The sequence below is a fragment of the Emydura macquarii genome, unplaced genomic scaffold, assembly GCF_026122565.2.
Source record: "Emydura macquarii macquarii isolate MOO-44397 ecotype Brisbane River unplaced genomic scaffold, CSIRO-AGI_Emac_v2 contig_2768, whole genome shotgun sequence".
Classification (NCBI taxonomy): Eukaryota; Metazoa; Chordata; order Testudines; family Chelidae; genus Emydura; species Emydura macquarii.
Window position 1 is genome coordinate 20484643 of NW_027132905.1, and position 138336 is coordinate 20622978.

Genomic DNA, 138336 nt, shown 5'->3' on the forward strand with positions numbered 1-138336 from the left:
AATACCTGGAAATTATTGTTATCTTCAACTATGGTACAATTATTAAAGGTCAAGTTTCAAATTCCCTTGTGGGAATGAATGTTTTCTTTTAATTAATAAATGATGTGCATGAAGTAATAGAAGTAAAGTCCCAAACCTAATCATTTAATTTTCCATGTTCTATGGTACATAAATAATATGGTGATGGGAGTTATTTAAAAAAAAAAGTCATCTTGTTTTCTTTCGATATGCATAAAGTTCTCTTGATTTGTATATCTAACTATGCTATTGGAACAAAGTTATCAAATTCTCCATACTGACCCATCTTCTGCTTACTGCCTCTCCTCTATTGCACCCTGCTACTTTATTTTATTTTATTTTTGTTAAGTGGTTATTTGAAAGGGTCAGAATGGATTACTTAAATGGGCATCACATGGTGGGAGAGCAAAAGAAAGGCAGATGACAATGGATTACCACTCTGGCACCTTTTTGAATGAGAATAACTGATTCTTTACTGCTTCCAAAGTAGAGTTCTCAATTTAACTTCTCTTACACTCACATGCTTCTAGTGACCTTAACAAAGAATTGCAACTGTGTATTTAATAAGAATGCCTATGTTACACACATGATCTTGTTCTGGGGGTTCTAACTAACTTCTCATCAATTTTTATTTCTCCTACTGTTGGCAGAATGGAGGACACCATTGCCCTTTAGTCCATGGCTCATGAATTACCGTCTTGTAACAAGATCTGTCCATTTATTGTTATTCTATTGTTATACGTATTTACCAGTTCTGAAGCATTATGGTAAGAACCAGGAAGAGTATGATCATTTTTTAACATGCATCTTTTTTCTGGTGTGCATAAAATTCCAACAAGTGTAACCCAACTCAAGCAAATATGATGGAAGTGGCCCTTCCAACATCTGATACCAGGTTATCTTTAGTATTTACTTTCTCAATAAACTCTGATTCCTGTAGAGAGATTCTGTCTAAAATCAAACACATTGTAAACAATGTGCTGGGGGGGAGGGGAGAGAGCATAGGGCTACAACAGAGAGAAATAAAGCTTCTAATTTACAAATTGCTAAAGAATGGTCCTGTGCTTTGTTTCCAAAACTAGAAACATCACACTATTCAAGCCATGATGGACCAGGCCATGTGCACTAGGAATGGAATGGCCACAATGAGTTTCTCTCTCTTAGGCTGAGTGCTAATCCCACATGGTTTATCAATATTTTTTAAATTGTAAAATCCAAGCTTCTGTCAACCTAAAATACCAGGTTTTGCTGAACCCAAAAGTTCTCAGGACTGAAGGGGAACGTTCTTATAGTCAGTCTGAACCTTTCCCTGTAGTTAGAATTTTCAAGAGCACTCAGCCAACAGCTCTCTGGGGACGAGTTACGTCTGTCTCTCCGCCAACCAGGGAGCAAGCCCATCTGCTAGAAAACGTATCCACCTGGCCCCTTTGAGATGTCAATTCCCTTTCCTCTTGCTCCTTTTCTGGTGGCAGTTTAGACCTCTCAAGCCCCTAGAAAATCCTATATGTGCTCATTAACATTTCCTTCCAGAAACTCCTGTTGTCCAGTTAGATTACGTACTGGACTTCTCCATGTTGCAGTCTCAGCAATGGCTGGAGAAGCAGCTAGCCACCTAGTGCAGGAAGCAGTGTTTTAATTCCTCGGCTGCCAGAAATTATGCAGGGTTCTTCCACACTATCCCACTGACCTACAGTGAAATGTAAGGACAATGTCAGATACAGATTGGTGCACAGTATGTTTAATGAGGGCATGTACACACCACACTGGTCAGTGCTTAACAAATAAAACAGAATAAGGAGTTGCAGTGACTCAACAGAAAAGAGAAAGGGTGGGTTTTTTGTTTTAAATGAATTCCAAAACTGGACAGGGATCAGTACTGCAGTCTGGAGGAAAGTGTAAAGAAACACACTGAGCTTCTGCCTTTTCTAAAGAGGCTCAAGAAGATTCATACTCTCTGTAACCTGTCAAAGAGCATTAAGAAAGGGAAGCCTCTCATAGCCACCTCCTATAGTTACAATTCTCAAAAAAGTAATTACAAGGTCTAGCTCACATGGAGTTTGCAAAGGAGAAATGGAGGGAGGCCTGGAATAAACAGCAAAGGGGAAATGTGACAGAGAATGATTAAACACCCTTGATCTCTCCATGGTTACAGACCATTTTCTCCACTGCCTTGGGCCTAAAACCTGTGTGCACACATATTGAGGAGAAACAGCGACTGATCGTTAGCAATCATAGCCCAGGGAAATAAATCACTAACAATACAGCAAGGAAGCTTCTACTCCTTACTCAGAAGAGATTTGATGAAATCTAGAAATCATATTTAGCCAGCAGATAGAGCAATCTTATGTTTAACATTCATTTATCATGCAATAGCATCAAAAGACACAGGGACAAATTGTAACCACTCCAGGCTCAGTACTTAATGTCATAGAGGACACAAAAGTTGCATTTGAAAATCCTGAGGTGATTATTCAAACTGATAAAGCAAAGAAATAAATGCACCAGGATGGAATAAATTATCTGTAAACTTGTCTCCAATATTTCTCTCTAATAAGGTGCTAGTCCATCCTCGAGCTGCATGGGAACCCAACACTTCCTGCTATTTCTTCTTCTTTTCTTTCTCTATCTTAGTTTCATAAAAACCTTTTATTTTTGTCGCGCCCAATCCAACTCCCACTGAAGTTAAAGAATATTTTCCATTGTTTTCAGCAGGAGTTGAATCAGACTTTAGGGCTTCATTTTCAAAGGTGCTGAACATCTGCATTGATTTCAGCTGGAGTTACAAGTGACCAGAACCCCTGAAAAATGAAACCATTAGGGTGACAAACTCCTATCTCTCAGTCACCGTAACCACCTCAGAAGAGCGTGAAACTGAATTGCTGCATGTAAGAAACAGCCATCAGGAAGTAGGAAGATCTGTTCTCCTTGGCGGAGAAATCAAACAGACTGTGGGTTTGCAGATGAACAAATTTATTTTCAGATCTCTGCTAAAAGTAGATCAAAGCAAAATATTTGGACATATAGTTTATTTACTGAAAATTGCAGTTTCAATTGACCCATTACTGGTGGCATTTTATAATGACAATTATGAGTCATTGGGCCAGGGAAAGAGAATGAGAATGACTCTATAACATGGTGGTTAGAACATACAACTAGGATGTGGGAGAACAAAATTCAAGACCCTGCTGCAATGGCTATTTATAAGAAGTGGAACAGCTTCAACAGGCCAGACTGAGAAACATCTACATATCTTATAATCCAATGGCTTAGACACTCTTTGGCAGGGAGGCATCCTAACCATTGGGCTAAATGTTATAAAAGGAGATCTCCTCTTCCTGGTGTTTTGTGGATCTGGTGTTTTACATTTCTGAAAATGTCTGAAATGGAAATTTTCCGGTCAGACTGAAACTAAACATTTGTTTTGACATTTACTGAACTGTCTTGAGTTTTTCAGTTTGGTCAAAACTATTCAGTGAATTTGTGTCAAGATTGCAAATAGTTTTGGCTCAGTCAAAACTGCATTTTCGGTGAATAAACTATTTGCCAAAAAGAATTTGCTTACCTCTGGTATTTACTGACAAATGGCATTTTACCTTCTCATCAGTTTTCTAAAAACCTATTAATCATGTTTATGATATTGCCCACTGTTCTTGATACTGTTCAAAGACAAAGTAGTAGAGTGTCCCTGCCCCAAAGAGCTTACAATCTAAACAAACAAGACAGACACAAGGGAGGCAAAGGGATACAGTATACAAACAGAGTAGACAATGTAAAAGTGGCAAAAATGTTAGTTCCATGTTTGTTTGTTTTGGGAGGGAAGTTAGTTAGGAGGAGATAAGATAAATGGAAAGAAAAGTGAAGGGAGATGGACATTTATGGAAAGGGAGGGGCAGGGAAGTAGGGCAGAGGAGAAGAATGGAATGAAGTTGAGGTTTAGAGACTATGAGAGAAATTAATCTGTGGGGTGGAGTTCTGAAAAGGGGTGTGTTTAAATAATAGGTATCCTGGGGATCAGCACTGATCCTGGGGCAGATGGGCTGAGGAGCCCCATTTTCAGAAAGCAGTAATGGACAGAGTCAGTGCCCAAGAGATCAATGGAGAAACTAGTATTACAGCCTGTTGAAGCTCTAGAAGCCTCACTCACACCCAGAAGATCCAGAACACAGAGACATGGATTCCCCTCACAGCAGGCCTAGTGGGTGGTTGACAGGGAGTGTTCATTAGGATGAGTGACAGAGGCACCATCTGACTCCTTGTTTCCCCAAAGTGGGAGGGTCTCTCCTGCACTATTCTAGATCTGGGGAGTACTAGGGGAAGGTCAGTCACAGCTGGGCCCCATTTATTCTCTCCCTCACAGAGCAGTAGTCCCTGCTTTGGCTTGTTCTGCTACTGCTCTATCCACTACCAGGGGTATCCAACCTTTTAGCCTGAAAGGCCACATTGCAATTTTTTCTCACTCAGGGGGCCGGTGAGCAAATCTTGGATGGGGGCTGCTACTGCTGTGCCCGGGTGGCACGGAACTGCAAGGGAGGGGGATCACAGGTGGCAACTTTTATTTTTGCTGGTGGGCGGGAGGGTTTCAGGGGGTGGGAGGGTTTCAGGGCAGTGGCGGGGATGACACATAACTGGTCACGTGACTAATGTGTCTCACAACATGCCCCCCCTTGCCCATGGCCACCGTGCTCTCCCCACTCCTTGCCCCACTTACAGGGGAGGAGGTGGCTCTGTCCTGCTGCTGCTGCTGCATCCCACAGCACATTTGGCTGCTCTCCCTGGCTGGGGAGCCATTTCCAATCCTGGCTCCTCCCAGCCATGGCTCTTCAGGGCGGTGGCTACCTGTGGGGGCTTGCTTGCCTAGGAGAGGTGGCTTCCCCTCCCTGCCCCGCACTGGCTGCCAGAGTGGTTCCCAACCAGAAACTTCCAGGAAGGTGGGGTGAAGAAGGAGAGGAGCTCTGGTTCACTTGGCCTCAGCCCCTGGCAGTCAGCCTGGATGGGGAGGGGAGGCTGCTTCCACCAGCCAGGCTCTCACAGGCAGCTGCTGCGCTGCACACAGCATCATCCCAGGGGGCCAGGACTGCTGCAGGGTGCGGGCTTCAGGGGTGCTGGTCTGGCCTGCGTTCCAACCAGGCTTGGCTGGCCTGTGACAATGGGAGGGTGGGGCATCAGGTAGAAGTGGAGGGTTAGCCTCCCAAGGGGAGGGAATTTGCATGCAGGGCACAGAGCAGCATGCAGCAGTGACGTCCCTTCTCAGCTAGAAGTGAGTGGTCCCATGTCCTCCTCTGCTCCTGAGTCCTGGCACAGCACAGTCCATTGCATGGGGCTGGAGGGAAGGGGCAGCTCCTCAGCTCCATTGGCAAGGGGACTTCTGCTGCAGCTCCCAGCCAGTGCGGAGCTCAGGGCTGGGGCTGTGCCAGCCCAGTGGGCCGGCTAGCAGCTTTTGGCGGGCTGGACCCTGGCCTGTGGGCCATGGGTTGGACAACCCACTGCTAGAGAATATTGCTACTCACTTTGTAAAACCAGTCATTTTGTACACTTTTTTTTTAAATCAAGCTGACACATGCTCTGGCTGGGACCAATTGTAGACCATACATTTACCAATGTTGTCGACTGTCAGTGGACAAATCTGGCTGTTGTGAGGCTCTGACACACCAGCCCTCCCAACATAACATAATGATATCTTAGTGTAGTTTCATTATATTTCTTCAAAACATCACCACAACGCAGCCTAATGATGTGCTGTTCAAACCCTCAAGCCATGAAACTCTCATTAAAAGATGACATTTCATAGACTCCAAAAGTACTTTCAGGACAACAGTGAACATTTTGCAACAGATTGTGAAATACAGGGTCATTGCAATAAAATTGGGGCTATCAGAAATACTGGGAGAGGAAGAAACCCTAGGCCTGTTTCCCAGTCAGTCCCCGTAGCTCAGACAGCTTTATTTAAAGGAATATTATCTCAAAATATAGTCAGTTTTAAAAAAATAAATACCTTTAGTCATGACTCCTGTCCTTGAGTCTCCCAACCTGTTTTTGCAGTTTTGTAATTACATATTTTAATTTTCAGCATTATTTCCCACATTTATTGCTGTTGGAAAGACCAACACAAAAAACAGAGAGAACTATCCCATTGACAGTCAGTGGGATTTATGCTTCTAAGGACCTAAATCCCTTTTGAAAATGAGATTTAGGTGCCTAAATCAGAGAGTCATTGCAACACTGAGCACAGCAATGCCTAAATAGCTTTAAATATCTGGGCCTAAACTCTCGGAGACAGAGGCTGTCTCTTAATAGGTTTGTACAGTGCCTAGCACAATGGAGTCTCTAGGTGCTATTATAATTCTAACACTAGCAGCAGCCAGAACAAGGGAAATAGGAAGGAAGAACTGTTTTTGTGTCCATCACCTATGGCAAAAACACAACATAAAGAATTTTAAAACCCGGTGCACCATGTTAAATGCAATGACTCTTCTTCCTTCACTGGAGGGACTGTAAATTTAAGAACCCAAGAGTTCATGATTTGCTTAAACCACTCTTTCCTATGAAGGGCAAGAGGCTAAGCAATTGGTGGCTGAACTTGGAGAAAATGAAATGCATGAGGAACCTTCTCTTGTTATGTATGAGTCCCTATGAATCATAATCCATCAAACACAGTTTTTTCTCTTTGGGATAATTATAAAGAGTCATCAATCTCTAAATAAAATGGCTCTTTTAACTTGGCTAAAAACCAAATCCTTTACCACAGTTAAATGGAATCAGATGTAAAAAAATCCCAGCTCACAGGTGTACAGCACAAGCACTCATCCCACAGTGTATATAGCACTTAAATTCAAGTACTCTGAATTAAAATTAAGCAAGGATTTTAGATTAAAAGCCAATACACAAGGCTTGGCATATATTTTAATTGGACATTTACTTGAAATAAGATTTTCAAACAATAGGGCTACTTTGTATTGATTTACAGACCAATCAATTAACTTTACAGTGAGTAGCATCACCTTCTAGAGCCCATTGCAGTTTTTTTCATCTCCAGAGATGTCTGTGGACATGGAGACTTGACACTTCTCTGCAGCACTGATTGCTATGTGTTTTTAATTATTCTGAGTGGGAACATTATGAAAATAGCTTCCAGATACATAATGTAAAAGATCTCTTACAGGAAGCAAGGAATGAAGGAAGGGAGAGACCGAGGGAGGAAGAGATTGTGCCAGAAGAAGACGACAAAGACAATTGCAGTACTGTTGTGATATATAATGACAAGAAAATTTAGCCTACAGGAATCTCTTTTCCCAAGGCAGGTGTTCTGTAAATGGCCTTATGGTCACAGTTGTACTGTGCATCTCCCAAAGATCAGTGAACCAGCAACTAAGCAGACATCAGAAAATAATTACCCAAGGAGCTCCTGAGCTCACACAGCGCACAGAAAGCAAGCTCCCTTTCTTCTGACCAGCAATACAATTCCATGTAAACAAAATATCTGCAGTAAATAGGATATGGGACCAAGCTTTATTTTTATAGTTTTCTTCTTTATTTCTGTCATGTGTTTGTGAATTATAAGGCACATGAGAAGTGTTAAATAGATACATTGTTTGGGAACCAAAAGCCCCTTATTTACCTATGTAACTGAAAGAGCAGAAGCAGGAGCAGTGCAAGGCTCCTTAAATCAACCTATCACTCTCTCTCTCTCTACCATGATTTTAAAGGACCACCCTTATGGATGATATGCTTCTATATGATGCTCATCTCAGTTTTTGGCCCCTCTGCTGAAATTATCAATAAAGGGGTAGTTTAGTGCCAAGCGGCGGGAGAGTTGTGATATGACAGTGAAACTGGTCCACCTGGGACTGATGTGAGATGTATTTCTCTTTTGATGTGAATGGTATTTCATAAACACAAATGGCAGTTTTCATTGGAGAACTATGACTCTGATATCAGATGAAAGCTGCCCAAACATGAATGGGCAGTTATTTTAACCAGTTCCTACTTGGTCCTTTTTATTAATCTTCTTATTGTTTCAGTTTCAGGGACAAGTGAACCCAGTGAGGTGCAGTTTCTGCTACTGGCCACAAAGTTTAGCAAACCCAAAGTCATTTTTTTCCCTGTTTATAATCCAGGTACACACTCCCAGATCAGATTCATCACTGCTCTGTGGCCACTTTGCACCAACTCTGCTGGCAGAAAACAGCCACAAAGCATCCAAACAGCCCTCTGTCCAGTGCCTACTCCTCTCTGCCTGGCATATTTCCACATCTCCTCCAACCCCGCCATCTCAGTTGATACTCCCTCAAATTCTCCATTACGGGGGCTACCTGTATCAGGGCTTGCACTCTTTCATTGCATAGCCTATCAGCTCATCTTACCCAGTGTCTGCATAAGCACTCTCATTTCAGCAGCATGAGATAGTTGTTCTCTCTTCCTCATTAGCCAACATTCCAACCTATATATATCATAGCCAGCCTAATCGTGGTCTTTAACACTGTGCTCTTTGATTTACTTGGCATATTCTTATCACAAAGAATTCCTAGCCAGACACTAGCAATTATAACTATTATGAAAGTCTACCATCCAGAGACAAGGCTTGCTGTGCTCGCATATCTTGCGCATTGCTTCAGCTCAAACTTAAAGAAACTCTTGTAATTTTTGTTGTTTTAGCAGGTGAGTCAGCAGCTCTGCCTGGTTGGAAGTTGCTCTTTGCATCTCTCACTATGGACAAGAAGAATGGTAGTCTAAAATGAAGTTAATGTTCTCAATTTTATCAAGTTTTTGGGATCATTCTAGAATCAATAGGGCAGTCCTATATTCCATGAGCAGTGAACCTGTCAGAATGATGATGATTGTATCATGACTGTCATATCAAAGAGCTCTCACAAATCATAATAGGATGTTATTATGATTTGATATCACCACATTGCATTGTAACCAAGTATTCCATAGTAACATCATGTTGCATCATTACATTGCCACCCATCAAGACTGACCTCCTCTATGTGAAAAGACATGGATCTCTCACAAACCTAGCACCATAGGTTTCTGGTAGGAGAGCAGTTGTCATGTTACTAATACTGTGAGTCAGGTTTTGGGAAACAAGAAATTATTTCAGAATCAGGAAGTGTCTTAAAAAAAGAATAGTAGTAATTTTTCTTGTACATCAGTTACTTGGCTGCAACTGAAATGCAGGTCTACATCGATAGAACAACTAAATATACTGCCAAAGATAGTATGTAAATCTCAGTAGATCATACAGAAAGACACATCTGGGTACCCTATCTGGACATGGATTATGATAGAACAGGAGAATATCAGTTAAGGTACTGGTCCAGCAGGTAAAGAGTTACATTTTCTGTTTCTGAATCTTGACAAACTCTTGAAATTAAAAAAAAAAAAAAATCAACTGTAAAAACATGCAGAACTTTAAATGCAGACTTGCCAACTCTACTTGTCAAGTGATAATTTCTTCCCTTCAGTGAGCTGTTGTATTTCTCTTAGGAATCTGAAAATCTTTTTTAGTGAGTGGTTAAATTGAAAGTCCTTTTTATAAAAATATCTTCCTTCACAGTCTTTTCTGGTACTTCTCAGCCCTGGTAATATATGTAAAAATAATTTTGCAACACATTCTCTGAAATGCCTAATATAAATATACTGAAACTCACAGTCTTTAATGAGTGCTACATTAAACATGAGCAAAGATAATAAAAGTCATGTATCAACACTGCCCCCATTTGGAAAAACTTTAAATCTGAACTTAACATTTTCCTCTTGCTTTTTAAATTAAATAATACATTTATTATTTATTATTTCGATGCTATCTATATATTCTGACACTTGCAATATAGTCAGTCATGTGTGATTTCAACAGCTAACTGAGACTACAACTCAAGAGTGTTGCATCTAACTTATTCTTTATGAGACCTCATTTTGACAGATACAGAAGAATGGAATTAATGGTTATTTAGATGCAAGTGAGCACAACTTGATTACATTTGGTGCGTGCAAACAAAATAAAGTCCAAACCAGTAACATATGACTTAGAAACTATTAGTATAAAATTGCTAATTTCACAAAGCTGAAAACAATTATTCTGTAAGAAAGAATTTAAAAAAGAAAAATGTGAGTTATAACTGAGAACTGTTTAAGAATATTTTACTAGATACCCGAAAAACTACAGTCCCACAATCAAGAAGAAAGGCTACACAGGTTAAAAAGCCAAGCCGGCTTAGAGGAGAAGCAAATGCTGGTATAAAAATACAAAACCATATATAGCAAATAGAAGAAAGGGGAAGATGACAGTGGTGAACATAAATAAGAAGCTAGGAATTGTATATAATTGATAAAGGAAGAAAAAGGGACATAAGGAAAAATCTATATCCAGCAAAACTAAGGACAATAAGGAGTATAAATATATTAGGAATACAGGAATCACAAAAATGGTATTGGTCCATTACTACATGAAGATTGTAGAATTGTCAATAATAATGAAAAAAAAAAAAACCTCAGAAGTATTCAGTATTTCTGTTCATCTGTTTTTCCCCAAATATAGATGATGTCTTCTCGTTCTATGATGAAGAAATATTTTTCATTCCAACCGTAACTCAAGAGAATGTTAAACAGCAACTACCATAATTAGACATTTTTAAATCATCAGGTAAATATAACTTGCACCTGAGAGTTTTAGAAGAGCTGGCCAAGAAAATCTCTAAAGCATTAATGTTGATTTTTAAGGAGCCTTGCAACACTGGAAAAAAAAGCTAAAATTGTGCCAATATTTTAAAAAGGTAAGCGGAATGACCCATGTGATTCTAGGCCTGTCACCCTGATATCAGCAAAATAAATCAAATGGTTGACACAGGATTCAATTAATAAAGAAATAAAGAAAAGTAATATAATTAATGTCAATCAACAGGTTTTTGGAAAATAGATTTTGTCAAACTAACAATATCTTTTTGAAGAGATTACAGGTTAAGTTGATAAAGGTAATAGTGTTGATGTAATATACTCCTGGAAAACACTGGACTTGGTGCCACACATTCTGATTAATAACCTGAATGATACACAATAACATGGCACCCATTAGATGGATTAAAACTTGGTTAACTGGCATGTCTCCAAAAATAATAATAAATGGGAAATTATCAAGCTGTTGGGTTCTAACGAGGTCCTGCTATTTAACATTTTTGCAATGAGCTGGCAGAAAACATGAAATCATCACTAATAATGTTTTTGGACAACAAAAAAATTGGAGAGGGGATGGTAAATAATATAGAGAACAGGTCACCAACATAGGGGAATCTGGATCTGTTGGTAAACTAGGACCAAGCAAACAACAAATTTATTTCAATACAGCCAAATGTAAAAGTATATATTTAGGAACAAAGAATGCAGGCCATATTTACAGGATGGCAAACTCTATCATAGGAAACAGTGACTTTGAAAAGGACTTGGTTGTCATGGTGGACAGTCAGTTTAACATGAGCTCCCACCACAGCACTGCAGCCAAAAGAGCCAATGCTATCCTGGGGTGTATAAATAGGGGAATATCAAGTAGGAGTAGAGAGATTACAATACGTCTGTATTTAGCACTGGTACAACTGTTCCTGGAATAGTGTGTCCACAATTCAAGAAGAATGTTTAAAAATTGGAGAGAGTTCAAAGAACAGCCACAAGAATCATTAAAGGTTTGGAATACACCTGCCTTCTAGTGAAAAACTCAAGGAGCGAAATCTGTTTAAGCTTACCCAAGAGAAGGCGAAAGGATGACTTGATCACACTATATGGGTACCTACAAAAAGTTGATAACAGCAATGTGGCAGAGAAAGGTATAGCAAGATGCAATGGCTGGAAGTTGAATCTACACAAATTCACACCAAATATATATATATATATATATATATATATATATATATATATATTTATAAGGAGGGTAGTTATCCATTGGAACAACTTGCCAAGAATCATGGCAGACTCTCTGTCACTGGCAATTTTTTAAATCAAGATTGGATATTTTTTTGTAGAAAATATGCCCTATTTCTAACAGGAATTAATTCAAATAAATCCTATGGCATGTGTTATAAAGAAGGTCATCTTAGATGGTCCCAATTGTCCCTTGTGGATTTTAAATCTATGAATCTATGGTAGTGCACTAATTTTAGAAAAGAAAAATTTCCAACATTAAAAGGATTTTTGTCACAACGTGAGTAACAACCCAGAAATCTAGATAAGTTATCTGAAAACAAGTTATTGTATGGGCAATGACTAAAGCAATGATTTCGGTGTGGAGATCATTGTATTAGTAGTAATCGTGAACTTGACTAAAGTCCAGGACCCCCACAGCAGTGGCACCTTTCCCTTCCAAGCATTGGGACCCGGCCCAAGCGGTCACAATGTTTCTCAGGTTTGATGTGTCTGCCCCTCTGTAGAGAGATAGAGGAGTGCAAGGCTAAACTGGATAGCTGCTGCAACCTCATGCACTGGATCACAATGCCACTCAGTTTTGGTGCATCCACCCCTCCATCAGATCAGTGGATCTCTCCTCCAGATCAGTGGATGCACAAAATCTGAGTGGCATTGCAGCCATGTGGGACAAATCGTAATGCCTGGAGCGGGGAACCAAGCCCAGGCCCACAGGATGGGAGCTGCCAGTGTTGGCTTAGTCCTGGTGAGCTTGCTGTCCACCAGTCTACACCCATAAAGACCCTCTGCTTCCTCTCTTTCTGTGGCATATCCTTGTTTTCCCACACCACTGCCATGAAATTGATTTAAATTTTCCATGAAAAAAAATCATAGCCTTAGTGATGACATGCAAACAATATTAAACAAGTGTTCACTGTTTTGTACAATTGTTACATTATCATACAACTGTAGAACATCTAGCATGCTAAACTGGCAACTTAACAGTTTTGTAGAAACAATTTTACTATTGCTGGAATTTTCTCTCTCCTTTTATGTGTTTGTGGTTCCTCCTCCCACCCTCTTTTTAAAAGAGGTATCAGTTAAATTTACTAAATTTAGGGTCCTTTAAAGTGAGGAGTTGGTAGCCATAGAGCAAGCCATGCACATCATTTGGAGGCACTCTACAAAGCTCCTTATGCTGGTCCAACAATGCACCTGAATCCTGTCCCTGCTGCTCCAGTCCTGGGCTTCTCCTGAGAACAGACTGCCAGTTGCACCAAATTATGTTGCATTTTTCAAGACATGGTCAAATTTCCATTTAGTACTTGGAACTCGATTTTCCTCAGAAAAGGGGATGGAACACCAGCTCTGTCGCATCATTCCCACTTCCTTGTGGACCCTCCACTGACTGGGCTCCATGGGGATTCACGGGTAGGAAAAAAGAGTCAATCTGTGTTGCATTCATCCTTATCATATAGATTCTACACCAAGAATACAATCAGCACTAACACCTGCTTGGCCCCTCCATAGCTGTTACTCCACAGTAGTGGGGAGATTCCACTAATAGCTCCTTGAGGAACCATTTCGCCAAGGGGTAAGTGAGAGAACAGGCTAGCACAGAGGAGTCAGTCAAACTTGAGGACACTTCTTCCTCTGTAAGACTAAGGCTTCTACTCTCCATTAATGATGTGACAGGAAGTCAAAAAACCTACTCCAGTCTGCCCTCAATATTTGCTTCCATCTGAGAAGAAAATTACCTGGCAATGCTGTAAGGGGAACCTCAGATTCCTAGCTCCTTTACCATAATCTCCTACTCTCCACCCTGAACAACAGAGCATGGGACTCCTGAGGTGAATTTTAACCAGTTTCATACAAATGTTGCCCATACTTTTGCTTTGCTAGAGTGCCTACAAGACTAGTGGTTAAAATGATCCACATGACCATTTCATTCTCACACAACAAAACCTGACATCTTTGGCCAGCTGTACTTATGTATTAGGGAATTGCAGGGCATCTAAAATACCATGTAATTATTCAACACTTCTGTGGTTATTTGTACCTAAATAAAGTTATATCAAATGGGCCAGTGAAAAGAAAGCTCTGAAATTTGAATACTGTAATTTAAGAAAATTGTGCCAAAAATAAGCAGAAACATATGTAGTGTTGAGGGGTGGGAGAGGGAAGTGGGATTTTCATGAAACATTTTGATTTGTAAATTTTCAGAGGTGCCTTAAGTGTTTCTGAAGTAATTACAGCACACAACCCCTGTGCCTCTCCTCTCTGGAATCTGTGGTATAATTATGTACCAGGCATACAAACAGTGTAAAAAGGGCTATGGTTTACCTTGGGGGCTGCATTGTCACTAAGGCTACATTTGCCTGACCTTTTGCATTTGCACATTAGGAGATGACTATTTCTGGACTGCAAAATACTTACTGAGGGACAGATAGATTATATAGTATGCATTCTAAAGTGGCAGGTTGCTATGGTTTCCCACTGCAGGAACAAAATTCTCTTCTGAAATCTGTTGTATTGCACCAAAATGGCCAGTCAGAGAAACAGTCTGTCCTTTAAACATAACTCTGCCAGGTCAAAAACTGCCCATTTTCCTCACAAAACAGATTTTAAAAAGGAGAAGGAGGTGGCTTTTTGAGAATTGTTTATTTAATGTGATGTTTCAATGCTTCATATAAGAAAAACTATGCATGTGCAGCAACGGCTGTGTTCTGTTGACAGCCTGGACAGTAGCTGGTTTACAGATTCCAATTCTTTAAGTTTATGGTTTTGATAAAAAAGATTTAGCTTTCTCTTAATTATTTAAAATAATGACTACAGTGGTGTTGACCCATCCATTCTGCCAAGTACATTCACAGCTACAGAAACCTCATTGATTATTTTCTTGAGCATAGGACAAATTCAGAAAGTGAACTGCTCTGTTCTGTTCAGGTTCTTAAATCTCACCTATCTTTGGTTGATCTGGGCAGTGAAGTATTCCAGTGCAATTTGAAGAAATGTACACTTTACACCCAGCAGATTATAGTGGTGAAGTTTTGCAGTGTGATGACTGAAGTCTGCTTTTCAGTGTGGTGGCACAAAGGTAATTGAGGACAGAATTTGGCTTGCTGTGAACCTGATTTTGCAGAGTGCTGGGCACTCAGTTCAGGCACTCAGAACCTTGCAGGATAAAGCCTCAAATCCATAATACACAAGAGAGTACCGTATCTTATTATTTCTGAGTGAATATAGAAAGCTGCACTTCATTTGGTTGGGAGATTGTCTAGCGGTTAACACTTAGGCTTTCTTCACTGCAGTTAACTCCTGTCAAATTAGCCTAGCTTGAGAGAGAGAGAGTGGCCACATTGAAAAGAAACACCTGAGCTGCACATAGTGGATGGGTTAGCAGCTGAGGGAGTTGTGCTACATCATTTACACTGCCAGGCCAGCCAACTGGAGTTAAAAGCATCACCACAGAAGTCACAAGTTCTTGTGTGTGGACAGGATTAGGAAAAAAACTCAAGTTACAACCTGAGTTAACTCTGCACAGAAGACAAGCCATTACTTGGCGGGAAAGCAGCAACATTTGGAGGCAGCTTCGGGATTGGAGCCTGGGCTGGAAAACATATCACAGCTGGAATCACAGAAATTGGGGATGGAAATAAAACTAGTGGATCATCTATTCTATCCTCTCTAATGCATTATGCCAATCTGTCCCGCATTCCAGTCTCTGGCAAATTGCTTCCAACTACTCTGATCCAGGAACCACTTTTAAGCACCTGAGCCCTTGATAAATTGTTTGAGATATTTATTTGGGGCATATTCAGTAAGCATACCTTGTCTGAAGAGGACCACAATGTTTTTGGAATCAATTACTTTGCTCTTTAAAATGTTATAAAAGTTTTAGTCTGAAATATAATTTAATTTGGGTAGGGGTGGGAGGAGGAGCTCTTTAGTATAGTTACCTTAATAAGGTAAGCTGGGAGGAATTGTCATGAATGTATAAATAGGCAAAGTAAGAAATATCAAAATATTTTGTTTCACTCAGAACTGCCAAAAGTTTTGCCATTTTTTTAATTTTTGTGTTAAAAAAACCAAACAAACCACCACCTTTTTGTTCTGTGAAAAATTTCAACTTTTCACCCCAATTTAGGACAAAACTTGTAAAATGCCAGAATTTCCCACAGGATTTAAATTCCAATATTTGCTCAGCTCTAAGTAGGGAAAAAAGCCTATAGATGACTTCTGCACTATACACTTTGGACAAGTTTCTGTACTCAGGAACGTCCCTGCAGATTCTCTATGTTTGTGAGTTGCAGGACCATAACCAAACATAAGAATTTGTCCCTATATCCATACTGCATACCTATGTAATCATTCTTCATAATTGGTACTGAAATGACTCGTTTTGCCAAAGAAATCACAGTACATGTTCTTTTCTCTACAACCTGCAAAATAATCAGATTAATGCTCAAGATTCCATTACCAGAAAGGATTACTTCATAACAATTGGTTATTTTAACAAACCTGGTTAAGTGTCCTCAAAATTATACCACACCCATGTCCTTAGATATTTATGAAACCAGTATTACAAACATCCTACTCTGTAGAAGAGCAGAAAATTTTTTCCCTTTATTCTATTTATAGTAGCTCTGTGATTTAAAACTCAATCAACTTTGAAAGTGACTAAAAATATCCTGGGGTTCCTTGTTTACTCTGGCTGATTTAAAAATCAAAAGGTGTCCAGTTTGCAACCAAAACCATAGTCTGACTGTGCTGCCAGCTCAACCTGCGCTGTTAAAGTCAAGCTGGGTTCTTTCTGATTTATGTACCATCACCAGTTAGAATCTGAAAGCCAAATGTTGCTATCACATTCACCTGTGCAATCGCACAGTTTTAAGATTCTGACCTCAGTAACACTTGTGAAATCCCATTATCTTCTGTGAGGTTGTAAGGTGCAAAGGAAGGTAGAATCTGGCTATGATGCCTTTTAAATTTTGACCCCAATTCTGCAAACACATGCTTAAGAATTAATTCTGTGACTAAAGCACAAGAAAAAAAAAAGAAGTGAATCCAGGTCCCTTTTCCATAGCTGTGTTGGCTCTGCAGTACCATGGGGGGAAGAAAGCAAAAAGTGGTAAAATATTTGCTATACACACAGGGAGCAGATCTGTTAAGTATGAATGTGCCATTTGTATACAGGCAGTCTCAGAACAGACATTTGCTTCAACTGTAAAGCACCTTCAGTACTGGCTGTATAAAAGACACTATTTAATAAAATTATAGTACAGCATTTTAGAGTAGTACTATAGTAATACAGCTTCCTGTAGTGTCATATTTGGGCTATTATTACAGCCTACTATAGTAACTGGGACTGATATAAAAATAGTATTTTAAATAAAGAAATTTACTTGGTATCTAATTTTTTTAATCTTGTGTATAGAATCTGAAACCCTACTCTCAATGTACAAGGCAGAAAATGATGTGTTCAAAGGCATAAGTGACTTTTTCAACATTCAGAACTCATATCTTCTTAAAGTCAACCTCTAAAAGGTTTCTCCTTGAAAGTGCTTTCAACAATAAGACAGAATGTAATTGCTTAAAATGATCAAAGCCATCAACTTGTAACTACGTGGAGCACAATAGACACAAATTCGCCTTCTCCTAAAGATGTAGACAACCCTATAAATATGTCTGAACTTTTTATTTACTTCTCCAAATCTACATTCACACAGGACTAGCCTTGTAAGGTAACATTTGTAGTGCGAGCATCGACAGGTGGGCTATTAATTTGCAATTAGCGAAGAAATGTGTTCCTGATGAGTAATACAACAAAATAAATCCAATTTGCTATTTTTCCCCACACAGATTACCCATCACTCAGTTATTTCAGATTCCAACTTAATTAGTGTTCCAATTAATTATATCCCATCATGTTCAGAAGCCACTGATTAAGTATTTCACTGATTATAAGTTATTTCTCCTCTCCTGTTGAGAAACAGGGACTTGTGGTTTTTTTAATCAGATATGTCTGGTGGGAGCGGGAGCTAAGATTATTTGAAATGTTGGAAGGTCTATGTCCTAATAAAGAAAAGTTACTTAATTCAGAAACATGGAACTGCCAACAGCTGCTGGGCAAGTGAAAGAAGGGGTAAATGTTATTCCCGCAAAAAAGTCTCAGCTCATAGAAAAACTGAACTGTAATGCTCCCGTTTGAAAAGATACATGTGTAAGTTTATACCAAATTTAGCTATAAATTTAAGTACGTAGGATTTAAAAATCATTTAATCTATTTGAGATAAGTTTTTGATGGAGGCCCAGTGCAATTTGAGTTGCTTGCTTGACTATTCTGACCCCTGCAGCATGACATCTCTCTCTAGTATCCACACTAATCACCAAGCATCCAGTATCAACAGTTTTGACCTCAGAGGAGTACCCAGGGTTCCTGATGAAAACAATAGTCCAGATTCAGTTGTCCTATGGGCCCTATGTGCCAATACCCGAGGTAGAGGTCATCTACACACCGCTAAGCATGCATATAGAGCATGCATATAGACAGGTCCACCTGCTCTGCCCCACTGCTGCAGCATTACTTAGTGCAGGAGCATGTTGGGTCAGAGATGAGGTAAACCAGAGGAGGAGGGGCCAGGAAAGAGTGCAGCTAGGGTGGACAGGAATCCTAGTGATTCTGTGCCCCTTCAGTGGCCCATAGGGCTGCCTTAGCCTGCAGAAGTTATCAGGCAGCTGAACAGAAATGCAAGCTGCCTGAGCTCTGCAACAGTACAGGAGTGAATCTGGGAGCTACAGAGGCTGTGCACGTCTGAAAGTCAGGCCACTTGTGTGGATGCCTAAATATGCATTTAGGTATCAAAATTCAAACTCTTTTGCCTTAACCTCTTGTTCCTCAGTTTCTCTATCTGTCAAAAAAATTATTATTTACCGATAGTTCCCCTACTGTCTTTTGGTGCTTTAGTGTTCTGATTGTTACGAGTGGGACAGAACTCATGAAAGAGTATAGGAACTGTGCAAGATATTCCCTGGAATAAGTAGGTGACTCTTGGAAAAAGGAACATTTTGTTCTGTTTTGGGAAGATTCTATTTACATTATGTCAGCATACGTGGCCTGGTCTACACTGCAAAGTTTTATCGGCAGAACATTTGTAGGCACAGCTTTGCACACACCCACACTCAATTAGGCATCCTGCTGACAAAACCCTGAACTTTTGCCAGAGAAGTTAAACCAGTTCCCTGAGCAACAAAAGACTTTTGCAAGTAGTCTTGGGTCCAGGCGGGAGGAGGAAAAGTCAACTTCTCGCAAATACTTCCTAGGAAACCCACTCAACTAAAAGTTCATTCTTATCTGACCCCTTGTTTAAAAATATATCTTTGAATCTCAACACACTTCACAAGGTTTACATTAGCCACGTCTCCTCCCTAAAAGACGTTACATACAATCTCACAATAATACATAAACATTTGCATTTTTAATACAATGAACCCTTAAGATACTGGAACTTATTTCAGTATGGTTTAAGTTATTTCACTAAGATTTGTCCACGATATTGCAGGAAACTGCTATATCTGTCATGTATGCAAACTAATGACAAAACATTCAGATTAAATACATTGCAAATGCAAAAGAATGCTTGCAAGTCAACCGGTAGCTGGGGGTTCAGACTATGTGATATTGCAGAAAAACCATTGGAGACTTAGTGGATGTACATTTTCAAATACAAAATTTGAGGTTTCCACAACAAAACATTACATGCCTTTCAAGTCCAGAACACATTATTCCTATGCTGTAGTTAGATTCAAGAAAGGGGTAGAAACAGTGTGGGGCTTGCTCGGGGGGATTAAGAACAAAAGAATGACCATACGGGGCCAGACCAATGGTTCATCCAGACCAGTATCATGTCTTCTGACACTGGCTGGGGCCAGATGTTTCAGAGGGAATGAACAGAACAAGGCAATTATGGACTGAACCATCCCCTGTCATCCAGTCTCAGCTTCTGTCAGTAAGCGGTTTAGAGACACCAAGAACATGGGGTTGTGAACCTGACCATTTTGACTAATAGCTATTGAGGTACCTAACTTCCATGAATGTATCTAATTCTTTTTTAAACTCAGTTATAACCGTGGCCTTCACAACTTCCCCTGGCAACGAGTTCCGCAGGTTGACTGTGCGTCGTGTGAAGAAGTACTTCCTTATGTTCATTTTAAACCTGCTGCCAGTTAATTTCATTGGCTGTGTTGTGTGAAGGGAAAACAACACTTCCTTATTTACTTTCTCCACACCATTCAGGATTTTATAGACCCTTAGTCATTTCTTTTCTAAGATGAACAGTCCCAACCTTTTTAATCTCTTCTATATGGAAGCTGTTCCATATCCCTAATCATTTTTGTTGCCCTTTTCTATACTTTTTCTAATTTTAATATATCTTTTAAGGATGGGAAGACCAGAACTGCACACAGTATTCAATGCGAGGGTGTACCATGGATTTATGTAGTGGCATTATGATATTTTCTGTCTTATTATCTATCCCTGCCCTAATGGTTCTGACAGGCTTACAAAACAATCTGGCAATCACAACACGCTTCCACTTGCAAAGTCACTGGTTTATGCTGACCCAGACAGCTTTCTGCTCCTCTGGGACAGTTTCACTGAACTTTTCAAGCAATCAGTGATTGATCTTTGCCAACTACTTCTAAGGCCAAGTAGCCTTGTTTCTCTCACCATGGCAGGTCACTTTCTCAAGCCACTCTGCAAGGAACTCTGCGGGGGGGGACCTTCCCTGTGAAGAGTTCCGCAGTATACAATCCTGGGAAACTATGAGCCCTCTTCAACAGTTGATTTACATAAGAACAGCCATACTGGGTCAGACCAACGGTCCATCTAGCCTAGCATCCGATCTTCTGACAGCGGATAATGCCAGGTGCTGCAGAGGGAATGAACAGAACTGAAAATCATCAAGTGATCCGTCCCGTCGGCCATTCCTAGCTTCTGGCAAACAGCAATCCCTGCCTATCCTGGCTAATAGACATTGATGGAGCTATCCACCATGAATTTATCTAATGCTTTTTTGAACCCTGTTATAGTCTTGGACTTCAAAACATCCTCTGCCAAGGAGTTCCATAGGTTGATTGTGTGTTGTGTGAATACTTCCTTTTGTTTGTTTTAAACCAGCTGCCTATTAATTTCATTTGATGACCCTTAGTTCTTGTGTAATGAGAAAATTTCCATATTTAGTTTCTCTTAGTCATCTTTTCTCCAAGCTGAAAAGTCTCAGTCTTATTAATTTCTCCTCATATGGAAGCTCTTCCATACTCCTAATCATTTTTGTTGCCCTTTTCTGTACCTTTTATTCCAATATATTTTAGATGGGGCGACCTGATCTGCATGCAATATTCAAGATGTGGGCATACCATGAATTTATAAGGAGGCACCATGATATTTTCTGTCTTATCTATCCCTTTCCTAATGAGTCCCAACATTCTGTCAGCCTTTTTGCCTGCTGCTACACATTGAGCAGATGTTTTCAGAGAACTATCCACAATGAGTCCAAGATGTCTTTCTTGAGTGGTAACAGCTAATTTAGACCCCATCATTTTACAAGAATAGTTAGGATTATGTTTTCCACTGTGCATTACTTTGCATTTATCAACATTGAATTTCATCTGCCATTTTGGTACCCAGTCACCCAGTTTTGTGAGATGCCTTTATAACTGCAGTCTGCTTTGGACTTATCTTGAGTAGTTTTGACCATCTGCAAATTTTGCCACCTCCCTGTTTACCACTTTTTCCAGATCACTTATCTAGGGATTTCGTACCCTGATGAGTGATATATCCTCCAAGATCACCACTGCCACTAATAACTTTAGCAGTGTTTACTACACTATCCCTTCAGTTATCGAATACCCTATACCCAGCCCCACACGCTGCACAGCTAGAGAGTTTGATGTGCCCACATGTAAGCACCATGCTGTGAGCTGTTGAACGGTTGTGAAGCAAGTGGTAGTATGTGAGAGCCTATCCTTTTTTTTAATGCAGATCTATCATGGAAAAAATTGGGGGATTTGTGCTACTTATCTTTTGATGTCTGCTAACTTCTTAAATCTAACAGTGTTTGTCCACTTGTTTATCAGCAATGTTGGCTGGGGTTTCTCTTCTATAGTTGTAGATAAATTCACCACGATAAGGAAGAAGAAAGAAACAGGGAAGGGAATATATGTTCTCAGAACCGGTCAAGAATGTTGAGTCCAGGGCCCATAAGACCAGGGAATGGAGGAAGGCCAGAAAGACCAAGAAGAAAGACAAAAAGGACAGAAAGGTGCACCAGGTTATCACCTAGCTCATCAGCCAACGAACTCAGATACTCCAGGGCATTATAGAGCAAAGCACACAGAGACCTAAATTGTCAAGTTTCACCAACAATTTGGAATTCCAGGAATGTACTGCAATTGTAAATTCATTTTGTAATTTTTTTATTTTTTTTTTGTAATTGTTTAACATTTATTTATAAGCACATCTGGAGAAAGGGAGATGGAAAAGGCACAGAAAATTACCTACAATTAAAGTACGTTTGCAAATAATCATGATAGATGGGAATTTAGGTATATTCCTAATTAAAATGTTATCATATAGTAAATTAAATTTAAGACTTCTTTTCTGGACTCCTCAGCTTCTAAATACTGAGCAGTCTACGCAAATCTTTCTCCCATAATATCACTCAGTGATGACTCCATACGAGAGCAGCCTGGGTGCTTAGACCAGGATTGAAGTATATTAAGGGGACATGCAGAACGACAAGCACAGTTCCTATTCACATGGGATGAAATAGGCAGTACCTGTGTAGAAGGGCAGCAGAAGGCATGTGTGACATAAGTCCCACTTAAGACCACTACTTTGTCCCTGCTCAAAATTTTAAAACCAGCTCTTTTACTGATTATGATGAGATTAAATACAAATTTTTTCATGTCAGCTAAACCCTAAGCAAATATCTGACACTATTTCAAGAAGGATTTTTGAGCAGCTTTTACTCAAACCTATATAACAAGATTTTCTGACACACACTGTTGTATAACACAAAACACATTTAGTTGCATCAGTCATGTTTCATAATGTCTATGCAAATCCAGTCCTAGAAGCAAACTGCTGATCCATGTTGTATTCTCAGGAGCACATATCACGAAAGAGTACGGATCAGCATACAGAATAGATATTTTTACCTGCAACTATGTACTTCCAATCCTATGAAAATAAGAGCAAATAAGTTCTCACTTGAAAGTTTTTCTTGGTCAGCTAGTTTGGTAAATGAATGCCCTGGCTTTTGCTATAATGCTGCTCTGGTTTTCTGGGTAGATAACATTTATTCAAGTGTATTCTATGAAATCATCTTTATGTTCAAACAATAAATTATCCAGTTAGACAAGTTTACAAGCCGTCATTTGAAACAGCTGGAGTGACAAGCACAGTCTTTTTGCTACTCTTGATTTCAGAAAGCTATTTGCACGATTTATTAAGGGTAAGCAATGGTGTTTCCTCTTAAAAAAAAAAAAAAAAAAAAAAATATAGAAGGATCTTTCTCCCATGAATTGATTTTTCTTCATACTTTTCCTGGAAAGTTAGTCCTGGAATCAATGTACAAAAACATGATGGGTCAGATTTTCAGCTTGTGACTTCAATGGAAGTTCACTGGTTTACACCAACAGAAAATCTGCACTACTGCTTTTTAGAGCTTCCTCAGTCTATTCTTAACTGTGGTTTTAAAGAAGTAAAAGATATTTAAAACAAAGAACATAAAAAGAAATTATTTGCCTCAGATGATTATTATGTGCATAGTAATAACAGAAAGACTTTACTTCATGTTTTCCCAACTATTCAATAAAAAACAGTAAAGAACATCACCTTTACAATATCTACATTAAATACAAAATTATATAATTCAGATTATTTACTAGCAAATATTTCTAGAGAGAAATAAGATGCATATTCATGAGGTCTGATTTATTGTAATAATTATTTCTGATTGTCTGCATCTGTTAATGCTTTAAGTATTGAATTCATATTCACAGGAAATTATATAGGAATCTCATACAGAAGCAACAGATTGATTTATCGTTGCGAAAGTTTTGCGGTTGTGAAAGTAGGTTTATTTTTATTCCTCGATGGGCTGTGGCATCAGATTTGAGACTGAACTTTTTCAAGTGTAAAGAAGCATTTGTTTTTGTTGAATAAAAGTGAAACCAAAGTAATTACAATTACTGGTTAAAATGACACCTGCTAATGTAATGTCAATGGTTGGTGGAGGTATTAGAGGGAAGAACTCAGAAAAGAGAACAAGTGAACACATGAGTATAGAAGGAATATAAACAGTTATAAAGAGTTAGAGTTGACATGGAGAGAGGAAAAAAATGGGATTTTTAAGAAACCACAAGAGGACATTTCAGTTCCCTCCCTAGCAGAGGGCTCTCTCCAGGTCTCCTGTCCTGTGTTCCATTGAAGTTTCTGAAACCATGTGACCACTCTAGGTAAGAACTACTATCCTTTCAAACCTCTTTACTATCCTATCAAGCTTCTCTTTAGGATCCACTATTATCCCTTTCATTATCTGACTAAACTTTACCTCTTCATATCATAAAGATGTTCTCTAATAACTGAACTTCAATGAAGTTTAAAAGGTAAGCCTTCGGGAGAGCAGGAAGAACAAATTAATTGAAGTCACAGACAGAGAAGAAAGCAAGATGAAAACACACATGGGGGAACAAATCTTACCCTCAGACATGCCTGCAGGCAACTCCCACTGATTTCAGCTGGAGCCGTGTTTATGAGTTCAAAGATAGAATTTGCACCTGTATTACGCTAATTCTTTCATGCATAAGCCAATTTTACTTTCTTAATCAACAGCCACTGAAATCTAGATATTTGCTGTTGGTGTAATGCTGCATTCTGGCAGTGAACAAACAGCACACTTAAGTCTAGGATAAGGAGGATAAAATGTGCTATTTTCCCTACAAAATAGTTGAGTGAATAGATTACTGAGAGGTTTTAAATAATTTTTTTAAATATGGGCTGTGTCTACCATCATATCCCAGGCCACAGTAACCTACATTTTCACAGTGATGAAAAAACCCATAAGATCAGTGTTAGTAACTGGATATGGGATTTTAATGTTTCTTTTGTACACTGAGATCTGTGTGATACTTCAAGACACCACAACCTAAGTCACAGTTTATTTCTTGTTCACTGGCTTTTTTCTTCCTTTTTTAAACACAGAAAAAGCACAGATCAATTCATAACGATGTAATTTAGATAGAGGCTGGTAGGGCTGGGGGGAAGCTAAGAAAAGCCAAGCAGAGCTGACAATCTCATTATAACAACAGTGCTGCCGATATTGACTGAAGAAAAGCTACTTCACACATTTAATGTCAGCTCAATGGTGGCCAAAAAACAAAATGAACTCAGCTGCCTCTGTTTTTGTTGTGTAATCACAATGTCAGCGGCTGCTAATGGCACAACTTTGGGATATTTGAAAGAACACTACAGATCGGGTCATCAACAGAAAAATCAGAAGTGGTCAGATTTTCTCCTGTAGCCAAACTCCTATTGGCTACTTATAGTCATATTCTGGCCCCCTTTGAATGTCTTAACAAGATTAGATTTCAGAGAATCTGGCCCAGAGAGTTCCTTTCCCTCTTTCCCCTCCCCTCATACATACATGTAAAATTCTATTCTTCTAAATAAGAATATTCTTAATACCAAAATATAGGCCCTATCTCACAACCATTTACTATAGGCATAATACTTGCAATAAGGCCCAGATTCTGTCACCCTTCCATTGACTAGTACTTTATCACTCAAGTAGTCCCGTTGAAACCTGTAGGTCTACTTGCAGGATCAAATTCTATACAAATTTTCTCTCTCTCTTCCTCCATCCGTCCGGCTACAGGAATCAGCACTGGAGGGGGGGGGGAGAGGGGGTTTGCTCTATTTCAACAGCAGGCACTATACTGTGGGGTTGAGCCCCAAACAAGCATACTGCATTTTCCCTCCCAATAATTTTGTTTTAAACACAGTCTGAAGTGGCATAAGATTGCCCTTTCCAAACTGTGTCTTGGATGTTCCAAAAAAGAGTAATATGAAGGAGTACTTGCTGTTAACAGGTTGCCAAGGAAAGCCTTTCAGAGATCAGTCCTGAAATTCAGTGGAAAAAGAGATTCAATGTTTCCTTTAAGACATGCATCAAGCCTTGTCATCAAATATAGACCGTATTCTGTTCTGTCAGCTATTTCATGAATTCTATAATCTGTAAATTTCTTGACCACTGTCTTTACTGGTACCATGTTTCCCAACAGAGCTATTATATGGTCTAGAAAGTAAATAATACATAATGGGTGAAATCCAGGCTCCATGGCAAAATTCCTATTGACTTCAAAGGGGGCTGGGGGAAAACAGTTTAAAATTCTGGTGTCACACAAGAGATATTTTGAGTCAATTGTTTCACCTTGCATATCTGATTTGCAGTCAATTATTCACTTATCCATTTAAAGCCTTCCTGACATTTTTCCCCACCTAGAAAGACCTGTTTCCCCTCCTTACAGTTCAAAGTGAGCAATATGAGGAATCATTTGGGTCCCAGAGGCAGTCCAGTTGAGTGTCAGGGTTCTTCTAGTCTAGTGCCTCAGGTGACCTCTCCAGTCCAGTCTCTATTCAAGGAAATAGGAGCTTTTGGATTTCGAGGCCAGGCTCAGGTAGTCTCTCTCACTGGGCCTCCTCTGCACTGGCTCTTTGTCTAGTCACTGATGCTCCCCCATAAGTCTGACACAGATCTGCACACAGCTGTAACGTCTAGTAGTCACGGCCTGCTCCACACACAGCTCTGCCCACGTAGATGACGTTCTGCATCTGGCTTCTTTGCAACTCCAAGCTCACCATGAGAGTTCTGCTTCCAACACAGACCAGCCACTTTCTGGTTCAGGGCCCTTTGCGCCTTACCTGGACAAAGGAAAGGGAAGTGCAGTGGGGAGGGGAAAGATGGGAAACACGGCGCCTGCTTAACCCAAAGAAAGGGAGCTGATGGGACTTGTAGTCCCCTTGCTTAGCAGATCCCTCACACCACTACAGCGATGTCTATACCTACAAAATGTCAAGATAAATAATCAGATCATCAGCTAATATTTGCTATTTGGTTTTCTGTACCGATCCCCACACACACCCTGCCACAGGTCTGCACCACCTCTTCCCCTTTATTTAAGCAACAACCCACCTTTCAGCATAGAACATTCACAGAATTCTACCTCTTCAGAAATGAATATGCACAGTACAGAGGGAGGAAACAAAAAACACAGGGACTTTTTTGTAGTGTCCTCCTAAGAGATGCACTTTAAAGAAGTTGTATCTTTTCATCTTCAGCACAAATATTGATTGGCCTGTTTTCTGCTAGGCACTGCAGGCTTCAGGGTTTTCTCACAAAGGAGAACTCTCCAAGGAGATACCAAAGCAAGGAAAGTAGGTTATGCTGAGAACACGAAGGATAAGGAAGAAAGATACTGCAGTTGGTCTTCTTGCTCTGGATTCTTAACAGTGCACTATGAGACTAATTTACCTCTTCCCTGCAACTATTGCATTTACTGCACTTGGCTTGTGTGCTTAGTCAGGAAAATTGATGCTATTTAAACCATACATTTTAGCTAAACACAGGTGGGCTGGAAAGACCATATCCATATGCTCAAAAGTATGGTGCTTATCAGTCTTTAAAAAAAAAAAAAAACTGAAGAAAAAACTGAAAAAAAAAAAAACCCCAAAAAACACACCTTTAACACTGTACAAAAAGAAACAAGTAAATCAGTATTAAACACAAAGAGGGAGTAGAATTCTATTTTCTCACCACCGTATATACCCTGGGTTTGATCCTCCTCCAACAATAGTTAAAAGTAAACCTCTTTTTCACTGATGGCAGAATTTGGCCCATTATTTGAAATTCCCTTAGAGAAATATCAAATAAATTCTCCCAAATACTTCAGCATCCAGTAAAGTTGCTGGAGTGTTTTGGATCATTAGAACACCAATGTACATCTTTAAAAACAACGGCAGCTGACATCTCTGTAAATCTTATCACAAACTGGGTCTTTAGAAAGAACGTCGGATTTCATAACTACCACATTATTTGAATGCTCCGCATTTAATCTAGGCTAGAATCCTACCTCTGACAGTGACCAATGCCCATTGCTTCAGAGGAAGACATAAAACCCAACATACAGAATTTAGGTGCAGTCTTAGTAGCATGGAAGAACTTCAGATGGCATACTGAGAATATCTATGATTTTGCAGTGGCAAATGAGAGAACAAATAATAGATACTATAAATAATGAAAATTCCATTTATGGAAATTAAGTAAAATAATAGAGGTCATTAATTAGTGAGCCAAAGATGCTGCAGTTCTAAAATGCTGCTGTAAATTCTTTCAGTACCTTGAGATACACAATATTAGCTAAGCATCTCAAGCAAGAGTGCTTACAGGGCCATTCAGAAATCTACCAAATGTCAACAATGCATTAAGTAATAATGGAAATACCTTAAAAATTCATGGACTCCAGAGACAGGAGATGATTTGCCAGTGGATTAATTAACACCCTGCCATATGCCTTTAGATCCCATCTTAAAACTTTCTGATGCTGTTATTGCCACAATTTATGGAACAATTCCAAAGAAGTAGATGTCAAACCTGTACATGGGTTTAAAAAAAAAAGTACAAGAGCGCAATCTTTAATAAACTATTCTGCTGAACATTATCCATCTAAATTTAGATGGATTTCTCACAGCACTAGCAACAACACTGAATGCTGGAACAAGGCTGCCATCTACAGTTAGCATGACAAATGCCAAGGAAAAGTTATATGTTGCTGTGTTGGTCCCAGGATATTAGAGAGACAAGGTGGGTGAGGCAATATCTTTTATTGAACCAACTTCTGTTAGGGGAGAGAGACAAGCTTCCGAGCTTACACAGAATTCTTTTCCAGGTCTAGGAAAAATACTCCCAACATCACTGGAAAATGCAAGACAGACACTTGATTTATGGCTTATTTTACCGCAATCTGTAACCCACAAATCTCCTCTGTGTGTCCTGTGACTGCAGCGGCATTAACGGGCCACTCTACCTTGAAGGGTCCCTTACAATATGTGCTAACTATTTATGTTGAACTAATGTTATGTTGAATAGTTAGCACATATTGTAAGGGACCCTTCAAGGTAGAGTGGCCCGTTAATGCCGCTGCAGTCACAGGACACACAGAGGAGATTTGTGGGTTACAGATTGCGGTAAAATAAGCCATAAATCAAGTGTCTCTGTTCAATCCATGATTTTTAGTGTCTAACACAATAATGAATTTAAGCTCCAAGGCTTGTCTTCAGAACGTGTTGTGCAGGTTTCCTTTGAGATGAGGACTGATCGGTCACTCTATATCTGACCTCTTTGTGAAAAGCGTTCACCCAGAGGTGATTGTTTTTGTCTTTTATCATTTTATTGTGTGAGTTCATTCGAGAGCCTAGTGATTGCCTGGTTTCACCCATACAGTTGTTATTGGGGCATTTAGTGCACTTAATGCGGTACACCACATGTTATGATGATGGATCCCATGCATGCCTATCTTGAATGCATGTTCTGGGAGGTGTTCATCATTATAACAGTGGAGATATGTCTGCAGGTTTTGCATCTGTTGTTTTAGCAGAGTCTGGTGCCACTTTGAGTTGGCGTGTCCTGGTCAGTGCCGAACCTGCTGCTGATGAGCTTGAGAGGCTGGGGGATGCTTTGGAGGCCAGAAGTGGGGGTTCAAGAAAGATTATTTTCAGAATGGGATGCCCACTGAGTATGGGTTGTTGTTGTTTGATGATACCCGATGGGGGGATTGGTAAGTGACAACTAGGGGTATGCGGTCAGAGGGGGGTTTATTTCTGTATTGAAACAAGTTCTCTCGGAGTATTTGGGTAGACCATTCTATGATGTGATCTACTTCCCTGGTGGAGGTGGTTTTAAGTGCGTTAAGGTGTATAACCTGGACTCTCTCGTTGGTGCACATTTTCTGGTATCTAAGTGCCTGGCTGTAGGTAAAAGATTTCTTGGTGCGTTAGAAGTGGTTGAACTGCTGGTGGAAATCTATGAGGGAGTTAAGACATCAGTCCAAATGACCAAAAAAAAAAAAAAAAAAATTGTCACTATAGCTCAGGTATATCATTGGTTTTACAGTGCATTTGTCCAAAAATTCTCACCTGATAAAGACAGGGTTTTACTGGAAACAGGAGTCATAGAAAGACAACTCTTAAAGATATGCACTGATTTCCAGCCTCTTTGTTCTCATGGCAACACAGTGACACTTGGGTACGTGTTGCCCGTGAAAGCAGCACCTCCTTTCCTGATGCAACAATGAAGGCTGCCAAGTCATTACTCGAGAAAAAAAGACGACAATATTCTGCACTGACCATAGAGTTGCCAGCGTTCCCATGGCCTTTAGAAACTTTTTAAACTTGCATTTGCTTGATTTTTGTCAGTTCTGTATATCTAGAATACTTCATAGCTACCTGTAGTGTTTGGGGCTTCTGCTGCAAGCTATCAAGAGTGTTCTTGGATGTTGAGGGCATAGTTACTGCCCCAGAAGCCAGTAAGATTGCTCCAGGACCTAACCAAGATCAGTGATCACTTCCTCCACCAATAAAACTATTTATTTTTGAACACTTGTTTAACTGTCATACAATAGACTCATCCTGTCAATGCATGATATGATTGCCAGATAGTAGTGACATTGGGTCATAATGACCTGGTGTGGACGTGAATTGATGGTTTAGAGAATAAGGGGGCCAATCACACTAAAATGCCAACTAGATACTAGAATATCTAGAGTTCTGCTGTACAGCCTATTTTTTTTTATTCATCTTGTTACTGCACATTACGTTATCCTTACGCAGATTTTTGATACAGGGGGAAAAATGTTTTACATTTAAAAGAAATACGGGGGATGACATGGACGTGCTACCACATGGATCTAGCACAGCGAGAAAGAACTCTGCATGGGAAAGCGCTGACAACATTTGATAAGCTTCTCCTCTCACATGGACTCACTGACATCATTGGAGAGTGAGGAAACAGAAATAGAAGCAGCTCTTGGGACATTATTTTAAAACATGTCAAAACTGGAAAGAGTGCATTTTAAAAGCCACATGCTTCAGCACAGCAGGTAACTGAGTACACTATGCCTGCTTCCCTTCCACCCACGTAGTCTCAGCAGGGGAAATAGAGGTAAGCGCTAGCTTCCAAGAATGAAACAATGCAAGCTTCACTAGATCCAGGCATTGGATTCAAAGACAAACTATTAAGGTAATGAGAATGCTTAATATTCTTGAAGCAATGGAGCAGCTGCTGTAGGGTGAAACAGTTTGATGAAAGTAAGGATGAAGTCATGGGAGTGGGGAAGATACATAATTAATGTAAAGAACTTGGGCAAACAGATGCACTGAACAACTTTAAGAACCAAGTTGAAGGGAAAAGGTTAGACGAGTTTTAGGCGTCGCAGAGCAAAGATATCCGAATCAACTGGAAGACTTAGTGGACAAAGAACTCACATGCTGTTGGGCTTGGACATCAAAGGCGACCATTTGCAGTGAGGTATTACTAATCCCAAAAGAAAAGAAAAATATAACTGTGTGCCTCAGGCCTGATCAACACTACATGTTTAGGTCAGTGCAAGGCAGCTTACACCGACCTAGCTGTGGCTGTCTTCACTTATATTTGAATCCTGCCATTGTAAGTTCCCCACTACACTGACTTAACACCACCTCCCTAAGTGGTGTTGAGGCAAGGTCAATATAATTAGGTCAACAAAGTGGAAGTGTAGACATTACATTACTTATATCCACCATTACTGGCCTCCAACAGCTGTCCCACAATGACCACTCTGGTCATGGTTGTGAACTCCACTGCCCGGGGGGGGAAGGGGGGGGGGCAGGAAGCCCCCTCTTCCCTTTAAAGCACTACACTTTTTAAATTTCTTTTCCTGATTGCCGAGCTTGGCAAGCACACCTAAAAACTCTCTATTGTTGAGCGTAACGGCCAGCTACCATGCTAGCTAGGTGTTCCAGACACATTCCTGCCTAGAATAGACAGGACATATTGGATCTCCTGTGCCTGTGGGGAGAAGCGTCTGTGCAGGCACAGCTCTGATGCAGCTGCAGAAACGTCGACGTCTACGAGAAGATTGCTCAGGGGATGCAGGAGAAGGGCTACAACAGGGACCAGCAGCAGTGCCGTGTGAAAGCCAAGGAGCTGTGGCAGGCATACCAGACGGGAGGCCAACAATCCATCTAGTGCCAAGGCAGACCTGCCACTTTCACAATGAGTTGCAAGCTGTCCTCAGCAGAGACCACACCATCACCCCCAAGAGCATCATGAAATATTTCTGAGGAGCCCAAGTTACAGGCCCCTGCAATGAACAGTGAGGAGAAGAAGGTGAAGGAGGATGGAGAACAGGCAACTGGAGGATCCAGCTGCGCAGCAAGCCAAGACCTGATTTTGACACCACTGCAGGCCAGCAAGTCTCAATAGTGGGCAAGCCTGACGCAGAGGATGGAATCTCTGGTAAGTATGCAGTTTGCTTTGAAATTACAGGGATGGCACCCCAAAGTAGCACGACACATTTTTTGATTTGCTCATTTTTGCTTATGTTTGAAGAAGAGGTAATGGAACAACGAAGAGAAGTAGAATTGCTATCTGCTTTTCATTCCCCTCTAAAATTAGTTGCTGGAGGCCACACGGAGCCGCCCAGGAGCCAAGCAGGTTGTGTGGCTAATCAGGCAGCTGTACTGATAAGGCTGCCTGGAAGCTGCAGGCCCTGATTCATGACAATATGGACCTGGGTGGTATCAGGACACCAGCAGCAGCCATGTTTTCGCTGCCTCTGTTACCCACAGGAGTGAGCTATCAGCTGAAATTACCACACCTGTAGAAAACAGTTCCACTATTCAGTGCCATTGCCCTATACAACTATAATCATGCAGCTGAGCTATTCCTTCCTCCTTTCTGCAACCCCCGAAGGGTTATACTCACCATGGCTTTGGCTGGCGCAGTGCTCAATCAATCCCAAGCAGAAGCGAGAATGTAAGTGCTTACAATTTTGAGGGATCAAGGGGAATGAGTTCAGTATCTTAAGTTTCAATTTCCATTATGAATATGCTGACAGTAGTACCTCAGTGTGTTGTATCTGCAGCTGCTGTCATTGAAGCCTTCAGGGTATCCCCTGCCAAACCCGCAGAACACCTGAGCTGGATAAGGAGAAGATAGAGGATGACTCGGGATAACATGTTCCAGTAAATCTTGCAAGTCTGTGCTGGATCAGAAACGAGCACAAGGCCTGGAGGGTCGCCCTTGCAGACAGTCTAGAAGGGTCAAGTAGAGAGGAGAAAAGTGAAGGAAAAGGAAAGGGATGTGCAGCAGGACATGCTTATGCTTCTCAGACAGCAAACAGAGATGCTGCAGACTCTGGTGGACCTGGACCTGCAGGTCCAACAATCCCAAAAGAGCAAAGCCAAGTAAAGCACACTACAGCAACACACACTACTCTGGTCACAGTTAAAATGGTCTTTCAAAGCCGCCCTGAACTGCGCAGCTCTTTGTTGAGTTCTCCTGATAGCCCTTGCATCTGGCTGTTCAAATTCACCAGAAAGTGGCTCCACCTCTTCCCTCCACCCTGGCAGAAACTTTTTTTCCTTTGTATCACAGGTATTATGCAGGACACAGCCGACTGCTATACCCATTGGGATATTTTTCTCACTGAGATTCAATCTGGTAAGTAAACACCAGTGAGCCTTCAAATGATCAAAGGCACATTGAACTGTCTTCTACACTTGCTGAGCTGGTAGTTGAAGCATTTCTTGGTGCTGTGAAGGTGCCCAGTGTTTGGCTTCATAAGCCATGTGTAGGCTGGGTCACCCATGATCACTGGGCATGTCAACGGCATGTCAACATTACCCATGGTAATCTGCTGGTCATGAAAGAAAGTCCCTGCTTGCAGCTTTCTGAACAGTCCTGTGTTCTTAAAGATGTGCACATCATACACCTTCCCTGACCAGTCCACACTGATGTCAGTAAAGCATCCCCTGTGATCTGCCAGTGCTTGCATTAGCATAGAAGAGTAGCCCTTTCTGTTGATGGAGTCTGTGGCAAGGTGGGATAGAGCCAAATATGCATGGCATCTATCACGCCACTGCAGTTCAGAAACTCCATTGCTGCAAAACTATCCACTAAGTCCTGCACATTGCCACAGGTCACAGTTCTGCATAGCAGGAGGTGGTTAATGGCCCTTGCATGACAGCAGCCCCTGTGGTGGATTTCCTGACTCCAAATTTATTTCCAACTGATAGGTAGCAATCTGGCTTTGCAAGTTTCCAGAATGAAATCTCCACTCGCTTCTCAACTACCAAAGCAGCTCTGATTTTGCTGTCCCAGTGCTGGTGGGTTGGGGAGAGGTCAGCACAGAGATCCAGGAATGTGGCTTGCACACATCTGAAAGTTCTGCAGCCACTGCTCGCCATCCCAAGCCTGCCTGATGAAAGCCCACCAGCAAGTGTTTGTTTCTCAGGCTCAGAATCAGTGCACCACCATCATCAGCTGCTCCAAGAATACCACCATCAACCTTGAATTGTCTCTCTCCATGTCCCATAGCAATCTAGCTTCCAAGGAATTGTCATGTTCCCTGAAGCTCCTCTTGTAGCTCTGCAAATACCTCAGGATCATGTGCATGCACCCTATGCTTGCAATGGTCAGGACAATACTGCAGAGCTATGCAGGCACCATGCTTCTGCCAGATATGGCAGATAGCAAGGAAGAATGTGCCAGTTTGTGGGATTTTGAAAAGGCAGCATGAAAATTATGGTATTGAGAATATTGCATTTTGGGACGTTGACCCCATGCTCCTACTCACCCCTGCGCAACTTGTTTTGGCCCCATCTGGCATTGTGAAAACTTCCCAAAAAACCCTGCACTGGAGAGTTACAAGTTGCACAGTGGGATACCTACCGATGGTGCATTTCAATCTGCATTGATGCAACTGCTCCTGGTGAAGATGCGTGCTGCTGACACAAGGAGACAGGCATGCGCACACACACACGTGATGCAATACCTGTAGCGGCTGTATACCAACATAACTTAGGTTGACAAACTGTAGTGTAGAGGTGGTCTCAGAAAGAACAATTCACTAATCACCTCCCTGACTGATACAATAAGCAGGGACAGACTTTCTATGCAACCCAAAAGAAAGGTAATTTAAAAATTAAAAAGTTATTGGATATTATCTTTCCGAACTAAAGTCCAGCAACTCAGTCAAGCAAAACCAAGTTCAAAACCTCATTGCACAGAGCATCACTCCTGTGTGCAAGGAAAGCTATGGGCAATACAGTCACTTGAAACCCCCTTGTCCAGCAACATAGCCTCTGCAAGCATCTAAATGGATACAAGTAAAAAGAAAAAACAAAACTGGGACTACACTTATCCCCATCCTGCCTAAGGAAGAGTAGATATTCCCTCACCCAAATGATCACTAATCTACATTGAGAACTCTTACAGCAGATCTCTGGTTTAAGTGCTATTCTATAACATTGCTTAACAAGGTTTTCACAGAAGACATGTTTGTATAAAGTTCCCCCTTCACCTCAACAGACATGCTTTATGACTAGTCAAGGAGGATAGGAATAAATTATGGTAACCTATAACGCCTTGTTTATGAAAGTATCCTACCAATCACTGTCTGCGGTTGAAGGCAATAAGGGGATATCCCTAACAGACTGTCAGTGATATCCATCCTCAATAGGAAGTCACTGAAGAACACATTTGAACAGTGTGAAAAGGAAGGCAGACACCAGTTACTTTTATTCCATAAGCTATGTTGCCACCAAGGTCTGATCAACTATCCTATTGCACTGTGGAGTTTCTCTGTAAAAATTTCTGTACCTTACAGCAGAATGAACTAGGAGCTGCCTGGAAAAAGCTACCACTGGTAGGTGGTGTGATCTAGAGTAACAAACGCAAGCGGTCATGTGTGTTAATTTTGGTTCTGTCTGTGGCTTGCTGTGCTTCCCTGGGCAAGTCATCTCCTGTAGCAGTTTACCCCAACTGTAGAATGGGGATGGCACATACAACACGCCTGTGAGGTAGGTGGGAGAGGACTTACTGACTGTGCAGGACTTTGAACACCTCTCTAGTCTGTACAGTGTTATTTTTTATTTTGAACATGGGGCAGAGGAAAGTTTAGCCCACGTCTAAGAGGGCAAGAACATAAGGACTATAAATGGAAGGAATGGTGTGAATAGAAGTACTGAGACACCAGAGAAGTAACGACAGAGCGTGCTAGCACAACTGCTGTTTGGTTGCGTGACTGGATGTTCTCAGGGAGACTGTCCAGCTAGTGAATAGCTCCAGAGGGAGTAACAGGGGCCAGGAAGGTTGGCAGTGAGACACGTGATTGCAAGGCAGAGTGAACATATTAGGAGCTCAGAGTAACAGCAAAGGCAAGAGGAAAATGGTTGAGCCCATAGGAAGCAGGAAACCTGGGTTCTATCCCCCCTCTGCCATTAACTTGCTATGGGACATTGGACAACTTACCTCATTGCTCTGTTTCCCCTGCAACCCTGTCTTCTCCCTTTAGACTGTAAGGGCATCAGGGCAGATGTGGTCTTTTACACTACCTTTCTACAGTGTCTAGCACAACAGGATCAAGAGTGAGAGCCTCCATATGTGATTTATAATACAAATAATGAAGGATAACCTCAAGGTAAATATTTCACTAGGTGCCATTGCACATATCTGTAACTGATAAGATTATCTCATAGTTGCACACATAGACCTTATAAATCTGTCTGAACTGTTCTTGTTTGTAGCATTGTTGTAGTCACGTTGGTCGCAAGATGTTAGACCGGTGGATTAGGTAATATCTTTGATTGGATCAATGGTTGTTGACGAAAGAGAGAAGCTCTCTCAAGCTACACAGACCTGAAGAGGAAGAGCTGTGTGCTAAAAAGCTTGTCTTTTATCAACAGACATTGACCCAATAAAAGATATTACCTCACCTACCTTGTCTCAACTATTCTTCCTCCTTTACTACTCTTTCTTAGGCAAGGGATAATACTTTGAAATGAGTACATACATGAAAATACATGATATAGGGCAGCACGTAGATAAATGAAAGTAAAACTACAAGCGGTGCTTCGTAAAACTGAGAAACTTTATAAGATACTGGTGTTAGTAAAGCTGGCAGAATTACACATAGGACAGAGAGTTGTGCCAGGGCAATTGTTCCTATTCACAAACTTCTGCACTAAATCAGTTGTAATAGAACAGACACTTTCCTATCCGTACCTACTGGATTCATGAGCGCTCTGCTTCACTGCTATACCGGACTACAGGCTGTTGTAATCGGATTTCTGGCTTCTCAGCAGTTGCAAACAGTTGGTATGGCTTAGCTTATTGAGCACAGAGCTAGGAGGCAGCGACTCTTGGCTGTGATACTGATTCACTGTGTTGCCTTGAGCAAGGCATTTTGGCCCCAGTATACATGACCCTCTCATACTGGATGCTCACCTTGAGCTACTTCACTTCAGAGATGCTAAGTACACACATCTATAACTGAAGTCAATGGTAGTGCGCAGCCACACTGACAAATGGGGCCTAGGTTTTGAAGGTAGGCACCCTAAAAACAATAGCGATCATATCTGGAAATTGAGACATGAATGTGATGTTATGCCAATCCATAAAGCACAACACACCAAGTGTTAATAAATGCATTATTTAATGTAATGTTTTTATGCATCAAAAATAAGTTGCCTCTAATGTTTTCTTTAATAAAAAAATGTAAAGGGCATATTAAAATGCTTTGCTAATGGAAAAGATACAGTCAATACAGGTGCCACTCAAATGCACCAAGAATATTTATAAGCAGTTTTATTTGCATCTGAATCCACATGGGCTTGATGAGTGAAGAGATCAATTGTTTTCAGGGAACATCAAATGCCTACAGATTTAGCGCTATGCAACAATATGGCACAATGTTATTGTTTGGAAGCATTCCTTATTTTCCTAAGAAAAAGCTCTGAAATCACAGTGGCTGTTCATTTCTCCTCTGTACCAAATATCATAAAAGACCAAGAATGTCACTTGCCAAGTAAGAAAGATACAGCAGCTTTCCTCAAAGTATCAGCATTGATCCACGTGGAAGAAATAATCAGGTGTGGTTCTACATTAATGTTGGGAATACCGTACCTCCAGAAGGAACACCCAAACAAGCATATCTTGTGCCACACTAGGGGAGATTAGATTGCTATTGTTGAGCTCTCAGAGCTCCCTGCAAATAGTTCTCCCAACAGGAAGTGAAGTGGCTAAGAGGAACCAGAAGCTGAAACTTGCCAACTCCATAGAATTCATGCCTGGGAAAGGGAACCCCAATTCTGCAGAAGGTTTGTTCCTTCATGATGCTGCTCTATTCTTCTCTACCACATCCCTATGGGCTTGTGCCTGCCCACATCCCAGAACCCAAAAATAGTATACAGAAGTTAATTTGGACCAGTAGCATTCACAAGTCCTTCTTCCTTCAACCATTGCAACATATTCACATTTAATTAAGGCCCAGTTTTTAAATAAAGAAGAGACTGAAGTTATGTATAGATGTAGCTATACTGAAGCCTATCTATTTTCAAGCCCCTGTTCTTGACAATATTGGCCCAAGTACATAAGCTTCCCCCCACCCCCCATTTCATAGTCCCTAGAAAAATGTTAGAAAATTAAACTCACATTATCTACCTATTACATTTCTCTAAGAGAAAGGGCTCTATTTCTAAAGATTTACAAATACCATGGTATGACATAAGGCTCTTGTTACAGCTACTGGATAAATGCTGATTGATAAAAGATAGCACAAGAGATTATTGCTTAGGAATAAGCAGCATTGTGTAACACATCAGACGTTATTGCCCTGAAGTAAACTGCATACTTTAAGATTATACAAATTCAAAGTTATATGCATTAGTGTGAGACTTACAAGGAATGACCATCATTTTCAGCCTCTTGTATGTATAACTCACAGAGTTACAAGCTTAGTCTCAAAGAAGAAAGGATTTTCAAAGTGTTCAGGAATTTGAGGGATTTATTGACAATTCTGTCATAATGCACAGATTCCAGTGAAGGAGATTTTAAAACATTGGGATACAAGAGTAAATGCAGCCTGGCTGCTGGTTAGGAAAGCTAGAGAAATAAGGTCATTTTGGCAGATGGGCAGGCAGCACCACCAAATTCCTTTCTTCAATCAGATTTGTTTGGGTAATAGAATTAAGGAGCACATGTAGTCTAGACCAACAAGTTGTTCAACAGTCAGGTTAAGGTTAGGCACAAAAATGAATTGAATTCACTATCACAAGAGGATAGTTTGTTTTTGTTTTGTTTTTTTTTACGGTGAGGAAAGTGAATTCAGGATCCCATCATCTGATTATCCGAACCTGTATCCTCACATTGCATCTAGATTTCCTCTCGTAGAGTCATGCAGTCACGCATATTAGAAAAACAAGAGAACATGGGACTCTAGGGAAAAAAAAGCAATCGTGAGAAAAACAGAGTGATTGACCTTTTGGAATTTGGCTTCTCTATTAACACAATTTCTTTTCTCCTTTTTAAAAATGGATTTAGTGGTTGGGAAAGATGCCAGACTAACTGGTCTAGATACCAAAATGCTCTAGTCCACGATAGAAAAGGCAGCAGCATAGGCATAACCTCACCAACATGCCTCAGCCCTGACCTGGAAGGTGAGAAAATGACCTCTTTCTCAGTGTGCATTCACTCTTCAGCTTTTCAGTGGAGACTTTCAAAAAAAGGAACCAATCACTGCTAATTGATATTTGACTGTTTCAGAGGGGTAGCCATGTTATTTTTTTTGCTGTATACAGACAGAGTCCTGTAGCACTTTAAAGACTTCGTCAGATGAAGTGGGTTGTTAGTTTTTAAAGTGCTACAGGACTCGCATTGTTTTTGATATTTGACTATGACAACCAATATATTTCACAAAGGTTTCTGAACAGCCAACACATAGTAAGAGGTGTACAGTGTAGGGAATTGAGCTAGAAGCCAGTGACTCTTGAGTTCAATTTTCAACTACCGGTATGCCTTGCTGCATAGTCCCCCTGAAATTCCTTAATATCTCTAGGGAAGATTTTCAAAGGCATAAAGGCAAGTAGGTGCATAACTTCTATATTATTCTGTATTATTTAGTAGTGTTGTTTCTTTGCATCTAACATAATAGCTTACTGTAAGGGAAAATTTACACTTTCCCCTGAAGTCTGCGACAGGATATGGGACTAGATGAATCATTGGTCTTACTAGATGTGGTAATGCCTATCAGTTTCCTGAGGCAGAAAGACAGATAGGAATCTCTGAACATCCATGTGGTGCTTCTAACAGCAAACTACAAATGTTCTACAACAAGAAGTAACAGACAGCTTGAGCATTAAGAAAACATGTGAAAGAGCAGAGAGAAACAAGAAATAAAATCATACCTGACCAATATTCTTTTTCTAAAAAGAGTTGAGACCTGATTGCTTTGTTTAAAGAACAATACCACCCAGCTAGATCCAGTCAGCTAGACATACAATTAAGAAAAAGTGCAAAACTCACTTCTGGGATTTAAAGACTTTCAAAAGTTCTGGTTTTATAAAAACACCACAAACTTGGCAAGATTCTCTAGCTTCAGTCTCTCCATATAGCTTGTCAGGAAATGCCAACACAAATTATACAAACCTAGTAATCCTCCTAACTCCCCAGGTTCTTGTTCAAGCTTCAAGACAGTAACCCCCCCCCCTCATCCATTTCTCTCAAGTGAAAGTGACTCAGCCCCTTTTTAAGGCACTGTGCCTAATTAAGCTCAGCTGCACCTAATCAGCTCCTAGCTGGGAATGCCTCCCTGACCCAATTCTGACCCTTTCTGGGAGAATTTCATTTACAGTATAAAAGTGTTTAGACTGAAAGCATATTTTGCTGTTTTCTGTATGGAAGCATAATCTCAAATTAGAGGATGTCCTCATTAACTCAGTAATACTGTATCCTATAGACTAAGAATTAGGGTTTCAGTCTTAGAGTTTATGTTCTAGAAAAACATTAACCTTTAGCAGCTGAGTTTGTTTATTTACCTGAAAAAACAAGGAGCACACTCAAATTCACATTTAAATTACTGTAGTCATCCAAATCACTGTGTTCTGCTTGGCTAATAGTAGACTACAAGAATTTGCATTTTGTGCAATTACTAATAACTATAGTTATTATGAAAATCAGCCTCACTTAGCCAAGGAGAATCACATAACTAAGAAATAAGCATATAACTTAGGTCACCAACTGAACAAAAGCCCTGTACTTTCATTAGGTGAGAGAGTTCATCTTCAGTATACTTAGTTACTTGTGTAAGTCAACATTTTAAAAACAACTTAAGACTCATATTCATCTGCCAAAACTAAAAGGTAAGATACACAAACCCAAAAAAGTTCAGAAATAAAAAGGCAGGTTGCCACCAATTATAGTATATAGGGCTTAGGGCACAATCATAATTTATTGACATTAATTATACTAGTGCCAGTTTAGAGCTTTTTATACTCCACTCCAAGAGGGAATGTTGTTAATGATGTTTGTCTTAACTCTAAATAATTCTAAACTATTTTTAAGATTGTTCAATTTCAGTCATAAGGAAGAGAAAACATAAAAAATACTTACCAGCTAGAAAAAAGAGAGATGTAATCAGCTACTGCTAGCTATAATGAGAGTTGCTTGGCTCTACCTAGTTTAAAGTCAGCCCTCCCATCCCACTCCCAACCAAAAGACATACTGGAGGGGAAAAATAAGATCCTGTAAAAAGGGTAAAACTGTGCTACAAACAATTCAAGCTAGGAACTCAGCAAAGAAAGTGCTATTGTAATATGGACTGTTTTAGGAGTGTATCACCACTAACTATGCTTTCATAACTAAAGCAATAGAAATACCATTATATTTGTTTAGTTTTGTTCTGATGGTTTTGCATGTATGTCAATGTATTTCTGAGTTATGAATAGATCACACTATAACACCTACATACAAAAATGTTTTCCTTCATACCACTGGGGGGAGGGAAGGGGAGAGAGACAAGACTAAAATTACTGTAAAAGAAATACAGGCTAGGGTAATCTACAACACCAAGATATTAAGTACTGATATCGGTATACAACCAGCTACAATAATATTACATCTAATACTCACTGCTGAAATATACAACAGCAAAACACAACTAGACTGAGGAGTAGTCATTTTACCAGGAATATATTTGTTATCCTTTAATATGACTGAAAATGAAAAAGAAACAAACAAAACAAATGTAAAACTCCAAAACAACATATGCATTTCGAGAACAAATTGTTAGTAACTAGTCTATATTAATTATTTGTTAAACACCAAACACTAAGCATGGTGCGGCACAAGACACAAATGTGAAAACAGTCTCTTTGATTGACCCTGAGCTGAGAACCATCTAATCTAAAGCTCCAAGGTGAAATCCTCCCCCACTGAAATCAGTAGGAGTTTTTCCAATGACTTCAATGGAGCCAGGATTTCATCCCTAATATTGCAATCAGCATTATAGGGGAGACCCAGTTGCAGAATTGGGTGTAAAAGGAAAACATAAAGAAGATAGAATACCAAGGAAATGCTTTCTTAGATCCCAAACCAGTAAATATGTATACATCTGTTGCATGGTGCCTGATCCTGCATAGCTGTATACATGTGCTTAACTTTACACAAGGTGAATAGTCCCACTTCCTTCAATGGGGCTACTCACAAAAGTGAAGTTAAGCACATGTGTAAGTGTTTGAAGGATTTGGGCTTAAACTCAGTTGCTCTGCTTATTATCTGTTGCAGTAGAAAACTTGCTAATAGGTTAAGCAAGTCAAAAAAAGGTAAGTATGTTTTGCAGAATATTTTTTAAAAATAAAAGATTGTTTGGTGACAATTTTCAAAACTTTTTTTTAATCTCATGTAAAAACTTTATTTTGAAATGTTTTGTTTAATTTCAGTGGGGAAAATTCTATTTTTTCTTACCTCCCACTCAAATTTTCCTCTTTATTCCATCATTTTCCACTAAAAAAGGGGTAGGGGAAAGAGGAAATGAGGAAAAGTGGTATTCCTCTTATAAATTTTAAAATGAAATATTTTGAAAATTTTCCTCCACAAAAAAGCTAATATTTTTGTTGAACTATGTTAATATTTTGTTGAAAAATTAAAAATTTCAACTAAAATGAAGTTTTTCTATAAAAAACTTATCAAAACCCCATGTTTGTATAAGAATTTTTTCTTTAAAAAATAAAAAAAATTGACCAGCTTCATTGGATTAGCATTTTGTCAGCCTTGAGAAAGAAATGGAAACTAGACAATCTATCTAGTGAGCTGACAAGCACTGAAGCTCAAATGAAGTAAATTGAAAAAAGAAGGAAATGTCTTATATTTCTATGAAAATTGAGCCTAATCCTCAACCTTGCAATTTTTGGCATTCTGCTTAATTTAACACGTGAGAAGCACAATGTGCAAGGTTAAGCACATGTTTAAGTGTTTGCAGGATTAGGAGCCATTAAGACCTCAGGCTCTGAGGATAAAATATCTCCGGTCATGACTATTCAATACACTTTGCATTCATTTAAAAGATCTGGGTTGGGGACTATTTCATCTTTTAAACTGGATCTGCAAAAGGCATGGAAATAGACTGGATGTAGGCTGTTTAAAATAACATGTTTAATTGGAATGGAGATCCATGTGGCTTCTCTGCCTTCCTAATTTTCTCCTTCTCTGCCTTATTTCTTTTCCCTCTATTTCTATATTTGTTTCCCCTTCTCCTCTTGCTCCCTTTTTTAATTTCCCTATCCAGTTCCCTCTCTCCTCTTTGTTTCTATTCTCTGTCTCTTCCCTTCCTCCTTCTGTCCCCTCTCTTCTTATATTTCATTCCCTTCATCTCTCTTCCCTTTGGCTATTTTCTATCTTCTGCTTGAAAAATTAAGTCCCACTTTCTTACACTGCTTGAAAAGATGCTGAATGGGTGAAAGAAAGGATCAGTGAGTTAGTGACAGCAGAAAGATTTTAAAAATACACCACATATATGAATTTCCCTCTCACTGTGTTGAACTGTGTGCCCCAAAGGGGACTGCACTCCTGTGAGGAGTGCATGAGGGGTTTATAATCCTTAAACAACATTTGGCAGTAGAAAAGTAAAAATCCTTCTCTGAAACAGAGGACGCAAAACTTTTTCTCCCTTAAGGTATTACTTAAGCTTCCAGGAAGGGGTCAAACTCCTCTTGGTGAAGAAAATGGGTTGACTGACATAGCCAAGCCACAGGGAACAATTTTCCTCCTCTGGAACAACATTTTCTCTGTTGACTGAAGCATCATAACAAACTGAATATAATATTCTGTTCCCTCAAGGCCTGATCCTGCAAGGTGCTGAATATCTTAAATTCCTGTTGATTTTAGTGGAGGTTAGAGGTGTCCAATCCCTCTCAGGAGGCATTCAGCACCTCAAAGGATCTTAAATAGCAGCCTCTGACCCTTTCTCCATTTGCAAATGATTTAATACAGTCAACCACTCTGATATCTGCCTATCTATCTTACATTTTTTATTACATGTTCATTATCTGCTTTCTGCAAACTCACTGCATATGACAGTCAGCTACTACAGTTGGATCTATACTATCTGTTGATTTTCTTTTTTTTTTTCTTTTTTTTTTTTTTGTAATTAATCTTTATTAAGTTCAATGTTTCCTGTATGTGTGCTTGTCATTGTAAGGAGACTAGACTGCTTTTTGCTGACACAAGCTCTTTAAATAAATTGTTGAGAGACAAAGTTTAGATCCAGACTTCCAGGAGTACTAACAAAACCCAAAGCTCTCTTTGGAAAAGGTGAAGATACATAAAAAGACTATATTTGCACATACAATTTATGAATAACACTTTCTAATGCACATTTTATTTCCTTTGTGGTTAAGGACAACAATTTATCACCCTCTTCTTTATTACAACCTTTTACATAATTGAAGACTTTTATGTCCCCCCCCAGTCTTCTCTTCTCCAGACTGAATAAACCCAGTGTTTTCAATCTTTCCCCATAGGTCATATTTTCCAGACCTTTAATCATTTTTGTTGCTGTCCTCTAGACTTTCTCCAATGTGTCCACATATTTCCTGAAGTGTGGTGCCCAGAACTGGACAGAGCACTCCAGTTGAGGTCTTATCAGTTTTAAGTAGAGTGGAAAAATTGCTTCTAATGTCTTGCTCACAACACTCCTGCTAATACATCTCAGAATGATGTTTGCTTGTTTTGCAACAGTATTACACTGTTCAATTTAGTTTATGATCCCCCAGATCCTTTTCTGCAGTACTCCTTCCTAGGCAGTCATTTCCCATTTTTATTTGTCCTTATTGAATTTTATCCTGTTTACTTCAGATCATTTCTCCAGTTAGTCAAGCTCATTTTGAATTCTAATTCTGTCCTCCAAAGCACTTGCAACCCCTCCTAGCTTGGTATTGTCTACAAATGTTAAGTGTACTATCTATGCTATTATCCAAATCATTTATGAAGCATACTTGTTAGAATACCGCATATTGGGCCAAATTCTGCAACTCTCAACTGTGTAAAATTCAAGCTGAAGTCAATAGAAGTTTTATACAATTAGGAACTTCAAAATTTGGCCCATAGTTTGTAAAATAATTTGGGATCATTCAGTATGAAAGGCCAATGGTGGAACAGTGTCATATATATACATGGGTCCAAGAATTATATCTAAGGGAATGGAGGAATGTGTAGGAGGAACTTCAGGAGCCATACAGACAGCTCACAAGACAAAAAGAAGGTGGGGAAAAGGAGAAGGATGTGGTCTAATACAGACTTTTAATTGGCACAACATCACAGATAAGGCATGAACACCTATCAAAAGTTATATGATGGGAAGAATTGTTACAACTGCCCTGTATAAATGAAAAATATTTTTATTAGTGAAAGAAACATGAATTAGAATAAGTTTGATTTCTGTTCCAATTTTGTTAATGTTAGTAATAGTAAATACTAATAATTTGCACTTATAGTGCTTCTCACCCAAAGATTTCAAAATATTTCTCAACAAATGAATCAACTCAAATAACAATCCTCTGAGACAGATAGATATTATTAAGCCAATTAGAAACACTGCACACAAAAGTAATGTTTACCAAATATAAAAGAACAATCTGTTGGAAGAGACATTTTGTTTTCTAGAACAGTTTTACAATGAACATTAAAGTAAATATAACACAAAAATATGTCTGCCTGTGTCCTTTTGAAGAAGGTTAGCAAGGGATTGTTTGTCATTTGTTTATATTGCATGTGAGTTGGTTTGTCTGCTATGTGTCTCACAGCAAGTTATAGCCACTTTTTATACCTTTTAAAAGGCAGTGTGTAAACAGTGACTAACAAATGAAATACATAGAATAAATCCCGAAGGCTAGAACTTTATTATGGGACCTCTTTTCATGGTAGGTAAATCTGTTTGCCCAACAGCCTTAACTCTGTCTTAGTTAGGGCAGAGCTGGGACATAAAAATTTGTGTCAATATAAATACTTGCTTTCAAAATAATATTGTGTTATATATACTTTGCAGTTTAAAAGTCTGTAATTTGCAACTGATATGACCTAGCATGGTAATAACTTTCAGTGACATCTCTTTAAATGATAGCTAAATCATTAACTAAAATTAAGTGCTATAACATAAATAACTTACAACCCTGGGGTGAATAAGTCTCTGATTTCACTCTATTTCAGCTGTCACTAAGCCTGTTCACAGGGTTGTACTTGTATACTTTTTAATATAAGTGTTAGGAAGGGTCATTGAATGAATTAACAAATATTTTTGTGACCTTTTCTCCTCATGCAGTTAACTTTAAAAGGGCTCAGCACTGAAACTTGAAATGAAAAATGTGTTTATTTACTCGGGTAAAGTTTCCGTCAAAGTAAATTTCAGTCATTCACTTGTTTTCCAACACATGTAAATAGTCCCACTGAACGGGTGTGAGCCAGATGGATCTGCTGATGTAATGCCTTACGGGCTATGCAACCCATTTGTGGGATAGACCATAGTAATGAAACAGGACTCCAGAAAGGGCTCACCCAATTGCCCAGTACGGGTATGTGTCTGGAATGAACATCAAACATGAGCCAGATAATTAGGAAATGTGGTCACACAACATTAAAATACAGTTATGGAAGGAAAGTATGCCTAATTAATCAGTCCAGTTGGTCCAATTTTATCCCTAAATTCAAAACTATAATTGGATCAGTCGAAATCATCCCTATACCCAAATCTGCTGAACCATTAGTAATACAAAGTTAACTAAGCTTTGGTTCCAACACAATGTAGTTGCTCCCTAACGTTACAGTACCTATTGCTAAATTAAACCTATACCTTAAGTCTTTGTTAAAATGAAATACAAATAATTTATTTCCTGTGTGAAAATTGAATACAGTAAATAATCAAATAGAATAAGTGGTAAACCCAGCTGGCTGGTGGGATCTAATAAATATAATTGGGAATATATGGTTGTAGTGTTCAGTTTTAAGATATTGTTATGGATACAAGTGTTAATAATTATATCAATGTGTATAATATTTTGTAAAATACAGTTTATATTAAAAGACTGGCAAAAAAGGCAGGAAAGAAAACAAGCATTAGAACAGGCCATCCTACTCCATCATAAAATAAGCAACACACTCAAAAATATTGTATTTCCAAGATTGTTGAAGGGAGGAGTGCCTGGGAACAATGAATCACTGAGACTCTAAACAGAATACGCACCTCAAAATTCAAGAGGCAAAATTGCTGACAGGGCTTTTAATAATTTACAGGCATGGTGCTAAAGCGTAGCTTGAGCAAAAGTCACTTGAAAATCCATGTTTGGAAAAGATAAGAATGTGCAGGCATTATGGCATGTTGTTCTGCATAACTTTCCTACTCAAATAAGACAAATAAAAGTTATGCTAATGAATAATTTAGGATGATACACATGCACTGAACTATGATATTAAAATATTAAGAAAATTGCTGATTGCCAGAAAATCCGGGTTAGTTTAATGTTAATACTTTAGGACAAGGAGTGTTGAATGGTGATAGGATAGCTTATGTAATGTTAATGTTAATAATTTATAACATAGAATGGAGAATGAAAATCAAATTTTGAAAGTTTGGGTAAATGTATAACTGGGCATGTATAATGTTAGATGACATTGATGGACATAATAAAAAAAAAGTGAACACAGGCCAAAGTTAGAGAACACTGGTCCAGAGATTGAGACTGCCATCATGAAGTGGAGAGCTTCCTGGTACCTCAGAATTTGGTAACTTGGGCTCCTACCAGTTCTGTCTTCTCTGTCTGTCATATGTATAAGATTAAAACCTATACATGACAAGGATTCTGTCTGAAAAATTGATTAAGCCTAAATTGGGTGGACTTGTGCCTCAGTTTCTCATCTTACACGTGATTAAGGCCTCCTGGCATAAATAATTATAAATTATAATATAAATTATAAATAATTATAGGATTGAACCCTTGGCATGTAGGTTTCTCAGAATGTTAAAAGGGAGATGCTTGGCTTTACTTTCTTTTAGTGTGGACCTTTCTATCCTCTGCCTTGGCCAGTTTTTCCTACCTACCCTAACCTTTTTTTTTTTTTAAACATACACAGTTGTTGGACCAAAAATGTGATTCAACTTTCAGCTCTTGGGCCTTTTAATCCCAGAATGGTCTGTGGCTCCCAGAGTTTAGGAAAATTGAAATATATGCCTAGAGAGTGACTTCCCACTATCTGAATCACTCTCAGATCTCCTGGCTCGAGATTCTCAGGCATCTCTTAAACCCTCTGTAATTTGATTTGTAAGAGTATCTTGAGATCAATCCCCTTCACCTTTGTCCTTGATGATATTCCAGGAAGGATATTAATAGTAAGCTGGTGGCAAGCAGGTGTCAAGTGCACCCTTGTGACTCAGTTTAGATTTAGGCTTTTCTCTGCTGTCCCATTATTGTTTCTCATGATCCCACTACACTCACGGTTTGTATCCCTTGGGTGCTGGGGAACCAATCCTGGACGTGGTGATTGGACTCCTGCCCCATGTAAGGTTTGGGGGCAGAGAGATTGCATAGATCCAGTTAACCCATTGACCTTTTCCTAGTTGCATATTCTGTTTGTATCTTCCCAGGATCTAGCGAGGTACAGGTGCAAACCCACTGCTTCGATCATTACATGCAGTGAAGTCTATGTATAAGGGCAGGTGCACAAGTGTATATGCAAAGACAGGCATACAAGGGTTTTTTTTAAATGAGGTCTTTGCTGTATCTTTTTTTACAATCCCTGAAAGCATACTCAACCTTCCATCTTCTGCAGTCTCGACAATGTTGTAAAATTTCCATTCTCCTTTGGAAACCAGTCCATCTGGTGATGTTTCTGACATTGCTGGGTCTCTTTCTCCGTCTTCCTGGTTTGCCTACAGTCTTGGCTGATATGAATACTGGAATCAAGTCACTCTGTGATCAGCAAGCAATGTGTGCACAGAAAGATGTTTTTCTCTTATCTAGGGTCTCACGTAATTGTGATCTTTTTAAACTTATCCTTGTCATGATCTCACTGTTTGTAGTTTTGATTATCCAATGAATTTCTAATAGTCTTCCATAACACCAAAATGCCAATGCTCAGACTATATCTACATTTGTTGCCAAATTCGGCGGCAGTCAACAGGAGATATACAAGCTATACAGAGTAACTTGAGTATCTCCTGGTGACTTCCTAACTCCTACTTACTGCGGTATCTTCAGTTCGCTGCTCCAATGGGAAATGCACTTCCGTCAATGCAGTGTTACTCCATCTGGTGGAGATGGATTAATAGCATCAATTTCCAGATCGATTGAGCGGGTCTCCACTTCTACCACCGAATTTGCCGCCATCAGTCTAAACGTAGCCCCAGAGTCATCTCTCAGTGTCCTTTTTAAGTATTTAGCTCTCACACTAGAACAGGAGTGTTGACTACATATAGCACTTTAGGAATCTAGTGTAGATGTGTAGTTTTAACTTGCAACAACACAGGAGTCTTTGGAAATAGTTGAATGCATTTTTTTGCAAGCTGTATCATTCTTCTGATTTTTTTCCTTCTATCCTCCAGCTGATATTAGACATCCTAAAAAGGGGAAAGTACTTATTTCACCACTTGACCATCAAGATAAAGGTGTTACCAACCAACCAGTCAAGAGGAGGACACCAACCAAGAGACGGCAGCAAGCTCACTCGTTCTGCGCTTGCCTGTTTGCCCTGCATTTCCTTCCTGTGAGCCATTGGTAGCCCCTGACTAAGGAAGCCAGCAGCTGCTCCCTATTAAGTGTGGACTTACTTAGCAGGCTCCAATTCTCCCTCCCGAAGTGGGGCTCACTTGACAGAAGGCTGGCTCCGCTTTCCTTGGCTTAGCACCCTGTCACAGTCAGGGATCAGAAACCAAAGAAAGAAAACCCCATGTTTATTACTTTTTAAAAAATGTCTCCTGATTGCTGAACCAATCCCATGGTGTCAGGGTGGGCAGACAAGGGTGCTGAGTGGCCTTGGGTGGCAAGGCAATGGTGAGTTGGCTGCCTGGCACCAGGGCCTGGCCCACGCTGCCTTGTGGGCCGTTTGACCTATGGTAGCCCTAGTAGGGATGGGAAGCTCCCAGAAGCCAGGGCAGGAGGGAAGTGAAAGGCCACAGTACAGGGCAGGTCGGTTGGCCACTTCGCCAGCCCGACATTTCTACGATTCTAGGAGGAGGAGCTACCTCTGCTGCCCCCTAGTGAGCAAGGCAGGCGGCGCTTCGGAACTTTGACTCCTCCCCCAACCGCCTACCCAGAGTGGAAACGGCTTCCCTCTCAGTGAGCGCCTTGATTGGCCAACTGGCAGGTCGATCATCCCCGAAAGCAGCCAACTGGAGGCGAGCATAGGCGGCATCGCTCTTCCCGTGCTCAGGCAGGGGCGGGGCTAATTCTGAAACAGAAGACGAGGGGTCGGACGTTGCTGGGGTCGGTTGAGTGCTGCAGCGGCTGCTGCTCAGTGAGGCGGAGGCGGAGGCGGCGCGAGCTGGTGGGGTCGCAGTGGAGGTCGGTCGGGGCACGCGCCCGCGCCGCAGCGGGGTCCCAGGCAATCTTGGGGCGGCCCCGTTGCGACTCGCGGTTGATTTATTTGTAAACACGCCGGGGCGTTCAGTAACGTTTTGTAATTATTGATCTGGAGGTGCCTGCGGCTCCGAGCCGACCCCCCGCCGCTTCTTACCGGTCACACGGTAAGAGCCTCTTCGGGGTGCGGGTGCGCCGGGCCGCTGGAGAGTGTCCGCGTTTGCCGTGGGGGATCTAGGCTGGAGCTTGGGCGGGGGGAAGGTGGGAGGATCCAGACTTGAGGAGGTGGCGTGAAGATTTGGGGAGCGGGGCTCCGCGCTGGGCGGTTGGTTCTTTGCCCCGTGACCCAGCCGGTCTGTGGTGTTACATCTCGGGGCTGTCATGGTCAAGCTGTAATTTGTAAATTTCTGTCTCGGTGTCTATAAGCCCGAGTTCCCCGTTCTTCCCTAGCGGGGAGGACAAGCCTAGGCATGTCCCTGTGGAGGGGGAGGTGCTGAGTGACGGGAGGGCAGGGCAGGGCGTCAGGCGGCTGACATGTGTACAGTGTGTCTGTGCTCTTCCATCAGCGCTAGCTACAGCTGTCTGCGAAGTGCTGACATCTCTCTCGGAGGAATGCTTCTGAACTTGAGTTCGGGTTCCTTATATCCATAAAATGCCAGCACAGATTCCTGTATTTTGTGTGTGTAAAGGGAAGGCTGCTTGCTGGCCATAACACACCAACTAAAGGCCACCCAAATCCATAAATAATAAAAATCAACTGTAAAATGTGTATTATAAAATCAAAGTCTAAGTTAACAAATAACAGCAGAAAACGTCTGACTAAAACAATGGAGAGAGAGTCTTTATTTGTAGCGCTAGCTAATATTAAGCTGTAATTCTATCCTCCTGGGGAAAGCTGAAGAGCTTTCATCCACTTGCTAAAGTATCTTTGCCATTGATTGATGTTGGGGCAAATGCAACTCCACAACATACCATAAAGGCATTTTGGAACGCTTACTTAATGCCAGGAGCTACTAAGATTTGTCTCTCATTACAGATGATTGAAATGCTTGTAACAACTGAAGCTCAGGAATTGATATACCAGCTCAATGCTCTGTTGGATCAAGAATTAAAATGTCTGCCAAAGGCTTCTGGCCTGAGACTAATTGAATCTGCTCATGACAATGGCCTCCGAATGACGGCAAGGTTAAGAGACTTTGAAGTAAAAGATCTCCTCAGCTTAACTCAGTTCTTTGGCTTCAATACGGAAACATTTTCTTTGGCTGTGAATTTCTTAGACAGGTTTCTGTCAAAAATGAAGGTATGTTTTGGAAATATAATATAGTAACTTTCTATGGCCTTGTCTTCATTTACAACTTTTTTTTATTTTTGAGTTAACTAAAAATTAGGCTGCACCATAGCTTTTAAATTAACCTTCTAACTTACAGTAGAACCTCAGAGTTACAAACATGTCAGGAATGGAGGTTGTTCGTAACTCTGAACAAAATGTTATGGCTGTTCTTTCAAAAGTTTACAACTGAACATTGAGAATACAGTTTTGAAATTTTACTATGCAGAAGAAAAATGCTACTTTTAACCATCTTAATTTAAATGAAACAAGCACTGAAACAGTTTCCTTACCTTGTCAAAACTTTTTAAAACTTTCCCTTTTTTAGTCGTTCGTTTATCTTGTCTCTGCTGCTGCCTGATTGCATACTTCCAGTTCCAAATGAGGTGTGTAGTTGACCAGTTTGTGAGGCCTTGTCTCGACGTAAAAAATAAGTCGACATAATAGCCACAGCATGAGTTACTGTGGTGGCTGAGGTCCACACTACTCTCCTTCAGTTGGGGAAGTGCATCCTCACCAGGAGCACTTCCATCTACCTAAGAGGGGCAGTGTGGGAAGTTGAGAGCCCCACAGGCTGATATTCCCCTCCACCACCCCGTTCCCTGACAGGAGCCAGCCCTGGACTTCTCCCATCCCATTCCCCACCTGGAGCCAGGGGAAGCTGCTAGGGTCTTCCTCCCTCTCCCCCATTACCAGGGGGAAGCAGCCCAGTGCTTCTTGCCCCTGGGGAGTGGGGTCCAGCTGCTCCTCAGGAGCCAGCAGTCTTTCTGTGAAAGGCTCAGCCCAGTGGGGAGTGGGCAGAGAAGTGTCCTAGCTTGCAGCCAGGAGCTGGGGTCCAGCCACCCAGGCTTGGGCTTTCTTGTCAATTTCTCTGCTAGAGCAGTGAAATTGACAAGAATGACAGCCCCACCATGATGTCAGGGGATACAGTGTCTACATTGACTCTGCATTGCCCTAACTAGAGGACAAAAAGCCTACGCCTCTTCTTGAGGTGGTTTTACTTTGTTGAAAAAACAGGGCAGTTTTGTTGGCTGGGGGCAGGGAGGAGAGAGTGATTGCAGTGTGTACACCAGCACTCTCTAGTGTCTACTTTGTCTCTATCTTTGAGGTTCTATTGTGTATATGAAAACTACATACTGCTTGTCTTCAATAAGATTTTAACTCTAGATAAGAACACATTTATCTATGAGCTTATCTACACTTGAAATGCTACAGTGGCACAGGTGCACTGCCGTGTAGCGTTTCATTGTAGACACTACCTACACTGATTAGTCAGGTTCTCCCATCAGCACAGGCAATCTGCTTCCCCAAGAGGCGGTAGCTAGGTGGATAGAAGAATTCTAGCACTGTCTAAACCAAGGGTTAGGTCAGCTTAACTATGCCACTAAGGGTATGGATTTTTCACATCTTTTCACAACGTGGTTAAGTCTACTTGATTTTATTATGTAGACCAGGCCTGTTTCTCAATTTGTGCAAACACTTGAGATTTTCACATCTCTGGTTCGTCTTAAAAACAGCAAGCTACTCTGCTCTCTTGTATCTTACTCCTTTCAATTTAAGATGTTCTGTAAGCTACTTTTTATTTTACTACTTTAGATCTACATGGTTTTTGTCCAAAGTGCAACATGCTCAATAAACTTCAGATGTTACTCAGCACTGAGTGTTTCAATAGGTTTAGGGAAGGAGGGATTTGGGAACTGATGAGTACTCATATAACTGCACAGTGACCAGAAGATCTCATTATGCCATTGTGTATGCTATCAGAAATAAAAGCCCTCATAAGATAGTTGTATAATAATAAAAAATAAGGAATTCAGAATCTTCCAACTCAGTCTTAAGGGAACTTAAACATACCACAGTCTGAGGAGAACATGCATATTCCTAAATGGGGGAGGCTGGAGAGGGCCGTGGGGTTTAAAAAAAAAGTGGAAAGACTAGTGAATCCAAAAAGTATCCTTTAGAAAATTGAAATTGAACCCCATGGTATTAAAAAAGGACTAGACACTTTTTTAAAATACTCAAATTCATATGCTTCTGAGTACATACCAATTTCTTTTCCGTGTTTTGAAAGAAATGTCCACTAGGGTTAAATGATTCCATAACGCTCCTTCAAGGAATTTTTCTACCTCACTCTCTAACTCTCCAATAGGATATTGGATTAGATTGACCATGATGTAACCTGGTATAGCAATGCCTAGGTTTCCAATATAATAAAGTTTAGTATGTGAGAGGAGTGTTTGGGAGATTCCCTATGTGTAGAAGGCAGAGTCAGAAGTAACTTTGGGCATCTGATATCATGGTGTGTGGATGCAAAGGGTTGAGTTACAGTATGCATTTTGCATTCCATACTTACAGAGCTTGGCTTAAAAAGAAAGCCCAACACTTACTTTAGTTGAATACATGTTTATTTTGCTGACTTATAAAATACTTTGATTGTAATAAGGAACTTGACCTCTCTTTTAGGTGCAGCCTAAACACTTAGGCTGTGTTGGACTAAGCTGCTTCTATCTGGCTGTGAAAGCAACAGAAGAAGAAAGAAACATTCCCTTAGCCACTGACTTAATTCGAATAAGCCAGTATAGGTTCACTGTATCTGACATGATGAGAATGGAGAAAATTGTGTTAGAGAAGCTATACTGGAAAGTCAAAGCTACAACTGCTTTTCAGTTTCTACAACTCTATCACTTGCTCATCCATGAGAACTTAAGTTGTGAAAGGTAAAGCAACTATTTCACCATGATTTTGAAGCTTGATTATTCACTGGTGGGGAAAATCCCTTGAGTAATCGATTTTCATGTATACAATTTAAATCAAAAGTGAGAATACAAATAATTATGAACTGGTAAACAGCAGCTGCTGTGAATCCCTGTGGATTGATACAGTGGTCTAATGGACATAGCTTTTTCCTGCATCAGTGTCAACATTGTTTACAGCTAAAATAAAAATGACCCAGAGTATAGTTTTAGATCAGGGAAACAGTCTTGCTGAACAGGTATGGGTTAATCCATTGCTGATCAAGTAGCAATAGTGTCTGGTAGATAGTGAGTCTTTTAAAATGTTTTCTACTCTGAAAAGACAGTTGGTTTGTGAATGCCCTCACATCAAGATCAAAGCTTGCTTGGTCAACAAATATATTGTAGGCCGATCAAAACTGTAATTCCCTTCAGCTGGGTCAGAAATACAGAGGACATAAAGTCAAAACTGTTTTTACTTTTCAGATCTCACATTGCCAGTCTTGCAAATGTATATAGAATAATATCTGTATTCATAGGACAAAGCACTGCAGCTCAATTTGCTATTCTGTAACACTTAATTTTATAGTATAGAAACTCAGTCCTAGAGCGAGTCTGCAGTGGGAACTTGCATTTGCATAGCTACATCTCAGGTGTGAAAAATCCACACCCTTGAGGGTAGCTATGCCAACCTAACCCCTGGTGTAGACAGTGCTAGGTCGACAGCAGAATTCTTTTGTTGACCTGACTACCATCTCCTAGGGAGGTGCATTACCTACACTGACATGAGAACTGCCACCAGCATAGGTAATGGTTACACTCAAGTGATGCAGTGGCACCGCTGTAGCGGTTTAAGTGTAGACATAACCCCCAAACTACAGTAATACTAACTAAACTTCAAAAAACCCAACACCTCTGCTTTTAAAAGAAGCCTGTCATTCTTTGAAAAACACTTCTGGCATTGATGGAGGTATCCAAAAGAATGTCTGAATAATTGTGTATTTAAACATGCAGCAAATTTTGTTGCTGTCTCAATCTGATTTATATACCTAGAAAATTACATGCTCTCTACAACTAACAACGCTAAATGCCACTCTCTTACAGAAGAAAGCATCTTAATTTTGAGAGACTTGAAGCCCAGCTTAAGGCATGTCACTGCAGAATCATGTTCTCTAAAGCCAAGGTAAGTGTTTCTAATACCATAAGCACACTGAATTTACTGAAGCTTTTAACAGGCTCAACTGTCAGAATTAACTTTTACTTTCTCTTTCCCTTAGCCTTCTGTTTTGGCATTATCTATATTGGCATTAGAGATAGAAGAACAGAAGCTGCTAGAATTGAGAGAGGTGATAGAATGCCTTCAAATACATTCCAAGGTATGTCACGGGGAAAATGACTCTAACAGCAGTGAAGGATAGATTCTCTGAATATGTTTAACATTAGGTTGTTTAACATAATTCTGCTACTTTCAAAGATGCCTTTGAGGAAAGGATTCTAGGTTGCTACCACTACAAATGGAATAATTCTTTACTTAATCTGACAAGTTAGAAAGCTGAATTTTTTTTCTGATGGAGAGATTTCAAAAACTTGCTTGTAACTTTCATGGAGCATTCACATGACTGGCTCATAGGGAATAAAAAGGTACAATCGTCATTCACAATACCTAGGATGTAAATAAACAATGAAGGAAGACATACAAATCAGACTTCTGCTCAACTTGACTATTGCTATAATCCACAATTTATATGGTGTCAATCTGTGGATTTATTGTGAAACTTGTTCATAAGGGAACAACTAGATTTTTCTGTTGGAAGTGCACAGCATTATAAATCATAAAAGTCATGTGAAGGATTTTGTCCAAGTTCTTGCTCTTAAACAGTTGCAGAGGCTGCAATAGCTTATTAAATGGAGGATGGTTCTAGTTTGACACTTAAGGATAAAGAAACTCGTATATGCTGGGGTACAGTGATTTTAGTCTCCGGCCTGTGGGAGGTGGAGGGAGCAGCAAGGCTTCTTCAGTGGAGATGGGACAAATATCTTAAGATCTAAGGAACTCTGGCAGTTCGTTGATACCAAGGCTTGTTCCCTTCACCCCTCCCCAAATCGGCATGTGGTACAAGGTCCTTCTTAATTCACCTTACTTGTTGGTGGTGATGGGTGGATTAAAACGACTGTAAAATGAGTGCCTAATTCTAGCTTCAACCTTCATGCAGACAAATAGCAGAGATCTGACTTTCTGGAAGGAGCTGGTATTAAAGTGCCTTACAGAATACTCATCAAACAAGTGTTCAAAACCAAATGTTCAGAAGCTGAAGTGGATTGTGTCAGGACGTACAGCACGGCAACTGAAGCACAGCTACTACAGAATCTCACACCTGCCCACAATCCCAGAGACTGGGTCTTAACAGGTAACTTTCTTTAGCTGCTTTCAGTTTGGATTTTTGCCTGAGCAGCAATCCTTAAACAACTGAGGCTTTCTTCATGCTTACTAGTCTGGAGGAGGTTTCTTCAGTCCCTGAGGGACAACCAAGATATTCAACTTAGTTGTCAAACAAAGCAACTCTTCAATTTAATCAAAACATTCCAAGTGACCTGTCAATCCTTGGGCAAAGGCTGCTGATCTTCAGGTGCATTAATGCTAATACCTGAGCCTAATAAAAACACAAACTGGCAGCCCTCCTAGTGTCTCCTGTCAACAGAGCACTAGTTTTTTCCTATACTGTATTGTGAACCACTTGAATTTCACTCATTGCAGCTAGGTGAACAGAGCAAGTGGAGGGATGTACCAAAGATGCCCGTTTTTTAATCTGCTTCACACACTGCTTGCAAGGAAAAAGGGAGAGAGGAGGAATGTTTGGACTTGAGCAGCAGGTCCAGTGTCAGTCAACCACTGCACTAATATTAAAGTGAAGGTTGGTTAGCACATCCTCCAGACAACAAGTTACTAAACTTGGCTTGCCTGTAACAAGTTTCTGGTTGTCCTAGGAGTTCCAGGTCAAGATGTTTTAATAATGAATATAGGTCGTGTGATAAGGATTCTGAGATACTCATAGAAAAGTCTACAAAGCTGATGTCACACAATCAACCATGATTTTCCTACAAAAATATATACTACTTCAGGAGAGAGTCTGTTAATGCATTAAGATTTTCCATCATGCCCCTCAACACTTCCAGAGACTCTATATACATTAAGCTTAACCATGTTTAAACTGTTTAGCAAAACTAACTTCTAACTTTGTTCTGTGCAATGACCATTCAAGCTGTTTTAAACATTTTATTCGAACATGGCTTGGATCTTAATCATGGATCTTAATCAATGTATGATAATCCAGTCTTGCTGGAAGAATAAACTCTAAAGGCCTGAAATAAATTTCAGGGGTGGGGAAAAATCTAAACAAGACATAGGTTAAAACATGCTAAAACTCTTATCCAACTAACTGTCACTGCTGAGTTACTACTTTTTTTTTTTAAGAAGTGACAGACCTTAACTGTCTCTTCCCTAGCGTGTGTGGCTCCCTCCCTCCCTCCCTCCTTCTCTCTTCTTAATACTTTCAGGGGTAGAAATTGTCTTGCTGTTCTACATCCATACAACGTAGCCATTTATAGTAACTGGTATTCAATTTGACAATGTCTTATACTGTCTGCACAGGAATCTTAAAATGGAAAAGTGACTATCCTGAGGACTGGCTTACAGAATTCAGCTGTGCAATTGAAAACTGAAGCCTAAAACATGACAACTGCTCCAGCATGTGAAGTTCAAATCTTGGAAAACTGAAACATCCAGAATGTTTCTTTTAGACCTTTGCAGCAGATGCAGTCTTTTAGATGCTGACTACAGGAGTAATAAGTAGTAACGTTCTTGAAGGATGAATGACTAAAGCCTGTCTGAATATTGAAATATGCATATGTTACAGTGAAGCATCATAATGCTGTTTTATAATAGTGAATAGCCTTGTAGTACTTGATATTCAACTGATAGAACAGCTAGTGTTGTTTAACCTTGGTTTATGCAACTGTGAATGCAGAGCTGGACTAGTTAATTTCATGTAACTTGATCCTCCACCTCCTAAAACTTGTACTTGAAATGTAGGAGGCATGTGCTTCAGGACAGTGCTGAGGCTACCCAATTGTCTCAGGCAAATCTCCCATTGTTTTGTATTGTGTGTCCTATATGTTTCTTGAGTAGCCTTATCCTCCTGCACAAGGTATTGGTCCTTTGCTGACTTGCGGTAAAACAGTGCAGGCCCCTTATTTCACCTCTAATGCACAGAGTTGACAACTGTGTTATGAAAAAAATAAAAATCAGACAAACTGCTCCATTATGCTGGGCAAGTCAGTAGTGATGCAGAGTAACTACAGAACTTGGCAATCCTTCTACACTCACTTTTGGAAAATGTAATTTTGTGAACTTTAAATAGTGGAGATCACAAGTCTGATTTAGTGCGAACTGATATGGGGTGCAGTTTGTTTACCAGTAAACTGATAATTTAAACAGAAGTAGTAAAGTCAGTTGATAGAGATGAATAGCTTTTTTCATAGGTTCATCTCTACACAAGGACAAATTCTGGTATTGCACAAGAACAATTTGCATGTTCTCAGTGGAAATTGTGCCAGTGCCACCATAATTTAGGGTGAGCATCAGCTGTTGCCTAAATAGCCAACTGTAGCTATATCTCTAATTTTGTCTTCTGAATTAGAACAAATACAGCTCCATTCCTGCTTCGTCACTGTGAAAGATCTAACTATGGGTTGATGCTAGCTTCTGTGATGTAGAGAAAGGTCAGACATGTTTCGTATTGCACTCTAAAGAATGTTCATAAATGGGATGGCTAAGAGCAAGTAAGAGCTGTGTTGCAGAACAGAAAATGAATTGCTGAAGCTGGGCTGTAGGCAAGTGAGCTCTGAATGCTCCACATGGCAGTGCATGAGAAGCTCTTATTTGTAGATCATTAAAACCTGCTGGGTACACTTAATTTATTTAGGCAGTGGGAGACAACTATGAATATTTGAGCAAAGCCTGGAGCTAGTATACCAATATTGACTTTTCAAAGGCTAACGTTGAGTGTGTAAAGATCCCTTATCTTCCTTCCTAAGTAGTAAAAGCATCGTCAAACTTCCTACAGAGCACTTTAAACCACAGGTAGGTACAAGACATAAGACAAAAAAAAATTGTATTATGAACTTAAATATTGTTACTAGCCCTGACCATGCAAATACCAGTGCTATTTACATATGGCATAGGTAACTGCTGCCCTAAACTGCTGTGAAAGGGGTAAGGGAAATAAAGAATGGGGCATTCAACTTACATGGAATGTAACTGCAGAAGATGCATTGTGCCCTTCTTAGCAGAAGTACCATTGTGTCTCAGCATGCAATAAAGAATGTACCTTTCAATAAAATTTATTGAAATGCAGTTAACGGAGTAATTGTTCTGACCCTCTTCCCAATAGCTATTACAAAACACTAGCAGAGTTTCTATATTATTGTGTGAATAATTAAACTTTCAAGTAAGTACTTTTATGAAAATCTGTGAACTTAAATTATAGATGCTAAGAGCTCCTGTAAAGATCACATTGTCATTTGTCTTGAAGCTTTCAACTCAACTTATTGTCTAAGAAAAAAAAAATCACATGTAACAAGACTAACAAAGCTAGCAAGGGTCTACAACCAGTAGGAGGGTTGGTTTTGACTTTCTCCTTTCTAGTTAGACTTTAAAGCAGGAGCCAAGTATCTGAAATAATATATTCTGATTTTTTTCTAAAGGATTGCTCTATCTGAAGTGTATGTATTAAAGTCTATTGCAGTTGCAACACCAACACTGCACTACTTAATAGGGTATATGTTCCTACACTTTAAGACCTTAAGCTACTTTCTCCACCCGTACCCCTCCTCTTATGTGGATACTTAGTTTTCAAGCCTCATATTCAAAATCTATCTTCCCCAACCTGTTTTTGTCACTTTCAGGAAGTGAATTATTGGACTGGGGAGTTTGGTGTTGGCAGCTGTTATCAAGGCTAATAAAATGAGTGCAGGAGGGCTTTGGAACAGCTGAGACAAGCCTTATTGTAGCCCTAAACAAAAGTATCATGGTGGTCTTCTCCCCTATACAATTCTTGAGAAAGGACTCACTAAATCTCCAGTACAGGCCCCTGCCAAAGTTTGTACAACAGATTTAGGAGGGTTGAATAAGCCGTTGCTTCTCATTCAGCTGAAGAGTTGATTGCTTGAGTGGAGCTGTACATCATGAAAGCCTAAATGAGGCTGTTGGGTAACTGTGCACCTATCCAAAAAGCTCACATTATCTCTGGGTTCTGTGTCTGAGGCACCTGAAGAGAGCAAAGGGGATTTGAATTCCAGTGAAATCATATCCTAGCATGCACCACTCCATCTCCTCCACAAGAACCCTAGACAGTGTCTTGTACTTGGCTGACCATGGTAGAAACTACATTTGGGAGATAACTAGAAGTAGTTAGGAACACGGCCTCCTTCCACTATTGAGAAGTCTTTTCCATAGCCTTCAAGATCCATAATCATAGCTAACTACAATTCTAAACATTTTCAGCTTAGATGTAGACTCTGCAAAAGTTTTGCCATCTCCAATTTACATTACCATAACATCCTCACCTTGGCCTGCCTTGCAGGATTCTTCCAAAGCATCACAGGGCACCAAAGCCAGGGCCTGGCCTGCTTAGGAATGTTTGTTGGTTGTCAAACTCAGCCTGTGGAGAATATGGCATTCCATTTTTAATGATGGTCCACAGTATAAAATTACATTACCATAAAACCACAGAGTCCTACTTAGAACTACTTCTGTTAATAAGCAGTTTGCACTTAGCCTTTACATATTAACTAAGCTTTCAGTTAACTAATTTGGACAGTACCCTATTGCATTCACTATCACTTGCTAGCAAAAAATGTTCACCTCATGAGCCACTGATATTTTTTGCCCTTCCGTTTTCCTCCTTCCCCATCCTCTCCTTTCTTTGCCCTGGATTGCTATATTCACTCGTACGTGGAATGGAAGGTACTGACAGTGTATTTTACGGATGACTTAGATTCTTGTACCCTACGATCTTTTCTTCTCTGCCCCCATAGCTGTTGATCAGCTGACGATCTTAATTAAGCCTTAGATTTTAATGAATTGGTGGCTGTTGGCAGATCACTGTCAATGAAGGAATTCACAGTTGACACTGGTCTACCCGAGTCTATCTGTAAACATTCATAACGATGCAAAACTCTTATTCTTTTAGACAAGGAGATTGGCTTTTATAATATTATATACTGATTATGTACTCAGCCTCTACTGGTTTCATTAAGAATTAAAATAGAAACATGTAACTTGCATACAAAACACATAATACCAAGTAGTCAAGCAACAACCAAAACCTGTAATTAAAATTTATTTTCCTAAATTCAAACTGTACAGTAAGTAGGGACAATAGAAATCTACAGCTGCACATTTACTTTCTTGCATAAAGGCATATAAATCACATTTTGTTCAATGTGTTAACAAGACTGGCAGTATGGTAGCTCCTGCATGGGGACAGTCGTCTATGTTAAAGTATTCCACCCTTCAGAAATCAAAAACTCTTCTCCCCCAAAGACCATTAAGTTATTGTGTTGTAAATCAACCTATGAGTCCCGGAGCCCAGGCTTCAACCTGAACCTTTCAACTTCGGCAACATTTGGCACAACATGAAAATGTCAAACTTTATTTTCTGCAACGAGGAGTAATATTCTTGTTTCTGACCCTGCTGTTTTAAAATTGAATTGACTAATGCCCATTAGAGAGCTAATAACTAAGTGAGAACTGCAAAAGTATATTTTTAAAATTTAGAAAATATAGTTCTCTCAAGGATAATGGTAGGTGGCTTGTCTTTAGAATTAATTCTTCACAAGAGGATGAGTGTTGACATTTATATAGCATTCTTGCATTTAGAAAGTAGTTTATGGATAACTGTGCCTCTCTTTTACTTTATTGTGGAATATTTCCACAAATCCACATTGCTTAAAAGTGTCATGACTATTTTTAAAGTATATTTATCATGTGTGCATATTTTCCATTAATATTAGAAAATTAGCACAAAGTTAAAAATAAGACTTTGCTGTTTGTCTTGACCCTATTGAAAGGACTCCTCTGTAAACATCCATGGAGATAGTATTTAAATATGCTGTCATTCATTCTGGTGAGTAGACAGATGAAGTTTTCATCCACTCCTTCAGTTTAACATGTGATTTCTCTCTGGTTCTTTGGAAAACTGCTGAAAGAAGTTTATTTTTCAAGTTTGGAAAAGTCTGGTCCCCCTTTGGTGTAGTTCCCAGAAATTTCTGCCCCACTGAAGTCAAAGCCAGGGTTCTGAATATAGGTAAAAGAAAGATACATATAAAGGTTAATACTTAATATATCAAATGTATAGATCAAAGTTTGTTAACACTCTCCCAAATTGATAAAAGCATGCAACCTTCTGCTCTTTATGTTCCTGGAAATTGGCACAGTTGAAATTCTCCATGGAGAGTGAAAACATTTTACATACATGCCTCAGCAATTACACATATAGGGAGATTGGGATTCTGAATGGTGAGTCTACAAGGTGTTGTCATCCTCAGTTTAGAAGACAGCTAGATTTCCATAGCAAGAAAATCTTTTAGAGTTTTTAGGGAGTGAGGCTAAATATTACAGCTGATGACTGTTACAGTGTCCCTTTAAATTGTTATTTGAAAGGGGAAGTTCCTGCAGTATTGGAGAGCTAGTTTTTATAAAAATGCTGCGGTTTGAAGTTAAATGAAAAGTTTTGCTGATTCAACACTTGCTAGCTAATAAGCTCTACTCCCATGGCTCTGCTGACATGAATTACTAATGCCAGTACACAAATATGATGAAGTGCTAAAAGCAGTAATCATGGCACTGGGAAAAAAGCTTAGCATTAGATCCACTCAAAATACAGGGAGGAAATATTTGCCCAGTGAGTTTACTCTCTTTTGTCTTCAAACAAAGTTCTGACTGTATGTTCTGTATAAATGTACTCAAGGAGACTTGATTTTGAAAAATAAACTTTAAATATAGATATGTAATCATTCAGAGATAGACTGCTATATACAGGTCCTCTTCCAAAGCTCTATTCCCCTGCTGTTGGATGCTTGCACCTTTCATTGAAGCCAAACTCCAAGATTCTAAATGAATTATGTATTATTTTTTAAGTTCTAAAAGAAGAGTTTTAGGTTCTCTGAAAGTACACAGAATGGCATCGTACAGGCAGTTAGGTATCCTAACAAAGATTCCACCCACTGATTGACAAACCAACCAGAATGAGTTAAAATAAAATGGCAAAAATGGGTTAACTTTGTGTATCCCTCATGAAAGTAAAAGAATTTTTCCTCAGTTTCATAGCCATAACCAGTGCATAATATGTATAAATAAAACAAATAGTAATTAGTGTCCTCTGACTTGCCTCTCTTTGGAATCTCTCCAGTGTAAGTTTCCTCTGCATCTGGTCCTGTACCCAAGGATCAGCAGCATACTCATTTTCTAACAGAGAGGTCCAACAATTTCCAGCATCTCGATTTGTCTTCATTAGAACAATACGTATCAATTTTCTGTCCTCTTCATAAGAAAAATAGAGATAACCAATGGATTTCTTAAGTGCTATGCTCTTTTTCAGCCAAATTCAGCATTAATAATGCCATCAATTTTCTGGTGAAACTTCATTCTTAAAGCCTATGCAAAAAGATATTTTATTCACTGAAAAGGAGGACAAACTCAGAAGTCCAAACCAAAGTGTACCAAGAAAATTTCAAAACTTTAAGGGAAAAAAGAACCTTTTGTTCATATGCTTAAAACATGTTGCATACATATTTCCTCCCCCCAAAGTGGAACCTTTCTAGAGGGACTGATTGTTGAGGACAGATTAGTTATATTAATACATATAGCTTCATTAAGGGAAAATAATGGACTTAGGGGTCATAGTAACCACTTTCAAACAGTAAGGAGGACAAGGAGTTACTTTGGACGGAATACTGAGATATAACAAACTAATGGGATGAAATTAAGATGGGGAAAATTTAGGCTGAATGTCAAGGGAAAAAAATCTGGACAACAGTCTCTCAAAGTGATAGAGGCCTGACTGCTCAAGACATTTACAACTAAATGAATGGAACCAGCACTCCAAAGTATACTATAGGGAACAATCCTGCACTGATAGGAAAATATCAAGTCATCTAGTTCATTCCCTTTCATCTCTAATTTCGATGATTCACACTAAAAAAATCAAAGACATCATTAGGCTGTTTTTGTGTTGTGATCCAAGAAATACATGGTTGAAGAAAGCAGATCATGAGACAAGTATAATATATGCTGGTTTTAAAAGAAAAGCTCTAGTGTGGACAGAGATGTGAACAAATACAGAAATGTAACTGTCTTTCAAAATTTCATTTAAAAGCAGATAGTTACCTAATGTCCATGTCCCTTCATCAGCTCTTGTGCAGTCAAAGAGTTTACCCTGCAAAAGACATTTACAAGATTACATACAATGTAAGTTTCTCAGTATCTGACTGATATTGAATCTCAAAGCATTACTCCTGGTTTCTACAGAAATTTTAAAACTTCCTGTGATTTAAAAAGGAACTATGGGACTGACACTGGAAAGCTTCAATGATTATTATACCTAAGATAGTAAAACATATTTTGTTAAGTAAAAATAATTAAAAATAATTGCTTACTACAATACAAATACCTGTCACTGTTTCAGTATCTCCATTCAATGAAAGGGACTGTCTTTCTCAGTGGGGGGTTCCCATTTTAATGAGACCTCCCATCAAGATTCCAGTACGTCTGTAAAGTGCCATGCACACCTATGGCACAATATAAATAAATTATAATGATGCAAGGAATTGCTAATTACCAGTGCCAATAGGAAAGCAAATAGGCTTTATAATTAGAAAGGAAAGAAAGTCAGAAAGTTTTGAAGTTTTAAGATAAATCCTATGGTGTTCATGTCTTGTTTTTTTAACAACTGTTAGACATATACCATAGAATTTACACAGCAACAACTTTGAAGCTCTCATTTCTAATGTTTTTTTAAATTAGAAAAGTGATTCATTCCTTTGCGTATTCTACAATGCATCATTAAATATGGTTTACACTTTGCTAATGAAATACATTAAAGAAACTTTGTAATTTACTGTTTGTAATTAGATACAGTAATTAAAACACTATATTACACTATCTTAAAATGTTAAAGGGACAGTGCCAAGATAAAAATAAATTTTGTAAAAGTCATTACTTGTGTTACCAATACATTATTATTTATTTGTACAGCACTAACAGTCTGCTAGATGTCTTAAAAAGTGACATGAAAACAAGATCCCTGTACGAAAGGGGAAATTTAAGGTCTCCATCTTCAAATGCTTAAATCACATGAAGTCAATGGTGCTAATTTGAGAACTGAATGAGTGGATTCCTATACTGGTGCTGTATCTACTCAGTTTCTCATGTACTAGAACAATACTTCTTGCATTTCAAGCACTACAAGGAAGTATTTGAATTTGCTCAAAACTATTTTAACTGTTTTGTTTTGTTTTTTCAAAACCAGCAAAACCAAACAAGAAATGTTTATTGTACTTAGCAGGTTTTGTAAAACTTAAAAGTCTGGGAATAAAGTTACTTAAGTGTCTCTCTTAAATGGACAATAACCAACATCAAGGGCTGAGGAATGAGGCGATAGTCTGAATTGTTTACAGTGTTGTTACGGCCATGTCAGTTCCAAACTATTAGAGAGAGGACGATGGTGTGGTAATACCTTTTAATGGACCAATTTCTGCAGGTGAAAGAGAAACTTGCCAGCTTACACAGACTCAGGAAGAAGAGCTCTGTGTAAACTCAATAGCTTGTCTCTCCATATTACCTGGTCCACCTTGTCTGACTTGTATTCTCAATGGTAAACACCCTACTTCCATTTACCTTGTTTATGGACTTTTACAGGTTTGTATTGAACTTAATGAGAAAAGGAATTTTTAAATCTGAAATTCCAAACTCTTTGCTAACACAGCACATAAGCCTAAAACGTTCACCTACCACCACAAGCGGTATCACTCAGAGAACCATGTCACAGACACACGGGCCCTCAGGCCGCCACTACAAATCTGATACACACGCTACTAGGAGTGATGGCTATCCCCAGGCTCAAGCCTCACCAGTGTGAGGGCGCAAGGGGTTACACATGCCCTAGTGCAGCAAGGACCAAGTGTCTGTGATGCTGCATCAAAGCGAGCACCCCACCCCCCCGGGTCTTGCTACTGGGTCCTTTGTTGTGCCAAAAACTGTGTTCGTCAGTTTTTGTTACCAGTATCTGTTTCTGGCACACAGGATGCCCGATGACGAAACCTGTTACCCCCGCAGTAACGCCACAGTTTCTGTCTGATGCCAAAACCAGACAAAACGTGACCCCCACAGTACTGCCACAGTTTCTGTCCTGTCTGTGTTTCTGTTACACAAGATGCCCGATGCCAAAACCAGACAAAAGCTGTGACCCCGGCAGTATAGCAGGAGCTGCTGTTTTTAGGCATTGGGATGCCTGTGCCTTTAAGAACCCAGCCCTGGGAAGAGCTGAGAGTCTCCCTGAGGCACAGACTCCTGTGAGCAGAAACAAAAAAGCCCCTCAGCCCCCCACCCCGCACTATTTTTGCAAACAGGGCAGGTCACAGGTGGCTCATCCCAGCGGGGTCACTGTTACCCCCTCTGCCCCTCCCTGGACTGGGGTTTTGCCTCTGCCACGGGCTGGCAGTGCCTCGCCCCTGGGCTAACCCCAGCTCGTTACCCCCCCACACCTCACAATTTTGGTCCTCAGCCCCTCTCCTACCTCCGCCTCCATCAGCTTCACCGCCCAGGTCAGTAAAATTCTGTCCCCTGATCAGATCCTGCCCATCCCCACCTCCAATGTGTCCCCTTTGCCCCTTTTTAGCCCCTCTAAACAGCGGGGAACGGAGTCTGACTCCCAGTAAGGGCAGGGTGAGGGCAGCAGCTGCAGCAAATGTTACTAGGAATGCTCAGTTTCTGTGTGCATACTCAGTACAGCCTTGCAGAATCAAATAATTAATCATAAAATTGATTAATAGAATGCCTGGTCTGAAACTGGTCATAGAAGGCCTGGCCTGAAGTTGTAGCCGGAAACTGAAATAGAAGCCCCAGTTTAAACCATTAAAAGAATGCCTCAACTGAAATTAGGATAAAGATGTTAAAATCCCACAAGAGATCTCTAAACCACACCCGAGAGACAAGTTCTCGGTTATGAGCCTTAAGCCTTTTTCAAGAGACTTCACCTGTTTCGATAAGTACCAGTACCTGCCCCCCTTTGTCTCACCCACCCCATTGAAGCTCACTCCATACAAATTAGCATTTGAACAGGTATTGTGTAACCACCCATCTTCCGGTGTTAGCCAGGGTCCCTGAAAACTACACTGTATACTCAAGTGACTCATTGGGCGTTCCTGGGAGGGCATCTGTTGTGCCCCACTGTGCATTGTGATTTTCCTTCCTGTTAAGTATAAACTGTTAATTAAATTCCACTATGCGATCAACATGTAACTGAACCTAAGCAACCCCTATATAAGTCTTTTGTATCTGGTAGCCAGGTGAAGTACATTTGCCCAGCATCCAGACATGCTGCTTGACTCCCCTATAGCCACCTGGGTTTTCCCTATGGTTATAGTATTCCCCATAGCTATGGTTATGTGATTGTGTATGTGTCACAATTAAAGCTGCACCCGATCCAACTCTAAAATGTAGCAGTGTGATTCTTTTCCACGACAGCCTGAATCACAAAACCTGTCTGTTCAGTTTTCAGCACAACACCTTCCCCTCAGCTCTATGGGACGGGCCGGGCCAGGCCCCCCACCTCCGCCCCCCTGTTCGGCCAGCCTCCCCCTGCCCAGCGCTACCTTGAGCACCTCCTGCCCGCGCACGGCCAGCGCCAGGTGCCGGCTCTGCAGACTGCATTGGATGTCCTTAGCCCGGGTGCCCGGCGGGACCTGCACCTCGACGAACACCTCTTCCAGGGTCTGGTACCAGCAGCCCCACGGAGTCCCGCAGGGCACCACCCCGCTCCGCTCCTCAAAGGGGCCCGACATTGGACACCCGGGGCCCGCCTCTGATTCCAGTCCCACACACACCTCCCCCTTCTTCTCCGCGACCCGTCCCAGGTCGGTACGCATGCGCTGTAGCACAGCTCCCCGCTTTCAGAAACGAGTGTGGCAAATTTTGCGCACGCGCACCACAACCCCTCTTTTCTGCGCATGGCCTGGTAGCCCTGGTTTCCCGTTGGCCTTGGTGCGCATGCTCCAGACAGAAGCGGTGATTGGCTGAATGGTTTTAAAGGCTTGCGGACGGTGTTGTGTGATTGGCTATCGGGGACGTGTTAAGAAGGCGGTTGGCAGTTTGAATTGAGTGAAGGAAAAGTCAGTAGTCATCGTAGGGACCGAGAGTAGCGGGGTTTGCAGCTATGGCCTTTCCCAAGGCTCCCTTCAAGCGCTTTAACGAGGTTACCGGTAAGTGTATAGGCGTGGGGCTCGCGCTTCGCGCCCTGGACAGTCTGAGGGCGGATCTGGCGGGGCGCCGCGCCGCGCCGCCGCTGGGTAACCAGAGACGTTCAGTGGCCCTTGATGGGAGAGTGCGGCCAGGGCGTGGGTGGGGGCGGTAGAATTAAAGATGCTCTGTGCCTCGCGGGGGGAGGCGATGAGCGAGGGCCTGGGTTTGGTGATATTCCTGAGACCTCCCCTAGGCCTTGCTGCAGCTGCTCGGCCGGGCTGAAGCTGAGTTATGCGTCCCCGAGGCGCTTCCAGGCACCCTTACCTTGTGCCTTACCTTTGTGCCCTCTAACGATAACTCGTGGGAGCCGGCGTTGTGCCGGAAAACGCGCGGTTCCAAGCGCTGTGAGTGGTAGCGTCCAGGCGGCAGCTGTCCCCGGTCTAGAGCCTGAGATCAAAGTTTGTCCCGTCTGTGTGATGCTAAAACGCCTGTCAGGTCACCAGTGCTATTCTTGGGTTTTTGCCACCGCTAATGCAGCCAGTTGGTCAGACTTACTTCAATAAGCTAGCAAGGTTATGCTTGTGGGCAACAGTGCATCTCCTTGCATACGTCCTCTGTAGACTGTGAGCAATGAAATCGCATGCACTGGGCTTTGGCCTGACTACTCAACTTCTTCCTGAAGCTGCTTTGGTTTCTTCGTGGAAATGTAAATGGCCTCACTTGCCCCTAGTACAGGGCACACAGGTAGTGCAGTATGTGGGTATGTCACAAGTGTACTTGACAAGGACTTCTGTTAATATTCTGTGTGCCACTTTAGTGTGGTTGTCAACCTATCTACTATCGTGGGCTGCATCCAATATTACCTGTATGGCCCTGAGGATGTCACATGGGCCACAGCTGTGTACAGAGTGGGCCACAAGTTGAGAAACACTGCTTTGGACACTAAAAGTGTCACTGTCTTCCTTGTCCATGGCTTCCAGTCAGTCGTGAAACTGAAAGGATGTTGAGTTTGACTTGTGATGCCTTTCTAAAAATACAGGGTTTAATCTAATTTTGGGGATAAATTCTATGGACTGCATGCATGTGAGGGGTTTGGCTGGATGGTCTTGAAATCCCTTCTTGGTCTTGAAATCTGAATCTGTGAACCCCTTTTTCATCCCCCTCATGGAGAGAACTGGATTTCTTCCCTTGCCTTCAGTAGGCTCCTAACACTTGCAGCTCTATTAATCAACTCTCATACTTTAGCCAGTTGCCTGCGGGGATCAGGAGAGAAATTTGTCCCCCCTCCCCTATAATTGGCAACGGGTGTGGGTGGGCAGGTGGGGTTTTGGTTTTTTTTGGGGGGGGGGTCCTGTCCCCTTTTCCTCAGAAGCATCAGTGATTTGACCGACTGATGTCCTGTGTCCTGACTCCAGCTGTGGCCAAAGTGAACTGCTAGTCTGAGAGAGTACAAAGAATTATTTCTTAGATGCCTGGCTGGTATGTCTAGTTCAGGATCAGTAGGTCAGATATGGAGGAACATTTTGGTGGGAAGGTCCTCTTTCCCTTTAGGCAGGGATTGCCTGCTAGGATCATCGCTTAACCAATTTCCAGGCATTGCTGGCACCTCTCTTTTTGGCTCGCTCCCTGTGGCACACAACTGTTTAGTTTCCTGAGGACTAAATTTGCTTTAGTCTAAATAAAGTTTAGATTTGTTACCCATCCGTGCCTAGGGTAGCCTTGAAAATGCCACGGTCAGGGCAGGCTGTAAAAGGAGAGCAGATTCTCCAGACACTGGTGGGTGACACTAAAGTCAGACTTCCCAACCATCCACAAACAGTGCTTCTGATTCCCCACACTCGTTATCAAGAAGCCAAAATAAAAATATATACAGCCCCCTGTGATGCTGGCTGGATTGGGGGTGCCCTTGAGGTGTATTCAGGAGCTCTGATTACTCCTTGCTACACCAATCTCGCATTGGGGGTGTGACGTTGGCTGGATTGGGGGGGAGGGGGCATTTATTATGTTTAACATAATATGTCAGAATCATAATTCATGTGAGAGATGCCATGTCAGGTAAAGCAATCAGACACATACAATTGATTTGAAAGTCCATATATATCTGGTTTCTAATAGAATTGTGGGAGTTGTACAGTCCCTCTGGTATACATCCATTACCTGGATGGGTCTCGGTGCTTTGTTTCACAGCTTCAGTTCAGTTGTAGATGAGTTGATCCAGAGGTAGGCTGAAGATTGAAAACAAAATGGATGTCGTGCAGCTGCTTTTTATGTCCTTTGGCCTTTGCCATGCTGCCTGTGGAAATGAGTAAGTCCTGACGATTCATCAGGTATATCCCTGACTTCTCCCCCTGGACCCCTTGTACCTGTGAATTTCTTAATGGGCCATTAAGCAGGTGCTTGAGCTGCAGCAATCCTGTCTGGGGTGTCACCCAGACACACAGTACAAATTGAAATATAGATACTAACATATCCATAACTTCCATTACACATGAATATAAACATTATCCTCTTACTTAGCACGTTTGGCCTTTCTAACAGTACCTGACATGGCATATCTTGCATGAATTATTATGATTTTGACATACTGATGTTAATATAATAAATGCCCCCCCCTCCTCCCTAATCCAGCCAGCATGACAAGATTCAATTTAGGAGTATCTGGAATGTTATGGCTTGAGATTTACAAGAGGTCAGACAGATGATCTGTGGTTCCCTCTGGCTTTAATTTCTATGAAACAGACTAATTAATAAAACCTAAATTTTAGGGCATAAACAACCTTGGTATTTCTCTAATTGGCTGATACAACTAGCCCAGTGGGTAGGATACCTGGTGTTCTACAGTGGTACTAAGGTCTTGTGAAAACCTTTATTCTGATCTTTCCACCAATTCCATTGCATTTCTTTTCCATATCCAGGCACTTGCTTCATGTATCTCTGGGTTCCCAAACTTTTATGCTTCTTGAATTGGCTTTTTTTTTTTTTTTTTTTTTTTTTTTTTTTTTTGAGATTGCTAAAATACCCTTCCTCCTTGTTTAGGCAACTGTTACAGTTGCTACAAATGTTATAACATGTGGGAGGGGAAGTGGTCCAAGCTATGGAAAAAAATTAAGGACTTGTGTTGTAAATCACATCCATCCCTGAGCAGTCCTTCCATCCTTTTTTTTTTTTTTTTTTTTTTTTTTTGGCTTCCTAGTAAAGGGCATGAAGCAGGGGTGCTCAATATTCAGTGCTAATAACACATTTCAAGTAATACAATTTCCATTCAACCAAAGGTCACTGTAATTGTGTCTAGTACTCCTTTTACAGTGGAATCTCATTTCTTCTTGAAATGGAATTACAGATACAGGCCACTCACTAACAAAAAGGGGAACCCACTTAGAAGGATTTGCGGTGGGGGTTAACAACTTAATACAAGATATAAAAAGCAAAGATGATCTCCACAAAATCCTAACTGGTGGATGTTTTCATACATAGCTTTAAGAAATTCACTGAAGAACTTCCTTTCACAATGAGTGTTTTCTCAGTGACTGCATATGTATGCAGTCCCACCAACATCCATCTGGAGAGGTTAGAGGGTGGCAATTCATATCTGTTCAATCCCTGACCTCTGTGCCAGTAAGTCTGCCTTGGAACCTGAAGCAAGTTGATACACACTTGCTTAAAGTAGCTTGCCAGATTCTGAGACCACCCAGAGCAGGATATTGCCAACTATAAGCATAAAGCTATGATGAATCCATGCCCATGGGTTGTCCTGTCTTTCCTGTTTCCCTACAAAGACTCTTCCTCTTCTCCCCCTCTCCCCCACCCCAACCAGCTTTTTAAAACTGCCTGCACTTGGCAGCATTTTCAAGTGTCAGGAACTGTAAAATGGCTGCGTTCAAAGGTGCCTCCCTTTTTAAAGTGGAAGGACTGACTTTTAAAAGTTTATGCCATCAAAAGAGTGTTGAAATAGGACTGAGCCAGCCTTAAAGGAACAAGATGGTTTTTCTAACTGCTTTTTTTATTTAAATAGTTACTGGTATAGAGACTTCAATGCATCCCTGACACTAATGTTAAATCTTTCTGCAGTATTCAGGACTGACCATAAAGCTAGTTTATGGTGGTAGTCCACTACACAAACTGGAAAAAATGCTCTGCTATGGACATAACTCTGCTATGATCTGCAGAACACTTGGACAAGTTATGTCTGTCTTGTACTCCTTCTTTTTTATTTGGATACCTCTTGGGCAGAAGAGGGATTGAATCCCAGAAGACTTTTCTCAGCAGATTTAAAAACTGGGAGATGTTTGAATACCCTGGTGGCAACCAGTCCATAAATAGAATTCTCTTCTTTCAGATTCTCATAACTAGTGTTCTCTCCTTTGCTGAACATCTCATTCCCTCATTTCTAGCTTGTGCCCCATCACCAGGGTCCTATGAAGTCAAATCTTCAGAGCCATTGAAAGGACCTGTGTCCTTTGGCAAATCCCGACGGTTTAAAAAGCAGAAATCCCGACAGTTTAGAAAGCAGAAAGGTAAGTAGCCCTACAACTTGACAAGTTTGCAAATTACAACGTTTCAAAGAGCTTGCAATGCTGAAACAAAGGCTTGGACTATGCTTACAAAAGGCCTTTGTTTACAACTTAGATCAACTTAGCTACATTGTTCAGGGCTGCTGAGAAATTTTGCATCCTAAGCAACATATTAATGTCAACCTAACCCCAGTGTAGCTGGAAAAAAAAATCTTCTGTTAACCTAGTTTCCACCTCCTTGGAGAGGTGGATTAACTACACAGAAAACTCCTTCCATCAGCACAGCTGCAGCACTTCTGCAGCTATAGCGTAAACACGGCCTTGGTGCTGACATGCTGCTGTGTTGACTTCCTTTCTCTGTGCTTGAGGTTATGTTCTGTGCTTTGCTTTTGCTTCATGTTGGGTCATTAACTTCCGGTTTCTATTTTAAAAGGCTGCCAGCAGTTTGAAAAGTATGCTTATCTGAATCTTCCTCTGCCAGTAATACTGAATTATTTCATTGAAACATTAGGATATATTTGTTGTTTACTTCATGCATTCCATGCAATTGCCCACATAATCAGTTTTCCCCTTCACACTGTTGGAGCAATACTGTAAGCTATGAAGTGGCAATAATTTAATTTCCTGAATGTGTGTCTCAGGATGGATGGCATGGTATGTGGAAACTGACTAGACTATTTATTGATGGTGTCCAGTGTTGAAGAGATATTTTTGTCAAGTCTTGGGATTTGATATTCTAACAAAGAACACTATATTTTTTTTTTTTTACTTTTCACTTAAATGTATTCTTTCCACACAAATAGTCACTTAATCTTGACCTATTAGCGTGATGAAACTTTGTCTCCACAGGGGAGATGGGAAATCAACAGAATTTGAATAATGACATGAATGACTGTTCTCCCACAACTGCAAGAAAATTTAGATCTCTGGGATCAACAGTAAGACTCTTTTTTTTGGTCGTATCGTTAATTCTGGGTAAATCTGTAATTTAGTCTGCATGGTTTTAAATATCTAAATTTAAAGTAGTCACCAAATTTTGATCTATTGGGTACGATAATTGGGTTTTTTTTCCCAAGACCCATTTTTGTGTCCAGGTCCTGTCAGGACTAAGAAACGAATAATCGATCTTTTGGATCGATTGAATGGAGGAGGCACACTATCTAAGTCAGGCCTGAAATAATACATTTGCTTGAGGTCAATAGAAACTCTACCTGTGCCTGCTTGTTGAAGAGGTTATGCCTTTTTCTTGAGAAGGGAGAGGCAGGAAATAGACAGTTCAAGTGCTGCTCTTTCTGGGGAGGAGGAGAGAGCGCTTGCGTGCTGAGCAGCTATTGAGCCTCTACTGCCTCTCCCATGGAAAAAGTGAAAAGCCCAGATAGGTGGAAATGAGAAGCTGAGGGCCCCAAATGCCAAAGACGTTTGTGGGGAGAGAGATGTCATCAGTTAAGTCCTGTGAAGAGAGAGGGCAGAATACACTTAGTATGTGAAAGTCAATTAAATATTTGTAGCTTGAGAGGGCGAGATGGGGTATTTGAATGCAGGGTTTAAAAACCAAGAAAAACCTGCACGTTTTGGGCTAGTAAGTTAAGTGCTTGTGAAGTAATAGAAAGTCTTGGTAATAACTTCAATTTTAGGCTTTCAGTATTATATTACATTAAATCAATATAAAATTCCTTGATTCATCATATTAGTTCAAATTAGTCCAGTAGCATGTGTGTCATAGTTGCAGTTTATTTTATTGGTAACTTTCAAGAAACCCTGCAATGGAATGACCTGCCGTAAGTGAACACCTTTTAGTACTTAGTTTTTGTGCCTTCATTCTCATAGTGTAACCCTTACATGTTTTTCTCCTATCTCAAGGATGCAACCCTTATGAAAGAGCTGAAAAAACAAAAGATGCTTGAGAAGGAGGTAAGAACATGTTTCATTTTGTTTTTAATCATGTGACCACTATTGGCTTCACAGGTAAGGAATTAGGTTACATGTTTTGTTAGCTAATAATTTTGACATGTTGAAGCTTATGAATACCTCTGTATAATGACCAAAGCAAAATAACTATGTACCAACTATTGGGTTTGTCCATGGTACAAAAATCATGAAATTTTGATTTAAACATGGTCTGTTCCATATAGGTTCTTATAACACGCTCATATTTTAACTCACTCCATTAATGTACTCAGCTGAACCTTCTAGGCTGGCTATGAACTCTGGGGCCAATTTCTCAGAGAATGAAAACGAGGAAACTGAATCTTGAGTTTTGATACTGCTTTTTCTAGACAGCTGGTGGAGTATTCTGTGTAACCCTCACCTGCTGAAGATGTAGCTTCGGAATTAAGAAATACAAACTTGAAGTTTGGGGATGTTAAACTTCTCCCCTTAATCACTAAAAGTATATTCTGGCTTCATATAAGTATCTTTGACGTTGAGGCTGTGGGAGTTGACATAAGTATCTTTTCAGCTCTCAATCCAGAGGGCCAATTTTGCCCACACTGCACGTTAGAGCAGCCCTGAGATGATCCTGACTTGTACCCCAGTTGAAATGAACTGCACTGAGTAGGGAAAAGCAGCCAGGTTAAGTGCTAAAGACACACAAGCCATAAAACTTAATGTCAGATAAAGACTTTCTGTAATAACACTCTCATGTCCTTTCCCACAAGTAACAGCACTGAGGGGGTTGGATCCTGACTTCCTAACCGTTGAAAGTTGTTATAACTAAACATACTCTGTGGTTGCAGGAGAACAATAGGCATACAAGTTCAGTTGGTTACTTATTTTAGGAATTAGAGCAATGTAATAAATATTCAAACAACTTGTTTCTTCTAGATTCGTGCATTAGTGGGAGAACGTGGAGAGCAGGATAAAAGACTCCAGGCTCTAGAGGAGGATTTAATGAAGTCTGAAGCAAAACTGACTGCAGCAGTCAGGGAGAAAACGTCTCTCTCCGCCAATGTTGCTTCCCTGGAAAAACAGCTTCTTGAATTAACAAGAACTAATGAATTTCTAAAATCAAAGGTACCTGTCTAGAAGACCTGGATTCATTTAATCAAGTTAGCAGAGACTTGCTGTGGTTTTTGTGATTTCCTGTGCAGGTGACATCATGCTTGTTCACAAACAGAGAATGTTTTGAGTCTTCTACACTTAAGAAAAAAAGAGTTGACCTGATCCCTTAGCTTGGGGTTGATAGGTAGACCAGTAGGACTAATGCTCAGGCCTGTGTGAATGGAGCATTAGACTGTACTTATAAATGAGGAAAGGTTGGCTTTTTCACAACTTGTATGGCAATTTAAACTCTCTTTGCACTGTTGTCTTTCACATTTCCTCATTGTTATGTCGAGGAAAAAAATCACTCTGCTATACTTTAAAGCTGCACTCGATCCAACTCTAATTCACACACACACACACACACACACACACACACACACACACACACACACACACACACACACACACACACACACACACACACACACACACACACACACACACACACACACACACACACACACACACACACACACACAAAAGGGAAGTCCAGGCAGCATGGCTGGACACTGGAACTTCACCTGGCTATCAAAAACAAAAGACTTATATAGGGGTTGCTTAGGTTCAGTTACATGTTGATCGTATAGTGGAATTTGATTAACAGTTTGTCTGTCCTGTTAAGTATAATCACAATGCATAGTGGGGCACACCAGACGCCCTCCCAGGAATGCCCAATGAGTCACTTGCGTATACAATGGAGTTTTCAGGGACCCTGGCTAACTCCCAAAGATGGGGGGTGACACAATACTTGTTCAAAAGCTAATTGTATGGAGTGAGTTTCTATGGGGCCGGGAAGACAAAGGGGCAGGTACTGGTATTTTATTGAAACAGGTGAAGTCTGTTCACAGACTTCAAAAAGGCTTAAGGCTCATAACTGAGAACTTGCCTCTCGGGTGTGGTTTAGAGACCTCTTGTGGGATTTTAACATCTTTATCCTAATTTCAGTTGAGGCATTCTGTTTAATGGTTTAGCCTGGGGCTTCTATTTCAGTTTCAGGCTACAACTTCAGGCCAGGCCTTCCATGACCAGTTTCAGGCCAGGCATTCTATTAATCAATTTATGATTAATTCTTTGCTCCCACAGTTATAACATGGTTTAATCTAAATTACAAAATTGAAGTAATACTGCACTATAATATGGATTTACCTATGTAGACTGGGCTGCTTGTTAATGTCTGCAAAACATCCTCTCATCTTGTGCCTGTGTGGGTTGTACCAAGACAGTGCATTCCAAAGAGAGGAGAGAGACATTTCCTGCTAAATCATCAACCAAGATGTTATGCAAGCAGTGTTTTGCTTTAGAGTACACAGACAGAGCTCTTCAGTGGAAAATAGTTGGTGAAATCTTGTCCCCGTTTAAGTCTAGGAAAACTTTGCCGCTGCCTTCGGTGGGTCCAGGATTTTTTCCTCTAGCTTTAACTGGTTTGACCTAACAGGTTTCTCTATGGACTTTCATCCTTTCAGATTCCTGCCCCATAAAACCATAAACCCTATATTTGTCCCCCCCACTGCAAAATGCACAAGTACTCTTCCCCTCCCCAAATGTCTGAGAGACCCTCTTTTGGAGGGAGGATTAATTCAGACTATGTACTAAGGATGTGGAAAGACCCTTACTAAATGAATATGTGAACTGCTGTTCTTTGTAGGACTAATTGTGTGTTAAACGCTTTGCTGTTCTCTCTGTTTAAGTTCTCTGAAGATGGCACACAGAAAAAAATGAGCAGTCTATGCATGGAGTTAATTAAATTCAAGAACAAGATGGAGGCAAAGAATAAGGTAGGTTATTGTACTGAAATTGAGCACGATGGGAACTTGGATCTCTTCCAGAACTGGAAGCAAGATGACTAGCGTTTCCACAGGGTAGCTTGAAATAGAAACACCTCTAATTACAAATCATACTGCAGATTAGGGGTTCTTCCAACTTCCCTATCAGAAGTAGCTTCTCCATCTGCTAAATGGGAATAGTGAGCCAAAGAGCTCAAACAACTTCCTCAGGCTTGCACTACAAGCCTGCAGCAGAGGCAGGAATAGAACTCGAATAATAAGGATTCTAGAAATCCCTAGATGTGACAATATCCATGTCATTAGACCACACTATAATGCCACACTCAGGGCAGATTTCAAGAAACAGGGCAGACAATCTGCAAAAACTGGTCTATTTAGTCTATAATTAGATTCACCAAATAGTATCAAAAGCACTTCTGTAGCACCACACTGGTAACAAGAAGCCAAACACAGTCCCCTTTAGACATTCCAGCTGTTGGTTCCCATTCAGGCAAACAGGTCTAGGATAGTGGGAGGTTACCGAAAACCCAATTCCTCATATGTGAGGCTCGACTAATGACAAGGGATCAGATGCTTACCCCCGGCTTCATATGTATCTCGGATCTTACCCAAATATCATGCTGTCATCCTATCCTTAATTTATTAACGAAAGATCTTATTAATAAGTCTTTGAATTATGAAAGAATCTTGTACATACAAGTGATTTTCAGTGTTCTTAGACTGGATCACAGCAGTGATGGAATAGACTGCTGGCTTGCAAAAGTTTCTCTGGTAACATCCAGAAGATTGGAAGGTCCTCAGTCCATAGTTCAAAATACTTCTTTTAGTTGTAAATCCACAGTCCAGAGAACCGGAGCAGGAATGAGGCAAAATAGAAATGTCTTAGGTGTCTTTTATATTCTCTGCCATGTGCATGGAAAGTTACTGGCCCAAGATGGAATCCAGGGTCACATGAGCATAAGTTAATGGTAAAAGGAATTCTTAAGTCACATGTCCTCATCAGATGTCTTTACATGGCTTACTGAATCACAGGGGCATCCACAGGAAAGGCCTACTGTGTGTGGTGATTTTCTTCAATGGCCTTTTGGTCAATTTCATGGCCATAGTGAAATTGGTCAATTTCACACTTTCAGATGTTTAGATCTGAAACTTCAGGATGTTGTAACTGTAGAGTCCTGGCCCAAAAGGGTCCCAAAGCTGGGGGGGGCTTTCCACAGGAAGGCATCAGCTGCAGAGATTCCTGGAGTTGGAGGAGGCTTGTGGGGATAGGTCTGATCTCCCCTGTGCTGCTGGGGGTGTCCCAGCCAGGGTCTCCTAGCTGCTAGTCCTGGCCAATGGTGGATTAATGCATGGACCCACAGAGTCCATGCCCAGGAGCCACTGCTAATTTGGGAGTCCCCCAGAAAAATGAGGGGGGGGGGTGCCCCAGCTCCAGCCAGGGGGGGGCCAGGACTGTCTCTTCCCCTGCACAGTTGCTCTGGGGGGTGGGGGAGAGAATCTGACCCACCTCCCAGGTACCTCCCCTGGCTGCAGGTAGCTCCAGAGCTGCTGCAGCACAGAAATGAGACACTCACTTCTGTGCTGCCTCTGAAGGTGGGTCTGTCTGTCTTTTCTTCCCCCTTCTCCTCCCCCCTCCCCCCCCCAATGAAAGTGGCTGTGCAGGGGAAGGACAAATCCTGTCACTCCCCAGCCTGGACAGGGCTAGTAACTAGGAGCCCCCAGCTGGGGTGCTCCTAGTAGCTTGGGGAGATCCAACTTACTTCACGGTCCAAGACACATTTTTTTCACAGCTGTGAAATTGGTAGGGCCCTATGCATAGCCAATACTTATAACTTCGGATACAGATGATACATGGATTTAACCAGGATAATCAGACTTGACAGATCATAACTTTTCTGTTGCCACCTTACATGATATACAACTGCAACAAATCTTATACAAAGTATAATAGTGATAGCAGCCATGATACAAATGATCATCTTCAATCATACAGCTTCACATTCAAGTTCTGTATCTAGACCCCAGACTGTGGGGTTAGACTGTTTGCCTCTAGAAAGCAAACAAGATGCAGTGTCATTTAATTCTGTAAAAATTCATTGCCATGAATAGTTTCCTGATGCACTTTCTCACTTCATTTTCATCTTGTTTTCTAAAGTCATAATTTGGTACAACCCAATGCAGTTGCTGTCAGTAGTAAATTCTGAGTAACAGTGACAAATGACACTGGATGAGCCTGCTACAGTGCTTCATAGGAATGTAACTTGCTGGCTGTATTTTATGCATGGCTATTATGGCTTTGGCTATTAACTAATTACTTTTTTTTTAAGAATGTCCTTGCTAAACAGGAAGATATGGAAATGAAACTGCAGGTAGTCCACAGGAATCTAATCCATTCCAAAGGAAAAGTAGCACAGCTGGAAGAAAAACTGTAAGTAGTAGAGGAATTACCTCAGGTATAAATTGCCAACTCTTGAATTGTTTGTTACATCCATACAGTTAAGTATATCATGGCAAACTAAATGTGTCTGCAAATGCAGATACTAAGGGGAAGCGGAATACTAAACAGTGAGTTGATGGGAGCTTGCTAGTGGAATCTAGTGTAGGAAGAAACTAATGCAAATCAGGTTTAAGCCCTGTTACATGAGGCACCTCTTAAACCTATACATGAAACTGCCCCTTAGTGTCTGCCTATTTGCAGAAAGACAGAATAGTTCATCCAGTTGTGTCTGAAATTAAAATCAGTCAACCTTGGGGGGGTGTTTTTGTTTTGGTGGTTCCCCCCCCCCCCCCCCAAAAAAAAAAAAAAAAAAAAAACCTTTTTGGCTGCGGATTGGATCATGAAAGATTGAGCTGATCTGCGACATTACAATCTATTGGTGCATTGTAGGCAACCAGTTACCCACCACTAATGTAGCTCAAGTGAGCTATGATGTATAGCATGTTAAGGATAGTTTAGTGGATAAGGCACTGGACTAGGACTCAGGATAGCTGGATTCAGTTCCTTGCCTAGCTGTAGACTCTTCAGTGAGACTTATGCCTCCATTACTCAACTACAAAATGGGGAACAATACTTCTGTGCCTCACAGGGATGTTGTGAGCATTCCTGACCTGATAGTCTGGTTATTCCCTCCAACTTGCTCTAATACCCATTATGGAGAAGGTCTTTCTAGGAGCCAGCTTTTTCTTGTATAAAGACTGCAAATCAAGTGCCTCAGCTTGAGGTGGTATCACACAAGGGGACAGAGGGAGGTCCCAGTCAGGACCTCAAATTCTACCCTCAAGCCAATCAACAACCACTGCACTTCATGAGCACAGGTTTTGGTTTTTAAGATGTCCACCTTACTGCACAAGCCATTGCTTCCTACATGAGTGCATATTTCAAAATGGTCTTAGATGTGACCCAGCCCACCATGAGTTCAAGCATGTGGAGAGGGAGAGTGGAATCACAATTACACTCAAATACATTTTGAACACTTTTCAGTGTCTCAGTCAAATGCCTGAGCTAACATTGCACTTCATTTTTACTGTCAAACTCAAAATGCATGAAACTGGTGATGAATCTACTGGTAAACTTCAGCTAATAGTTCCTGGAGAGTGCAGCTAGTCATGGGAGACACTAGTATATTGACTTGTTAATGTGGCCAGGACTCGAGAAACTTCAGTCTTTGTAGAAGGCTGCCTTTTTTTTTTTTGTATAACTGGTGGCTAGATGCCGCGTGGCTTTAAAGCCGTGTTTCCCAACTGGTGTCCCTAATCATGAAGATCACAGGTAGGCAGAAAAATCTACTTTAGTTTTGGAGGGATCTGAAAAATCAACCTTCTCGCTGCTCCAGAAGCAGCAGTTGCTAACTGGGTGGGACCCTCGCATCTTTTGCCACCACTCTCTTTGATTGTAGGACAGAGCCACTAGGCTGGGTAGGGAAGAGATTCAATTAACTTACTCTGAGAGTTAGCATGAGCTCTCAAAGTTGTCTTTTTGTTCCTTACTGCATGTGTGTAAATGGCTAAACATTCAGTATTTGAAACTGACAAATGCAAACTGCAAAATGTACTGAAATGCAATTCTAACAAATTCATAAAGAAACTGGTCTTAATCTCATACTGTGTAGTACTGAATTACTTGTTGTCTAGGTGTTTTCTTCTTCATGGTTGGATTGCTAGTATTAAGGTACCTACAGATGTATAGAGATTTTCTGTTAATAAGTAACTGCCTGCAGACAACTAACCTCTGGGTGTGTGCTGTTCTTTTTGAGTGTCTAGATTCTTCACTTACATGACAGTTCTAAAACAAAACTTCTTATTTTAGAACTGCTACTGAGAGAGACAAGGTTGAAGAAAATTCTGACGGTGAGAAACTCTTGAAATATATTACAGAACTCAGGTAATAAACTTTTATTTTAGACTTGATAAATCCAGTGTTACTTAACCTTTAGTTTGTAAAGGCTTGATCAAGCTTTTAGTGGTATTTCTAATTTGAATTGTACAAAAATTGGTGGTATGATGCTTAGATACAGATACTGTCTAGCATTTATGGGACAACAGTTTATTGCAGATCCCAATATAGAGAAGGCCTATGCCGAGTATGGGAGAAGCCAGCATTGTTAGTGTGGAATCGGTGGCATACTGAGGGGGGCAGGCCTCCAGGTGCCAGCCTGCAGGGGTGGGGGGGTGCCAGGCTGGCCCTTCAGGGGGTGCAGGAGGCTGAGGGGCACAGAGCCTCCTGGCTGTCGTGAAGAGCTGGCCCACAGCCCACCTATCCACAGCTCCAGCCCAGCGTCTGCTCAGATGGGAGGGCTTCACCACCACCCCCCACCTCCCTTTGGGGGGGAGGAGGGAGGGACAGGCAGGCCCTTCAGTGTGCACAGGGGTGGGGGAGGTGCAGGAGCAGAAGTGAGAGCAGCTGCCCCTCGGCCTTCTGCACCCTCGGCTTATCAAGAAGGGCTGGCCCAGCCCTGCTCCCCAAGCTGGTGCAGGGCTGAAGTGGGAGAGCCAGGTGGCTGGTAAGCCGGGGGGGGGGGCAGGCAGCAGATGCAAGCTTGCATTTGCACCCCCTCATGTTCCCCAACAGGTACAGAGCCCCCCATCCCTGGGGCAGCTGAAGGGGCAGTGCTGGGATCCCTCCTGCCCTGTGCAGGGGGACATGCAAATGTAGGCTTGGCCCTTGGGTGCTGGAGACCTTCCGTATACCACTGTGTGGAATTGGGCTGCAGTAAATTCTGTAGCACTTTTTTGTTGTGAAGCCACTTAAATGCCCTTAAATGGAGTCAGGCTGAAGAGAGACACAAGGATACTTTGTTGCGGGGAGCCTTGAGCAGAACCTTGTGTCTTCATGCAGTGAGCTAGATGTTTTGGTGATTTTCTTGGATCTGTGCAGTTCCTGTATAAATATGAGGGTATGTCTATACTGAGGCCAATCTGATGGCGGCGACTTTGCAGCCCTATCTCGATCGATTGAGTGGTCAGTGAAGACCCACTTGATCAATCCAGAAGTCGACACTGGTAAACCACCCCCTCAAGTGGCGTAGTGCTGCGTTGACGGGAACAGTGTTCCCATCGACACAGTGCAGTGAAGACACCGCGCAGAAGGGAAGCACAGCAGTCAACGGGAGTTATGCAATCTACTCTGCATAGCTTGCGTAATTCCCGTCGACTGTCACTGGATTGCCAGGTTAGTGTACACCAGACCTGAGACTGGTTTCTACTTTCCTCTGGAAAAACGGCAAGTCCCCACCCTGTCCAAATGGCTGGGGGGCAGGGAAGGTAGAGGACTAAATGGAGAGAATTTCATAAAATTTCCCATGAATATTTCCGTAGGAGGGGTGATCTGAGGATTAGCTAACACAAGCGATCTTCAGTTCAAGTTAACGCTCAAAGTAAAAGCTGCATTTAAAGATGAACTATAAAGACCTGATCTCTCCATCAATGCCCATTTAAAACATATCCTGTCTGAGCTCTTCCATCTCTAGAAATGAATCTTTCACAAATCCTCTTTTAGCTACTTGGGATCTTAGTGTTACATGTCATTATGTTGGTGCAAATTGGGACAAAAGAAATGTAAATGTAAACAAATTGCAATACTTACAGATATCTGGATTTTTTTTTTCTTAGTGGAATTTCAGAACAGGTAGAGAAATATAAACTAGATGTTGTCCATATGGAGAAGATAATGGTGAAAAAGGACCAGGACATTATGGCTTTGAAAGATTATTTTACAACAAAAGAGGAAGAAGTATCTAAACTAATCAAAGACCTTAATGAAAGGTGCCAGTTACTTGAAGAAGAAAAAGGTAAAGTTATAGGCTGTGGGCTGAGTCACTGGGCCCTTTTATGTCCGAATTGATTTCATTTAGACCTTATGTAACATGACTATTGAATGTAGGCAAGCCAAAACTGAGGTGTGTTAGCTCCGATTTGAGTCAGAAGTATTGTTACTAACTAATACTAAAAACTTCACCCAGCAGCAGATGGGAGTGGGGAGTTATCTGAACCAGTTAGCTTACTCTGTGGAATCTTGTTTGTTCTGGAAATTCCACTTGGTTCTAGTTCTATATTCTAGTATGGTGGCTACTGGGGTGTGAGCCATTCTCCAGGCAGCAATGCAGCATTGCATTATCAGTTCACTGCTGCATTCTGTGGTATCTTCTGGCTCTTGACTCCACTAGGTGAATCACATCTCTGCACATCCCTCTACAATCCCAATAGCTGTTCTGGGAGACGGTTGCTCTTCCTTCTGCCCCACTTCCTGTGATGTGAAGGGAAGTAAAGTATTAATGGTTCCTCTTGTCACCTGTGATGGAAGAGTCTTCTGATGAGGAAAAGATCCACAGCCTAGGTTGTGGGAAAGTAATTATTTTAAAAAAAGGAAATGAAGATGGGGCACAGCTCTTAATTACTCTAGCCTCAAAGCTTTATTATATTAACAACTTTCTCCCATAGAGAAACTCTTAACTGAGAACAGAGAAAAAGAGGAAAGCATGAATGCTGAAATAGAAAGCTTGAAAAAGAGACTCCTTGTAGAGGAGCAAGAACACCAAAAACTTCAGAAGAAACAGGAAGAGATCTGTTCTCAGCTGCAACAAGAGAAGGTAAAGAAAATACAGACTTGATCTAATCTCTCAGCAAATGCTATTGAAACCATGATTTGAGGACTTCAATAACTAACTTAGGGATCTATTATGGGAGTGGGTGGTTGAGGTTCTGTGGCCTGTGTTGTGCAGGAAGTCAGACTAGATAATCGTAATGGTCCCTTCTGACCACTGAGTCTATGAAATCTTGCTCTGGTTTAGATTAAACCTATTGTGAATGTGTTGACGAGTAAGGGCTTGTTTATACCAACGAAACTGACTGGCATACCTATAGTAGAAGAGTTAATAGCTGGTCAGCCTCATGTAGACCAGCTCTACTCTTGTGCATGAAAGCTAAACATAACTAAGATCACTGTGTAAACTTAAACAATCCCTTTATTAATAGGTACTCTGTTTGTTTGTTATCGGTGCCTGCAGGAACTTTCCACTTCCATGCATCAAAAGCTACTAGAGTTTCAAGAAGAAGTGACAAAAGAGAGACACCTTTTGGAGGAAGAACTAGAAGCAGCAATGGATGAGTTGGATAAACTTCATATTAAGGAAGAAAAGGCTGAGAAGCTGGTAAAGCACTTGGAACAAGACAACAAGTCTAGAGCTGAAGAGCTAGCACAGATGGAAGCAAAGCTGAAAGGGTTTGTGAAAATAACTCTTGCTTTCTAATGAATTTAGAAATGCGGATGATGATCCCAGGTTCAGTTAAACAAATCTCAGACTACACAGGGCTAAATTGAGCTGTGGCCAGCAACTCATGTCTCTAGCAATTTGGCTCTAAGGCTTTTTTTTTTCAAAAAAGCAGCTCTTAAATTTTAGCAACTAAATCCCTCTTTACACAGATACCAAGTTGCTGAGAAACTTGAGAATGACAGTGTTGGCTGCTGTTCAACCCGCATGTTTGACCTACCTGCAGCAAATGGGTCTAAATTAATTACCATTTTTACTTTTGTGCCCAACATTAGGGTGTCAAATTTCAGAATTTAATAGATGTCATTTATGAACTGGTGGACACAGTTTACTGAGGCAATATAAGTACCTAAAGTAAGGTGCTGTGCACAAATGTACTCTATTTAAACTCTTAGACTTTCAGGCACTAAAGAGAACTATTTCTGCTCCATATGAAGATTAAAATCTAGACTACTCTAGTTTAACTAGTCCAACTGGATAGCATTTCCTCTGGGGTTCTGGAGGAACTAAACTAGCTCAAGAAAAAATGCAGTGGGGATCAGGGAAGAAAAGCAGTTAAATCTTCTTCTGGTTTAATTGGACAATCCTTGCTAAGCACCTTTACTTGCAACTCTTCTTCCTCCTCCCCTGAACTCAAATTCCTTTTACTCCAATGGTAAAAATCCCATCCTACAAACAAAACTGAAATTGGAGCACTTGGGAGAGGAAATGTTGTTTAAATCAAAACTGTTAGGCAGTGTAATGCTGCTTTAACGCTTGCCAGTTGGTACTGATGAAAGACACATTGGTTTGGATCATGGGAAATAGACTTGCTCTGTCAGCTTCCTATCATACTATGGCCAGTGCAACCACTACTGTTTTTGTCCTCAAGAATGGAATATTAAAATGGGTTCACCCCCCTCCCCCAGGAAGAATGCTGAGTTGGAAAGAACGAATGAAACACACAGCAAAGCCATTGTTCAGATGCAAGAAGAGCACAGCAACACGTTGCGTAAACTTGGAGAAAGTATTGCTGAATTTGAAAGGTATGTAAATCTAATTGAGTTGTTGGAGGGAGATACGAAGAGATGAGTGAAAGATCTAAAAACACAACTTCTTGTGTCTGTGATATATACTATACACTTGTAACCCAGTATTATTCATGTTAGTGGAACATTCTTCAAATAACACTGTCATTCTTGAAACAAAACTACACTAGAACTATGTGCATTGACACATGCAGCTTAACTTGCTCTTAAGAGCTAGGTGAATATTATGACATGTAACTTTCTGATCACAGGTTGTTGCTTTAATCACTGGAAACCGCACATGATGTTGCAAAGTATCTTGGAATACAAGATTAACAGTTAATTTTAAACTCTCTCAAAAGGGGCTATAATAGCAAGAACACTTAGCTTGTCTGTTTTTAAAAGTTAGGAAAGCACTGGCAATGTAACGGTTTTTACTCTGAATGCCCTTTTATATAGCAATGTCTGACTTCTTGGTGACTTCTGACAGAAATGGAGGGTTAGGGATTCAGGATTCTGTTTCACTATTACAGAGTGAAGTTTAATACAACAGGATTGTAGAAACTGCTTATAATTTGATTATTCCAGTAGGTATCTGATGAGCCATTATTAATGTGGAGTATGCTTATAAAACTTGTAGAGGGTACCAAGCTGGGAGAGGTTGCCAGCACTTCTGGAGGACAGGATTAGAATTCAAAACAGCCTTGACAAATCTTGAGAATTGGTCTGAATTCAACAAGATAAGTGCAAAGTACTACACTTGGGAAGGAAAACTCATTTCTCAGTTGGGCATTGATGAGTAACTAGCTAAGCAGTAATATTGCAGAAAGATTCGGTGTGACCGTGGATCACAAACCAAATACAAGTTGTCAATATGATGCTGCTGCAAAAACAGATAATTCTGGGATGTATTCAAAGAGTGTTGTATGCAAGACTGGGAGATAATTGTCCCACTCTACTGTGCTGATGAGGCCTTAGCTGGAGTCTGTCCCATTCTGGGCATTCCACTTTAGGAAAGTTGTGGACAAATAGGAAAGAGTCCAGAGGAGAGCAACAAATAGCTCAGGTGTTCTTAAATCTTTTAGGAAAATATTAAAAAATCCTTCTAGAAGAGAAGGCTGAGGGGAGAAACCTGGTAGCTCTTAACATATAAAATGAGCTATTACAAAGAATACAATGATCCGTGGCTTTGGAGAACAATTGAAGTTAGAACAAGAAGCAATCTTTCATCTGCAGCAAGGGAGACTTAAGTTACATAATAGTTAGGAAAATCTTTCTTTCTATGGAAGGACAGCTAAACACTGAAAAAGGAGCCTGTGGAATCACGGTCTTTGGAGGTCTCTAATACCTGACATGGATTCAGGCAGGATTGACTGGCTGGCCTCCTTGAGGTCCCTTCTGGCTCTACATTGATCAGATTCACAGAAGATCTCAAATACAACTTGCATCAAACACATTTATGATGGATTATTGCTGTCTTCAGAAGGACTAAACACTGCAAAATGCAGATTCACTCAGTAACAGATGTTAAAACTTTTCCTTCTAGTTACAAGGGATCTGTGGCTGAAGAAATGGCATGTCTCCGACTGGACAATTCTTCTCTATGGGAGAAAGTATCTGAGCTGAGAAAAGCAGACCAGGATACCCAACAGCTACTGCGGGAGCTGGAACATGCTAAAGACAAGGCAAAAGAAGAATATGCAAGGTAATAGACCATCTGATTATTCTTTAAAGTGTGTGTGGGCGCGGGGAGGCGGGGGGGGGGGAGCACCTCTGACATGCCTATGGATTGCCATTCTAACCCAAACCACATGGAATATTTCTCCCAGACAACTAGTGTTTACCAACTTTCCCTCCATTGGAGGGATAGACCCTTTGCTGCAGGGTGTTGAAAAGCTGCTGTGCAAAATCCACTGGTATATGCAATCCAGGGAGAAAGGTGACACAATAAAATCCATCATCATCAACTTGGTTAATGGACTATCCATCTTTCTTTATGCAAGTGCTTGTCACCCCAATCTTCCTGCTATTGGCTACACTGAAAAGGGAACTTTCAGTCTTCTCTTTCTATCCCATTTACTGCCTCTCCAAAGGCCTTGTGTGACTAGATTTCACAGCCCTTGTTCTGCAATTAAGGCAGGCATCTCGAACAACGAAGTCCATTCAGGTCAAACATTTGTGACAATGTAATCTGTGCTACCCACCTTTCTCTTACTTTTTAATCTAGGAATTCCCCTTCAGTAAACAGTGTTCACTGTTTTTCAGCATCTGGCTTTGAAAGTTGTTACAAGTTCACTTTATTTAACCTTACAATCTCCAGTATGTAAGGCTGCATCAAGATAAGTCCAGTAAATCAAAAGCTTCCCAGTGAATGATGCATTTTAAGTCTTGGTAAAATTGTAAAAGAGCAGTTGACATCAAAACTGATTTTTGCCATTTCTATGTATGGTGAAGTTTGTAGCTTGGATAAATAGTATGTTGCAGAACTCATGGACTCTTCAGTTTAGAATCTTACAAATAGCTTCATTAAAACACTTTCAAGTTCACACCACCTTGAAATGTCTAAGATAAAAGTGAGCAATTCCTGCTGGATTTATTTAAGGGTTCTTCTCATTCAGGAGTCCAAGCTTATATTGCTTCCATTAATTGGTCAATTACACTTGTTCAGTCTTGCTTTGCAGGTGTGTAGGCATGAGACATGTCCCTCTGCAAATAGCTTGAGTGGGTAGCCCATTAATAGGGACAATGTGGGGGATCTGTGTCAGATAACTAGTAGAATAAGACATAAATCCCTTGAATTAACTTAGTGCGACAAAACAATCATCATCGGACAGATGAATAAACTCTACAGAAGTTTTCCTTGCACAGATGGTGATACTAACTGAACTACTGAAAGATTACAAGTAATGTAGGCTTAATCTGACAGCAGCTGCTTGGTATCATTCTTTTGGCTTCCTTATGCAATGTTGCTCCTTGTTGTTTCAGTCCAACCATTCTTTCTGTAAGTATACTGATAATAGAAGCTGGAATGCTGCAAGCTTTACGTACTGCTGACTAAAGCCTAAACTCTCCAAATATTTAATGAAGTAACATCTATTTTTTTTTATTTTTATTTTTTTAATCTTCCCCTCCCCAGGATGCTTCTAGATGCCCAGACAAAGCTAGCGCTAAAAGAAGCAGAAATAAAAAGTATCAAGGAATCCTGCTTTGCACAGATGACTACACTTCAGACAAAACTGAAAGAGCAAACTGAAGACTTGAAGAAACAGCTTGAAGTTGAAAGAACAAGGTGACTGACTTGAGATTGCTGACAAGTGTTAGTAATGGGAATATATATGACCTAGTGTGAGTTTGGAAAACCTTCCGTCACAAACACGTGATGTTAAAAACCATCATAAATATAAAGAAATTGTGCTCATGTATTTCTGTTCAGGAAAGCCATAGATGAAAAATTGGCTGCTGGCTTTAAAGAAGAGATACAAACCTGGCGTGCTTTGTACGAAGACTTACACAACAAAACTAAGCCTTTTCAGGTTAGTCTGTCTCCGTGCTGAACACTTGCTTTTAAAAAAAAAAAAAAAAAAAAAAAAAAAAAAAAAAAAAAAAAAAAGGCAACAAACAAAAAAAAACCTAGAAATGTAAGATTCAGCCTCAGTTGGTCCACACTCAACTACTAAGAATTGGAATCAACTTAAAAGATGGTACTATGCAATTTATTTCTTTTTGGCACTAAGGCTTACATATGAATTCCAATGTCCTAATTTAGGCAACTATTATTTCTTCCCCATAATAGGTTTCTTATGTTTTAGCTTTAAGAGGAACTAACTAGCTATGCTCCAACATTTTATTCCTCTTATTAAAGGAATAGGCAGTGATTGTTCGTGTTCTTACCTGAAAGATTTACTCAAATTCTATTTCAGCAACAACTTGATGCATTTGAGGCAGAGAAGAATGCTCTTGTGAACGAACATGGTGCAGCCCAAGAAGAACTGAACAAATTAAGTGATGCATATGCTAAACTATTGGGCCATCAGAATCAGAGGCAGAAAATCAAACATGTTATGAAGCTGAAAGATGAGAATGCCCAACTCAAACAGGTTTGTCAACTGACAAGTCTGACACTTGCTTAGTGGCTGGACATAATACACCATCACCATTGGTTAAGAAAGTATATGATGACGCTAAACATCTGAACTTGTAATTTGAATGTTTAAACTCTGAATCTGGGACAGTTCCCTATAACCTAGAGTTGAAATGAACTTTCAGCTCCAGGCATCAACATCTGGACTAGTGTGTAGTATCTGACTCCCCAGGTAATAGCTGGGAGAGGACAAATCTCTCAACTTGGCCCATTGCTAGGTCAAATGGAAATAGATCCCCATAAAACAAGGCTTCTGTTTAGTTTAGAAGTATTGTCACATTGGCTAGAGCCTCCCAAAGAAACAGGAGATTGAATCTGGTGCTAAGAGAAACTAATAGACTATTGCTTCTGGAGTGGTATGCTTTTGAGTCAGATGTAAGTAATAAAGTTTCCAGCCATCCTAAAGCTTTGTCTTTCAGTTTTCTATTACAGACTTCTCTCGGCAAACTTTATGCATGACTGACTCATGCATGCTTCCTTCATCATGTGCTGATCTCAGACTTGTACTAAACTTTTGATGTTTACTACTTCAGGAGGTTTCAAAACTGCGTGCTCAGCTAGCTAAGGAAAAACAAGGGCAGAGAGAGCTTCAGGAGAAACTGCATGACATTCAGGGCATCAGGAGTTTTGATCCGTCTAAAGCTTTCCAACATGATAGCAAAGAAAATGTTGCTCCCAAAACTCCTTTAAAAGAAGGTAAGTTTGGATGTTTAGTTGAGATCAGTGATACTCAAATTGAGGCTCACATGGGTCTCTTGTGGCTATTTGCAGCACATGGTATTTGGTTAATGATTTTTAAAAATATCTATTTTATCAGGATACTTTTACTGTGTTAACCAATTATAATTGATAAAATAATACTTGGACAGTTACTTTACTCTGAGTAGTGTGAGATTATATTTTATATATAAAAATAAATGAAACCATGAATTCACAGTACTATGGCTCTTTTGGGTAATGTTGATTGCTAATTTGGCTTCTGAAGTCTGAGTATCACTGGCTGAGATCATGGGTAAAGTGACCTTACTTGCCTATAATTATCCCTCAAATATAGCCCAAACAAGACTTCACATTATATAAACTACTCATTCCATGTGGGGAAATGCAGAGCCATAACTTAGTAGTAGAAATTAATGTATTTAATAATATGTGAATGTGGAGTTAATGTTCATTTACAGTAGTAGAAATATTTACAGGAAGCTCACTACAGCGTCTCTATTGCAGGCAACAAGAACAAGTGCTAACCTGCTCTTGGTTTTAAAACAATCCCGTTAACTTGCTGGAAAAGCTAAATGCTGCATAGAAGATTCAAGGGGCCATTTGTACATTATAAACTCAGAAGATGAAGGTGGCACAATGATGGGTATAGTAAGAGCCCTTAGGGAAAGGCTTTCGTAGGTATTTTTAAAAAAAACAATGCTAGGTTATAACCTCTCTCACAGGGAGCTACGGATGACTGCACTGGAAAGGCTCTCTTGTCAAAGCCTGCTTCACATTGGGGCCCAGGGAAATATTTGGCACATCACTTCCTAGTTTGTCTAAGCCGTTGGCTTTTTAAAAGAACAAAATACTAAAAGCAAATTATTTAAAAATCTGTCTTTATGGCCATTTAGTACAAGTAACACGTTCAACGGAGTAACAGATATTTAATTCAAGAAATAAAGTTTTTTACTTACCATGTTGACTGCACATGAGTTTTAGTTTACTGTATAAAATCCTTCTCACGTTTTGTTCACGTGCTTACTGATGGAAGGAGCACTATATGAGACTAGTCATTTATGTTGTCTTGTTTCACATGTGGCTCCTTAAAACCACAGAATGGATGTGAAATCCAGCTTGCCAAGTTGGTCCCTTGCCAGTTCCTGGTAGGAGCCATGCCACATAAACCACAATTGACAATGTAACTGACAGGCTTGGAGGTCCGTGACTAAAACATCTTGCCCTAGAAGTCTCTCTCTGGTCAGGATTCACACAGACAGATTGAGAACTTGTTTGTGACTGCATATGCTCCCACATTCTGATGGACTTCCATCTCCAGCTGTGTCAGTTACCTTTAACAAATACTAAACTCACTGGGCTCTTGTATTGTTAACATTTTCACTTTTAACTCTTGGCACAAAACCAACACATAGGAAAAACAAGGAACCTGGTCTTCATTGGATGGAAGATGGTCACTGTAGAGCTAGGGGTTTCATTGTGTAAAGTTTAGACATAAGCAATAGCGTGAAACAATCTGTAACTCATTAGAACGTTAGACTGGTAAATATGTATGTCTTTTGTTGAATAAAAATGGTTTTAATAAATCAGTCTGAAATCCGAAATCTTAGTCTTGTTGCCCACTTCTGCAAGAGCATGAGCAAAATAACCACTGAAGACACCCAACAGCTAGCTTTGTGTAAAGTGCTCATTGTACTGAGCATCACTAATTGCAATAGGAATTCACCCACAAATATTAGTTTTATTGTTTCTATTTTTGAACAAATTGTTAATCCATTTAATGGAGTAATAGTGAACTGCTATTCAGCTGGATTCAGTGTACAGCTCCTCTAGTAGCTCCCTGTAGTTTAGACACACTCCTGGTAAGTATTAGCAGATAACACTTTTTCCCCTGACTTCTATTTGGGTGGGTTTTTTGTTTTTGTTCTCTCCCTAAGCTAGCTGTGCTTTCTATTAGGACTTTAAGGGTTTATTGGAGCCTATAAGGCTAAATTACATACTGTAGTCAAGATAAGTTGAAATGGGGTAGGGGCAAACCTTACTTTTTCCTATACAAATTTCACCTCCAAAAGAGTGAAAAGCTGGCATAACACAACTCTTGCCTCACAACAGAACACAATCTCATATCTAAAATTTTATGACCTAGAAGCAGCCTGAAAGAAATACCTTTTTTGGAGAGGGGAGGGTGTGTGTGGGTTTGTTTTCTTATACTTACAGCCCCCTCTTCCCCCAATGCACTAATGGAGTGTGGGGGCAAAATCCTGAAATCAACTGTTGCAGTGGCTTGGAAGAAGGCAATCTCAAATGTCAGGTACAATTTCAGGTGGAAAGGGCTAAAGTATCCTACCTTACAGGCTGCAAATGGGCTGTGTAGTTAACATCTACATGCATTATCGTGTATGTACGTGTGACAGCTGTTATCATAGCTCGTGACTGGTTATGGTAGAACACTGCAATAATACTTGAGGTGGTACAGGGGAAAGTCTAAAACAGCCTACCTTACCCAGTGGGGGTATGGTTCATTCTGCCTAATGATTCTATTTGCCCAGATAGCACCATAAAACTATTATTACTACTTCTCCCAGCTTAGAAAGTAAAACTGAAACTTGGTTTCTAAATGCCCAGACAGAACCGGTCACCTGTAACAGCAGGATTTGATTTTTAGTTGCACCCATTTATGTTGACTTTGAGCTTAATGCTAGAAGAAGGGGTGGAAATAGCAATCTCATCGTAAACATGTGTTGAAAGGGGGCAATAGCAAGAGCCTTAATTTGTAATGTGCCTTTGGTTTGCTAGTTTGAGTAAGCTCAAAAACTTGTCTTTCTCACCAACAAAAATTGATCCAATAAAAGATTCTCATCCCCCTTTATCTCTCAAAAGCCTGAGACTAACACTGCAAACAAATATTCAGTAAGGCTTTTATTTTAGCAATATTCTTTGTTCCATGTAGCTGTAGGGAGTTATAGGGAAAACTCAGCCTTATCAGCCATTGTGAAACCTGGCAAACTTGTACAAGCGGGGGGCTGGTTTGCACGTAGGCATTAGCTGTCGCCCAGGTCATAGGCTCACAGTTCTGTTGTGAAAGACTGCGTTGACAGGGCTGGCAAAGCTTGGACTCTTATAAGAGAGGCAAAAGGGAAATAGGAAGAGGAAGGAAAAAGATAAAAGGGAGGGGTTAAGAAAAGGCACCCAAACTTCATATTCCAGATTCCATTCAGGATTTAGCCAAAACACCTGCTAGTGCCAGTGTCATTTATTCTTTCTCTGGCCTGGTCCAGTAAGGCTACCTTTCAGGATCAGACCAGTAGTGGTACTGGGCACTCTGTGGTTCCTGGAACCCATGGGGATGGCAGACATGATGGTAAAGCTCACCCCTTCTGGTCCACCTATCGTGCTTCCATGAAGCAATGCTCAGACAAACAATGTCCAGGAAGGGGCACCATTCTATTGAACTTAACTAAACTCATACTTCACTAATGTCAACTGTAACCATTTCCTCCCATTTTTAGGATCTTTCAGTTTATCCTACTAATCCATGACTTTGTTAAAGAGCCTAGAAGAACCCTTATCCTAGTTCTTTTAACCCTGGACAATCCAGTAGCAGTGTCTCTGTTTTTGACTGGCTGAGCTGGCCTTTTGTTAGCTTGGACAGCTTAGAACGTAAACCTCTGCACCACACTCTCATCTCCAAAGATTTGCACACCAGATTGTTCTCCACAAAAGATTCACAGAACTCTCAAAGGGGGATGTTTTACCCTGGAAGACAGGGCAGAGTTTGAACAGGCTCCATACTGCCTATCACAGGCCGCCTCCTAAGGATAAATACTGCCCTCTGAATTGGAAGTGAAGAAACAGACTATATAACACATCTTATTAGCACTCTTGGCAGTGGCCTTATATAAAAGATACAACAAGCAGCAAATGTGCTTTTGAGAAATCCATTGAGAATTCTTATTTCTGGAGAGTAAATCAGAGATTACGTTGAAGAATGGCTCTCTTACTCAGCTATTTGCCTTCCGCTGAGCTGACAAGATCTTGCAAAATTTTCTCTCCAGCCTACCATCCCTAGAACAGATGTTGATGTATCCTTTTCTTTTATACTTGGCTTATAAATTTAGGGGCAGCACACATCTATCTTATGCTCATCATCCAGAATTGTCTTTTTTCCAAGAGTTTCATTCCCCCACCCCCATTCAATTGGAGGAACCATCGCTCAAATGTTGGGAAGAAGAAAACATATGGGCTACGCATGGCATGCACTGTTCAGTAGAGGACCTAGATCTCCTCATGGGTCAAAAGCTTAAGAATTGGGGAGTTCTGCCTCTTTGGTGCTAAGGAGCAAAGACCCAAGCATGTGCATCATTCAAGATGAGTAACTCTTCCTTTTCACCCACACCATCTCCAAATAGCAGACAGAAACTCTTAAAGATTAAATTACCACAGACTCACCAAATAATTGCATACAACTTATTTCATAAGGAATTTATAATCATGGGGTTTGTTATACTGACATACCTAATATGGATAAATATGCAACACATTTATATGAACCATATGATATTCCAAATACTACCCCACTGCAATATATTGGCACCCAACAATAGCCTTAAAGGCCTAGAACAATTTAAAGGTATAACTTGTTTCCTATAGTTAATCTATTTAAAACACTGTAATGGTATTTTAAAAGTCTATTTATAAAGAGCACCCTTTTCCTCTCTCTCCACCCTCCTGAAGTACCTGAAAGTGAAACTATGAACAACTAAAGAAAGGTTCATTTTAATTTTCTCTGTGAGGTGCACCATATAAAGAATAATGATAGAAAAGTAAACAGAATTCTCTTCTCCCAGGCCCATCTTCATGCTGCTTTCATATATCCCTCTCTTCCTGAAACCCCCATCCCCAACCTCCATGTCCTTTTGTCACCATCCTCTAAGATTTTCTTAAAACACAATCCAGACAGATTAGAAAACAAGACTTAAGTATTTAAACAAAATTAATAACCATCCCAAATGGGTGGGTTAGGTGGGTAGTTTATGACAATGGAGAAGCCATGGAAATAAAACCTGAGAGTGATTTCTAGTCAGACTATTTCATTTTTTTTGTTTTGTTTTTTGTTAACTTTCAACACTCTTCCACTTAATTTAAAGTTATTATGGTTCCTGACTAAAAGGTGGAGGGTAAAGAAAATATGTATCTTCTTGCCAGTGCCAAGAACCTTAAGTGCTGCCTAGTTTCTGAAAAACATTCCCCTGGCCTTAATAGAAACAGAGGGTGGCATTTTCAAAAGTGCCCAGCACTGGCCTAACTGTTCCTATTGACTTCAGTGGAAACAGATAATACAGTGCTCTTAAAAATTCCCACCCACAGTGAATTGCTCTACCAGAACAGGGATCCATAAGATCACTACTCTGTCCCTGTGGAGTGGCATCTCTGGTGGTCAGATGTTTCAGATAAAGGTGCAAGAATTCCCCTAATAGACCAGATATGGAATAGTCTCTCACGGGAAGTTTCTTCCTGGCCCCAAGCAGTAAGTGGTTTTGAAGCAGGGGGGTTTATATCCCTTAAAAATATTTTTAATCCTAATAGGCCTGTCCCTATTAGAAATGCCCTATCTGGAATTTGTCCTGTGGCAATTAGTTCCACAAATTAAATGTGGCTAATTTAATTATAGCTTCCCCTCCCTCCCCCCAAATTATTTTCTTGTATCAGTTTTAAATGCATTTCTCCTTTCTTGAATTGAGTATCCCTTGGTTCCTTTACTGTGAGAGAAGATACCACTTTTTGTAATCATCATGCCCTCTCTGTCCTCTAAATCACAGTTCTATTCATTACAATCTTTCCTCACATAGAAGCCACCATGCTCTCAAGGCCACCTGGCTTTTAAACTTTATCATGCTGGAAACGGACTCCTTGTTTTCTTCTTCTGAGCCATGATAAAACTTTGTCTTGCTCCATAACTCTTTGGTTTCCTTACTAGCCTCTTGTGAAATACTTTGGGTCAAATGTTTTAAGGTATTTAGGAACCTAAAATGCAGCTAGACACCAAATGGGACTTAGGTGACACTGATTTCAAAGGGATTTAGGCACTTACACGTTTTTTGAAATCCCATTAGGCACCAATCTGCCTAAATACCTTTAAAAAAATCTGGCTTTGACAAAAGCATTCTGAAAGCTCAGATGAATGGACCAAATCCTCTGACCCAGCTACACTGCCCTCGACATGAGACGGGTGCTGGAAGAAGAGAAAAGGTGGTTTCTTGAACACGTAAAATCTTTTGGTGTGGGATCTGACTGATTGACCACACCAAAATGGCCACACAATCAGAGGAATAACAGTTCCAGAGGGGTAGCCGTGTTGGTCTGTATACAGCAAAAACAAGAGATCTGTGGCACTTTAAAGACTAACAAATTTAATACTTGCAGACATAAGGTTTTGAGAGACTTCAGCTCTCTTCTTCAGACGCAGTAATACAGAAAATAGGTAACACAGAGGCATCTTATAGATATCCAGGTGCATTGAGAACAAGGGGGGAGGTGGAGTCTGGTACTTAATGACCTAATGAGGACCATTGAGTAGGAGGTGAGAATGGGTGAGCAAAGTAATTCACCTTCAGTAGTGAGATAGCCACTCCAAGTCTCTGTTTAAACCCAGTTTGAATGTGTCAAGTTTGCAGTTCATTTCTAACTCAGCAGTAAGATCTACAACCTATCCTAGCACATGATCCATCTCTCGCTCAGGCAGTGGATGGCAGACCCACCCTGGCTTACAGACAGCCCCCCAACATGGAACAAATACTCACCAGCAACCATACCCCCTACAAAAAATCATACCCAGGAACCTATCCCTGCAACAAACCCTGTTGTCAGCTTTGCCCACACATCATCTCTAATGACATCATCACTGGTCCTAACCACATCAATCACACCGTAAGGAGCTCATTCACCTGCATATCCACTAATGTTACATATGCCGTCATGTGCCAGCAATGCCCCTCTGCCATGTACGTTGGCCATACTGGACTATCACTACGCACAAGGATAAATGGACACAAATCAGATATAAAAAATAACAATATCTATAAACCAGTGGGAGAACACTTTAATTCCCAGGGCATTCTGTCTCTGACCTGAAAGTTGCTGCACTTCTCTGAAAAAACTCCAAAAACAGACTTCAAAGAGAAACTGCTGAGTTAGAAATGATCTCCAAACTTGACACATTCAAACTGGGTTTAAACAGAGACTTGGAGTAGCTATCTCACTACCGAAGGTAAATTACTTTGCTCACCCATTCTCACTTCCTACTCAATGGTCATCATTACGTCTTAAGTACCGGACTCCACCTCCCCCATTGTTCTCAATGCACCTGGATATCTATAAGATGCCTCTGTGTTACCTATTTTCTGTATTACTGCATCTGAAGAAGAGAGCTGAAGTCTCTTGAAAGCTTATGCCTGCACGTATTAAATTTATTAGTCTTTAAAATGCTACAGATCTCTTGTTTTTAGAAGAATAACACTGTGCCCAACCCACTTCCCCATATAAGCCCTAGATCTCCATCAGAGACCCAGTCTGCTTCAATTTGTCTTTTAAAAAATAATGCTGCTGCATATTGAAAATGTGGGGACATAGCCTAAAATGAACTAAACTGAATATAAAAATAAAGGAGGTGGGAGTGAGGAGGAGTGGACTCGGGTCAATAGTGCACAATCTATGGGTTCCTGCTGCTAGTGTAGTGCATGTGACATCAGGACTTAGTTAAAGGTAACTCCATTCAACAAATCTTTAAAATCATAAATTAGCAGGAAAAAAAAAAAAACCTCCAGATGTCAGTCATTTAAATCTGCTTTATATTTTAAATATTTTGCCCATTAGCATAGGAATTGATGATTTCCCTACTATAGTATCTACACAGTTTGATTATAAATACACATCTTAAAAACAAATATTTTTTTGACATGTGCAGCAACTTAATTGTACTTTGAGGTATATATAGTTACCTGTAAGAGATTAGCAACAAGAATCAACTACTTGACTAACCTTGTTAGGCCCACCTACTGTTTCGAAAAAAAGAGAAATTGCATAAGATCTCAACAGAAAGCTGTTTCCTGGAATAATTTCTGTACATAATGTGATTGTGCTACCTCGCACTGGCTGTGGTGAAATCAAAATTTAAGTTCTCACTGTGCATCTTAATTTTTTGCCACAGGGAATCAAGGATACATTTAATAGAGAAGTGAGAATCACACATGATCTGGGACTCAAAATAGCATTTTGATTTCAAAGGTCAAATGAGCTATCACTTTCTTCCAATCCATGGGTTCTCTGCAGGCAAAGGCAAACAAAGGAGAGGCAGCACACTGAAGTACTCTGACAGTTTCCAAGCCTGATAATTTATTTGTTCTCTTTGTATTTGGGACAATGCCTGAAATGCTGGTGGAAATGAAACAGGTAAGGTTTTATATATATAAAGAAAATCAGCAAAATACTTTCATATATTGCTAAAACCTTGGGGAAGAGGGTGGGCAGACAGAGAGAGAAAGTGTGCCCTTTTAAAACTGCACTGTCTGTCAGAGTACCAAAGATAACAGGATACATTGAAATAGCAAGTCAATCAGCTATATCCTGTTTGCTGTATCTCTGGGTGATTATTTTGTAAATTTCATTGTAACTGAATGGCAATCCCACTGATTCTGATGTTTCAAGGGATCATAGTATGGAAACACATACAATGATGTAACCTGGATAGGAAATACAGTTTAGATTTACATAAAAACGACTAAAATTCAGTGCAAATTACAAAATAAGTATGATTTCAAGATTCTTTGTTCTACTATGTTTTTTAAAGATCAATTTAAAGATCAAAGTTACTCAGTAACATAAAACGTAACACAAGAAAAATAAACGTTATTAAATATAACCAATAACTCTAAAACAAAGAACCAAACTATCCAAACATCTGGACAGAATTTTTCCTATGGGTGACCAAAGGCAGAACATTATTTACTATTGATCATGGAATTCAGTAAAAGACAGTTTTTCTTCGTTGTAAATTTTGGGGTAGAGAGCAACTGACCTTCATCCTTACTATAAGGTTTTAAACTTCCATAATGCCAAAAAAAAGCATCTTCAATGTCTGTCTATTATAATTAACAATGATTCCTGGGATTTGCTGGGTAGTGTGCAGACAATCCAACTGAATTCTTGCTTTCAGAAATATTAAGGCCCTGTGAATATCCGTTTATTTTTGCTTAACCAGGCAAAAAGCAAATGATACAATCAAACCTAGAAATTCATAAAACAGGTCATATAAATCTGAACAAATTGCCTGTAAATAATAGAATTGGAATATTTTTTTTGTCAGGAAACGTCAGTTCATCAAAGCCAAAACTGTTTGTGGGAAAGTATCTGTTTCAATCAACTCCCACAGAGAAAAATATTTGGGAAAAAAGTTTAGAAATTGCTAAAACATTACATTTTGACATTTTCAAAATGAAAAGTTTAATTTTCTTATTCAAAATGACTTTTTGTTTTAAAATTAATTTACACTAAAAAGGTTTAATTTTTTAAAGGTCAAAATCAAAATGAAACATTTCAAAATTATCCAAACAAAATGTGTCAGTTGACATAATCCATTTTTTTCTTATTCGTTTGTGAATATTTTTTAAATTGCAAATTTTCATCCTGATTTGGGTTGGGAAAAATTTCAGTCTTGAAATTTCTCATGTGATGGGAAAACTGTTTACTATCCAGCTCTAGTAAATAGTAAATGGGCCTAGTTGTGGGTTTTTTGTTTTGTCTGGAAAATAAATTCTAAAGAGTACATTTTTTTCCAAAGTGTTTGTTACACTAATCCTGATGATGATTTTCAGAATGGGAGCATATGAGCACAGATCACATTTATTTCACTGGATTTGTGAAACTGTATGCTGAGCCCATCCTTTAAGGTGTTAGTCACAGCCTTCTAGAGACTGTCAACTCCCATGGGAAACACTGACAATTGCAGGAGCTCAGCAACCAGAATCTGATCCTCTATTCCTTGTCCTTATGTTTCAGTACAGACTAGCAGTCTTGTTTGATGAGGCTGCATTTGCTTCAAAACAGTGATCATTGCTGTCTTACAATTAAATCTATTTTTATTTATGAGTAGGAAAGAACTCATCTGTTCCTTATCTAGTTTGGGGTCTGGAGTCAGAATAATTTGTACTATCTGGATAGAGTGCACCAAGCCTTGTTCCTCCCCCTCTGTACTAAGAGGAGAATGGCCAGCTGTTTCCTGTGGAAAGCTAATTTCTGCAATTGGAGCCACTGTGGATACAAAGAGCTTCTGATATAAACAGGTAGAAGTGAAGGCAACATTACTATTTTCAGTGAATTTTGGAAAGAATTTTACTGCCTAGTTCCTATAAAATTCATAGTTACCAACATTAGAAAGTTATAAATAGGTATGTTTGGGAAGAAAATCCACTGAAATTCATTGGCCTGGGAGAGACTTGAGCTCTGTCTATGCTAGGAAAACTATCTCACGAATCTAGCTTGCAGTGAAAGATTATTCATTGTAATCCAAGGACAACAAAGTTCAAACACTACTCTTCCCATCTCTTCCTTTGGGGTCAGGTTCAGAATTGCCCTCTACAACAAAGTGGCTAAACCTCAACTGATATTTTCTTCTCTCTCTCACTCACTAGGAATGACACTTTTATTGTATGTATTACCTGTAACATCCACAGAGATGGGGCCTATAAAATGGTGCCAACTCTCTTAATTTTAATTTGAGTCTAATTATATTTGGTGTTTTTCTTAAAACACTACTCTGGTAGTTGTTTCTTCTGTGAATCTCTTTTTTAAAACTAGTTTCTAGACTCTATGGTTGTAGAAGAAAGCTTTAAAATGTTACTAAATGCTTGAAACCCAGAAAGCAAATAAAAAGAAACCAAATGGTATAATTTTCTAAAAATCCTCATGACTTTTAAACCAGTTTTATGAGGGCTGGAGGCCTGCCTGATACTTTTTGAATGCATGGAGTTGGCAATACTGCTATTAACATTAACCAGTTCTCCCATCCAGTAACAGTAATACAGTGGAGTGAGCCATCACTCTTTTTTTGTAAAGAAAAATTGTTACTCTTTTTCTTTTTTGGCATGCCTATCCTAAAAAACCCCAGTCCATTTCTGACGAATATCAGCACCAGGTGCAGCTAAGCATCACATACTTCAGCTGAAATATAGGCAAGGAAGAAACCATATTCAGTATTGTTTCAATATTTTTTTACTGTCAAGAACAGGTAGCGTTTCCATTCTATAAAAAGCACAAGGAGCACCCCAGCCTAATTCACTAAATAACCTTGCCTCAGCATGCATTGAGGCAATGGTCCTGAGAGGAAAAATGATATTGTATAGCTTAAGTCACATATGCATTCACATAAGAAGGCAGAGTTAAGGTTACACAGGCAACCTTAATTTGGACATTTGTTTGACCCTTTATAGCCTCCCTTTGCACTCTTAATATATTTTAATGGAATTTCATATAAAGTGCAGAGTTCTGTGCATAAGTGGGTAAAGTGATTCAAGCTATAGTCAGAGTCTTCTTAATTGAAGTAGGTCTATAGTTAAAATTTAAGGACTTGCCACTAAATAGGCTATGCCTGAAATCCTCGTAAGTGGGCACTATGATTTAAGAAAACCAATGTCAAGAACTCTGATTGTTCAGCCACTATTTTGATAGACTTTTGTTCCTGGGACTAAGGTTACCAGCTGGGGAGGAGGCACTGCCAAGGAAGGTGATGCAGTTCGAAACGGGTGTGAGAAAATAGCATGCAACAGCTCCACACCCAATGCAGCACATGTACTGTCACAACGCAAGCTTTGGTGAACTGGGGGCTCAGCACCCTTGAAGGGCTGTAAGGTGGGCGATTTTGCAGCTTAAGGGAGCTGCTGCAGCAGCCAAACAACCACCCCCGGGGCTGCGGCAGGTGGGGCGCTGCAGCTGCGCACCTCCGAGTCTAGACAGGCTCACGGATCCTTCGGTGATGTGGCTGGTGCAAGAAGCGGAGCAGACAGGCCGGGTGCCTAAGGAGGAACCCGCCACTGCCCCTTTGAACTACCGACCCAGAGACGGGGCTGCTTCAGGGCGCTGAGCTCTGGCACGATGCTGGGGCCTGCCCAAGCCCCGATGCCCGCAGCCCTAGACCAGGGTGTAGCTGACACCAGCCAACTCAGCCTGAGCTAAACCCGGCCTAGCTGAGCCCAAGCCCTACCGCCATCACTGCACCTACACCAGGGACGGAGCAGGTGGCTGGTACATTCGCCGGACCAGGCGAGTTCCCGCAGCTTCCGCCCCCTCCCCCCGCTAGTCAAAACAAAGCATAATAGGCCACGACCCCCCGGCCAATGGGTGTGTGATCGAGCCCCAAGCGTGCGCCGGCTGGGAGGGGTGGCCAATGAGCGGGCGGGATGGAACTTCGCGTGACTCACGTACACCCCCGTCGCTCCCGCCTGAGTAGCCAATCCGCTGCCTGGAGATTGGAATTCGGACGCGATCGGGTTAACTTCGGAAGTTGGGAGTGACTGAGAGCGAGGGTCAGCTCCGCGCGGGGGTGGGCGTGGGAGCTGCGGAGGAGCTGCTGCGCCAAGTGGCAGGGCGGTCGGGTGCCGAGCGAGCCGAGGCCGGCGGGGATGGTTGGCCGGGAGAAGGAGCTCAAAATCCGCTTCGTGCCGGGGCACTGCGAGCTGGTGGAGGTGAGCGGGCCGGGCCGGGCTCCCCAGCGGCTTCGGGCGTCGCTCATCCCAGTGCTGGGGTGGATGCGGGGCGTAGAGCGGCCGGAGGCGTGGTGGGCCCCGCGCTCCCAACGGGGTAGTAGCGCGAGGAGGAGACTCTGCCTGCCCGTAACAGTCAATGGCGGGGCGCTAGGCACCGTTGACCGACTCGCTGGACTCCTCCCGTTCGGGCGCCGCCAGCGGCCTGCCTCTAGCGCTCCCCCCAGGCTTGCACCGCGTAGCGCTGTCGTTTCGCGGCGGCACCGCATCGGTGAAGCTCCCGGCTGGGTAGCGCTGTCCCATCCCCAGCAGCAGCAGGTCCGCGCCCTGGGCAGCGGAGGACCAGCTGCAATCAGCTCTCGTTCCCAGGTGGCCTGCGCAGCGCTCTGTCTGTGCTGCGCGCTTATCAGCCGGCTATCCAGCCCCACCCCGGCCTGGGTCAACTGCTAGAGCCCCGAACAAGCAACCCACTGCGTGTCGGTGGCAGCAGAATGGATTCCCTAGTGTTGAAACGGGTTTCTACCGTCACGTCTGATGCAGCCGCACACCAAACATATCCGAGTCAGACAGCAGTGCTCAGTAACGCATTAAAAACATCACTGGACATAGAAAAGGAAAACAGACCTAGTTATATTTCTGGGCGGTAAGAGTCTGTTAGTTTATATAACTCATCAGATAAACGGATCAAAAGATCCCATTTAGCTTCCTGTTGCGGTGGGGAGTAATCTCTATTTGAAGATAATGTTATGTTTATTGGGATCCATTACTACCACTTCTCATGCATACTTTCTTTAATTTGATTTTAATAAATCATACTTGTGTCTCATCCCAATGTTCACTTTCTGGGGGAACAATAGCACTCTTTTTTTTATGGTGGTGTAAGATTCCATTCTTTATCACCGAGGAAGAAAATGAGGCATTGTTCACAAAATATTTTCTGTATAACCACATCACCACTAACTTTGTAAAAGCCTAAAGGCAGACATGGCATACAAAAAAGCTCTTGCCACTTGGACAGTTGACTCGGATTTTGTGTCAGTATTTTTTCCATTAGTCTGAAGGCACCAATTAAATCATTTTAGCTTTCTGAATTTTCCTGAAGATATTAAATTAAATTTAAATTAAATTATAGAAATTCTGACTCCTAGTAACCTGCTAGGTAACTGCTGTAGCTGTATCTTAAGCTTTACAATATTTATAAGCTTCATGTAGTTCAGTGATCTGGGATCTGGCTACCTATTTATTCCATCACAACGGTGAAGATCCTAAAGGATGCTTTTACTCTGCAAAATAATGTTCCCAGTGCAGGCCCTCTTATTTGAATTTGCTACCTTTGAAAATCCACTCATGCCTGTTTGATCCTTCAGTTTTTCATTGATTGATGAATCCTGGATTAATGACTAATTTTCTCATAATTTTGTTTTATATTCATCTTGCAGCAATGCTTTTACTACCCATTATAGGTAGCTTTGTCTTGAATATTTGCATTATAGAGTTTAAATACAGTTTAGAAGTGTTTCAAAATGTTGGCAAATAAGTGAGAGAGATTAAATTTCCTTCTAGTCAAATGTTTAGATATATTCACTTTTCAGTCTTTCTTCACAAATGAAATCTATTTGCCTTTTCATCACTTTTACTCTTTTCTAAGTTCCCGTTGTTGTTGAAGTTGTCCAGAACTGAATGGAGTGTTCTAGGGATAGTCTTGACAGTGACTTCCTAGTTATGATATTTCTGTGTGGTACAGCCCAGAACTGCATTGATTATGAATTCATAGCCAATTATTGTGTGTTGTCATCACTAGGTTATATTAGCACTGAAATTTAAAAGATTTTAACGGTGGAGAACATTGTTGTCTCATGCAGTCCAGCTCTTAACTCCTTATCTAGTCTAGATTTCATCTAAAATGTTTGTATAACAGATTTCAACAGATTTCAAGGTGAAAGCTGAAACTTTTCACCTCTTAAATTACATTCAAGTAGTATACACACAGAGGAATGTCTCTTAGAATATTCTGTTTCTCAGGTTTTGGTGTTATTGGTTATTCATTCTTTTTTTTTTTTTATCTGAAAGAGATCTCTGATTAAAGTTCTTTTGATTTTTATTTCCAACTTTACTGTTAAATAGCTCAGGTTAAAATCCTAGTTTGTGCTTCAGAACTTTTGTTGCATCCATCCTCAGTGAATACTGAACTTCTAGAAGAGTGAGATGTATTTGCACAGTGCTTTATTCTACCACTCAAATAGTGGGTACTGTTACAAATTAGCTGGTAATAAAACTTTTATTTTATAGTTGTATGTGTTTGAATGCAAGTGACTGTTTCTCAATTATAAAAAATGCCTGGAAATCCTGGCAGCAGTAAGGCTGCCCGGAACAGTAACTTGAATCACATAATCTGTGTGTAATGGAATGACGCTCAAACATTACAGACTATTCTTTATGCTGCTTGATATTTTTAATTTAAGTCATGTAAAGAGAAGTCTTACCATAAAACATCCCAGCCACAACTAGCCTTTAGATGTATCCTCTAATCAGACAGGATTACAGTAAAACTCAGGCTGATATTCAGCAGTCATGTCATAGTTTTTATGAGTCAAAGTATCCGCCCTCTTGTAATTTGATATAAAATGGGTGTGACGGTATGCAGAAACCCTGGGGTACTGCCTGGTAGCGGGGATACCACTGAGCCCTCTGTCTGGGCTCCTTCTCACACTGTGAAAAGCCACAAACTGTCAGGTACTGCATTTACACAGCCCTCTACAGGCAGGGAGCACACCCATTTTAGTGCAATAAATGCTTTCCACACGCTTGCAAACCAACAAGAGAAACTCCAGCTGGCTCCTCAGCCCAGGACCACACCATCCTAGTCAAAAAGCCTGACCAGTAGAGATTATTATCCAGTCCGCCCTTCCCTCAAAGTGGAAGGAATGTGCACCAGCTTTCGTTACTGAGCAGTTTGACGTAAACGCTTCACTCAAAAACACACTGGTTAAGATAAAACATTAAGTAAGTTTATTAATATAGATAAATAGATTTTAAGTGATTATAAGCGGCAAGTGTAAAGAGCTTAAAAGAAATACCAAATGAAATAAACACAAGGTTGCAATCTAAGTTCTACAAACTAACAAGCTCTTGAATTAGCAATGTCTCACCCTTATTAACTGGTACAAGCAGTTTAAATGCAGGCTGGGCAACCTTCCCTGCCTACGACTCCCCTCCTCCCTTTCAAAAACCTTTTGTTTCCCAGATGACCTGTCAGGTGTTCAATTGAATGTGAAGCCTCCGGAATGAAGTCACGCTCCCCATTTATAGTCTGTTTCATCTTGCTAGAACAATCCATGCATGTGATGTGTGGCTGCTTCCCATTGGTCAAGCAACCCCATTGCAAATGTGGATCCTACAGGGAAGCCTTCAGTGTAAGCAATCCCTGGTAGTGGAATCTTTCCTTGATGGCCTATTAGCACATTTGGCTACTTCATTATTGTACCTGAAAAGCTGGTTTAAGTGGGTCCCATCTCACAACATGTAAATGCTATTAAAACAATATTTTATAACTTCACATACTGTGGTAGCACGTACAATCCAATAGGATATTAATGTTTAGCAGAACAAGACTTTTAAAATAATACCAAATAAGGCATACTTTGTGCAGAACATATCATAATTACATGACATTGGTGAATACAGAGGTTTGGGGGGTGTTTTCAGACACAGAGTGTCACAGTGGGATTGGTAATTTTAACAAGATTGAGAAAAGAATTAATAGGCCTGTGCAGCTTTGGTTACCGAGGCACAGCAGTTGCTGAACACAACTTGAACATATAATATTCACCCCTCCTCCTTTAACTAGAGAAATGCAGGAGCAAGCAGCAATCTTTTCTTGCAAAAATGGGAATGTGGAGCAAAACCAGGAGTTACCAGGATTTAAGCTTCTAGCTCTATTGATTATGAAGGAAGATCTTCTGAATGAGTTCAGATACGGTGCTATCTTTCTGAGTCTGTGGAAGGACTACTCCCATACCTCTGTAGATTATTTCCTAAGGCACGTTGAAATTAACATGACTTGTTACTTCCATTGGTTCTGTTTACCCTGAGAATCAGTGCTGCTGCTACACACAAAACCATGAGCATTTGCAGGGCAAATGTTGCTTCTGGGTGGCATTCAATAAAAAAATCAAGGCAATGCTTACTGTGAGTGTATAGAAGTTTGAAAACCTGATCTATTTCATACTTGGAATAAACTTGTTCTGAAACTATGGCAAATGTCTGCTATCCACTATCAGCTAGCGGGCAGACAAAAAAGATTCATAATAGTTTATCCCAGTCTGTTTGAAATGATTTCCTGGTCCCAAACTTGCTTAGTCATTTGTGCTGTCTGTGCAAGATAGAGCAACAAAATACAAATTGCATCTACTTGAACTACGTCTGTTGCATACTCTTGTTGATTTTAATAAATCAGACTTGTTCCTCTTCCAGATGTTCACTTCCTGGGGGAACAATAGCATGCTTTTTTATGGTGGTGTGATCTTATCTGATGTTCTCAGTTTCTAGTGCAAACTTAAATATGCATCCAATTTTTTATTAGTAAATTCAGAAGATTCTCTAAAACATCATCCAATTATCTGACTAACTTGAGAATAGCATATTCTTATAATTATAAGGGGAGCTGTTTGCAGCTTCTAAATTGAGGTTGCTGTTTACTTTTCATTATTACAGATTCTTGTGCTCTCTGTTTTGTATGTAATTTATATTAGTTTATCTGAAGGTAATCTTGTTAAGCACTGAAGTATGCTTTGGCTGAACTGAATTTAAAATACTACATGGACAACTGGAGCAGGTTGAATAATGAAATCATTTTTAACGTTCAGAGCCGGAACTTCAAAAACATTCGTCACCCAGCAGTCCCTATTGTGCAATGGAGCTACCGCATTCTGAGCTCCCTTAAATATCTGACCCTTTCTGTTGGATATTTTTTCATTTTTTGTTCATCTCTGCAGACATGAATGAGTTTTTGATTGGAGCTTTGCAGTTCAGCTCTTTGAACAATAACACAAATATGTATATATATTTGCTACTGTAATATTATTCTATGGTTTCAGTGTTTACATTTTACAAAGCTTTTACAGAGCTCCATGCATCACTTGATCACTAAGTTTTTTAACATAGTGAGGAAAGCTACTCTGAACATTTCTCAGGAATAATATGATCACACTCTAAATTACAAAGCATCACGTATACATTAAGTATAATAGAAAGAAATAAAATTGTGTTCTTTTTTTCCCTCCCAGGAAGATGTTGATATTCCCAATAGACGTGTTCTGATTACAGGTGCTACTGGGCTTCTTGGCAGAGCCATGTACAAAGAATTTAATGAAAACGATTGGCATGCAGTGGGCTGTGGATACAGAAGAGCTCAACCCAGATTTGAACAGATTAATCTTCTGGATTCTGTTGGGGTTCGTGACATCATCCAGGATTTTCAGGTAAGATTACTGGAAGGGAAGGAGAAGCAGACAACTTGCCATATTGCATTGGAGGCTATATGTATCCTTCATTAAACAAATAAGTTTGTTAAGGTACCTTATGTTGTTTAGCACCTATGATCTCAGTGGCACTCCAAAATGCTTTAGTAGTAGTAGTTTGGAAGAAGATAGCAGTTTTGTGGTTCCCTTAATTTATACAGTGGCTACTCTGTGTTTGTCTATGTAATATTCCTAGATACAACAATCAACAGCAAGTCAATGTAAACACACATTGGTACTTAAACAAAAAGCTGTTATGTTTTTCAGTAATGTTTTGTATGGAAAAAATGCAATGTTACAATAAGGTTTCATTACACTAAAGATACAAAATAATTAATTGTATACCTTGTTTTTCTCATGGTAGAAATCTTGTAACACTTAATGCTGTGTTGCACAATCCCCTTCCAAGGAATAACTTTTTAAAAATCTTACTCTAGAGTAAATAGGGATCTGGTCTAGAAAAGAGTTATAAAGCTCTTGTGCCTAATCTACACCTGCCAAGCAAATCATGTATGAACTCTGCATTAATACCATTTAAATCTAGTTTGGTTAGCCTAGTTTAATTATCATTGTGGATGGCTGGGTATTGAGTCTAACCTGTATCTTCTTTCACACAGAGATAGAAGTTAGTGAGAATCATGACTGCAAAATTACTGAATGAGATCCTTAGATATTTACTGTAAAATTTTGAGACAGCTTTATTCTGTTGCATTTCTAAAGGAAAGAAAGCTCTTTGACATTTCATAGTAAGTGATGATTGTTGTGAATCAATGCCACAATTAAATCAAAATGCCATTTAGTTTCTTTGTAGATGAGGGACCTGGTTTCTATGTTGAGGGCACAATTACTTTTTTTTTAATTTTATTTTGTTCCTCATTAAAATTGAGTTTTTAATTTTCAGCCTCATGTGATAGTGCATTGTGCTGCTGAGAGAAGGCCAGATGTTGTAGAAAGTCAACCAGATGCTGCTTCTCAGCTCAATGTGGCTGCTTCAAGGAATTTAGCAAAAGAAGCAGGTAAAGAGACAATGAGATGGATTTATTTTCTTTTTCTTTTGCCAGGATATTACATTAATTTATATTGTGGCATAAGTATGCATAACACTTGACACTTACACAGCCAAGATCCATCGTTGCCTCAACAAGCTTGCTGTTTAGTTTATTTAGATGAAGACAGCACGTGTGTGTGTGGAGGATTAGCAAGATGACAAAGTGAGGGAATGAATGGGGTGAGAAGGCAAAGGGATAGTATTGAATCGAAAACATGCATTTATTTCCATCCTTGGCTGAGGTTGCATACTAAAAGTATGAATTATAATGACTTTGTATTAAACACAGTACAAATGTCTTTGGGTGCAATGAGTGGCAATTTTTTTCCTCTATCGCAAAAGGCTGGTAGTAAGTTTTCTTTATTTTCCCCCTCACACTTTTTATCTTAGCTGGAGTTGGAGCCTTTCTGATCTACATTAGTACAGACTATGTGTTTGATGGAACAAATCCTCCTTATAAAGAGACCGATGCACCAAATCCCCTAAATCTTTATGGTAAAACTAAACTAGAAGGAGAAAAGGCAGTCCTTGAGAATAATGAGGGTAAGAATGCACTTTAAAGCCTTCTATTGAAGTTTTTTCTTCTCACTTTGTTACAGAGGAGTTAATGCATCATACTATATTAATAAAATCATAGAACCTAGATTTGGAAAAGACCTATAAGAACATCTGATCTAACTTTCTGTCCATGTGGGATTGTTTCCTTTTTCCTACAAGTTAAATCTAATTTTATCTTTGCTGATGTTCCTAATTGCCATAGCTGCCTTTGTATTATTTCTTTTTGCAAAACCTGCCAGTTTAGTATCATCTCTGAATTCTGTTAAGATGCTGTTTGCTCCCTCTTCTGGATTGGTAATGAAGATAAGACTGGACCCAACTTAGATATGTGTGGGTACCTCACTAGGTACCTTCCCCAACTCAGTGCTTTTTCTGTGTTTCATAACCCTTTGGTTATAGTCTTTCAGTCAGTAATCAGTCTGGCAGTATTCCTATCTAAGCTGATTTTGAGTAAGATATAAAACACTGAATCAATTGTTTTAGTGAAATCCAAATATTACACTGATTACTCTTTCAATCATTAATTTTGTAATTCTGTAATAAAAGAAACCAAGTTTGTGTGGCAACATCTTTATACATTTATATTGTGTAATGTGGATTAACAGTTTTAAGTTAGGTTTTTATTGGCTTTTCTTTTGAGATTTTTCCTTTAAAAACCAATCCCCCTACTCCCCACCCCAAAAAATCCCTACAGTTCTTTGGTCTTTCTTCACTGTCTCAGTTTTGATAACCTTTCAAAAACAGTTAGTATCAAAGCAAATGGTAATTCCCTTGCTACCTTAGACAGCATATCATCCAGACAGCAAGCTTGTATGTAGTCACGCTTACAACTGTTAGTTTTTTTCATTTTTCATTAACGCTTATACAATCTCAGCAACTTATATGTTCTTCCTCACTTCCTAATGGCCTAAATTTATTTTACTTTCTTTGAAGATACTTCCTTTTAAAAAGTAGCCACTTATTTCCCTCTATTTACTAATGTTCTCACTGTGTAGTACTGTTTCCCCTCCTCCTCCCCTGGTTTCCCTGTGAGAGGCCTTTTACCCCCTCGTTCTCTTTATATTGTCCTTATCTTTTCTCTGCAAGCCTTGAGTGTCTGTTTAGATGCCTCTCCCTGTTCATTTGTAGTACGAATCACTGGCATTATTAATACTTTGAATAAAATGTATTAGCTATATAAATGTCTATTTTATACAAAGAGGAATAGATGTCTTTTGATGTAATTTTAGCTACTCTAATTTGCTCTATGTACATGTTCTCAGTTCATATTAAATTTGAAAACTTCAAATTGACTAAAAATGAGATGACATAGCAGACTACACAAGCTCGGCTAATACTCAGTTTTTCTTTAGCAGTGTGAATATATGTAATGTTTAACAACCTCTGAAATAATTTTTATTCACGTTCTATAATTCTGAAATTTTCTTAGGTTTAATCTCAAGGGTTCATTTGGTCATAGCTATTCATAGTTTCCTTTTAACACTTTTAAAAAAATGTTTTTCCCGATTAGGTGCTGCAGTGCTCAGAATTCCTATCTTATACGGGGAGGTAGAAAAGCTGGAAGAGAGTGCTGTGACTGTTATGTTTGATAAAGTGCAGTTCAGTAACAAATCAGCCAATATGGACCATTGGCAACAGAGGTTTCCTACCAATATCAAGGATGTAGCCAGTGTTTGCCGACAGCTAGCAGAGAAGAGAATGCTGGTGAGAATTTTTGAGTAAATGAGCCTCCTTTAGACAAGATACAGGTTGTTTTTGTCTTTTATTTTCTTCTCCCTGCCATGGTCACAGCTAAGTACCAAATCAAATCAGAGGTTTTGATTCTAATTTTCAGAGCACTGAGCTGGGCTTGGGCTACTTCAGTAACTTCTATATCCTTGACCATCCGTGAGTATGATACTTGGGAAATGATGTGGAACTGTCAGTTGCAAGGATGAGAGTGGGAGAGCAGGAGCCAGAGTTTTCTTAGCTGTTTGTTCACAAGAAAATAGAATGACCATGAACCTTACTGTCTGCAGGAGAAAAAAATGCAAGTCATCGGTTCACTGCATAGTCTTTTTCTACAATAAATTATACACTTAAAAAAAAAAAAAAAGACCTTCAAAGAGTAGATAATAAGGATCAACATTGATTAGGCTCTTGGTGGACACAGTTCTTTAAAATGCTCATGCCATGGTGCTGAGCATGGTATAAAAAAATATTGATGGAGCTGCAGAGACACAGAAGGGTGTGGATGTTGATAGAGAGGTAGAGGTTTCAGAGAAACTAAACGCTCCAATTTCTCTGAAACAGGCATGAGCCACCTCACATCTTATACCTTCTTACAGTAAGCCGCCACGCTCTTCCAGCTGAATTGTCAGAGTAGGAACATGGAGGAGGTATTCATGTGTGCAGATAACCCCCGTAATAACTCTTAGCTGCTATGGACAGACTCCAACTGAGAAGAAGAGAAGGCCAAAGAGAGGCTGAGGGAAGAATTCCCCTGTCAAAAATTTCAAACATGCTGGGCTCTTGAGCGCATTCTGGGGTTCAAAGCCCAGGAAACATGAACTGAATGTTCTCTAATGATCCCAATTTCAAACACACACAGTTCTGGGGAAATAAGGGCTTAGAAGGCTAGCCAGGAGGTAGTCGCTCCCAGTTTAAGAGGGAGCAACCCAGAATATTTATGCAGAGGGCACACTTCTGAGTTATGCAGTCTTGTTCAATTAATCTCTCCATTGTGGGCACTTCCAGACTGCACATGTTCAATAGAGGGTTTTCAAACTATTATCATTCTGCAAAACTAAAATAAGTTGTTTGTTTTTTCAAACCTGGCAGAAACATAGCTCTCCTACTTACACGTCCAAGAGCCATATCTCAACCTTTAGCTGTTTCAAACTCTCCCAGCCCCATCGCTCTTGTTAAAACTGCAGTTAGGATTTTTTTTTAAATGGGAAGTGTATTTTTCCACTTTAACTCAAAATTGGCAGGAGTACTTCCCCCCCCCCCCCCCCCCCCCCAAACTCTATTGCTAGAAACCATGCATTCATCTTAAAAGTGTAAAATTGTAACTTTTCAGCAAGCTGCAAACATGGAAACACTAAACTGAAATTGTTTTGCAGTATTAACTTTGCCAGTCACTGCCAAGAAAGCGCTATGTGTGAGTGACAAGTAAATTGACTCAAAATGGGGTATACTGCACAGCAGGCCATATCATGTGGACAGGATTGAGTTTATCAACACCTATATGTATAAAAAGTTATGCCTTAGTTCAGTCTGCATACTTCTACATAGCCCTCATTTGATGTGAGGGAAAAGAAAGTGTATGGTGTCTGTCACACTTTATTTGAATTTTGATTAAAATGATTGGCTTAGAATGAATTGTTCTATACATTTAATCTTTTCTGTCATGTTATCTTTAAGAGCACAATCAATTCATGTGCAAGGGTACTGAGCGTCTCTGAAAAGTCAGGCCAAATATGTTTAGTGTCAGGACTCTGCCAGCCCCATTGATAGCTTTATAAGGGCTACATTTTTAACTTCCCAAACATCTGCTCAGTCTCTTCTCTGGAAATATTATAGTCATTCTAGAAATTTCAGTTCATTAATGTGTTTTTCAGGATAGCTTCATCTTGTCTGAATGTCAGTTTGTACCTTTTTGTTTTTTGTTAATTTCTTATGTATCTATTTCTGTAAAAGAGCCAGCCTGACTCTTCACCTGCGCTTGCTGTTTCTTTCTAGGATCCATCAATAAAAGGAACATTCCATTGGTCTGGTAATGAACAGATGACCAAGTATGAAATGGCATGTGCTATAGCAGATGCTTTCAACCTTCCCAGCAGCCATTTGAGACCAGTAAGTAACATTGAGGCTATACAAAAGTATAAAAATTTCTGAATGCTTTCATTTGAGCTACTTTCTTACACTGAACACACAAGTGAGCTGCTTCTCCAGAATAGTATGAACAATTACATATTAGTACTGTATTACAGAAGGAACAGTCCCAGAAATCCTCAGTATGGCATAATGTACTGCCAACAACACTGTCAGATATCTTCTACTGCAGAGAAATGACAGCTGCTTTAATTGGATTCTGATTTCCTATAACAGATACATTGTTTCAAGCAGAGATCAACTTACCCATAAGTACAGTGTATTCTTATAGAAATGTGCAAATCTAGTGTGTAAAGTACTTCTAGGATACAGTTGGCTAAAACTGAGTCTTTTGATATTTTCAAGTGAATAATAACCAGCTAGTCAACTATTTAATTAACAGTCATAGATTTAATTTAGCGTACCTTATTTTCAGAGACTACTTTTTGTAAACTGAGCAATTTCTCTTTGTAATCAATAAAGTTGTAACTAATTTTTGCCTTTAAGATTTTTCACTAAAGGAAGCCTACAAAATTTATTGTACCTTAATTTAAAGATAATCTCCTTTGTATTGTCAGAATGTTTTAAATTACCATTATTTCTTTTCAAATTCCATTCTTTGAATAGGTCTTCATCTCAAAATTGTGGATTTAAAAACGTAAACCTTTGAGTTTATGTACACTTAAACTAAACAGGAGGAAATTTGAGGAAAAAGGGCAAAATTGAAAATGCTTAGCACGTCAGAAGCAGACTTGTTTAAAAAAAATCTACAACGTATGTTAGTAGTGAGATGCTGTTACCTTTAAATATAAGCCCTAGAAGTTAAAGTGAGACTTATGTAGATATTGGTTCACAAGTTCAGGGATCTTAATTAATAAAATTAGTACTGAAATGTGGTGTGGAAGAAAGAAATACTAGGGTTGGCCTGAGATAATTTTAATAATAATATTTAAGTATTAATCTAATATTTAACGACCTTTACTATTAGCAACAGAAGCAGGTCTCTTTCTAAAGCATGTTTCTTCCTATGAATATGCACTCCTCATCTGTTATCCACATATGCTGATTTCCTGGCCGTTGTTAGGAGGGGGGATAAGATGTAGAAGAGAGAAGATAATGATTTGAAAAAACATTTAAGTGGCTCACTCTTTACCAATTCAGAACGGTCTGATGCATTTTATATTTGTCTAACTGAAGGGAACTCTTCCCCTTCTCATAAAGAAGATTCACACAAGGAGTATGGTAAAATGGGATTTTATGTAGGGTAGTTAATACAAACCATCCCTAAATGCTCTGCAAAATGAAAATTTGTTCCTTAGGCTTTCATTGTTCAAAAAATTTAGGTAAGTGTGAGAATGGATTTTATCTAAATTTAATTTGAGATAAAGTCTGAGATGGTGAGAAAGGAAGGGCATTTCAGGAGGCAGGAACTCCTTTATCTAGGCTCGCTCCAACAGTGGAAAAATTGCCTGAAGGGAGCAAACGTTTTGAAAGCAACAAATGTACTCATTTTTATTTAGAAGCCCCTGTTTGTAACTGTATACAGTGTTTCTTTTTTTAAAGATTACTGATAGCCCAGTAATGGGTGCTCTTCGTCCGAGGAACGCTCAACTCGACTGCTCCAAGCTAGAGATGCTGGGAATAGGACAACAAACGCCGTTTCAAGTTGGGATCAGAGAATCTCTTTGGCCTTTCCTCGTTGACAAGAGATGGAGACAGACAGTCTTCCATTAGTTTGTAAACTTTTTAATGAAAGTATGGTATATGGCACTTTTTTAAAACAGGAAAAAAATAGTTTTGTTTGAATGTTCTTAAAAATTGTGACACTGATGAGCTTTCATTGAATCAGGTAAAAATATGGTCTTGCACTAGTGAAATTGTTAGCCTAAAAAAGCTCAGTGGCAAAAAATGAACGTTGTTTGAAGTCATTTGTTTTTCCTTCTATTTATACTGGTCTAACCTAATATCTGATCCTAGTGAATTATGATTCTTAGTCTTCAGTAACATTTGATGCTAAGTAGGAAACAGGTCAGCTGTAGACTTCCTTCTGACTGGCCTGGAATATACTGTTGATGCTTAGGGTCCTTGCTATATGTATAGTATCTCCTTTGAAGGACCTGGCCAGTTTCTTTATCACCAAAAAAGATTCCAGTTTTTTAATTTTAAAGATAATGTTCTAAAGCGAGACTCCTTGAAGTTTAATGTTCATTGCTTTGAGCGTGGATCAAAATATTTAAAAGAAAGTGAAACTTTATTTTTGCAGTTACTAAGTGTAGTTTTTATGCTTGAGATCTATTTTCACAATGTTGTGTATCTTGAAACTCTTGCAGCTTCATATATTTGTTCATTGTATGCATTTGTCTCTTTTTAAAAGTGACCTCCCAAGTGTAGGGAGGGGAAGAAGAAGAAGAGGGAAATGGGCTTGGGCCTTCCTTTGATTTGTGTAAAGTGTTGAAGTGTATATTCATTTTCCTGTTTGTGTTTTATAGTAGAAACTTAGATCCTGTATAGGCTGGAAGACTGTGTAGTAGGAAAACTAGTGGAACAAGGGCATCACAACGAGTAAAAGTGAAAGCTTGAATAATTAAGGAGAAGAAATGTTAAGAACTTGTCTACAACAATGTAGTTTCACCTGTGAAAACTGAGGTAGGCACATACGCTGATGCGGAATGTGTCTTAATGGTGTAATGCCTACATTAAGGGTTTGCTCAAACTACAACAGTGTAAATTCTCTAATACAAACATGTCTTAGACGGTTCAAAATGTTGTTCTTAACATCTGTTTGACTTCAATGCCCAATTAACATTTCAGAGAAAACACTGAATCTGTTTAAAGATTCAAACTACCAGTAAGATATTGGTACTTACGCTATACTTGTTCTGAGACCTTTCAGGGAGACCAGGAAAAACTGGATTTAATAGTTTTGATTTGAGGCAAAAATAAGTAGAAAAAACCTGGAAACCTTTCAGGTCTTTATGGATCAAAAAGGCAGAAGATCACCACAGATCAACTTTAAATTCAGTCCCTCTTATTCCATATGTGACATATGAGATAAGTTTATCATAAACTTGTTTGTTTTAGTCTGAAGTTCTGATATACACACAGTAAGTTATAGCTCCAAAATGACAATAAATATATGTTGCTGACTCAAGAATTTGTTCTAAATCTTAACTAGTTGCAACCCCCTTCACCATGTTCATATGCTCTGGAGGAAATAATGGTGAAATTATGTTGATCTACTTCAAGTAAATTTAACTCTCCGTTCATGGGCTAGAGAAGTATATCTCAACTGATGGGCCATACCTCCTGAGGTGGGGGAGGAGGGTGGTCATGAAAGATGTGTCCGTTGAGGATAACTGACCTGATTTTCCCCTTGTGATCCAGCAAGAGCTCAGTCATCACCTCCTTTCGGCCAAGACGTACATCTGCCTCTGTACTTTGCTTTCTTCTGAGAGGCTGTAAACAGCATAATTTACCACAGTTATAAATTACAGCACAGCTCTTTCTAAGCAAGCATATTTACTATTAAGCTGAAAGCCTTAAATAGAAAACATTTAAAAACAATAAAAGAACCTGCAGAAGTCTCCTCCACACCTTCAGCAAGGGCTCTGGCGGGGTGCTGAGTCCTTCAACTTGACAAAGGCATTTTTCTCTAGCTATGAATTCATAACAGCTGTTAGCTCAGAACAAGCACACAACCTGCACAGATCAACCTGTTTCTTTTTATCAGTGGGGCCTCTGATCTTATCTTCATGCAACAGGTGCTCAGCATACAGGGATTTTTTTTCAGGGTGTTGTTTCAAAAGGCTTTTAGTGCATTGCATTTACCTTGAGACATCTTAGGAAACACATTTAATTTTATGTGTCCAAAAACTTCATTCATGTCTGGCACATTGTTTAAATAGTTCTTTGAGCCTCATAACACTTCCAAGGATTTATCTGGATCATGTCTCCCTCTTAGAAAAGTTACAAACAATTCCACCATAATATATAAACTTTTCACTGTTAATAGAATGGACTCCACAGCTATTTAACCTTAATTCAGTAAGGTTTTTCAAGAATATTGCAAGAAGTTGCAATATTTGTCACAGGGTCCTGAAAGACAATCAGAGGCCTGGTCTACACTGCTGTCAATTCTGCAGCAGTCGACAGGAGTTACGCAAACTACACAAAGTAGCTTGTGTAACTCCTGTCGCCTTCGTAGCTTTCGTTTAGTGCTCCGTCTCCACTGCGCTGTGCTGATGGGAAATGTGTACCCATTGATGCAGTGCTAGGCTTTTTGGAGTGGGGGTCCTATTAAATCAACTTCCTGATCGATTGAGCGGGTCTTCACTTCTGCTCAGTCGATCCGGATAAATCGATCTGATGGTGGCAAATTTTCTGCCATTACTGTAGACATCCTGAGGCTTTGAAAATTTTACTACAATTCAGTGCAAAGACTGTCCACTCGATACATATTCTTACCCTTCACAGTTAAGCATTCCGTCAGCCTCTTGAAACTTTTTTACTGTTGCTTTTATAGTAAATGTAAGAAGATGGTGGAAAATGTACATAAGGACTGACTTCCCTGAAAAGGTTGAGAAACACTCCATTAGACCATAGGCATATCTCAGTATTAGCCAGGAAGGTCAGCTCTCATATTGATAAAGTAACCTCAAATCATTCACTATGGAATGGATTTTTCATTTCATTTCCATGCAAGTATACAGGAAAACCCATTTTTAGGAAGCAGCATAGTCTAATTTACATACCTAGAACTAACCTGCTTGCTTGCTTTATTATTAGAGATATTTTTCATATATATATTTTGATATGATTGTGTGATGAAATTAGATTTTATTCAGCTGTAATGCAAGGTACCTTCCAGGCCACATCCTGGATGACAGCTACTGTTCATATATATATGTATTCAACCTTTGGCTTAGATAAATGTAGAACAGGATAAGATATATATATATATGGTCATAATACCCTAGACAGGTCATACCTTTGGTTTAGATAGTATCAATATAGAACAGGATAGGATATATATGGTTATAACCTTTACCCTAGACAAGTCAAGAGATATTAAAAGGGGAAGGGGCTGTCCCAGTTACACCCAAGAAACTTTACAAGAACACCACAGAACCCACAATAAGCTAGAAATAACAAAGGTGAGATAAAAGACCACCTAAAAGAAGGATGTGGATACGTCAATAATACGTATGAATCTAGCAGCCAATAGACAACATGTACCCCAAAAGTTTGAAGGTGGAAAGGCCAAGTATGGGCCCGGATGAAGAACTCATATTCTTAAGGGTATAAATAAGATCAAATGCAGCTCATCGGGGCAGTCGACTGTCAGCTATCCCTGCTTAAAGTTTTATTTAGTGTTAAGCTTCATTCTTTATTTTATATTCTTAAAGTTGTAATGTTAGTCTTAGCTTATAGCTCTTAGCTTTGAAGCAGCTCTTATTCCACTCAACTCCAACTTAAGAAATTAGACATCTCTTTCAACCAAGTCCAGGAAGGGTGTGAGTATACTAGTTTAAAGCATATCATAAATTTATCTATCAAATAAGTCTTTGTATTAATCTATTATCAATTTGATTATTCATTTTATTTTCTCTATAGTAATCATTTGTTTATTATTTTGTGTTGTTTTAATAAATTTATAAAATTATACAAATCCTGGTTATCACTGGAATTCTTCCTGTGTTGTACCCGGGGTCCTTATAAAACTTACCTGAAGCCTGATTTAGGACACGAACCTCATGATCCTTTAATTAAAGAAATTGGCAAACCTATTACCCTATTCAATAAATTAATAACTATAAAATCAGGCTACAGATTGGCGCCCAACGTGGGGCCCCTGGAAAGTACATAGCAGGTAAATTCAAGGTGGTACCAGGTAATTAGAGACCACCAATCAATTTAAGAAAAAAAATTTTTTAATCAAACTAGGGAGCGAAAGAGTTAAGTTGTTTTCTTTTTATAAACATTTGAGAAGGCTGCTTAAAACGGAAACGTGTGGTTTCCTTGACTGGTTTTTGGCAGCTTTCCCAGAAGTTTCTGTGGCCCTTTATTTCCGTTTTGTTTATTATAGGTATGGCATATGTTTAAGGGTAGCATAATAATTAAAGTGATATGTACATTTAAAGGGGCGTTTGGAGTGAAGAAATATTATTGATCAAAGGTACCATAAATAAATAAAGAATTGCAGTAGCACCGGGGCCCGGTGACCCACACATAGTGGTGGCTGGAAAGTTGAGTTTGCGTTGTTAATAAAAACCGCAAAAGAAGCCGCTGAAAAAGCCGCTAGGAAAGGCCGCTGGAAAAGCCGCCGTATTTCTTAAGTCCCTAACAACTTATCCTGTGCTGCGCTCACGATCTGCCTGCTATGAGTTTCCCCAGCCGTAGTAATCCAGACTGAGTAAACTACCCTATCGATCAGCTAAGAGTTAGTTATCGAAGGAAGAGAAGGGAACTCACCCCCACCCTTCTGGTTTTGGGACGTATTTAAAGTAACAGAAAATACATATAGTGAGACTAGTCAGGGGTATTATTTCTTTATTACTTCTCCTTGTAATCGAAGGGACGCCTTGGATTGAGAGTTTAAAGAAAATAGTGGTTAACCATAGTATTGTAAGCTAGCAAATAACGTTATATAGTTTGTTTTATTTAGATTGTAAGTAAATTCATTTAAAATGAGTAAAGTAGCAGCTATAGAATTTGTGGGCGTAGCCCGAGGTTCTGCTTTGGAGAATTATTTGGAAATGCTTATTATTTGGAAGTGCTTATTATTTTGGAAATTAATTGGAATGCTTTGGAAATATATTAAGAAACACCAAGGGGTTTTAGGACAACTAAAATACAGTAACATAATCTCTGAACAGGTTTTTGATCAGGAGGTAAAACAAAAGTTACTTAGAAAAGCTCAGGAAACTTTAGAAGAGAGAGAAAAGACTAACCGGGAGTTAATAATTCAATTAAATGAAGTTTCAAAGAACCAGTTGGAGTTGGGAAAATTGTTAGAGCAAGGTCGGTATCAAGTGCAGGAAGCAGAAGGGAAAATCAGCAAGTTGGAAGGCTCACTAAATGATTATAAATCAGAGCGTGGTCAGTTGTTAGAACGAAATAGTAAATTGGAAAAGTTTTGTCAGATGTTAGTGAAAGAGAAGATGAATCAGCACACAAATACCAGAACGTCGGCTGAGAGCTCTTTGAATAGAGTAAGCAGAGGGATACAAACGGTGGAACCAACAGAGGAAAAACAACTGGCAGAAGTGAAAAAGTTAATTCAATCTGACACAGTACTTTTAAAAGCAAAGTTGGAGGTTGCGTCTCAGCAAGAGGAGTCGAAAAAGGAAGTTAGTGGTAAAGCAGTTGTAAGCGTTCTGTCAGAAGAAAAGGGAAGTCCTAGAGTGGCACAGCAGGAGGAGGAGTCAGACGTCATCTCAAAGGAGGAAACTGGTGATGTACAGGATGAGACAAGGGAAGCAAAAGAGGAGGAGACATCTGCTCCATTAGCATCTGCTATTGTTGGAGAAAAGAATGTGTCTTTAAAGTTTGTAATTGTGCAGGGATTGGAAGATGCAGTTTCCCAAGTAACACAAGCAGCTAGTGCCTGTGATATAGTAATTTCTAAATTGCAACAGAGAGTAAGGCAACAGCACAGGGATGTTATCCCTGTACCCCAACCTAATGTTACATTGGCACCATATGATTCAAAAGTTCTAGCACCTTCAGGTGAACATTTGGTATCATTTAAACAATCATTACAAGCACTGCCTAAATCCTTTGAATTTCATGAACCAAGACCACCCTCTTGGTATATGCTAGTATCTCCTGGGGTACCTGTAAAGCACTCAACTATACCTCTTCAGGAACTAGGAAATGTCCTGCGCCAGTGTGGGGAAGCCTTAAATAGGGAATGTAAAACTTTAATAAAAACCTACCCTGATCCACCAGCTACCCCAGAAGAATGTTCAACAAAAAGCTCTAATAGTTCTAATGAAGAGCATACTAATCAGAATAAAAAAACTTCATCTCCCAAATTGGAGAATCAAACCCCAGAAATTATCAGATCAGATTCAAATTCAAATTGTCCTGTGGCATTAGTTACAGATATTAAAACCCTTGATTTGGTGGCTAAGCAAATAGGAATAATGGAGGATAGTTCTATTGCAGCACATGCACAACATGTACAGGAAAAGGCAAAAGTGTTTGGGTTACCGAGAGAAGACTGGGTTAAACTCCTACAGCTCACAGTAAATCGAGCTTTGTGGAGTACATTACCCCCTGAATACAGAGTAGGAGAGAAAACTTTTAAGGAAACAGTAGCCTCACTGGAACATAATCAGCACCCAGGACAAGCTGGAGTAGCTATCCTATCGAATTTAAAGCAAAGACCCAATGAATCTCCACATCAATTTCATCTTCGGTTAAGTGCAGCTTGGCACAGTTATATGGAAAAGGACATAGATGGGCCACAATATGTTAGTTTATTAATTAACAATTCTCTCCCACAGCTGCAGGAAAAGGTTAATATGCATGTCAATGATGACACTTCCTTGAAGGATGCATTGGCCTTATTGGCTAAAGCACATTCTCAAGGAGGCCTTAAGTTAGGTCGGCGTGGGCTCCCTGTTGCAACGCTTCAGGAGCCACACACCAATCCCACAGTAAAAATTGAGGGACCTTTGAGGACATCACCTCAAGGAATATGCCAAAGTGTTTCTAAATTCCCTGGAAACAAACGTTGGCAAAATAATTCTAACCAACGGAATAATCCTGGATCTTCGAGTGGGCGTATCCCTCGACAGGGTTATACGTTCGGACCCTATGTGGGGCTCCGGGATCGTGTTTCTTTCTTTTCAGACACAGCCAAGAACCAATCATGATCGTAGAGATTCAGATCACCGCCTTGTCAGAGTGAAGATGTGGTCATGCCAATGCTAAAAGTGATACAACAAACTTTGGAGGAACAACACCAGGATGTCCGAAAACTTTGGACAAGTCTAACTGAGCTAATATTGGAAAGCTAAGGCCCAGTACACTCAAATCGTCCTGTGGCCTCCATTAACTCATTTTCTTCTCTCCCAAGGTTTAACAACTCTCTGTTGTTAGTCTTTTGGCACTACCGCTTGGAATTCCAGTCCAACGTGGAGGGACAACTGAGGACAAAAAAGCCCCACAGTCAAAATGTAGTCAGTAGTTCGATGCAGATGCACAAAGCCCCCAGTACCAAAGAGCATTCATAAACTCTTCAGAGAGAGACTTCCCAAATCACCCCCCATTTTCAGTAGAACCTTTTTCAACGATTAATAAAACAATTTCTCAGGAACATTCAAAGGCATTCTACAAAAAAGGCTGCTTCCCCTTCTACACTCCAGCTATAAATCTGGGATTTGGGATACTGAAAAACTAGGAAGTTGATAAAATGTTTTTATAACTGGCAAAATGAGTTTTTAGAAAAACTCTTAAAGAACAGATGTTGCTCAACCATTTAACAAAATAATAATTACATCCAGGCAAGGCCTAAGCATTGAAAATTGCAGCCCAAAAGGTACATTTCAAACAATGAGAAATGACTAAAAATGAGTAAGATGGGGAGTGCTTATGCCACATTTACTGTTTAAATTTGCATTACACTAGAGCATGAGACTGCAAGCAAGACTGTGGCCTTGGTCTTTCAGATGCTTAATGCTTTGAACTGGAAATCCATAACTTGGTATCTGTTTTTTGACACTAAATAAATAGTAACAGTCTTTACATATTTAAACACTATATAGGAACAAGTGTAGATAGAGTTCAGGAATCTGGTATCAACAAATGGAGGAGAAAAACAGCTGAAATAGTGCAGGGAATCTGGAAAAATGGGTTGTTCCCTTCATGGTGTAAACGGAGGGGACATTGCTCAGGCAGATCATTTCAGCGGTGAGCTTCTGCCTCTGCATCATTGTCAACCCCACTCTTCGGGATCCTGTAAAAACTCTCTTGTGGGTTTGATTCCCTGCCAAGGTTTTGGAGGGAAGCCATTCTCTATAGCATTCTCTTCCTCCTGAGGCCATAGATATCCAAATGAATGTTTGCATCTACAGTGCTGCTGCGCTCACACTCCATGCCTGCACCATCCTTTAGGTGACAGACATTTTTGCATCCAGTCAGCTTGGATGAAAAAAGCAGAGAGGTCAAAACTTATCTTTCAGGCTGCAGATTCCCAGGAAGCATATTGCGGAGGGGCTTCACCCTTTACCTTCTCTGTGGCCTCTAAACACAAGATAAAGATTTGCAGGAATAGGAGAGTACACCCTTGTAGAGTTTTCTGGCTCCCTGTGTGCCTTTCGTGGGAGGGTATATTTAGGCTCATAGACATTTGGCCCTCAGCAGGAAACATCCAATTCTCAAATAATTTCTTTTAAAATTCAAGCTCTTAATTCTGTCCATGTATTCTGGTAAGGAGATAGAATCTAATTGTATTGTTTTATAGGACCCATTTGCATGACACGTGCATATTCAGCTACTTGTGGAGTTCTATCCCTGGCCAAGCAGGCACTCCAGAATTTTCATGGAAAAAGGCAGTTTCTTCGTCTGCTGCTGAATCCTTCTTATAACCTTCAGAAGTACTCTCAGCTCTGGACTTCAAAACTGTTACCTTCGTTCATTTCTTTTTCTAGCAAAGAGGATCAAGGTGTGATATTCAGAACATGATGAAGCTCTGATTTGTCTCTTCAAACCCTGCCCTTTGTGGTTCATTGCTGGGCAGAAGCACATGGTCAACATGAACTGTCAATAAGTTGTTACCACTTCTCCTGCGTCCATTTTGCAGTCAAAGTTTGACATAAATAACTTAAGAAATATGGATCAGTTCCAATAATGCCATGGTTGACTGCCTGCAGCTGATAAACTGAAAGACCATCAAGTCCTTATTGGACTAGCAGACTCCAAGCCGTGAAACAATATCTACTACCAATTTCCCAGAAAGTTGGGCACCTGTGAGTTCAATAAAAATGACATTTTTCAGATGTGAGTCATTTGAGGAAAAATTTTGGCCATTTTGGAAAGCACTGAAGCATTAAAAACATTTTGCTTTCCAATAGAAGTTCTGTAGCATTACACGGCTAGTTATGTAATCTGCATGGGCTGTTGTGTATTGCTGAACTTCATGGCCAACATTTCTGAGAGAGGTAGAATGTTACTAGTTTTCTAAAACTGAAACTTAAAGTTTGAAGAAGACTCCTAGCAGTGTCAGGTCCCAACTTCCATATTTAGTGAGAGCTTTTCAGACAAACTACAAAAATAAAATGTAAATGGAGGCACCAAACTCTGCAGTTCCATGTTCCAATTTAATAAATACTCCACAGGATATTGAGAGGGAAATAAAATTGATTTAATGGTTCTAATCTCTCTACTCCATTTTAGGAAAATGGGATTCATGGTTTATGGGGGAAATGAAACAGGAAAATCTGGTCCCAGCTACAAAATTCATTTGATTGCTTTATTAAGAACCACCTTTCAAGAATATATTTGAAAGTTGCCAGACACCATACAGCTACAGCTCAAAGCCAGCTTTTGGCTTATCTTGTGTCTCGTGTTGTGGGGGGGAGATTTCTTCACAAAATGGGATTCTCAAAAGGTGATGATGACACTTAGCTTCATATTGAAGAAACTGTAAGTCTGTGAAATGGCAGATAAGCAGTTTCAGTTGTTCAGTCATCTGGGAAAAGGATCTGACAACAACGATTAATGTGCATTTATCACTTCTAGATAGATTGGTGAAGCTGACCGTGTGAGAAGGGGGAAGCCATGTGGCTACCAGCTTGCGCACAATGCAGCAGCCCCCCCTCAGTCCCTCAAACAAGCTGGGACACTGAACACACCATTCCCATGTGCAAATTCCTCATAGACTCTAAGGTCAGATGGGACCAATATGATCATCTAGTCTCACCTCCTGCACAACGCAGGCCACAGAACCTCACCCATCCACTCCTGTAATAGACCCCTGACCTATGACTGAGTTATTAAAGTCCTCAAATCATGGTTTAAAGACTTTAAGGTACAGAGAATCCACCAGCAAGTGAGCTGTGCACCATGCTACAGAGGAAGGTGAAAAACCCCCAGAGCCTTTGCCAATCTGCCCTGGGGGAAAATTCCTTCCCAACCCCAAATATGGCGATCAGTTAAACCCTGAGCATGTGGGTAAGACTCACTAGCCAGACACCCAAGAAAGAATTCTCTGTAATAACTCAGAATCCACCCTATCTAATATACCTTCACAGGCCATTGGCATATCTACCACCAGTCAAAGATCAGACAATTGCCAAACTAGGCTGTCCCATCGTACCATCCCCTTCCCCCCACCCAATAAATTTATCAAGCTCAGTTTTGAAGCCAGCTAGGTTTTTGTCCCCACTGCTCCCCTTGGAAGACTATTCCAGAACTTCACTCCTCTGATGGCTACAAACCTTTGGCTCATTTCAAGTCTAAACTTCCTGATGACCAGTTTATATCCATTAGGTCCTGTGTCCACATTGACACTGAACTTAAATAATTCCTCTCCCTCCCTGGTATTTATTCCTCTGATGTATTTATAGAGAGCAATCATATCTCCCCTCAACCTTCTTTTGGTTAGACAAAACAAGCCAAACTCTTTTGAGTCTCCTCTCATAAGGCAGGTTTTCCATTCCATGGATCATCTTAGTTGCCCTTCTCTGCACCTGTTCCAGTTTGAGTTAATCTTTTCTTAAACATGGGGCACCAGAACTACACACAGTATTCCAGATGAGGTCTCTCCAGCACCTTGTATAATGGTACTAACATCTCCCTATCTCTACTGGAAATACCTCGTCTGATACATCCAAGGACAACATTAGCTTTTTTCACGGCCACATCACATTGGCGGCTCAGAGTCATCCTGTGATCAACCAGTACACCCAGGTTCTTCTCCTCTGTCACTTCCAACTGATGCATCCCCAGCTTATAGCGGCAATTCTTGTTATTAGTCCTTAAGTGCATGACTTTGCACTTTCCACTATTAAATTTTATCCTATTTCTATTATTCCAGTTTACAAGGTCATCGAGATCTTCCTGTATGATCTCCCGATCCTTCTCTGTATTGGCAATATCTCCCAACTTTGTGTCATCCACAAACTTTATTAGCACATTCCCACTTTTTGTGCCAAGGTCAGTAAGAAAAAGGTTAAATAAGATCCCCGAGGAACTCCACTAGTAACCTCCCTCCAACCTGACAGGTTACCTTTCAGTATGACCCATTGTAGTCTCCCCTTTAACCAGTTCCTTATCCATCTTTCAATTTTCATATTAATCCCCATCTTTTCCAATTTAATTAATAATTCCCCATGTGGAACCATATCAAATACCTTACTGAAATCTAGGTAAATTAGATCCACTGCATTCTCTTTGTCTAAAATATCTGTTATCTTCTCAAAAAAAAAAAAAGAATCAGGTTGGTCTGGCATGATCTACCTTTTGTAAAGCAATGTGTATTTTATCTAATTACTGTTAACCTCCATCTCCATTCAGACCCAGTTTGATTGTGTCAAGTTTGCAGATGATTCAAAGAGAAAGACACAATCAAACTAGGTCTGAATTGGGATTTGGAATAGTTATCTCATTACAAGAAGTAATTACCTCTGATCATCCATTCTCACCTCCTACTCAATGGTTGTAATTAGGCCTCAAGTACCCTGCCTTCATCCACCTCCCCCATTGTTGTCACTTCCCTTGGATATGTATATGTTGCCTCCTATATATGTTGCCCCCAGTATGATTTCTATTACTTGCATCGGAGGAAGTGGGTTGGAGCCCACGAAAGCTTATGCCTGCTGAAATTAAATTTGTTAGTCTTTAAAGTGCTACAGAACTCTCGTTGTTTTTGCTGTATGCAGACTAACACGGCTACCCCTCTGGAACTCTTCAGTACAGTATGAAATACAGATACATCAAACATATCCATAACTTCCATTACACACAAAACACATAAACATAAACATTATCATCTTATTTAGCACATTATAGCCTTTCTAATGGTACCTGACATGGCATATCTCACATGAATTACTATGATTCTGGTGTATTGATATTTAAAAATATAATAAATGCCTCCCCCTCCCCCAATCCAGCTAGCATCACAATACATTCATACAAAATGTTATTAAAAATACTTCACACTAATGATGAGATCCTGGCCATGCATTCCAAGAGCATCATTACACTTCACAGAGGGCTGAAATCACGCAGCCAGCCTTGCATAATGTCTCTCACCTGTTCTGTGATCACCCCCAAAATTCACTGCCTTTTTGTGTTTTATTGTGTAGGTCCAAGAACAGGTATTTAAATCTACTGAATGAAAACAGAACACACACATCAGAGAAGTGTCATGTGGTAGGTCTGTGCCTGCTTGTCAGGTGTGCTTAGTTTCAAGCTATGTCACTCAGGTCTGACCTAGATTTACATAAGGGTGGCTTGCATTAACTCACTGTTATAAATTATCAAAAATCTTGAAAAACATTATATGTAGACAAGACACTAATCCAGCATCATTTCACGCTTCCTTTTATGTTTCTAATTTTTTTATTATTTGGGGTGTGATGGAGTTTGGGATCTGTCTATATTGAATAGCAAAATTGGTGAAGGAATTATAATGAGAAAATACCTTCTACTTCTTTTGTCTGGTGTACACACAGTTTTTATACCTAGTATAACTATTTTGCTTAGGGAATGTGATTTTTTTTTAACTGAAAGGATTATCTCAGTACAAACCTGTAGTTATATCAGTATAAGACTGCCACTAGAGCTGTACAGAAATAGCAATACCAGCACATGCATTTTTATACCAATATAACTGCAGATTTGTGGGGAGGGTGGGGGTTGTTGTACTGATTGAGCTATATCAGTATTTTTAATATAATGTAGTGTGGTAGCAGTATAGGTAAAACAGTATAACTTGTGTGTGTGGACAATGCCTTTGACCTATTTTATGTATCAGCACCTCAGAGTGACATCATGTATTGTAACATCCATAGCCAAAGACAGTGGACATGCAAATGAGAATTCAGTCACTTTGACTTTTGAAAAAGATGGTGACTTTGGAAATGCTCGATTTGGAACCAGGAACCAGAGACTATTTCATTTCCTGTGGAGAATGTTCCTGATCAGTACTTTCAGGAAATGCTGATGCAACCTCACCTGGACAATAAAACCTTTTGAGGCAAACAGAATCATTGAACAAGGTCTAGATAAACAGGGCTAAGCACAGAGACAGAGAAAGAAAATGGTGTCTTCATGCTGTTTTGGCAAGAGGGTCAAACTGGCTGATGCTTTTTAGCAATGTGATGTTATTTCCCTCCAATATTCAGTAACAGAGAGTGCCTTATCTACTTTATTGTAGGAGAGGTTTAAATCTAAAGACGTCCTACAAATTGTTTCTTGTTTTATTATAGTTTTCCCTCTGTTTTAAGAAGAGGATGTGAGTCTTAGATGCTTTTAAAAAAAATTATCTTAAGTGATTTAGGGTATTTCTAGACTAGAGCTGGAGGAGTCATTTCCAGCTGGTAGAAGTACCCGTGCTAGCTGTACCTGGACTAGTATGCTTGTATTTAGACTTTCTAGCATGGGCACGTCTACCTGAGTTGGAAATTACACCTCCAGCTCCACTACAAACATACTCTTAGGAGCTTAAATCCCATTTTCAAAAGTGACATAAGGACTTAGGAACCTAAGTGTTATTGAAAATCAATGGGGTTTAGGCTCCTACATGGCTTAGATGCTTTAAAAAGTTTTACCCTTACACTGATTTAGGTAATTTCTCAGTCTGTCCCAAAGAGAGCAAAACTCCCTCAGTCTCTCAAGAGATGTCAAGGAGGATAAAGGGTGACTGGAGCCTTACATGCCTCAGTCAACAAGGCAGGGACAAAGATGTCCTTTCCCATGAGACGTTTTGTTAGAGGCTGTGGTCAGGTGAACACGAGGGAGATCAGCCTGAGGTTTATATTATTATTTATTTGTATTATCATAGATCCTAGGAGCCCTCAGTCATGGTTTAGCTCCTCCTATTATCTGCTGTATCAACAGAATAAAATGACTTGTCCCTGCCCCAAACATCTAACAGTCTAAGACAAGGTGGATACAGATAGACAGATGGGGGAGTACAAAGAAACAAGGAGACAGTATTAGTCAGCATGATTAGCATAGCAGCTGCCTAACCATTGTTGAGTTTTTGTAGGCATCACAACGAAGGCTAGGATTTTAGATTGGACATATTTTTTATTTAGGCCATGTTTTGGGTTAATGTGTTCACTTTATAATCAACCGCTACCACATACAAATGCATTTGAACCATTAGGGATTTGACTGTAACAGGAGTAAGATAAATAGTGTAATATGATAATAATATGCAGCCTGGTATTTTGTCTACTGTTTTCTATGAGATTTTGGAGTTCAAAGATAGAGCAAATGGTAGATTTAACACTGCCTTGAGAGACACTGAGTTGTAGTTTTAGTCTCAGGAATTTTTGGCTAGCAGTGTTGTGTATTTGCTTTGCAACGTGCATTTGCCTAAATTTGCTCTTAATAAAAACCTTGGAGAAACGAAATCTCCTGCCTGAGATAGCTTCTTTATGATCCAAGAAAGGACTCTGGAGGAGTATTTGTTGGTTTTATGACAATAACACCCCAAAATAATTACTGCTGAATAAAGCTTGAGGTGATTTGTCAGCATGAAAAATTGCACTCAAGAGCTGTGAAAAGAGAAAGCATGTAGCTCCAGGAATTAGGTATTGTGTTTCAGTAATATATTAGGCCCCAATCCTCAACGATTTATGCACATGCTTAACATTACTTTGACTTCAGTTAGATTACTCGTGCATATAGTAAAGCATGTGCATACATCTTTGTATCATCACAGCATGAGAATTTCTTAAGAAGGAGCAGGAGCATGAGTACTGGTTCTGATTCTTCTCTCACACTGGGTTTTAGTAATGTGGCTCTGTGAGATTCAGTATGGTTTATCCTGATTTACATTGGTACACAAGAGAGTAGAGGAGTTCCCAAACCTTTGCACTGGAGTATAAGGGGTGCTGGTAACAACCTCACCTGGCATAAGGAAGGTGGGAGTGGCTCTGTGGAGAGATGCTATAGGGTGTGGACTGAGCAATTCTGCAATAGCAGCAGTAAGAGCAGCCTGCTGAGAAGGCTTGAGCCGCACTTCATATTATGGTTCATTTCTTTGTTAATGAAACCAGTCGTAGGAAAGGGGTGAGTTCTTGACTGTAGATAGTGTGTGGAATTTGCTGTGCAGCAGCTTGGGAAAGGCAGGTGCTCATGCAGGCTTTTTAAAAAAAAATCATTGGGGGTGAGGAAGCAAGGGATACAATAAGGGGGAAGTGATCTACCATTCTCTACTTGGTACCTTTATCTCCAAAGCACGTCTTTACCATTTCAGCTAAGAAGTAAGTCGTGTGTCAGTCACTACAGGAGAACAAAGATGCTCTTGGCCTAGGTGCTAAAATTTCCTCTGTTCAGAGGAGCTCATCCTAACTCTCTGAGGTCTATAGCAGTTTAAACCCCTGTAGAGATCATCATTAGAAAACCTCTTTCCCAATCCCCATTTAGGTCATCATGGGGAATTTGAATTGCTGTGGACCGCAGTGTCATGCTGTCTGGAGTGGCTCACGACCTGGAGTACCTACCTCAAGGCAGACTGTCAAAACAGCACAGACATCCCAAACTGCCGGTATGTTCTCTAATTAGATTTCACTGAGCCAGTAACAAATGTGAACTGGATCACTATACCAGTCTTACCATGGAGTCACAGACAGTCCCCTCAGACTTTCCAGTTTATTTTGCCATCCAGACAAACTGAACATTGTTAAATGGTCTCTTACACCAAAAAAATCACACCAAAGACTATGCCAGAAGCCAATCTTGTAATAAACCATCTAAAGGTTTATTAGGTGGGAAAAAGAAATGAGAGCTATTTACAAGTAAACATATACACACAAATGAATTACAATCTAACTCCTAAGAGTGACAGCGTTGTAGTGATTTGTTGATTCAAAGTGTCTTTCAGGGCAGCCCCCTGAAGCTCTAGCTTCAGTTTGGTGTCTGTAGCCCCATTCAGAGTTCAAAGAGCAAAGAGACAGAAAACTTTCCTGTGACTTTGTTTGATTTCCTTCATTCAGCTTCCAAGTCCACAGGATGAGCTTCCTTGCACATAACATTTCCAAGGTGTGATGGGGTCATTAACCAACCCTTTGAATTGGGATGTTCCTTGGAGGGACCCATCTGATTTTGATAGTCCTTCTGGATGGGTGGGGAGGATGATTCCCATGCCTGAGCTCACAAGTTCACAAGCAAACATTTTCCAAGTTATAAAGCAAAATTTACATATTTTCTTATAGCATGCAGTACAGACAATACAAGTGAGATTAATGTATGCAGAAACATTTAATAGATTCTAAACCCTAAATACATTTAAAGGCTAATACTTATTTTGAGCAAAACTAACATACTGGTGAACTGGTCTGGTCTCCTGCTCTGAGTTCATCTGTTCTTAGCTAATGCCTTCAGCCTGGGCCTGCCAGCCTCACACTGGTTAAGTATGTTTTTCTTTCCCTCTTGTGGCTGATGCATGTAAAAAGATAAGAGCATACTAGTGCTATCTGTGTGGGGGATTTTTTCCATCAGCCAAACAAAAGAGACCTATATTTTGAAGCTGGTTGTCCCAAGTTCAGTTTTTGCTGTTGACTCACCCATATGGTTGTTTTGCACTTTTTTGTTGTTGTTTTAGCTTCATATTGAGGCTAACACATGGCCTCATTTTCAGAAGTGCTGAACATTGTCTAACAGTGACTTCAGTGGAGGTTGAGAGTGGTCAGTGCCTCTGAAAGCCAGGCCAGTAGTTTGCAAAAGTCCTGACTCAGGGAGTTCAGTAAAGAAAGGAAAAAAGCGTATTAGAAACCAAGGAAAAGCAGAAGATAAAAATGAGAGTTGGGTTCAGTTATCAGTGGTAGCCACTTAGCACTGCAGGGGCAAGAGTGCTGCAAAAGTAGTGCAACTCGCTCTCAAGAGAGTGGAGATTGACTCAACAGCATTGACCTTGCATTGGTCAGCTCACAAGCAAGACCCCAACACTTTCTCTTTAGCTGGGTGGATAATGACCATGACACCATGTCTACTGAGATGGTGGTGGGGAAAGGGGAAAATGTGCTCTTTCTTCGTTAGAGATATGGACCTGCTCAGTGGAGAGGGGAGAGTGAAAAGAGCCAAGGAAATTAAGAAAGAAGTGAGAGGTTATTTAAATCTACAAGCAGCAAATAGCCAGAGGGAAGTTATTGGGGAAAGATGAAGATGGATGATGCTGATGTTGCCAATAGCATGAATGAACGTGTTTGGCCCATTATTCATGAGACAGGCTGAAGAAGGTCAAATTCTGGGTACCGAATTGAGTGAGATGTTAAAAGGTTTTATGATTATGTTGCGGCAGACAGGCAATTAGAACTATTAAAAGCTGACAAAATACAAAGTGGAGATGGATGTCATATTTCATTGTTCTAATGGGAGTAGGAAAGGAAATGTTCTGGGTAGAACATGCTTTGTAAAGGCAGAGCTAGACAGGGCAGAGGTAGGATTGGTGGAGCAAACACAGAAAAAACAAAATTGAAATGGGGCCCAAAATGGAGGGAGGTCTTTTATTTTGTCCATGCTCAAATTTCATGGGAGATAGAGAAGTGGGGGGAACGGTCTACATAACAGAAAAGAGGGAATGAAAGTCCTATAAGTAATTCACATAAATAGTAAATTAACAGTTCTGCAGTTACTACATGTAAAGAATAACCAATATGTGCACAGTCAAAGGTGGCAGTAGAAGCAAAGGTTCAGGCCGCTAATTCTCAAATTATAGTCAACAGGTATTGTGCAGACCTGCTTTTGTTACAGAGGTGAAGCCGTGGCTTCAGGCAGCGACACTTCCTGCTAATTGTAGGGTTTGGTTTATTTTTTCTGACCAACTTAAACTAAAAAGCGAAAAGGAACCAATTCCCTGCATGGCTGGTCTATCTATTTCAAAGTTTCAAACATGATCAAATACATGAATGAAAATGACACATGGGACTGGAGACACAAAGGAGAAGAAAACCACGAGGTCTAGATATATGCAACCCTGCCTAAGCATAGGGAATGGATTAGTTGACCTCTTCAGGTCCTTTCTTGCCCTACATTTCAATTATTCTAAAGTGACCCAGTGAGATCAGAGGGAATATTCGGCACCAATAAACAAAGTTCTGCACCCTGGAAGAAGAAATAAACTGCATAAGCACAGGATAGGCTGCAGAGAACCAAGCACCTATCACTTGAAGATGTGTAATATTCATTTTGTCTCCTCAATAGCATCCCAGTTTGGCTTTTCATGCAACTAAGCGCTACAAGATAGAGGAAAACTCTACCTAAGGAGATCTTTGATAATACCAAGACGTAAAGAAATATTCAACAAATGGTAAATCTTCCTTTTTAGAATGGAATTGCAAGGCTGTTGGGAGCCAGGCACTGAACAGAAGAGGTACGTACTTCCTATGCGCTAAATATGTGTAACCACTCATAGTGGCACTTGCTTAATTTATGAGGGGTCTGTGTACTTCATGAGGGGCGGAATAACTTCAGAGATGACTTTCAAAGACACAAAGGAAAGTTTCAAAAGCATGAATCTCGGAGGAGATTTTCAAAGGCACAAGGGAGAGTTAAGCATCCAACACCCAGATGTCAATGGAAGCTGGATGCCTAATCGCTCATTGTACCTTTGAAAATCTCGTTAATGGCTTCATCTGTTCGCTGGAAACAGAATAATCAGTTAGTGGCAGGTTTTTACAAGGTGCCCCCATTCTCCTAAGAGCTGGGCACACACTGGGTGCCAACCTGCTGCTGAGAACAAATATAGCTTATTTAATCAAGAGAAATGAGAGTGTTTCCTCAGCTCCCACAACTTGGCTTGGTACTTGACTCTGCCCAGTGGGACCCTAGGTTTTACTGGTTTTACTGGTAAGTGCTTGCACAGCTCACAGATCTGCAAGCTCCACTTGTCTTCAGGCCTCACACTAGCAGGCAGGTCACAGGGATAGCAGAGATCCATACAAGATGCAAGTTTGTTATAAACACACAGTCCACACAAAAGTAGATCCTGAGCTTGCAGGGTCTGGAGCCTTTACCTAGGTCTTCACACAAAAAGTTCAGGAGTCTCTTGGCACCTGCTAACTCAATGGGGAGACATATCAGGGGTAGACCCTGGGCCAGGCAGCAACTGTACCCAGCAAGGACCCTTTAATCATTATGCCCTTAGGGCTGGTTGGTCAGTGGGAGGACCAGCAGGACATTCCTCTCTGCTTTTAGTCATTCTTTTATTTCTATTATTAAAATGGAGATCTGGATTTTATTTATTATATTGGTTTGGGGATGTGTTACTCAGGGCAGCAGGGATAGGGCAGAGGAGTGGTGAGAAATGGTGGAAGAGGAGTGATGAGAAAGGGTAGAAGAGGAGTGGGATGAAGGAAGAATGACACCATGGCAATACAGCAGAGGACAAAATATCCAGAGTCCAAGCTTCAGGGTTGAGTGAATGATGATGTCAGGAGGTTGTGAAAGGTCCAGTGGGGACTCAGGGGTGGTGGAAGAGCTCTTGGCTCTCAGCTGTAGCTTCTAGCCTGCTCTTGGGAAGTGCTCTGAGAGACTAGAGTGCTTTAAAGACCACCCTCCCCCTTGGTACCCATAAACTGTTAGGCCTGGTGCCCTGTGTGGGTCCCTCTAGATCCAGTGCGGGCAGTGAATTGGGAAGGCTTTGCTACTTGAGCCCTCTGCTGTAGCTGGGGCTGGCTGCTTTGAGTTTTTGTTACTTTATTTTATATTTTACTGACAATTTGCTAAGGAATAAAGAAAAGCACTAAGCACTG

General features: G+C 40.2%; 4 protein-coding genes and 1 long non-coding RNA gene across 9 annotated transcripts; 3 read left to right on the forward strand and 2 right to left on the reverse strand.

The window, feature by feature from the left end:
• Positions 1-39051: 39051 nt before the first annotated feature.
• On the reverse strand, positions 39052-40768 carry LOC137165285 (uncharacterized). The gene is made up of 2 exons (XR_010923316.1): positions 40710-40768; positions 39052-39500 (listed from the first exon to the last, which is right to left on the reverse strand). It is a non-coding gene; the product is annotated as an uncharacterized lncRNA (long non-coding RNA).
• Positions 40769-50297: 9529 nt separating this feature from the next.
• CCNG1 (cyclin G1) lies at positions 50298-60593 on the forward strand. Of its 2 annotated transcripts, none has more exons than XM_067566588.1 (7): positions 50298-51288; positions 52158-52421; positions 54912-55165; positions 56288-56363; positions 56458-56556; positions 57394-57588; positions 58830-60593. In XM_067566588.1, exons 2-6 carry the CDS (start codon positions 52158-52160, stop codon positions 57583-57585), a joined length of 885 nt encoding a protein of 294 aa, XP_067422689.1. In that variant the 5' UTR covers positions 50298-51288; the 3' UTR covers positions 57586-57588; positions 58830-60593. The 2 variants fall into 2 exon arrangements, with proteins under 2 accessions (XP_067422689.1, XP_067422688.1); XM_067566587.1 differs by having other exon boundaries at positions 50301-51288; positions 56285-56363.
• A 1971-nt stretch (positions 60594-62564) lies between these two features.
• On the reverse strand, positions 62565-69403 carry NUDCD2 (NudC domain containing 2). The gene is made up of 4 exons (XM_067566589.1): positions 69113-69403; positions 65628-65676; positions 64630-64781; positions 62565-63536 (listed from the first exon to the last, which is right to left on the reverse strand). The coding sequence occupies exons 1-4, from the start codon at positions 69383-69385 to the stop codon at positions 63453-63455; spliced, it is 558 nt and encodes a 185-aa protein (XP_067422690.1). The 5' UTR covers positions 69386-69403; the 3' UTR covers positions 62565-63452.
• A 155-nt stretch (positions 69404-69558) lies between these two features.
• HMMR (hyaluronan mediated motility receptor) lies at positions 69559-94255 on the forward strand. 2 transcript variants are annotated; one of them, XM_067566642.1, is made up of 18 exons: positions 69559-69718; positions 74090-74212; positions 75059-75147; positions 76070-76120; positions 77033-77221; positions 78940-79026; positions 81363-81463; positions 83342-83416; positions 85144-85322; positions 85972-86120; positions 86538-86752; positions 87710-87826; positions 89355-89513; positions 90945-91097; positions 91242-91341; positions 91729-91905; positions 92483-92645; positions 93174-94255. In XM_067566642.1, the coding sequence occupies exons 1-18, from the start codon at positions 69673-69675 to the stop codon at positions 93191-93193; spliced, it is 2193 nt and encodes a 730-aa protein (XP_067422743.1). In that variant the 5' UTR covers positions 69559-69672; the 3' UTR covers positions 93194-94255. The 2 variants fall into 2 exon arrangements, with proteins under 2 accessions (XP_067422743.1, XP_067422744.1); XM_067566643.1 differs by lacking the exon at positions 74090-74212 and having other exon boundaries at positions 69562-69718.
• Positions 94256-100986: 6731 nt separating this feature from the next.
• MAT2B (methionine adenosyltransferase 2 non-catalytic beta subunit) lies at positions 100987-119893 on the forward strand. 3 transcript variants are annotated; one of them, XM_067566591.1, is made up of 7 exons: positions 100987-101114; positions 110704-110898; positions 111839-111953; positions 112376-112528; positions 114054-114247; positions 116267-116380; positions 117962-119893. In XM_067566591.1, the coding sequence occupies exons 1-7, from the start codon at positions 101085-101087 to the stop codon at positions 118130-118132; spliced, it is 972 nt and encodes a 323-aa protein (XP_067422692.1). In that variant the 5' UTR covers positions 100987-101084; the 3' UTR covers positions 118133-119893. The 3 variants fall into 3 exon arrangements, with proteins under 3 accessions (XP_067422692.1, XP_067422693.1, XP_067422691.1); XM_067566592.1 differs by lacking the exon at positions 100987-101114 and adding an exon at positions 104535-105400 and having other exon boundaries at positions 117945-118069; XM_067566590.1 differs by lacking the exon at positions 100987-101114 and adding an exon at positions 104543-105400.
• The last annotated feature ends 18443 nt before the right edge of the window (positions 119894-138336 follow it).

Excerpts from the sequence above, each read along its gene's own strand:
- CCNG1 (XM_067566587.1), top strand. The coding sequence starts at position 52,158 with ATGATTGAAATGCTTGTAACAACTGAAGCTCAGGAATTGATATACCAG. Across the intron at positions 52,422-54,911 it reads GGTTTCTGTCAAAAATGAAG|GTGCAGCCTAAACACTTAGG; the intron begins GTATGTTTTGGA and ends CCTCTCTTTTAG. Across the intron at positions 56,557-57,393 it reads GCCTTCAAATACATTCCAAG|ACAAATAGCAGAGATCTGAC; the intron begins GTATGTCACGGG and ends ACCTTCATGCAG.
- NUDCD2 (XM_067566589.1), bottom strand. The coding sequence starts at position 69,385 with ATGCGTACCGACCTGGGACGGGTCGCGGAGAAGAAGGGGGAGGTGTGT. Across the intron at positions 64,782-65,627 it reads TGAAGGGACATGGACATTAG|AGGACAGAAAATTGATACGT; the intron begins GTAACTATCTGC and ends TTTCTTATGAAG. Across the intron at positions 63,537-64,629 it reads TGGAGAGATTCCAAAGAGAG|AACCCTGGCTTTGACTTCAG; the intron begins GCAAGTCAGAGG and ends ACCTATATTCAG.
- HMMR (XM_067566642.1), top strand. The coding sequence starts at position 69,673 with ATGGCCTTTCCCAAGGCTCCCTTCAAGCGCTTTAACGAGGTTACCG. Across the intron at positions 91,098-91,241 it reads CTTGAAGTTGAAAGAACAAG|GAAAGCCATAGATGAAAAAT; the intron begins GTGACTGACTTG and ends ATTTCTGTTCAG. Across the intron at positions 92,646-93,173 it reads CAAAACTCCTTTAAAAGAAG|GCAACAAGAACAAGTGCTAA; the intron begins GTAAGTTTGGAT and ends TCTCTATTGCAG.
- MAT2B (XM_067566590.1), top strand. The coding sequence starts at position 105,338 with ATGGTTGGCCGGGAGAAGGAGCTCAAAATCCGCTTCGTGCCGGGGCAC. Across the intron at positions 112,529-114,053 it reads AGTCCTTGAGAATAATGAGG|GTGCTGCAGTGCTCAGAATT; the intron begins GTAAGAATGCAC and ends TTTCCCGATTAG. Across the intron at positions 116,381-117,961 it reads CCAGCAGCCATTTGAGACCA|ATTACTGATAGCCCAGTAAT; the intron begins GTAAGTAACATT and ends CTTTTTTTAAAG.